Source organism: Nomascus leucogenys, chromosome 9, assembly GCF_006542625.1.
Source record: "Nomascus leucogenys isolate Asia chromosome 9, Asia_NLE_v1, whole genome shotgun sequence".
Taxonomy (NCBI): Eukaryota; Metazoa; Chordata; class Mammalia; order Primates; family Hylobatidae; genus Nomascus; species Nomascus leucogenys.
This window is the reverse complement of record NC_044389.1, coordinates 47,107,452-47,251,630: the sequence shown is the minus strand read 5'-3', so window position 1 is coordinate 47,251,630 and position 144,179 is coordinate 47,107,452. Positions and strand designations below refer to the sequence as shown.

General features: G+C 37.6%; 2 protein-coding genes, 2 non-coding genes and 1 pseudogene across 16 annotated transcripts; all 5 read left to right on the top strand.

Annotated features, from left to right (window-relative positions):
• Positions 1-39,375: 39,375 nt before the first annotated feature.
• On the top strand, positions 39,376-39,474 carry LOC115836789 (annotated as a pseudogene).
• Positions 39,475-61,633: 22,159 nt separating this feature from the next.
• On the top strand, positions 61,634-79,807 carry EXOC1L (exocyst complex component 1 like). 2 transcript variants are annotated; one of them, XM_030818433.1, is made up of 3 exons: positions 61,634-61,758; positions 73,273-73,403; positions 79,321-79,807. In XM_030818433.1, the coding sequence occupies exons 2-3, from the start codon at positions 73,302-73,304 to the stop codon at positions 79,585-79,587; spliced, it is 369 nt and encodes a 122-aa protein (XP_030674293.1). In that variant the 5' UTR covers positions 61,634-61,758; positions 73,273-73,301; the 3' UTR covers positions 79,588-79,807. The 2 variants fall into 2 exon arrangements, with proteins under 2 accessions (XP_030674293.1, XP_003268484.1); XM_003268436.2 differs by having other exon boundaries at positions 61,640-61,778.
• Positions 79,808-89,319: 9,512 nt separating this feature from the next.
• TRNAW-CCA lies at positions 89,320-89,391 on the top strand. The gene has a single exon. It is a non-coding gene; the product is annotated as a tRNA-Trp (tRNA).
• Positions 89,392-90,933: 1,542 nt separating this feature from the next.
• On the top strand, positions 90,934-143,328 carry EXOC1 (exocyst complex component 1). 12 transcript variants are annotated; one of them, XM_030818909.1, is made up of 21 exons: positions 90,934-91,271; positions 95,331-95,464; positions 97,435-97,565; positions 101,236-101,395; positions 103,884-103,904; positions 105,444-105,631; positions 107,795-108,022; positions 108,220-108,352; positions 108,986-109,095; positions 109,895-109,948; positions 115,089-115,238; positions 121,269-121,374; positions 126,353-126,397; positions 127,689-127,852; positions 128,788-128,895; positions 130,109-130,185; positions 131,036-131,264; positions 134,190-134,373; positions 138,018-138,217; positions 140,676-140,870; positions 142,639-143,328. In XM_030818909.1, the coding sequence occupies exons 2-21, from the start codon at positions 95,341-95,343 to the stop codon at positions 142,789-142,791; spliced, it is 2,760 nt and encodes a 919-aa protein (XP_030674769.1). In that variant the 5' UTR covers positions 90,934-91,271; positions 95,331-95,340; the 3' UTR covers positions 142,792-143,328. The 12 variants fall into 12 exon arrangements, with proteins under 12 accessions (XP_030674769.1, XP_030674771.1, XP_012355046.1 ...); XM_030818910.1 differs by having other exon boundaries at positions 90,965-91,115; XM_030818911.1 differs by lacking the exon at positions 103,884-103,904.
• LOC115836762 lies at positions 123,047-123,153 on the top strand. Its single transcript, XR_004031784.1, has one exon. It is a non-coding gene; the product is annotated as a U6 spliceosomal RNA (small nuclear RNA).
• Positions 143,329-144,179: the final 851 nt, after the last annotated feature.

Below are 144,179 nucleotides of genomic sequence, written 5' to 3'. Positions count from 1 at the left end.
CAATTTTTTTGTTAGTATTCATTCTCAATGTAAATATTTCGGGCTTTGGCATTTATCAAGGTTTCCCAAAAAGGTTTTCTTAAAATATTAGATGTGTTTAGGAATATTATCAGATATTTACCTCTTTACTTACTACCAGAAGTTTTACATCTGTTTCACATAAAATTGAAGTAGGTAGATTGGCATTAATTGAAAGGCAGATTTCCTGAAAAATAAAAACAAATGCCTCTCTTCTAGAATTATTTCAGCTCTGACATTATTCTTATAATAAACTCTGGGAAACTGGAATTATAAGTATGCGTTATTTTAAGCAAATAATTTTTAAAAAATAAATCTTGAGCTTACAGAATTAAGAAATATGAACTGTTTGGACTTTACTTTCAAATAATTTATCAGCCTTGGCAGAACTACTTTGGGCAAACTATTGCACTAAAACAGAACATCAGGTTGAATGATTCTTTACTATGGAATGCCTCATGTGTTAAAACAGAGCATGATCTGTAAGAATACATAATGCTGTGTCCTACCTACATTCAGCACTCTGTTACTGAGGAAAGGGGGTGCTTTGTTCTGAAGATGACAAGCCTGAAGGGAGAAGCTGACAGAGATCCATGATGCTCAGTGAGGGGGGATAGTGTTAGTGTGACCGTACACAAAATTATAACACTTTTTGTGATTACAAAATAGTTGGGAGGCTGAGGCAGGAGGATTACTTTAGGTCAGGAGTTCGAGACCAGCACAGGTGGCACACTGAAACCGCGTCTCTGTAAAACAATTTTTTTAAATAGCGGGCGCGGTGGCTGATGCATGTAATCCCAGCACTTTGGGAGGTCGAGGCGGGCTGATCACCTGAGGTCAGGAGTTCAAGACCAGCTTGGCCAACATGGTAAAACCCTGTCTCTACTAAAAATACAAAAATTAGCGATATGGTGGCACGTGCCTGTAATCCCAGCTACTCAGGAGGCTGAGGCTGGAGAATTGCTTGAATCCAGGAGGCAGCGGTTGCAGTGAGCCGAGATTGTACCACTGCACTCCAGCCTGAGTGACAGAGCAAGACTCTGTGTCAAAAATCGAACAAACAAACAAAATCCAAGCATGGTGGCATGTGCCTGTAGTCAGCTACTTGGGAGGCTGAGGTGGGAAGATTGCTTGATTCCAGGAGTGGAAGGCTGCAGTAAGCTGTGATTGCACCACTGCACTCCAGCCTGGGAAACACAGCAAGACCCTGTCTCTAAAATAATAATAATAATAAGTAAATAAATAAATAAAATTTAAAAAGATGTGGCAATAAAGACTCAAGGTAGGGGTATCTTAGGGAAAGGAGCATGCTGTGACTTCAAAGTTAAAATTGAGAAACACCTGTCTAGATGATCTCCAAGTTCCTTTCCTTTAGTTGAAAAACCAATGGCTTGATTTGGTCTCACACAATTGAGGCAGCGCAGTGGAGTGAATGAGCAGTAACATCAGTATTCTGCTCTTATTTCTGCCATTCATCAGCTGTGTAAACAGGAGCGATTTGATTAACTGCTCTGGTTCTCCATTTACGAAGGAGTAAAGTCAAAAGGTTTGTTTAGCTAACCCCTGTGGCTCCATCTCATACTAACAATTGCTTATCCTGGGCAGAACCTTGGAGTCCACGGAGGATCAGAAAGTCCTAAGGGGGCCTCCTGAGCACCTCCAGCCCTGTAATGTCTGCCCTGTCAAGGCTGGCCAGCTCTCTCAAGTAGCTGGGATTACAGACACACGCCACCACACCCAGCTAATTTTTGTATTTTTAGTGGAGATGGGGTTTCATCATGTTGGCCAGGCTGGTCTCGAACTCCTGACCTCAGGTGATTCGCCCGCCTTGGCCTCCCAAAGTGCTGGGATTACAGGCATGAGCCACTGCACCCGGCTGGGTTTGATTTTTTTTTTTAATTGCTGGAAATACATGATTTGTTTTCTCCTTTGCCCTTCACATTGAATTTGTTACCAGTAAAATATCTGGAATCCATCTCCTATTTGGTATCTTGATGGCTAGTGCCTTGGTTCAGGGTCCACTGACGAGTTTCCCAACTGCTCTCCAATTCCATTTTGTCTTGCCTTTGCTAATAGCACCCCCACATCACCACAGTCATCTATTTAGAAGTTAATCTGATCCATTTCCTCTCTACTTAAAAACCCTCAATGAGCTCTACTGCCCGTAGAGTTAAGTCCAGACTCTTTGGCATTGTTTCTAATACCGTATCTCACCTTAATTGCACTTTCAAAATCAACCCCAGCAAATGCTCCCATCTCTCAAGACCTTGTTACTTAGAGGTGTTTGGATTTGAGGATCACCAAATCCTATCTGACTATGACTCAATATAGAAATGAAATGTTTTATTATTTATGCACAAGCTGCTTTCTTAGCCTAATCTTATCCTTTTTATATAAAATCTTTTACAAGAATAGAATTTTTGTAAAGAATCAAAAAGTGCTCCTTGAATCAATAACTATTTGGGTATAATTATTTTATTTGTGAATACCACCCTACCTCCAAGTTTACGTGGTTTACAACTCATTCATTTAGCTGGTCAATCTTTCATATAACAATAATTCGTGACTCTTATTATGTGTCCTATATGTTGACAAACTACATATTAGGTTATATGTTGACTCTACCCTAGTAAGTAAAAATGTGCTTTTATTCTAAGTATTTCAATTACCGAGACATTTGATACGTAAAGGACAATACTATAGCACATTATGTTAATTATTTTAATGCAATATCATACAGATTACACAATTTAATGATGATGAGAGACTGAGAAATTGAGAGAATATTTACCCCTATGAAGTCACCTTCTTCGAACTCACTTAAAATGTCAGAGTTGGCATTTTTGTTTGTGCTTGCATTGCTTGAGATCACCTTTAAATGTCCAGCAAGAATCCAGTAGCACTCAAATGGTAGGTGTCCTTGTCTTAGAACCACACTTTCAGCTTCACACCTGGAGAGAAAGAATATCAAAAACATTTAGCATGCAAAATGGTTAGGATGAAGTCATTGGTGACAGACAAAACAAAACACAAAACCCTTTCATCTCCATCTGTAAAGAAATTTACGTTTTGTTAAGAAGCAAATATTGTCCTCTTCTGGTACAGACCTTGAAGGCAGGGATTTCAGCCACCTTATCCACTACTGTAGCACCGTACCTAGAATGGTGTTTGGCCCAGAAAGCAGGGACTCCACGTACATAAATTGAGTGCATTTATGAATAGGCAAAGGAAGTGTTGTAAAACCACATAATAGAAGGTCTCCACACACATTTCTTAGATGAGTCCTGCAATTTCACAAAATATAGGCATGTTTTTTAATTGTTACTGCTGAATTCATGATGTAAGGCAACATTTTTGGTTTTCTAGAGGATAAATTTGGTGTTGGTTTGCACACATTTTATCAGGAGTTTTTTTAAGTACTATATTCAGCAACAGGTTTGTATATCTGCCAGTTCTCCTATTTGTAGGTATTTAGCCAGAGGATGGTCATTTTCCCACCCTTGGTTTATAAAAATAACCTATCCCTGGCAGTAATGCAGACCAAACTAAAACGGGCATTAAAAGGTCACCTTGTTGAACCAGCCTTGCATCCCAGGGATGAAGCCCACTTGATCATGGTGGATAAGCTTTTTGATGTGCTGCTGGATTCAGTTTGCCAGTATTTTATTGAGGATTTTTGCAAGGCTGGTTCAACAAACGCAAATCAATAAATGTAATCCAGCATATAAACAGAACCAAAGACAAAAACCACATGATTATCTCAATAGATGCAGAAAAGGCCTTTGACAAAATTCAACAATGCTTCATGCTACAAACTCTCAATAAATTAGGTATTGATGGGACGTATCTCAAAATAATAAGATCTATCTATGACAAACCCACAGCCAATATCATACTGAATGGACAAAAAAACTGGAAGCATTCCCTTTGAAAACTGGCACAAGACAGGGATACCCTCTCTCACCACTCCTATTCAACACAGTGTTGGAAGTTCTGGCCAGGGCAATCAGGCAGGAGAAGGAAATAAAGGGTATTCAATTAGGAAAAGAGGAAGTCAAATTGTCCCTGTTTGCAGATGACATGATTGTATATCTAGAAAACCCCATCGTCTCAGCCCAAAATCTCCTTAAGCTGATAAGCCACTTCAGCAAAGTCTCAGGATACAAAATCAACGTACAAAAATCACAAGCATTCTTATACACCAATAACAGAGAAACAGAGAGCCAAATCATGAGTGAACTCCCATTCACAATTGCTTCAAAGAGAATAAAATACCTAGGAATCTAACTTACAAGGGACGTGAAGGACCTCTTCAAGGAGAACTACAAACCACTGCTCAATGAAATAAAAGAGGATACAAACAAATGGAAGAACATTCCATGCTCCTGGGTTGGAAGAATCAATATCATGAAAATGGCCATACTGCCCAAGGTAATTTATAGATTCAATGCCATCCTCATCAAGCTACCAGTGACTTTCTTCACAGAATTGGAAAAAACTACTTTAAAGTTCATATGGAACCAAAAAAGAGCCCGCATCGCCAAGTCAATCCTAAGCCAAAAGAACAAAGCTGGAGGCATCACGCTACCTGACTTTAAACTATACTACAAGGCTACAGTAACCAAAACAGCATGGTACTGGTACCAAAACAGAGATATAGATCAATGGAACAGAACAGAGCCCTCAGAAATAATGCTGCATATCTACAACCATCTGATCTTTGACAAACCTGACAAAAGCAAGAAATGGGGAAAGGATTCCCTATTTAATAAATGGTGCTGGGAAAACTGGTTAGCCATATGTAGAAAGCTGAAACTGGATCCCTTCCTTACACCTTATACAAAAATTAATTCAAGATATATTAAAGACTTAAATGTTAGACCTAAAACCATAAAAACCCTAGAAGAAAACCTAGGCAATACCATTCAGGACATAGGCATGGGCAAGGACTTCATGTCTAAAACACCAAAAGCAATGGCAACAAAAGCCAAAATTGACAAATGGGATCTAATTAAACTAAAGAGCTTCTGCACAGCAAAAGAAACCACCATCAGAGTGAACAGGCAACCTACAAAATAGGAGAAAATTTTCGCAACCTACTCATCTGACAAAGGGCTAATATCCAGAATCTACAATGAACTCAAACAAATTTACAAGAAAATAACAAACTACCCCATCAAAAAGTGGGCGAAGGATATGAACAGACACTTCTCAAAAGAAGACATTTATGCAGCCAAAAAACACATGAAAAAATGCTCATCACCACTGGCCATCAGAGAAATGCAAATCAAAACCACAGTGAGATACCATCTCACACCAGTTAGAATGGCCATCATTAAAAAGTCAGGAAACAACAGGTGCTGGAGAGGATGTGGATAAATAGGAACACTTTTACGCCATTGGTGGGACTGTAAACTAGTTCAATCATTGTGGAAGTCAGTGTGGCGATTCCTCAGGGATCTAGAACTAGAAATACCATTTGACCCAGCCATCCCATTACTGGGTATATACCCAAAGGATTATAAACCATGCTGCTGTAAAGACACATGCACACGTGTGTTTATTGCAGCACTATTCACAATAACAAAGACATGGAACCAACCCAAATGTCCATCAACGATAGACTGGATTAAGAAAATGTGGCACATATACACCATGGAATACTATGCAGCCATAAAAAATGATGAGTTCATGTCCTTTGTAGGGACATGGATGAAAATGGAAACCATCATTCTCAGCAAACTATCGCAAGCACAAAAAACCAAACACCGCATGTTCTCACTCATAGGTGGGAATTGAACAATGAGAACACATGGACACAAGAAGGGGAACATCACACTCCAGGGACTGTTGTGGGGTAGGGGGAGGGGGAAGGATAGCATTAGGAGATATACCTAATGCTAAATGACGAGTTAATGGGTGCAGCAAACCAACATAGCACATGTATACATATGTAACGAACCTGCACATTATGCACATGTACCCTAAAACTTAAAGTATAATAATAATAAAATAAAACAAAATAAAAATGTAAAGAATTTCTAGCTTGCTAAAGTCTGTATTAAAAGAATGGAATATAATCTGCCAGATTAAAAAAAGAAAAAGGTCACCTTGGACATTTGATAAAAAACACAGGATTCCTTGGCACCTTGGAAATTCTGATTAGGTAGCTCTGGGGTGGAGCCCAGGAATCTGTATTCCTAAAGGGCTCTCCAGATTATTTTGATGAGGACCATACTGTGAGAAATGCTATGTTTGAGGCTAAGAATGAACATTATTGATATCATTTTATTTTTCTCATATGAGTATTATTTTTGTGTGAAGACTGGAACAAATCATGTTGAAATGTTGAAATATTGGGAAGTCTGCATAATTTCAGATTTTCAGTTAGTAATTACACTACCCAGAATCCTTTCTTCCTGGAATAGCAATTATAATTTCTCTATTCCAAATTAAGCAAAGAGAAATGTTAGTGAGAAAAAAGATGGCACTATTATATAGTAAAGATACTACCATTCCTGTGTTATCAGTGAGAAGGCCTAGAATCTAGCGCTTGACCTGCTACAAATTAACTAAATGATTCTGAGAAGGTCGGGCATGGTGGCTCACACCTGTAATCCCAGCACTTTGGGAGGCCGAGGCAGAAGGATCGCTTTAGCCCAGGAGTTCAAGACCAGTCGGGGCAACATAGTGAGACCCTGTCTCTATAAAAAATACAAAAATCAGCTGGGTGGGGTGGCACATAGCTGTAGTCCCAGCCACTCGGGAAGCTGAGGTAGGAAGACCACTTGAACCTGGGAGGTCGAGGCTGCAGTGAGCCAAGATCACGCCACTGCCCTCCTGCCTGGGTGAGAGAATGAGACTCTGTCTGAAAAAGAAAGAAAATGATCTTGAGAAAAATAACTTATCCTCCACTTCCAATTCTTCACTTATAAAATGGAAAAAACCTGTATCTACATACTTCTCAAAAATGTTTTAGGAGAAAAAATACAGAACATATAACAATGACTTGAATTATTTACAAATAAAGTATCGGGATTTTGCCCTACTTCGCTATGTTTGACGGTATGAAGGAAACTTAGAAGCAGGAAAACTCCCACCAAAATAACTATGCAAGCTAACAAGTTAGCCTGCCACAGTTCCATTAATGCTGACTGAAGGCACTAGACCCCTGAGCTAGAGACAAAGGACCTTCTTAGCTGCAGCAGAATAGTAATGAGATTTACCAGCATGGTTGCAGCAGTTTCTCAAGTCCCAAATCCCATAGGGCAATATGGAGGGCCCAGTAGAGCTTGAAACTACAGTGGGATGAGTCACAGGAGAGGAACCCAAGCTTAGGGAATGTGTTGTTTTTAAGCAAGCCTATTCTTTGGAAAAAGCCCAGGTGCAGTGTAAAAGCTGCAATGCACCATCATCTCAGAATTACCAGGTACATGAGCAATCCCAAGAAGTGACCCAGGTACAACAGTCAAAGCCCTGGGATGTTGGCAAACACAGCAAGTTTTGTAGGAGCCCAAGAGGCCCATGGTGGACTGTATCTCAGCATACAGTGCATAACAATGAAAATGAACACAATTGTTTTAAAAGGCTATGCAGTTACTTAAAGAACTATGATTCTAGTTCCAAAGGAAAAAGATGGAGGAAATTTTACCATGCTATTTTCACTGCCTTTGGAAAGAGAATCAAAAGATTAAAATGCGGAGACTACTAACTTTCCATTGTTTATGTTAGCAGATCCAATTTTTTAAAAACCACTACTTGAAGCCTGTAGACTTGAAAAAAATTATTAAAAATTGCTGAAGTAACTGCCACATCATGCAAATATCCTCAAAATAATGGTTGGTTTCTATGAACTAAGAAGAAAAGAATAGTCCTTTGGACCACTGTGGAATCATGAGAAGGAGGCCAATAAGATGTTATAGAAAAGGAAGGAGAAGAGGGCATGTAGAAAGGAAAGGTTACAGAGGGAAGAACTGATATGTGGATGATATCGTTTCCAATAGAAAAAATCCTGGTTTTGACTAAGTTGGGTTTAAAGCATCACAGAAAAAGCAGGAGGATTCCACATCCTGTTTCCTCTCTCTTGTATTCTAAAAGCATGGATGAGGGCCAGTCATTCTCAGCCAGGCTGTGAAGTGCGCCATTTGGCTGCCAGATACCCATTACACTAATTGGATCACCAGCCTCGTCTAGATCTCATTGGCACAAGGATTCCAGGGCTACCCATTTCTTCTGCAGCATTAAATTGACATACAATAAACCATAAAATATTCACATGGACCTGTACTCTCCTTTTGTATTATGTGGTAACCCCAGAATGATTTTCCAACAGTCTACTTGAATGATGTGAAGAAATGCCAATACTAAATATGTTTGTCCGGCTTAAAACACTTAATTTTACACTTCAGAGGATTTGAAACATTTGCGAATGGAATAACTGTCTGCCTTGAGAATTTTTTCTCATTAAGCCTACAGACACAACTGCTCCAACCTAAGAAATACAGAAATCAGAATATGTTTAAGAATAGAAAAAGAAGGATTTAATATATTCACATTCAGAAAGAAAAATGTCTACATCAGCATACAAATGGCTATATATTGTCATGTGCTACATAATGACATGTTAGTCAACGATGGAGATGGTAGCTCCATACCTATTGTAGCTCCTGAAGACCCTTCAGTGGGGCAAGATGCAGAGGTGGAAGACAGTGATATTGATGATTCTGACCCCATGTAGGCCTAGGCTAATGTGCATGTTTTTGTCTTCATTTTTAACAAAAGAGTTCAAAAAGTTTTCAAAAAATTTAATAGAAAAAAAGCTTATACAAAGGAATAGAAAGAAAGAAAATAAGTTTGTACAGTTGTACAAGTATTTGTATTTTAAGCTAAGTGTTATTACAAAATTGTTTAAAAGTTTAAAAATTAAAAAGTGTATAAAGTAAAAACGTTACAGCAAGCTAAGGGTAATTTATTATTGAAGAAAGAGTCTGGCATAGTGGCTCATGCCTATCATCCCAGCTACTCAGGAGGCGGAGGTAGGAGGATTGCCAGAAGTTCTAGACAAGCCTGGGCAACACAGCAAGACCTTCTCTCAAAAAAGGAAAGAAAGAAAACAACAACAACAACAACAGAAACCTAGCTGAGTGTGGTGGTACGTGCCCGAAGTCCTAGCTACTCAAGAGCCTGAGATGGGAAGATGCCTTGGGTCCAGGAGTTTGAGGCTGAAGCAAGCTACTGCCGTTGCACTTCAGCCTGGGCAACACCACAAGATCCCATCTCTAAAAAATATAAAGAAGGAAAAAAAGTAAATAAATGTAATGTAGCCTAAGTTTAAAGTGTTCATAAAGTTTAAAGCAGTGTAAAGTCATGTCCTAGGCCTTCACATTCACTCACTACTCATTTAGAGACTCACCCAGAGCAACTTCCAGTTCTGTAAGCTCATTCATAGTAAGTGCCCTGTACAGGTGTGCCATTTTTAATCTTTTAGACTCTATTTTTACTGTATCTTTTCTATGTTTTGATATGCTTAGATACACAAATAATAACATTGTGTTATAATTGCCTACAGTATTCAGTACAGTAACATGCTATACAGTCTTATAGCCTAGGAGCAATAGGCTATACCACATAGCTTAGGGATGTGGTAGGCTATACCATCCAGGTTTGTGTAAGTCCACTCCATGATGTTTGCACAATGACAAAATCACCTAATGACACATTTCTGAAAACATATACCCATCGTTAAGCAACACATGTAATTATATGTAAATTTTATACTAAAATCTAAGAAAAGCCTATGAACAGTAACTACTTATAGACATACTGATTTATTTTTTGTTTTTATTCTCCATTTAAAACAGTAGATTTGAATGAATATCAATGTTAATTTTTGTTGAAAGAACTAATGCTTAATGATCTCCACTAAAACTTTTGGATATCCACAATTTTTTAAATGAGACTTCATGTTAATGCTACACTATTAAACTTTTTCCAAAAGAGTCACATACTCAACAGATTTTATGTTAGAGATTTCCGAATTTCAGACAACAGAATTCACTCCAGCTGGTTTAAGAACAAAAGGATTTACTGCAGGTTGAGCAGGTCGCTTACAGAATCTTTGGAAAGGTTTGTAAAATGGTTTCTAGTCCAAACTTCCAGCAACAACTCTGGTGAAGATGCTGGGCAGACCTCAGAACCACAACGTCTCCACCATAGTTAGGAAGGGGGCCGGGGGCGGGGGGCACCACATCTGACCAAAGAATCGCGTGATTTTTGCCAATACCTGCACCAGAAAAATTGATGCCCCTTGTCCTTCCTTTTTCCCCACATATATTGACTTCAAATGAAAATATCATGAAGAGCTATCTAATTGTCAGAATCTAAATCATTATATATTAAAAAGAAAAGGTAGGCTCAGAAAGGTAGCTTTTAGTTTGTTTTTTGTTTTGTTTGTATTCTACATTGAGATGATGGTGTTTACACTGTGAAAAACTATAAAATTATTAGAATCTGTTAAAAATATTTGAGACAACCTGAAATTACAAATGTTAACTGTATTTTATTTATCATAAAATGTAAGGTCTTCACCTAACACATTTTGCATGTTTTTTCACATTCTAGATAAATAAGTGGATTGTTATAGCAGTCTAATAACTTTTTTATTGCTTTGGTACTTTGCTTATATTGTTTGATCATTATCCTATTTTCCTTCCTTCTTCCTTCCTTCTTTCCTTCCTTCCTTCCCTCCTTCCTTCCTTCCCTCCTTCCTTCCTTCCTTTCTCTCTTTCTTTCCTTCTTCTTTCTTTCCCTCTTTTAATTTTTTTATAGGGCCTCACTCCATCACTCAGGCTAGAATGCAGTAATGCTATCTCGGCTCACTGTAGCCTCAGACTCCCAGGCTCAAGTGACCCACCCCAGCCTCCGTAGTAGCTAGAACTACATGGATGCACCACCACACCTGAATAATTTTTGTATTTTTTGTAGAGATGGAGTTTCACCATCTTGCCTAGGCTGGTGTTGAACCCCTGCACGCAAACAATCCTCCTGCCTCAGCATCCCAAATTGCTGGGATTAGAGGCATGAGCCAGTATGCCCGGCCCATCATTCTAGTTTCAATCCTACTTTCCTTCGGGCTGGTTTGAAAACTCACCATTATATTACAGAGTTCAAAGAACAAACCCCAAATTATTACATACTTTTTGGTCAATATTTATTTGTAATGTGGCTTTTGTCTTGGAAGTTTTGTTAAACTCTATTCACTACCTGCCACTGCCTTTCTTAGGGGACTGCCAAGACCTAAATGGAACATTTTTGTGTTACTTACTCTTGATAGATTGCAGTCTGGCAAAGTTGGAGTTGCACTGTACTTGGCTAACTGAAAAATGACCTATTCTTCCTCAGCCATAGTTGAATCTTCAAAAGAAAATTTAAAAAATAGCTTATAGAAAGGCTAAAGGAAAATTATTATAATGCTTTGCTATTATCTCAAATTCCTTCAGTGTTTCTGAAACCAAAACAAGAATAGTTTGTATGTGTTCTCCAAGGTCTAGTCATTTTTTATGTGATAGATGCCAGGAAGTAAAATCTTCTATATACAGATTCGTGAGAATTTGATATGATCCTAATAAGGCAAAACTTCTCCTATGGAAGGGAAGGAGACATCAGATCCAGCAAGGAGCACTCTGAACTTCCGTGATGCTAAGCCACCTACCTCCATGAAGACACTGGTAAGGAATCTTTCAGAACCTAGCTTGCCCAGCAAAACAGGATAAGCCCAGGACCAGGAAAATAAAATCTGATGGTGTTCAGGAGTCCTTCATTGGAAGACTTAGAACTGAGATTTAAACATGCCTTTTTTTCCTCTTGCAAAGTATTAGGTTTTGAAATGTATTAACATTGCATCTGCCTGCTATTTTTAAGAAGGAACAGTCTTAAAGGAGTTATTTAAGCAGAAACAAAGGATGACAATTACTTTCATGAATACATATGAAAGTATAACACTCACTGGTAGACGTTAATACATAGTCAAATCCAGAATACTGTAATGGTGGTATGTAAATCTACACATCTCTAGTATGAAGGTCAAAAGTAAGTATGATTAAATAATAACTAAAGCAGCCAGGCATGGTGGCTCACACCTATAATCCTAGCACTTTGGTAGGCTAAGGCAGGCAGATTGCCTGAGCTCAGAAGTTTGAGACCAGCCTGGCCAACATAGTGAAACCCTGTCTCTACTAAAAACTCCAAAAATTAGCTGGGCATGATGGCAGATGCCTGTAGTCCTGGCTACTTGGGAGACTGAGGCACAAGAATCACTTCAACATGAGAGGCAGAAGTTGCAGTGTGCTGAGATCATGCCACTGCACTCTAGCCCGGGTGACAGAGCGAGACTCTTGTCTCCAAAAAAATAAAAATAAAAATAAAAATAAAAACTAAAGCTATAATAAGTTGTTAAGAAATACACAGTTTAAAAAGATATAAATTGTGACATCAAAAACACAAAATTGCAGGGGGGAGGGTAAAAAAGTCTAGATTTTTTTTTTTTTTTTTTTGACGGAGTCTCGCTCTGTTGCCCAGGCTGGAGTGCAGTGGCGCAATCTTGGCTCACTGCAAGCTCCGCCTCCCGGGTTCGTGCCATTCTCTTGCCTCAGCCTTCCGAGTAGCTGGGACTACAGGCGCCTGCCACCGCGCCCAGCTAATTTTTTGTATTTTTAGTAGAGACGGGGTTTCACCGTGTTAGCCAGGATGGTCTCAATCTCCTGACCTTGTGATCCGCCGGCCTCGGCCTCCCAAAGTGCTGGGATTACAGGCGTGAGCCACCGCGCCCGGCCAAAAAGTCTAGATTTTTTTGTATGTGACAGAAGTTAAGTTGTTATCAGCTTAAAATAGTAGCCTATAACTTTAAAAGGTTTTATGGAAGCCTCATGGAAACCACAAAACAAAAATCTACAGTACATATTCAAATGATAGCATTAAAGAAAAATCATCAAATCACAAATATGGACAACAAGAAAGGAAGAAAGAAACAAAGGAGCTACAAAACAACCAGAACATAAATAACAAAATAGCAGTAGTAAGTCCTTACCAGTAAATAATACTCTTGAATGTAAATGGATTAAATTCTCTAATCAAAAGATAGAGTGTCTGATGAGATTTAAAAAAAAAAAAAAAAAGCAAGAACCAACTGTATGCTCCCTACAAAAGACCCACTTAAGCTTTAAGGACATGCATAGGTGAAAGTGAAATGATAGAGGATGATATTCCATGCAAATAGCAACCCAAAGAGAGCAGTGGTAGCTATACTTATATCTGATAAAATAGACTTCAAGTCAAACACTGTTGCAAGAGACAATGAAGGTCATTATTTAATGATAAAGGGGTCAATTCATCAAGAGGACACAACCATTGTAAATATATATGTATTCAACATTGGAGCACCTAAATACATAAATCAAATATTAATGGACCGGAAGAGAGAAATAGATAGCAATACAACAATAGTCAGAGACTTCAATACTCTACTTTCAACAATTGATAGATCAACCAGACAGCAAATTAAAATGGAAATACTGGACTCGAATGAACAATTTTGACCAAGTGGACCTAATAGACATACACAGAATATTCCATCCAACAGCAGCAAAATACACATTTTTCTATAGTGCACATGGAATATTACACAGGATAGACTATGAGTTAGGCTACAAAACAAAGTCTTAACAAATTATTGAAATCGTATCTAGTATCATTTCAGACCACAAGGGTATCAAACTAAAACTCAATAACAGGAGGAATCTTAGAAAAGTTAAACACATGGAAATTAAGCAACATACTCCTGAAAAACAAATGGGTCAAAGAAGGAATCGAAAGGAAAATGTAAAAATAGGTTGAGACAAATGACAATGGAAACACAATATACCAAGACCCATGGGATGCATCAAAGTCAGTTCTAAAAGGAAAATTTATACTAGTAAATGCCTACATTAAAAAAGAAGAAATCTCTCCAATAAATAATTTAATATTATGCCTCAAAGAATAAGAAAAGGAGAAATAAACTAAACATAAAGTTAGCATGAGGAAAGAAATAATACCAATCAGAACAGAAATAAATCAAATAGAGAACAGAAAAACTGTAGAAAGAACTGATAAAACTAAGAGTTGGTTTCTTGAAAAAATAAAATTGGCAAAACCTTGGCTAGTCTAAGGAAAAAAAGAGAATATTCAAATAAATTAAATCAAAAATTAAAGTGAAGAAATTACAACAGACACCTCCATGGTAAAAATGATTATAAGGGAATATTATGAACATTTTTATGCCAACAAATTAGACAATCTAGAGGAAATGGAAAAAATCTTAGAAAAATATAACCTACCAAGATTGAAATAGAAAGCCTGGACAGACCAATAACAAATAATTAGATTGATGGAGTAATTTTAAAACCTCCCCCAAAAGAAAAGCCCAGGACCAGATGGCTTCACAGATGAATTCTTCCAAAAATTCAAAGAGTTAATACCAATACTTCTTTTTTTTTTTTTTTTTTTTGAGTCGGAGTCTCGCTCTGTCGCCCAGGCTGGAGTGCAGTGGCATAATCTCGGCTCACTGCAAGCTCCGCCTCCCAGGTTCACGCCATTCTCTTGCCTCAGCCTCTCCGAGTAGCTGGGACTACAGGCGCCCGCCACCATGCCCAGCTAATTTTTTTTTGTATTTTTTAGTAGAGACAGGGTTTCACCCTGGTCTCGATCTCCTGACCTCGTGATCCGCCCGCCTCGGCCTCCCAAAGTGCTGGGATTACAAGCGTGAGCCACCACGCCCGGCCAATACCAATACTTCTTAAGCTCTTTTGAAGAACAATGCTAGAGGAAATACTTTTAAATACATTTTATGAGACCAGCATCACCCTGATACCTAAGCCAGACAAATACATCATCATAAGAAAAGAAAACTACAGGGCAATTCCTCTGATTAACAATGATGTAAAAATCCTCAATAAAAATTAGTAAACCAAAACTAACAAACATCAAAAAGATTATACATCATAATCAAGTAGGATTTATCCTCGACATGCAAGACTGGTTTAACATATGCAAACCAATAAATGTGATACATCACATTAACAGAATAAAAGATAACCACATGATCATCTCAAATGACTCAGAAAAACTCCAACATCCTTTCTTGATAAAAACTCTCAAAAGTTTAGATATAAAAGGAAAGTTTCTCAATGTAATGATGGCCATTTTTTAAAAACCCACAGCTAACATTAAAATCAATGAGGGAGAACAAAAAGCTTTTTCACTAAGATCCAGTACAAGGCAAGGATGGCCACTCTTGCCACTTCTATTCAACATAGTGCTGGAAGTACTAGCAAGAGCAATCAGACAAAAAAAAAAAAAGAAAGAAAAATGAAATGAAAGGCATCCAAATCAGAAAGGAAGAAGTCAAATTATCTCCATCCACAGAGGACATGATTCTGTATGTTTAAGAAGCCCACCAAAAAATTGTTACAACTAATAAATGAATTCAGTAAAGTTGCAGGACACAAAATCAACATGCGAAAATCAGTAACATTTTTATACACAAATAACAACATAAATGAAAAAGAAATCAAGAAAGTTACCCAATTTATGATAGCATTAAAAAATTAAAACACTTAGGAATAAATTTAACCAAGAGGTGAAAGATCTGTACACTGAAAACTATAAAACATTGATGAAAGAAACTGACGAAAACACAAATAAATGGAAAGATATCTTGTGCTCATGGACTGGAAGAATTACTATTGTTTAAATGTCCATATTACCCAAAGCAATATACAGATTTAAAGGAGTCCCTATCAAAATCCCAATGACATTCTTCACAGAAATTTTAAAAAAAAATTCTAAAATTTTTACTGAAACATAAAAGACCCCAAATAGCTGAAACAATTTTGAGAAAGAAAAACAAAGTTGGAGGCATGACACTTCTGCTTTATAATTATATTACAAAGTTATAGTAATCAAAATAGTATGGTACTGGCATAAAAACAGACACATAGACCAGTGGAATACAATAGAGAGCCCAGAAAAAAATCCAAACATATATACGGTCAACTAAATTTTGACGAGCACACTAGGAGGACACAATAATAAAAGATTAGTCTTGTCAACGAATAGTGCTTGGAAATTTGTATTTCCACACACAAAATAATGAAACTGGACTCTAATACTATACACAAAAATCAACTCAAAATGGATAAAAGACCTGTATATAAGATCAGAAACCATAAGACTTCTAGAAGAGAACGTAGAGGAAAGGCCCCTGGACATTGGCCTTTGCAATTATTTTTTGGATATCACACCAAAATCTCAGGCCACAAAAGCAAAAATAAATTAATGGGATTATATAAAACTAAAAGGCTTCTGCACAGCAAAGGAAACAATCCACAAAATGAAACAGGAGCTTATAGATTAGGAAAAAGTATTTGTAAACCATACATCTGGTAGGGGTTACTATCCAAAATTTAAAGAACTCATACAACTCAATAGTGAAAAAACAAATAACCTGATTTTTTAAATGGGCAAAAGTTCTCATTTCTCCAAAGACACAAATGTGGCCAACAAGTATATGAAAATGTGCTCAACATTATTAATCATCAGGGAAATACAAATCAAAACCACTATGAGATACCAACTCACACACGGCTATTATCAACAAATGAAAAGATAGCAAATGTTGGTGAGGGTGTGGAGAAAAGGGAACTCTTGTACATTGTTGGTGGGGATGTAGACTGGTATAGCCATTGTGGAAAACAGTATGGAAGCACCTAAAGAAATTTAAAATAGAACTACTGTATGACCCAGCAATCCCTCTTCTGGGTCCATACCTAAAGAAAGTGAAATCACCACCCTCTAAAGATATCTGCAGTCCCATGTTCATTGTAGCATTATTCACAGTAGCCAAGATATGGAAACAATCTAAGTACCCACTGATGAATGAATAGATAAAGGAACTGTGATATGATATGATATGATATGATATGATATGTTCATTGTAGCATTATCCACAATAGCCAAGATACAGAAACAACTTAAATGTCCCTTGACAGACGAATGGATAAAGAAACTGTGGTGTGCGTGTTTGTGTGTGTGTGTGTGTGTGTGTGTGTGTGTAATGGAATATTATTCAGCTCTAAAAAATAATGAAATCTTGCCATTTGCCACAACGTGGATGAGCCTGGAGGACATTACTCTAAGTAAAATAAGCCAGACACAGAAAGAAAAATATTGCGTGATCTCACTTACATGTAGAATCCTAAAAATATCAAAAATACAGAGACATAGAATAAAACAGTGGTTACCAGGGGTATGGAGGTCCAGGGGAGGAAATGGGGAGATGTAAGTCAGAGGACACAAAGTAGGAAGTGTGTAGGATGAACAAATCTAGAGCTCTAATGTACAGCATGAAGACTGTAGTTAATAAAATTGTACTATGTACAGGTTTCATGCTAAACGAGTAGGTTTTAGCTGCTCTTGCTACTAAAACAAAAAAAATTGGCAACTCTGAGAGATGATGAATATGTTAATTTGCTTCACTATAGTAACTTTTTTTTTTGAGACAGGGTTTCACTCTGTCATCTAGGCTGGAGTGCAGTGGCGTGGCCATAGCACACTGCAGCCTTGAACTTCTGAGTTCAAGTGATCCTCCCACCTCAGCCTCCTGAGTAGCTGGGACTACAGGTGTGTGCCATCACACCCAGCTAATTTTGGCTTTTTTTTTGCAGATGGGGTCTCACTATGTTACCTAGGCTAGTCTCTAATTCCTGGCCTCAAGCGATCTTCCTGCCTCGGCCTCCCAAAGTGCTGGTATTACAGGTGTGAGCTCCCAAGCCCGGCCTAGCGTAACCTTTTTACTATATATGGACCTTATAACATCGTGTGGTATAACTTAAATATACACAATAAATTTTATTTTAAAAAATAGACAAAAGATTAACTCAGAGTCGATGATCTAAAAGAAGAGTTAAAACCATTAAAGCAGAAAACAAGTCTTTATGACCTTGGATTTCATAACAGATTCTTAGCTATGACACCAAGAGCACAAACATTAAAAGAAAAAATAAAATGGACTTCATCAAACTACTTTTTGCATCAAAGGACTTCCTCAAGAAGGTGAAAAGACAACAAAATGGGAGAAAATATTTGCAAATCATATATCTGATCATATCCAGAATATGTAAGGAACACTTACAATTCAATAACAATAAGGCAAACAACCCAGTTTAAAGATGGGCAAAGAACTTGAATAGATATTTCTCCAAAGATATACGAATGGTCAATAGGTACTAGAACAATTGTTCAACATCATAAGTCATTTAGGAAATGCAAATAAAAATCACAACGAGATACCACTTCATACCTACTACAATGGCCATAATAAAAAGAAAAGAAAAATAACAAGTGTTAGCAAGAATGTGGAGAAATTGGAATCTGTGGGCGTTGCTGGTGGGAATGTAATATGGTGTAGCTGCTGTGGAAAACAGTCTGGCAGTAACTCAAAAAAGTAATTGATTATATGACTCATCAATTGCACTCGTAAGTATATACCCAAAAGAACTGAAAACACGTACTCAAACAGACACTTTTACACCAATGTTTGCTGCAGCATTATTCACCATAGCCAAAAGGTGGAAACAATCCAAATGTCCATCAACAGATAAATGGATAAACAAAATGTACTATGCACATACTGTGGAATATTATGCAGCCATTAAAAAGAATGAAGTTATAATGCATGCTACAACATGGATGAACCCTGAGAACATCATGCTAAGTTAAATAAGCCAGCCACGAAAGAAAAACTATTGTAAGATTCCCCTTATATATCTAGAATAGGCAAATTCATAGAGACAGAAAGTCGATTAGAATCTATCAGGGACTGGGGGAAGTGGGTAATGGAGAGTTATTACTTAATGGTCACAGAATTTCTGCATGGGGTGACAGAAAAGATTTGGAAACCGATAGTGGTGATCGCTGCGCAATGGTGTTGTATGTGTAATTAATCCCACTGAATTGTAAACTTAAAATGGTTGGAATGGCATATTTACGTTATACATATTTTACCACAATAAAAAAATCTTAAGATATGCTCATAACAGGTAGAAGCTATTATTTAAGGTTTTAAGTACCCTAAAATTTCAAGTGTTTTTAAATCTAGTAGCCATTGCAGAAAATTGTTGCCTAACAGGTCAGAAAATGAAGGCAGCACTACAAAGGAATTTGGGGGACAATGAAACAGTTCTGTACATAACCATTACAGTGTGTATTTGTCAAGACCCGTAGAACTAGAGTTGAACAAACAAAGAAATTATAGATAATGACAGCTAGGTTTGTATCTGTGGGAGAAATAAATTACAAACAGGCTAAAAGAAAATTCTAGAACAATCCCTGTGCTAAGGGACTAGAGTTAGAGATATCATTATGAACAAATGTTTAATATGTATACAGATGGATATACAGAAATAAATATAGACACATGGATTGGTATACACACAATCATTTGCTAGCTCTAAAAGCTGAGAGGGGTTATAAGCAATGACCATCTAGAGGCAATGGGGAATCCTAGGCGCCAGATTTTGGGTTCTAAATGCCATTCTCCGATAAAAGGAACCATGTTTCTTAAAGAAACGGGTGATTCTTGCAAATAGAAGAGGTTCATCTTGCAACGACAGAGGTAAGTTAGTGCTGAAAAGAAACATGCAAAAAGATGAGAGAACTCCTAATAATTTGAGCAATAAACAAGAACAGTAATGAATTATAACCCAAAAAGTAAAATAACTATCCATAAATCAATAAATATCCGTGAGTCTATATACAACAGAAAGAAGGAAAGAGGAGGAGGGAGGGTGAGAGGAAGGGAAGGAGAGAGGAAGAAAAGAAGATAGGGAAGGAAGAGGGAGGAAGGAAGGAAGGAAGGAAGGAAGGAAGAAAGAAAGAAGAAAAAAAAAGAAAGAAAGAAAGAAAGAAAGAAAGAAAGAAAGAAAGAAAGAAAGAAAGGAGGGAGGAAGGGATTTTCCCTAACAGAATAATTCCAATTAATACATGGAGAAGAAATGTGGAAAATAGAATGTCACCGTTAGGGTGCCACAGTTATAACTGCAGCAGGCAAGACCCACTGACAAACACTAAAATTAGTGAGCAAAACTTTAAAGAGGATCAGGGCATTCACGTTGCTTCAAAATATCTGCCATCAAATATTTGTTAATAACTGTGGTAGTTTTAACACGTGTACAAATCCTTAAACACTCCCTCCAGGAATTGAAGCTTAATACCCCTGGATTGGACTTAATAATTCCAGGGTCTGGACTTCGTAACTCACTTCCAAAGCACAAAGTATGGAAAGGGGAAATGGTAACTTTACAGTGCACAGACCTGGCAGACAGTACCTTAACCAAGTGATCAAGCCCCACATCACTAGTAATAACACATAATGACATTCAGCACCCAAAGTCCATAACCTCAATCTAATCATGAGAAAACATCAGACAAAACTGAAAGACGCTCTACAAAACATCTAACCACTGCTCTTCTAAAGTGTCATGGTCATGAATGACAAAGAAAAACTGAGGAACTGTCATGGATTGAAGGAGATTAAGGAGGCATGACAACTAAAGGCAGTGCAGTATCCTAACCTGAATCCTAGAACAGGAGAAAGACATGAGTGGAAATACTGGGGAAATCTAAACAGTTTGTAATTTAGTCAATTTGTTGAGCTCATCTTAATTTCTTAATTTTGATTATTGTACCATGGCTATGTGAGATATTAACATTATGGGAAGCCAGGTAAAAGGTATATAGGGACTGTCTGTACTATCTTTGCAAGTCTTCTGTAAGCCTAAAATTATCAAAATAAAGAGTTTTAAATTTGTTTAGCCTCAGCTGAATACAAGGGCTATACTCAGCAACTTGAAGTGGAAGGGTTTCAAACCCTGGTGACTGAAGTTGAAAATTAAAACAACTCAGCAGTAACCACTTACTCCTTATTACTACTCACCAGGGTCAGTTGTGTCCAAGTTTCCCAAACTAAAATCTACCAGGAAATTGGCTAGGGGAGCATTCTCGGTTGTTGCTCTGCAAGCTGGCCCTATTTCAATCCACCCAGCTGCAGGCCCTGCAGTGGACTAGGGAGATTCAGCTTCCAGTTCAACCCCTTTCTCCTGTTATCCCTGCATCATGGCTGTAGTTTAGCCCTGGTGGGTAATTTGGATGTTGGGGATGGCTAAGCTGAAACAAAACAGATGGACAGATGAAAATTGGTGATGATTGGTACTTTGTAGAAAGGTGAGAAAAGCATGAAGAATGTACAGTTGATCCCTAAACAACACGAGTTTGAATGGTGTGGGTACACTTATACATGGATTTTCTTCTGCCTCGGCCGCTCCTGAGACAACAAGACCAACCCCTTCTCTTCCCCTCCTCCTCAGCCTACTCAACATGATGACAACAAGGATGAAGCCTTTTATGATGATCCACTTCCACTCAGTGAATGGTAAACATATTTGCTCTTCCTTATGATTTTCTCAATAACATTTTCTTTTCTCTAGCTTACTCTGTGGTAAGAATACACTGTAACATACGTATAAGAATACACATTACATACAACATACATGTACGTATAAGAATACATATAACATATAAAATATGTGCTAATCAACTATGTTACTGGCAAGGCTTATGGTCGACAGTAGGCTATTAGTAGTTTTGGGGGAGTCAAAAGTTGTATGTGGATTTTCAACTGCACAGGGAGTTGACACCCCTAACCCCTACATTGTTAAAGGGTCAACTGCAGTAATGTTCAGCTCTGTCCTTTCTTCTTTTTTTTTATTTTTTACTTTTTGAGATGGAGTCTCGCTCTGTCGCCCAGGCTGGAGTGCAGTGGCGCGATCTCGGCTCACTGCAAGCTCCGCCTCCTGGGTTCATGCCATTCTCCTGCCTCAGCCTCCCGAGTAGCTGGGACCACAGGCGCCCACAACCACGCCCGGCTAATTTTTTGTGTTTTTAGTAGAGACGATGTTTCACCATATTAGCCAGGATGGTCTCGATCTCCTGACCTCTTCTTACTGAAAATGCATGCAGCGTTGAGGTAAGCATCTACCTTAAGGACAATGCAGAGGAAACCCTCTGGCTGACAGAAATTTTATTCCCTGAACTGACAGCTACTCTTACCTGATTAAATACAAACTTTCCATCCCTGCCAGTATCTTTTTGACAACATCCAGAACAGGGATTTCCAACCTATCACCTCTGGAGCTCCTTGAAGAAGTAAAAGGGGATTGGGGATAAGTGGGATTTTGAATTTTGAATATTTCTAAATGTCTAATGAGATCATTTATTTACCTGTGATAAAGCCACCCAGAATAATATGTAAATTGCATTTGCTTCAGCTGGAATCACATCCACTCAGTATGGAAATATGGGTTATTTTTATTATATTTTTATTTATAAAAAATAACTGATCAAAAGTGCTGATAGGAAGATACGTCTTAAATTTTCAAAAGAGGGAGATAAATGGACTATTAATGAATGACTTTTGTTCAGGAGGCAAAAACCTTTGAAAACACAGGGTTTGTGGGGCAGCAATGATTAGGAACTAGTGCACTACCTGTAAGATTGATCCCTGCCCTTGGCCTTGGACTCTGAAAGTCCCCACTCCTACCCCATCATCAGCATCCTCACCCCCAGCACTTCTTCCTACCCTGGAAAGCCTTTTCTGGTGATCTTTTCCTGTAAATTAGAAGTGCTTGGTAATTTAATGTCATCTTAATTGATTTATGCATATACAAGAAAGCTATAAACCTCAAAACATGAACATGATTCATAAAGACTTGAGTAAATACAGTGTCTATTTTTACATCTTCAGGATTACAATTTGTTATTTAAAATAGATTCTCTAAGAAAGATGAACTGAATTTAAATCATGTTTATTTATACTCCTTTTTCCAAGTTGCAAATTCACTGTTAAGTTGAAGTCTGCCTATGCCCACACACGAATTTCAGCTCATAGTAACAAGAATTTATATGGCTGTGATATTTACTAGTGTTAGATCCCTCCGGGCTAAAAGGATGTCAGTGAATTCAAGGTAATGTCATAAGCATAGAAAACACTGACTTTTAGAAATGTCTGGTGCCAAAAGATGATGAAAATACTTGTAATACAGCACTTTATTCTTAGGATATTCTGAAATGCTTTATATCTTAAAATGTTTAAAAATCAATACTACTTTTTACTTTATAGCTGGTTTATAGAACATAGTACACATCCTTTAGAAGCTAAAAAACAACAACTGTAAATCCAATTTACCCAAGCATATAAAAATTTTCACAGAAGCAGAAAAGGTTCACCTAATATTTTAGGGACAGAAATCTATATCTATATAATGGATCACTGAAGTCTGCTAGTGAAGTGTACTAGTTCCTAATCATTGCTGCCCCATGAACCCTATGTTTTCAAAGGCATTTGCCTCCTGAACAAAAGTCATTCATTAATAGTTCATTTATCTCTCTCTTTTTAAAATTAAAGACATGTCTTCCTATCAGTACTTTTGATCAGTTGTTAAATACATTAATTTATATTCAAAATTAATTATCTATCTCAAACACATTCCACAAAAAAATACACATATTAGGAACTCAAGGATCAGTATTTCTTTAATCAGTGTACAAAACACATGAAAGGAAAGAACTGCTTCAGTAGACGAAAGAAAATAGAAATATCCCAACCACCTTTATTTAATTCCATTTTGTTTTCTAAAACACTAAAACTAAAGGAAGGATTAAGAGAGTAAAATGTAAGAAAAATAATTTGACATGACTTTTTTTTTTTATACTTTAAGTTTTAGGGTACATGTGCACCACGTGCAGGTTTGTTACATATGTGTACATGTGCCATGTTGGTGTGCTGCACCCATTAACTCATCATTTAACATTAGGTATATCTCCTAATGCTATCCCTCCCCCCTCCCCCCTCCCCCCACCCCACAACAGGCCCCAGTGTGTGATGTTCCCCTTCCTGTGTCCATGTGTTCTCAATGTTCAATTCCCACCTCTGAGTGAGAACATGGGGTGTTTGGTTTTTTGTCATTGTGATAGTTTGCTGAGAATGATGGTTTCCAGCTTCATCCATGTCCCTACAAAGGACATGAACTCATCCTTTTTTATGGCTGCATAGTATTCCATGGTGTATATATGCCACATTTTCTTAATCCAGTCTATCATTGCTGGACATTTGGGTTGGTTCCAAGTATTTGCTACTGTGAACAGTGCCACAATAAGCATACTTGTGCATGTGTCTTTATAGTGGCATGTTTTATAATCCTTTGGGTATATACCCAGTAATGGGATGGCTGGGTCAAATGGTACTTCTAGTTCTAGATCCCTGAGGAATCGCCACACTGACTTCCACAATGGTCGAACTAGTTTACAGTCTCACCAACAGTGTAAAAGTGTTCCTATTTCTCCACATCCTCTCCAGCACCTGTTGTTTCCTGACTTTTTAATGATGGCCATTCTAACCGGTGTGAGATGGTATCTCACTGTGGTTTTGATTTGCATTTCTCTGATGGCCAGTGATGATGAGCATTTTTTCATGTGTCTTTTGGCTGCATAAATGTCTTCTTTTGAGAAGTGTCTGTTCATATCCTTCACCCACTTTTTGATGGGATTGTTTGTTTTTTTCTTGTAAATTTGTTTGAGTTCATTGTAGATTCTGGATATTAGCCGTTTGTCAGATGAGTAGATTGCAAAGATTTTCTCCCATTCTGTAGGTTTCCTGTTCACTCTGATAGTAGTTTCTTTTGCTGTGCAGAAGCTGTTTAGTTTAATTAGATCCCATTTGTCAATTTTGGCTTTTGTTGCCATTGCTTTTGGTGTTTTAGACATGAAGTCCTTGCCCATGCCTATGTCCTGAATGGTAATGCCTAGGTTTTCTTCTAGGGTTTTTATGGTTTTAGGTCTAACATGTAAGTCTTTAATCCATCTTGAATTAATTTTTGTGTAAGGTGTAAGGAAGGGATCCAGTTTCAGCTTTCTACATATGGCTAGCCAGTTTTCCCAGCACCATTTATTAAATAGGTAATCCTTTCCCCATTTCTTGTTTTTGTCAGGTTTGTCAAAGATCAGATAGTTGTAGATATGAGGCATGATTTCTGAGGGCTCTGTTCTGTTCCATTGGTCTATCTCTCTATTTTGGTACCAGTACCATGCTGTTTTGGTTACTATAGCCTTGTAGGAAGAGGATACAAACAAATTGAAGAGCATTCTATGCTCATGGGTAGGAAGAATCAATATCGTGAAAATGGCCATACTGCCCAAGGTAATTTATAGATTCAATGCCATCCCCATCAAGCTACCAATGACTTTCTTCACAGAATTGGAAAAAACTACTTTAAAGTTCATATGGAACCAAAAAAGAGCCTGCACTGCCAAGTCAATCCTAAGACAAAAGAACAAAGCTGGAGGCATCACGCTACCTGACTTCAAACTATGCTACAAGACATGATGTTTTTTTATAGTGTGGTAGGGTTTGTCTCTGTTTCCTGACCCAAATCTCATCTCGAATTGTAATCCCCCCATGTCAAGGGAGAGAGATAATTGGATCATGGGGGCAGTTCCCCCATGCTGTTCTCATGAGAGGAGTGAGTTCTCATGAGATCTGATGGTTGTATCTCTAAGTGTTTGGCATTTCCCCTGCTTGAACGTCTCTCACCTGCCACATTGTGAAGAAGGTGCCTGCTTCCCCTACACCTTCTGCCATGATTATAAGTTTCTGAGGCCTCCCTAGCCATGCAGAACTGTGAGTCAATTAAATCTCTTTCCTTTATAAATTACCTGGTCTCAGGTATTTCTTTTTAGCAGTGTGAAAATGCACTAATACATAGTGCTAGCCTGTATTTGCTTAAAATAATAAAAGAAAAGCATAATCGGATAGTATTGGAATAATCATATATCAGAAAAACACCTTTTTTTTTAACCTCTCTGAGATTTTCTTGGCTCCTTAGATTAGGTTGAATGAACAACAATGTCTTCAGCTTTTCAAAATCTTTGCTCTATAAAACAAAGTGTATTTATATTGAATGCATCCCACTTGTCACCATGGACAAAACTTCTTCTAAAAACTAGGAAAGGATTTATCGCCTATGGAACATGAGGCGTTATATTTAATTTTGCACACACATTTTGTTGAAATGACTTTAAGAAACAGATTTACTTAAAACAATTGAAGCACCAAGCATGGAATTCATTGGTCGTGTTATAAATAGACAAGTTTAATTATAACTAAGACAATAGGCCCATTATAATAAATTGAGAGTTGTTTGCATAACAAAATGCTATTTCTTGAATTATGATTATGATTTACCCTATGAATATAGCTTAATTTCAGATCAGCTAAGTCAAATAGGGTTCACATTCACCAAACAGATTTCATGTACCTATAAAAAAGGGTCAATAGTAGTCATTTTCTTCTTATCTAGGGAATTCAGTTTGAAAATAGTATTACCAACTAAGGGCTATGCCATAAGGTGAAACATAACTCAGTTCAGTTGTGTTTATTTATCCCAATTATGCATTATCTTTAACTATTTATTCCGGGTCTTCGGTATCAACATAAACAATTATTTCCATGCTTTATCTTGCTATCACCCTACTCTTCACATCACATATGTGATGATAAAAATCTGAATACAGGCCAGGCATGGTGGCTCATGCCTGTAATCCCAGCACTTTGGGAGGCCAAGGTGGATGGATTACCTGAGGTCAGGAGTTCAAGACCAGCCTGGCCAACATGGTGAAACCCTGTCTCTAAAAAATTACAAAAATTAGTCGGGCATGATGGTTGGTACCTGTAATCCCAGCTACTCAGGAGGCTGTAGAGGGAGAATCGTTTGAACCTCGGAAATGGTGGTTGCAGTGAGCTGAGATTACACCATTGCACCCCAGCCTGGACAACAGATAGAGACTCCATCTCAAAAAAAAAAATAAATTTTAAAAATCTGAATACAGATCTAAGATACTCCTTGACCTATTCTGATAAGTGTTTGTTCTTAATAGTAAAAATAATACTAATAACTTATTGAGCATTTAGTATGTCAGACACTCTTCCAAGCCCTTTATATGTATTAATTAACTCATGAAGGCAGTTTCCATTTTTTGGTTTCCTGTATAAGAAAAAACTCTCCTGGTTATTTAATATGCCTATGAATGACATACAGGCAATATTCTGACTTAATCCTTCTGGTTTTTTGTAGCTATTTGTAAAAAGGGAATGAAGGACAGCAGTACCATATAGCCTATCAAAAAAATATAGTGAAGATGACACAACACGTAATCCTATACAGCTTGACTACACAGGGAATTATTAATACATCATAAAGTGTGAAGCAAATTAACACTCCCATCATAGCTGGAATTGTTCTAATAGGATCTAATACCATTTGCATGAGCTCATGAAAAATGGAATTTTACCCAGTCTAACCCTAATGAGTCCAATCTACTCAAATGAATGCCAGCAAGCAGCAGAAAATTATTATTGATGTAATAAATAACAATGTAACAGTACCAAATAAAAATAACAGAGGAAAGTAAATTGTTTTGCTTGATGTCAGTATATTCCCCAAATACATATATCAAGGAATTTAACTATATTAAGCATAATCAACTGTAATTTTCAGAATTAAGTTTTAATCTGTGATGGAATGTGCATCTATAAGCTTGAATTATTTTAACGTTAAATATTTTAAATTTCAAGCTAGTCTACAAAAACACATAACTATGAAAATAGCTAATACATTCATGTGCATAGAAAAAATGGAGGAAAATATACCAAAATGTTAAAATTAATCATCTGCCATTTAGGAAATAGAATTTTTTAGCCATTTTTATTTTCCTCTTGATAACCTTTCTATAATATCCAAGTTTCCTACACTAAACCTGTATTACTTTTATTTTAAATTTTTAAAAATAGCTACAATTTTTTCTGATTACAAAAATAATACATTTACATTTCAAAAGTGAAAATTTGTTGAAATTCTACCAACCATAATCACTGTTATATTTTGATGCATTCTAGATCTCCCTGATTCTCTGTGTCTTTATCTGTGTGTGTGTCTATAGAGTGGGAGAGATGGAGCGAGGGAGATGTTTATATATGTATATGTATGTTAGTATGAATATATATTCACACACACACATATATATATAAACACATCTGTACAAATATAGAAACATAATTTTATAGAAATAAAGTTATACTATTCTGTTTTGTAGCTGATTTTTTTTCCTCAATGGTATATTGATTTTTTTCCCATGTGTATATCATTATTTCTAATAGCTGCATCTTATTCCATTACATGATACATCAAAATATATTTAACCCAGTCACTGCTCAGCATCCAGTTTAAATATCAGTGCATCTAAGAAGGCTTCACTTGCCTCTCCAAGTTAAGGTTCAATACCCATCTTATGTGCTCCAACCACAGTCTATACCACCAGTATATACTCGATCAATGTTTAGTTGACTTTCTTCCTTCCTAAACTGTAAGGTATGTGAGGACAGGGATCATCTATTTCTAGTTAACTTTTATAGCCCAGTGCCTACTACAGTGCCCAGTAGGGGTAGGTACCCTATAAATCATTGTTGAAATATAAATTGTTTCTTTCTTAAAAACCATAAACAGTAAGATGAACATCCTTGAACATACAAATCTGTGAACCTATCCAATTGTCCTCATGAAGTAAATTTCTAAAATTGGAATTGCAGAAAAAAATGCTATGGGCTTTTTGAACTTTAATACATATTTTTAAATTGCCCTCCAAATCCCTGTAGGAATTTACATTCTCACCATCAGCAAATGAGTCTATCCATTTTACCATGTCCTTAAAATACTGAGCCTTGTTATCCCTTTTAAAAACGTTTCCAAATGTGATATCTTATTACTATTCAGCATTTTATCGTTACAAAAACATTTTAGTATGTTAGAGATTTTGCTATCCTTAAAACTAGATTGGGATGTAAATGAAAAATACTAACCAAGTTATATTGGGAAAAATTGTTCATGCTAAATAATGGCCCATTCACTGAATGAGTCTTCATATTCAAGTAAAAAAGTGCCCACTCTTCTGTGTGACTCTTTTCAATGTAGCTAAAGATGATATAAATTGAAAATATAAACACATTAGAAAAATATATATATCAGTACCTACTTGATGGGGAAAATCTGCACAAAAACAAGCTAACATTGAGATAAATCATGGATTCAAAAAACAAGGTGAAATTGTCAATTTACTGCTGAGGAGGTGATGTGTTGCTCTGACACAGGAAGTTGGAAGATGCTCTGTTGTGCATTCCAATGGTCTGTTGTCTCCATCCACAGGGATGCTAAACAATACCCCAAACTCACTGTGTCAAAAGCAAAACTCATGTTCTTCCTCTTTTCCCCAAGAATACTTAGTAAATTTTAGATCCAAGGCTATCGTATTATGTCTAAGGGTAGTGCTGCCCAATATGAAAAAGCAGTTAATATAAACTGAGATGTGCTGTAAATGTAAAAAATACCCACTGCATTTTGAAGACTTAATATGAAAAAAGAATGTAAAATATCTTATCAATAATTTTTACATAGATAATCTGTTGAAATGACCATTGTTACTGGTGGAAGTTATCTGAGTTACCAGTGTCAAATCCGTATATGTCTGCAGCTACCTCAATTCTTGCCTCCTCAGAAGAAGGTATTCGACTGAGGGGCATAAGGCAGAAAAGAGACCGAGGCAAGTTTCAGAGCAGGAGTGGAAGTTTATTTAAAAGGCTTTAGAACAGGAAAGAAAGGAAAGGAAAGTACGCTTGGAAGAAACCCAAGTGGGCGCCAAGGTCAAGGGCCCCATTTAACCGTGATTATAGGACTTTATAGGCTCACCTCTTTCCCATGACCCATTCTTCCCTTAGGGTGGGCTGCCTACACGCTCAGTGCCCTCCTTACCCTTGGGAAGGGGGCATGTGCAATGTGTTTAGGAAGTTGTATACATGCCCATCTGAGCCTTTCTTCCCTTTTCCAGTGGAGTGTCCCCAAAAGGTCATACTTCGCCATTGTGTCTCTTAAGGAACATGCCCAGGAAGTTCCTTCTCCCTGGCATCTGCATTCGATTAACACTTTAATATTAACAGCTGTGGATCATCAGGAGATTGTCTCTCCTTGGCACCCTGGTGCCCGGTTGCCTAATTATCATTTTTAGAGAGGCAGTGTGATAATTGTTGAACCATCACCTGACATCCCTAGTAGGTTGGGGAGAAGAGCCCTCTCCTGCCCCACTCATGCCTGTCTAACTACCTGTAACAACCATGTTTTTGAGATATTAGGTTGAAAACATACCATTCAAAATAACTTTACCTGTTTCTGTTTTCCCTTTTTTTAATGTGGCTACTAAAAACATTAAAATTGCATATGTGGCTCATGTTTATGACGTGCATTATATTTGTATTGGACAACAATGGTCTAGACCAGTGAGATCAAGGGCTAGATCATGAAGCTAATTATCAGGTTGGATGTTATGCCCTAATAATCCTGCAGAAAGGAACAAGAAAGTGAGAATAAAAAGGAGAAAGGGAAATCCCATGAATTGTGCTTGGTGTGGACTTTGGCAGTCAGCGAAGGGATCTTCCAGGCATGAGAGACAGAGTAGAAGCTGAGGAGAACTATAAACCTGAAGATAAGAAACCTATGTTATACATGCCAGATTGTCTAAATCTGTGGCTCTCACTGTGTTAGCTCTCTGATGTTGTTGGCAGAGCTTTTAGCAGTGCCTCAGGACATTCTAGTCATATCTGAGTTGGACTGCCAGGTAGCAAACTTGAGCTAGAGTTAAGGTTAAAATGAGAAGGTGTGGAAGCTAAACAACTCCATGTTGGATGCTAATCCACCATGTTGACTTATTAACCCCAATTCTGGGAATGCCTCTAAGATTTCTATTTTATTTACCATTCCTTGTGTACTTACATCCCCTTAGATCAAAACAATGTTGACCATAAATCCTGCCCTTAGGTAGACTCACGTAGCATTCCTGCCTTTGCCTGAGGGGTCAACTGTAATTGTTCTACACATTCCTTCCCTGAGGTCTGGGGGGTAATGGGATTAAGAGTGGGTAATCCACCATCTTGTCTTACGTCACCTGAGGCACAGACATGCTTCTATTCATAAGTCCCTATTAAATGTTTCTTTCTGAGAAACTGGATTTGTCAATCTCTTTCTTTGGCCTCTCTGCTTCCTTGGACTCTGGGGGTCATTTTGCTTGGACCTGCCCACCATGGAATGATGGTATGTCTCCCATAGCCAGGAGTGACCCTAAGACAGCCAAGAGGATTTGAAGGACAGAAATCAGCTGCCCCACCTACCAGGAAAGTCCTTTTCCACTGCCAGCCTTGAAGTTCTGGCTTTGGGTTGGGGGTTCTGTTTGTATGTTTTTATTTTGGTTGTGCAGTTCAAGGATGGCATCATTCCCTAAGGACCTCCTTTAAAGGACCTGCAAAACCCCAGTCTAACCCAATCTTAAAGTTTACCTGAACCCAATCTGAAGTTGCCACATGCTTTGGAATCTGTGTCCTGAAATCTGTGTCCTGTTATCACCAAGTTCCTCTTTGTATCCATCCCCTTTCCCAGTGAGCAGATATCAGCCTAGCCCCAGTTACTTCAACTTCCCTCCTGGTCTTATTCCATGGAAATCTCCGCATGCTGAGCTACTTGGTAACAAAGGCTAATGATCTCTAAGGTCTTTTTCAATCTATTGTTACCATAACAAAAAGCATATCAGTGGTTGCCTGGGCCAGTATGGGAGTTATTACAATAACTTTTGGGAGTAATGGGTACTTTCATGATTTTGATTGTGTGATGGTTTATGGGTATATATATATATATATATATATAAATGTATCAAAATGTACACTTTACATATGTCAACTACACTTTCATAAAGCTGTTAAAAAAACAGCATTAACATTAACATGTTTCCTTCTCATAATCAATTTCATCAAACAAGAAATCAATGATGAAATACTTATGTATAACCCACTCTAGCTATCTGAGTCCCTGGTAGGAATAGGGACTCTCTTGGCCAAACAGCATCTCAAAGGGAACTTATTCTAGCATCTGCTTTACACACATAAAACAATATTTTAGCATCATACCTTCCATAATATATCTCAAGGTGCTCATCAGAAGAGAAAGTCATCTGATATACATTTGAAACCACTGGATTGTTTGGTTGTCTTTCCATATGAAGAAATATCTCTAGTGAATAAAGAATAAAACTCTGAAAACCTTCACCACCCAGTAGAGTAGAGTCATTGTCTTAGGTCAGGTTTCATAGAAGCAGAGCCTGAGAGGAGAATTCTTATGCGAGTGATTTGAAGCTCTTGAGTGAAAACTCTCAGGAAGTGCCACAAGCAGGACAGGAAATGAAAGCAGCCAGGCAAAGATGCAGGGCCAGCTGCAGTCCAGCCCCAGCCTGATCCCACAGGCAGCAGTGGAAAAATGACTGACACCACAAAGGTGTTCCCTATAAGGCAGCAATGTTGGCTCTATGTACCCCCTGGTCAGTCATCCTTTAGCTACTGACCACACCTGAAAGTCTTGAGGTGTAACCTCCTGTGCATCTCCCAGCAGGTAGCTTCCATCAGAAAGGACAATTCTTGAGACAGGGTTGCAGCTGTGGGCTGTTGGCAACCTATGCTCGTAGCACCTAGAAAATGGGGATATGATTTGTCCTCACTAAATTCATGTTGAAATTTGATCCCCAGTGTGACAGTGTTGGGAGGTGAGGCCTAGTAGGAGGTGTTTGGATCATGAAGGTGGATCCCTAAGAACGGCTTGCTGTCCTTCTCGTGGTAGTGAGGAAGTGCTCACTCTGCCAAGGCTGTATTAGTTCTCACAAGAGTGGATTAGTTCTTGACAGAGTAGGTTGTTATAAAATCAGGCCATCTCTCGTGTTTTGTCTCTGTTTGCATTTGTCCACTGCCCCTTTGACCTTCTCTGCCATGTTATGACGCAGCATGAAAGCCCTCACCAGAAGCCAGGGCCATGCCTTTGAACTTCCCAGCCTGCAGAACTGTGAACAAAATAAACCTCTTTCTTCATAAATTACCCAGTCTCAGGTATACTGTTATAGCAACATAAAATGGACTAAAACATCATATAATCTTAGAAAAGTTACTTAACTCTGTATTTCAGTTTCCTCATCTGTAAAATGGGGCTTATGAGAGCAGCTGCTTCATACGCTTGCCAAAACTAAATAAAATAACAAAGAACTCAGAATAGTACTTTATTTTAAACTGTATATGCAATTTACTTAAAGTCATGCATAGGACATAATGCTCAATAACTGTTATAAATTTTATTGTTGTTGCTGTTATCCTGTCCTCAGGGATGCCTACACCAGGTGTCTCGTTGCTCAAGTGCTATCCAGGTGCTTTATACATCTGGACACCCAGGATTGAAACTTTTTGTCTCAGTAATGAACTTAAGGGTTACCTAAAGATTCCACATCTAGGTGACTGCCTAAATAGATACATGCACATATCCATTTAATCTGACATTTCTCCAAGCTCAAAATCAAACAAGTGTAGAGCCAGACCAGGCAGCTCATGCCTGTAATTCCAGCAACATGAGAGGATTGCTTGAGCCCAGCAGTTAGAGGCTGCAGCAAGCTATGATTGTACCACTGCACTTCGCCCTATCTCTTAAAAAAATAAAAATAAAAAAAATTTAAACAGGGGTAGCCTTTTGTGTGTTTCTCTTTAAAGAGTGGGATGGGTGCTATTTCTTCACTGGCTGCTTTTTACTTATGTGGAGACCCTCAATAGGCAGATTCTTCTTCTAGTCTGTGGTAGGAAAGACAAAACAAAAAAAACCCATCTCTTTCCTAAGCCTCCAGACCTCAATCATGAAACCAGAGTTTCCCTCAGGCAACAATGTCCCCACCAAGTTACACCCAAGTATAATTTTGCACAAAGTTATACATACCCAAGTGTAATTTTGCACAAAGTTATACCTGAAGCAACACTTCAAATCAAAGTCCCAGCGGCCAATTCTCTGATTCTTGCACCCTCCAGAGGCAAATATGAAAAACTTCAGACGCTTCCTCCAGTTCTGTCTTTTAGTTTGGGGAAACAAACTGGCATCTCTGACCCACACCTGACTAGAGAAGGTGGGATGGGTCAGTGGCGAGTGGGCACGGCTCTCTGGAGAGGGAAGGCAGCGATTCCAGGAGTCGGGGTCGCCTCGCTGCGATGGCAGGTTCAGCTTCGGTTCACTAATCGCAACCAGCCCCACCCCGCCGGAGACGGGGAGAGCCCTGACGGCTGCAGGCCGGCACCTGGGCGGATGTTACCTTTTGCTGCATAGGGTCAGTCCACAGACGTGCACCAGCACCCCGGCGACCCGTCGCAGCCTTCCCCTCGCCCCGGGCTGGCGCGGCCTCCGGGAGCCCGAAGGGCTTGGGGCCAGGACCATGGGAATCCACGCGCTTCGGCCTCGCAGTCCCCGGGGATGCTGTGGGCCCTCTGCATCCTGCGAGGCGGGGTCCGGGGAGGACACACCCTTGGCCCCGCCTCTCGAAGCGACCCTTTGGATTTTTCTCTTCCACACCGGCTCATCCGAGTGGAGCCCCCCACCCCACACCCCGCAGTGATCTGGGGATGGGAAAGAGGGACGGGCACTAGCGGTGGCACTGCAGCTGGAACCGACCATGCGTATGTGGAGGTGGGGGATGTGAACTTTTATTTTATATGAAATTAATAAGGATAAACTGAGGAGGTAGAATATAACATCTTCGTTCATTCTTAAAAGAATGCATGGCTTTTAAATAAACGTAGCGGGGCAAGAGAGACCCTAGGGGTGGCGTTGCCTTGGGTGCAAGTTTGAGAAGCGGCTATTAGGTACACAGGTGCTTGTTTCTAAATTCGAGTTCTTGACGCTACACTCCGCGGCGCGCTCTGGGTCTGGGTCTAGGACACGCCCTCCGGCTGCGATCCATGTTGACCCCCCACAAGCCGAGGTGCGAAGGAGGATCGCAGACCTTCGCCCGGGTCAAACTCCTTCACCGAGAGAGCGTGTAACCTGCATCTGGGCCCTCCTGGAGAAAACAGAGAGGCCTGGGGCATAAAAAGCCATTTGCAGAACGTTAGACAACTGGGCTGTAAAAGCAGAGGTCTCTCCTTGGGCTGTAGGATAAACCACACTGATGGCTCGAGGGGCCCTAGAACAGTTCCTTCTGTTAGGGTGATTCATAAGTCATTGCTGTGTTGGTGGGTCAACAGAATAGGCCCGGTTGCTTTAAATTTCCTGGGAAGTGAAGCTAAATATACTTTAGTCATCTATAAGTAGTTACAATGCCATCAGCAACAGCCATGTAATGAACTGTTCATTAAGAAATGTAATGTTTTCTGTAATTTTCACGTTTTTGTTCCATTAGAAAGGCCTCGGAATGGAATTATGCCAGAAATACATGAAAATATACATGGTTTTATTAGACTTACCTAAAATATGTGGTTTATAAGGAAACTAATCTAAAACAGCAAATCCGTGAAAGCCACTGTTGCCTTTATAGTTCAGTTTAATTTAAAAAAAAAAAAAGTCATGAACACAATCAAGATTTTTTTTTTAACTGGGGAAGGATAGAAGGATGGGTATAAGGATGCCCAAATCTCAAGATTTAAGCTGATTTTGAATCTGATATAAATAATGATCATGAATTTAAGAACTATCTAGTCTTAAACATACACTGATTTTCTTTTTTTTTTTTTGGAGATAGAGTCTTGCTCTGTCGCCCAGGACGGAGTGCAGTGGCACGATCTCAGCTCACTACAACCTCCACCTCCTGGGTTCGAGTGATTCTCCTGCCTCAGCCTCCTGAGTAGCTGGGATTACAGGTGTGCACCACCACGCCCGGCTAGTTTTTGTATTTTTAATGGAGATGGGGTTTCACCATGTTGGTTAGGCTCATCTTGAATTCCTGATCTGGTGCTCTGTCCGCCTCGGCCTCCCAAAGTGCTGGGATTACAGGCGTGAGCCACCATGCTCAGCCAAATTTACACTGATTTTTCTTATGCAAAATCAGCTCAGTAAAAATAAATAAAATTCTAAAACTGTTGGAACCCCCCAAAACACTTTAAGCCTTGACAAATATGTGGCTGATCTGAGTCACATATGGTTGCAACTTCTGTTCTCAGATTATAGATTAACTCATTTTCTTGTTCTGTACAATGACTAGTGAGAATTAAACAGCATCAGGGACAAAAATCTCCTGCCTTCTTAATTCATGACCCTTGTTATAGATTAACTTCTCTCTTGTTGTCCTGCTTTACTTAGACCAGATGAGAAAAAACTCGGGACTGTTAGACCCTCTGTTTTAAAAAAGCATTAGATGTACCTTTCCCAAAAAAGAACATTGCCCATAACTAATCAAATTGCTGTAACTATTTGCCAACCTTGTATGAGTAATGTTGCAATCCTGCTAAAAACACCTCTGTCTCTGCCAAAATAAATGAAATCTTAACTTCCCTACCTGTGAATGCTTACTCCATTCCTTTGGAGTTGGTGTTTCCAGGTGGTCCTGGAAACTCTCACACTTTGCACTTGAAAAAACTCTCTTTAAATTAGATTCTGACCTTTTTGATTATTTTAGACTGACAGCTCTGATCAATTAGATCACTCCCCTAGATACTCTAAGACTCCCCCCCCCACAACCAGAGGCTGTTCCCTATCTCAGTGAATGGCACCAACTTGTCCACTTATCCAAGACAGAGACCCAGGAATCATTTCTTATTTCTCCCCCATTCTAGTGGCTCTCAAATTCATTCTCTCTGTGGCTACCACAACGATCTTTATAAAATACAAATTTATACACATCACTCCTTTGCTAAAACCCCTTAAATGATTCCCCATTGACCAGAGGATAGTCCTAACCCCCTCATTAGATTTTAAGGCTCCTTCTAGTTCACTTCATCACCTCCATCCCTTCCACCTGCTTCTTGCCTCTTTTTACTCTCTCCACCTCCTTTCTTCCCTCCTTCCCAATGGCACTTGTGGTTAAATTGCTCTAATTTCTGCAAGGTACAGGAATGTCCCTTTGATCACTGAGCCTGAAACAGCCTTCAGTCTTTTCTTCCCTGACAAGCTCCTGCTGCTCCATCAGATCTCTGATTAGATTATTTCCTGTAGGTAGCTTCTCAGATTCCCCACCTACAGGTTCTTATAACCCCACCAGCCCTTATCACACAGTATTGTAATTACTTTTTCCTCCATTTCACCACTAAACTAAGCTGCTGACCTGTGCCCAAAAGGAAGCTGCATTTGGAAAGAGCCCGAGTTTTCAACTCAGAGAGACCTGGGATCTAAATCCAGGTCTTGCATTTACAAGTTATGTGCACTTCACCAAGTTTCTTAACCTGGCTGGCTGCATCTCAGTTTCCTATCTGTAAAGAAAGAGGATCATAATGAAAATTAATGAGACAATGTGTGTAAAGCATTTTGCAGGTAGCCAGGCACTTAGTAAATGCTCAGGAAATAGTAGTTACCAGTGGTAACCCTTCTGCCCTAAAGCTCCTCCCAGACTGGGCTCCTCCCAAGACAGTGGACAGCTCTTGTCACACCAACTAGAGACAGATGAAGAAGACTATAATTTTTCCTAACCCCAAAAAGATTCATATTAGCTGTATATATTCACAGAGGTTATTTGACTGGTCTGTTTCGTGCCTATTTATCTATCTGAACATGCTTCATGCCACCAGTATAATCAAAGAATAGCATGAAAGTATTTTGAACAAACAAGCATTTTGAAATGATATGTTCCTTTCTTATTATTTGTTGAAAAAAATGTGATTTTAAAACATTAAAATATTTGAGACTATCTTAGGGCTAAGGGACCATAAATAAAACAGCAAACCCTCACTTGTAGACAAGATCATTGACATTTTCCTTTAGCATCCTTTTTACCAGAAAAGATAAGTTGTAAAACAAATTGTTAGGAATTTTACCACACTTTCTGCCACTATCTACTATGATAGTGATATAACTAAGCAAGTGAACAGCTATTATAATAAGACAGGCCCCAGGAATCAGGAAAATCTGTATCTTGTATAACATAGCCTTAGATAATTAAGATTAGGGTTTTGTTTGTTTGGTCGGTTGTTTTTTGTTTGTTTGTTTGTTTATAATTTATCATACACATCTTAGACTAACAGATTATTAGAACTAGAAAATATATAGCATTCTGGAGAAAAGGAGAAGATTGAACACATACATACTGACTTTCACTACCTCCAAATTCCACAAAAATGATAGTAAAAAAAGGTGGTTGTAAAACACATAAGATAACTATGGGAGAGGAAACATCACAACAAAACTCTAAGCTGGAAAACAGTGGATGAGAGGCAACTTACTCAGACAGCTGATTTAGACCTCAATACTAAACCTGCAGGAGAAAGCTAAAAAGCAACCCAGTTTCAACACAGAATCCAGGACGTCTCCGGAATAGGCAGCACCAGGTACCTCTGAAAGTAGGGACAAAACTAGGGCCATTGAAGGATTGGATTGGTTACTTTAAGAAGTGATTAGAACTTCTGATCACTCATTGTCACTCAGTGTAGCAAATCAAATGCCTCTCTAACACCCCATCCAAACACTGGAGGTTTACTCCCTTTAGATAGAAAAAAGAGTTTCTGGACTAGGAGTTATTGGGCACAGTTGAGGGAGTATTATGCTGAACCCAGTCATATTAACAGAACATTGGCATGCCGAATGTTGAGAAGACACCCCTTCCCTCCAGTCTCTCTTCTTCAGCTCCAGAATGAAGAGAGCCAGCACTGTGTATTTTAAGCAGGAAATGTAAAAATACTTCTCTAGGAAACATGAGTAGTCCTAATTAATATATATTAAGGATACCCACAAAATGGCCCTGGCAAATCACCCTCCAGGAATCCCATAGTCAACAAGCTTAGAGCTCTTAAATATGAGCAAGTGGCCAAAGATCACCAGATATCTGAGGGAAAGCTATGGCATGAAAGAAACTAAAACAAAGGAATAAAGGGGAAAAGCAAATTAAAGAAATAGAGACCACTGTAGGAAGAATAAGTCCTTAAAAGACTATAATTATTCAGACAAATAGAAAAAGTTATTTTATTCATAAGACAATAATAAGATGTTCTCTTTAAAAAAGAAATATTCTGGAAATTGAAAGTTCTTGGAAATCGCATATATAATAGTATAAATAAAAACTCAATAGAAGAGTTGGAAGATAAAGTTAAGAAAATCTTCCAAAAGTAGAAACCAAAAATACATAGAGTTCTGCTTTGGCAGCATATATATTAAATCTGAATGATGCAGAGAAGATTAGCATAGCCTGTTGCAAGGATGACACACAAATTCATAAAGCATTCCTTTTAAAAAAAAAAAACAGAAAGTAACAAGTGTTGGAAAGATTGTGGGGAAGCTGGAACCCTTATGCACTGTGGGTGGGAATGTAAAATGGTGCAACCACTATGGAAAATAGTATGGCAGTTCTCAATAAATTAAACATTATTACTATATGATCTGGCAATTCCACTTTTGGGTATATTCTCAAAAGAATTGAAAGCAGAGACTCAAATAGATACTTGTACACTCGTGTTCATAGTAGCTTTATTCACAATAGTCAAAAGGTAGAAGTAACCCAAATTTCCACTCACAGATGGATAAACAAAATGTGACATATACATATAATGGAATTTATTCAGCCTTAAAAAGGAAATCCTCACACAGGCTACCACATGGATAAACTTCAAAGACATTATACCAAGTGAAATAAGCCAGTCACAAAGAGACTAATATATGATTCCACTTATATGAGGTACCTGGAGTAGTTAAATACACAGAGACAGAAAGTATAACAGTGGCTACCAGGGGCTGGGAGCAGGGGTTAGTGAGAAGTTATTGTTTAGTGGGTACAGGGTTTCAGTTTGGGATGATGAAAACATTGAGATGGATAGTGGTGATGGTTGCATGACGATGTGAATGTGCTTAATTCCATGGAGTTATACACTTAAAATGGTAAATCTTATGCATATTTTACCACAATAAAAAAACTGGCACTTTAAGCATTAACTTAAGTGATATAGAGGCAAATATTCAAAGAAATAACTCAGAGTTGGAAGTGGTTTCTTCCAAGGATGGGGAAAATGTCAGAGGAAGGGCTAATGTTTTTCAAAGAAGCTTTGTAAAACTATTTATCTCTTTAAATTATGTGCATGTAAAACTGTGGTAACAATTTTACAAATAACACTAATAATGAACTTGAAGACTGAGCATGATGAACAAATAACACTAATAATGAACTTGAAGGCTGAGCGCGATGGCTCATGCCTGTAATCCCAGCACTTTGGGAGGCCGAGGTGGGTGGATCGCTTGAGCCCAGGAGTTTGAGACCAGCCTGGGCAACATAGCAAAACTCTGTCTCTACAAAAAATATAAAATTAGCCGGGTGTGGTGGCATGCACAATAGGGAGGCTGAAGTGAGAGGATCACCTGAGCCTGAAGAGGTTGAGGCTGCAGTGAGCAGTGATGGTGCCACTGCACTCCAGTCTGAGCAACACAGAGAGACCCTGTCTCAAAAATAAATAAATAAAATAAACGAGATATTTTTAATTCCCTCAATTTCATGGGGAGAGTAGGACCTTTGGCCAAAGTAATCTAAAACAGCAAGTGGCAGAATAAAGACTTGAATTAGTATGTTCTAAATCAAAGTTCAGCATCTTACCACCACAACTCATTGCAGTATATGATAGCATCTTCCTTAGTACCCTAAAATAAACTTTTCTGGGCGTCCTGCCTTAAACCTTCTTAAATTACGTTTCTTAATGTTTTATTAAATGCCTAATAATGCTGCAGATTTTTCCATTTTTACCTAGCATTATTCATTAATACCGAATGACATTTTTTCTAATCCAAATACGCTTTTGAAATAATATACTTTTCCTGACTTTTTTCTCTATCTTCATACTTAAAATTGAATAGGTTTTGGGGTCCTATATTTAGTGTTGCTCCTTAAATAGTTGGAGAGGCTTTGCTATTGCTGAGTAAGATACTGTTCTTTATTTCTTTTCTTTCATTTTTTCTTTTTCTTTTTTTTTTTTTTTGAGACAGATTCTTGCTCTGTTGCCCAGGCTGGAGTGCAATGGTGTGGTCTCGGCTCACTGCAACCTCTGCCTCTTGGGTTCAAGCGATTCTCCTGCCTCAGCCTTCTGAGTAGCTGGGATTACAGGTGTGCACCATCATGCCTGGCTAATTTTTGTATTTTTAGCAGAGATGGGGTTTCACCATGTTGGTAAGGCTGGTCTCAAACTCCTGACCTCAAATGATCTGCCTACCTTGGCCTCCCAAAGTGCAGGGATTGCAGGCTTGAACCACCATACCTGACCAGTCCTTTATTTCTTGGGTGGGATATTTTGTACTGAGTCCAAAGAGCTACACATGGTCACCTTTATGGCAACAAAAAGCACTGCCAGTTCAATTCAACTCAAGTCACTAGTCTAATATTAATTTTAATGTTAATTTTTTCCATTAGAAATATGATATCATTATAAAGAGCATTTAGACTAAGGAATGATATATAATTTACCATGCTTCAGACTTTACAATGAAGCCCTTATTTGCACAGTGCTTCCAACAATACTCCATTAGTTATCAGTTGAACATATACTAATGGACATCTATGAAATATTTTTTAAAGAACTGTGAGGACCTGTCATAAGCATATCCTCCAACATTGACAAAGTGCCTTTTCCCAGAATAATGTGCTTGATAAGTTATCAATGTGAAAACTCTAAATAAGATCTATTATACTTTTAAGATATCATCCCTTATCAAAATAGCGTAGATTACTGTGTATGGTTTCTCGTCTTACGTGACTGTTTCAACCAGGTTGTGCACTTTTTGAGGGCAAGGTAGTACAGGACTACACACATAATAAGTGATCTTTAAGCATCTGTAATAAGTAATGAATCAGAGTATGGAATCATGGAAAGTTACAGCTGAAATGGGGCTTAGGGATCTATGGGCCTACCTACCTCTTTTCACAGTAAAGGAAATGCTAATGGATATTTGAATGTATATTTTTGTGGGATATTTCATATGCATTTACTCACAGCAGCCCCTCTAAATAGGTACTGTTATTACCCCATATTAAGATATTAAAAAGAAGATCAGAGAGGTCAAGTAATGTACTCAAGGTCACATAGCTGGTCAGTGCTTACCCTTGGGCTGTAGCCAAGGTGATTGGAGTCGAGAGTCCGTGCTTTGCTAAAGTCTAGAGATAGATGTTAGCTCATTTACATGTGATCATATGGCTGGCTGCTAACAGAGGCAGGCCTAGAATTCAGATTGGTTGGCTGCCCAGAGCAAAAGCTTATCTTGGGACCCACTGATGCATATTTTAAGTTAAAAATAAGTTTCTGTGTAGGGATGCTCTTGGCTATAATTTCTCATTTTTATATAGCAAAATTTGAAAAGACTACATGTAAATTACTCTTGCAAAATTGTCTCTCTGAAACATATATCTCAGAGCTGAAAAAAGTTAGCATTGATTCGCTTCCATTTCTTAAATAAGGAAACCGGCTCAGAGAGATGAAGAGACAAATCCAAGACATCCCACAGCTAAGGGAAGGTGGACAACTGGGACCAGATCCCCTGCTTCCTGGGGCAGAGCTGCCTCCACCACATTCTGGTTCCATATGTCGAGAGAGTATTCTATTGCCCATGCTCTATAAATCCATATTCCAGATATATCCTTCTGGAACTTTCCATTTCCCTAATTACTTTCATCACATTTCCAATCTCTGATCTACTCCTTATCTATTACTGTCTATACTATGAGACTCAATTTATGCACATCCTCAGATTAGCTCTTGCCATCTGCCCCCTGCCACTTGCTCAGTAGAAGGCCCTAGCCACTGCCACCGTTGCCTCTCTGCCCAACACTGCAGGATATCTGTTCATTCTATGGGGGGAGGCCAGAGGCTGCTGCATGGCCTCCCTTGGGCCCCACATGGGAGCAGCTGTAACTGCTCCTGCATCAAATCCAGCTTACAGACTCTCTGAGGCCCTGTGCTGTGCAGCATGGGATGTGGATTTCCCAGCAGCTGTCCCAAGTAGTCAAATAACATGACAAAAATGGGGCAAACTTTGACCAATGAGAGACATAAGACAGGAAGGAACCAACAGATAAGTTTCTTTCATTTCATTTCTTTCCCATGACTTTTCCATGGACAGCTTCAAGGCATAATGATTTCATATAGCCTATCAGGAGACATCCTTGTAACCGAAATATCGGCTGCATTTTCTTTTGAAGCTTTTTCCAATGCAGTAACGTTCTACAACTCTCTCTCTATGGCCCCTCACTCTTGCTACCCTGGGGTTGCACTCCCCAATAAAACAATGGCAAGAACCCTTTACCCTACTCCTATCACAAAAGCTTCATAGCAATGAGTGAGTTTTGGAGGAATAAAACTCAAATTTAAAATATCTTTGGCTGGCCACAGTGGCTCATGACTATAATCCCAGCACTTTGGGAGGCCAAGGCAGGTGGATCACTTGAGGTCAGGAGTTCAAGACCAGCCTGGCCAACATGGTGAAACCCTGTCTCAACTAAAAGTACAAAAATTAGCTGGGTGTGGTAGTGGGCGCCTGTAATCCCAGCTACTTGGGTGGCTTAGGCAAGAGAATCGCTTGAACCCAGCAGGCGGAGGTTATAGTGAGCCAAGATCACACCACTGCACTCCAGCCTGGGCGACAGAGTGAGACTCTCTCTCAAAAAAAAAAAATCCTTTCACAAACTCAGTTGGCAATTGTGGTGGGTGAGCATTCTTTTCTGAGATCTCCTGAGTCCTGGCAAGGAGGAGAAGGGACACACAGAGGTTGGCAAGGAAGAGGTCAAGGGAACTGTAATACTCATCATGGATCTTCATTTCTTTCCTCCACTTTCAAACACTTCAGCTCTCAGCAGATATTTTTGGACCTAGGAGAGGAGGTCCTCAAGTGAGGAGAGGTCATGGATGTGTATATTCTTCTAGGATATCTAGAATATCTAGGCAATTAACTTAGAGTGTGGAATCTTTGGGTTGCTCTTAAATTCAATGCTGAGAGCCAGGTGCTCCCTCCCCTTTGAAAGCGAGGCGTTGCTACCCACTCTGATTCTGGAGGAGGGAAGAGGTTTCACTGACGGGAAGGAAGAAAGGCTTTGGAAAGGAGCTGGCAGCCCTGGAAGTTGAGCTAGTAGCACATGGCTCTGGGTGTCCAGCTATGAAGGGGACCTGGGCAGGACTCAGGCAATCAGGCATCTGGTATGGGCACCTCTGGTCAGGTTATAACTGCTACTATCTACTGAGCATTTTCTACGGTAAGCACTACTTTAAATGCTTTACAAGAGTTAACTTTTGTAGTCCTTGCCACAAACTGTAAGATACGTAATATTATTATCTACATTTTATAACTAAGGAAGCTAAGACAAGGTAGCATAGGAAGGTTCAGTGACTTGCCCAAGCTCACTCAGCTTGAAAGGGGCAGAGCCAGGATTCAAATTCAGTCAAACTGACTCCAGAATCTACTCTCTTAGCTATTGTAACACTGTAATGCTGTCAGGGAAGCTGTGGAAACCCCAGCCCATGGAGAGGACAGAGCAAAACCTTCTTCTGTGGTCATTGCTAAGCTATTGTCTCTCGGCTTCAAACATATCCTATACCTGGCTTGATGATGCTGTTGCTAGGGCTCTGCCAACCACATTTCAGCTTTGTCAACTGGCTTGTCTTTAGCCTTGCCAATTGTGGCTCCATGGAAGACTTTCAACGCCGGAAGAGGAAGAAGGGGCTGTCAGCTTCCTGTGGGCTTCTTGTTCCTCTCTATCTTCCTGCTCCAGTAAGCAATATCCCAGCAATTCTTCTCCACCCTGCAGGGGCTGTGCCTTTCTGTAGCAGCAGCTAATCCGGTTTACAGTTTTTCAGCATTTATAGAACCCACCTTCATCACATTCTCATCAGAAATGTCCAGCACTAACTGGCTGAAGGTCCCTGCTTACAGGTTAGGGTTCCGGTCCCCAGACCCCCTCCTCTGAACTCAGAAACGCCAGTTCAGCTGAACAGACCTCCTCCTCAGAGATCTGAGTTTCAACTCCATGGGTCCCTACTCTAAATTTGTAAGTTTTCACCATTTCAACCTCTTTTCTTTGTTTCCTCAGTCCTGGGGTGGTAGAGTCACTTCCTGCTGTTGCCACTTCCGTGATACAGAGTTCTTCTTTTGTCTTTTACCTAGTCAACAATTCTTCGTATGAAATTTTCTAAGTCAAAATAACTGTTGTGTTTTCTCCTTCTTGACTAGACCCTAACAAAACAAATATACCATCTTATGGTTAATCCTGGCACTTGAATTTGCATCAGAGTTTAATAATTTATCAATAGCTCGTGAGATATTGCCAAAGTTGGGGGAAGGTATGTGTGGAATAAACCCAGCCAGTAAAAATTCTGGGAAAATAAACAGATTCAGATCAATTTACAATGTGACATCCTCAAGAAAATAATGCCAAATTCCTCACACCTGCCAATGTTTCATCTTACGCAACAATGATATTCTGTCTTCACCTTTTATTAAATCAATACTGGAGACAGATTCAAGTATCTGTTGTCAATAAAGGTCACGATAGTCTTATGGAAATGGAGAGGATTTCAAAAACGTATATATAATGGAGAGCAAGATCTTGCCCTGTGACAGACTTCTCAATGACATCTTTATCTTCCTACCACATAGGAATCACTCAGCTAGGCTAGCTATTTTTGTAATGATGGGGAGTGGGAAATACTTTGGAGTGGGTAGCAAAGTACTTGGGTTCTAATCCCAGCTATGCCATTTCATATTAACTTGGTGACCTTGAGAAAAGCACTAACTTCTCTGAACCTCAGTTTCTTTATTTCAAATGAAGTTATTAATACTACTCACTCTGCCTCCTTTATAGGCTTACTTAATTCACTATTTATTCATCATCCATAGGCAAGATGTGTGGTAGGTATCCGACGATTTAGATAGAAAAGTAAACTACAGGTTGGGCATGGTGGTTCATGCCTGTAATAATCCCAGCACTTTGGGAGGCTGAGGTGGGCAGATCACTTGAGGCCAGGAGTTCAAGACTAGCCTAGACAACATGGCAAAACCCCATCTCTACTAAAAATACAAAAAATTAGCTAAGCATGGTGGCACGTGCCTGTAATCCCAGCTACCCAGGAGGCTGAGGCACAAGAATCACTTGAACCCCAGAGGCAGAGGTTTCAGTGAGCCAAGATGGTGCCACTGCACTGCAGCCTGGGCAACAGAGCGAGACTGTCTGCAAAAAAAAAAGAAAAAAAAAGAAAGAAAAGTAAAATACAGTCCCTGCCCTAAAGAAGTTTAAAATTCATCATTTCTTTATGCGTTCAACAGTTATGAAACACTATCTGTCAGGCACTGTGCTAGGAGCTAAGAATACAGTGATGTCTAAAGTATGATTCCTTTATTCAAAGAGATTCAAAGAGATTACAGTCTATACAGCAATAAGACAAGGGTGCAGATAACTAGAACAGGAGGCAGAGTGTACAATAAGGAGATGAAACTAATCAGTTAAAGAAACAGAGGACGTACACTGAGTTGAGAGGGTCAGGAGAGGCTTTGTAGATCTGGTGTCATTTGAACAGACTATGGACACAAACTTAATGAAGGAAAGACAAAGGGAGTAACTAAAAGAACGAGCTTCATGAAAGCCTAGAGGCCAGGCATGGTGGCTCATATGTGTAATCCCAGTGCTTTGGGAGGCTGAGGTGGGAGGATCACTTGAGGCCAGCAGTTCAAGATGAGCCTGGGCAACATAGCGAGACCCTTTCTCTATAATTTTTTTTTAATTAGCCGGGCATGGCGGCATGCACCTCTGTAGTCCTAGCTATTCAGAAGGCTGAGGCAGGAGGATCACTTGAGCCCAGGAGTTTGAGGTTATGGTGAGCCAAGATTGTACCACTGTATTCCAGCTTGGGCAACAGAGCAAGACTTCATCTTAAAAAAAAAAAAAAAAATCCTGAAGTGGAGTGGAGTTAGTGGAAATTAGAAAGAAAAAATGAATATAAGTGATACTAGATGAACAGTGCTCAAAAATCCATATGGGGCAATTAACAAATGAGTTACTGTTGAGGATATAGTAATGGATAAGGCAGACGTGTGGTCTGTTTTCAAAAAGCTTTTGATTAGTTGAGACTATGAAAAAGTTTTAAAGTTTCCTTAGTATGGTCTGTCTTAAAATATAGTGTATTGATAGAAAATTTGAGGTTCCATAAGGCCAACAGATTGGAAGACTATTGCCAGTGAAAAGATGGCTTCGTTTTACTCACAGATCCCAGGAAGAAGGGAGGAAGGGGCATATCATGTCTTACAATGGAGTCGGGGGAGACACAGGGAAGCACCAGGGTTGGTCAGGAGGCAGAGATAGGGGGAAATTGTGGGCAAGGGCTTTTATTATAGTTTCCACAGGCAGGAAGAGATGACACAGGGTAACCAGGTTTAGGATTGGCTAGTTTGAATAATTTCAGCAGGCTCTGGAGCATAGAGACTGGCCTAATTGCCTAGCACTTGGCTCTGGAGTAACTGGGGCAGATGGCCAGGAACATGAGATAAAGAAGGTAGAGGGGTATGGGATCTGGATTGGTTGGTTTGCAGCTGAAAAGTTATACTTTCAGGTGAGGTATTTACTAGCTCTAGAAATTAACGAACTCTGGGAGGGGACATCCCTTCAGGGTCAGCAAGGCCCCAGATGTCAAAGCATCAGATTACAGAAAACACAAGACATAGTTAACACAGCCTCCTTAAAACAGGGGAACGTATTCAGCTTTGTATCCCTAGCATCCACCATAATACTTTGCACACGAGAAGGAGAGAAAGTACACAGTGTTGGTTGGATGATCAGATTAATAAATCCCCTCTTTGACTCTTTAACTCTGTTAGAGTTTGACAACTCTAACACATCCTTCAGTTCTCAGCCGGGGGGTCACTTTCTTAGGGAGGTCCTCTCTGATTCCTTAGACAAAGCAAGTTACCACTGTCGTGGACACGTCGATGCACCGCCCCAACACCCCTTCAGTGAAGGAGGGCTGACAGACAGCCTTCAGTAGGTTACGCATAAAAGCTAAAAAAGCAATCCTTTTAAAAATTAAAGGTACTTTTAAAACAGAAAATGAAAGGTGGATGAGTGGTTATTTTCTTTGTGGCAAGGCTATTTTATATCATAATTAGTATTCTTTCAACTTCGAGAGACAGAAATCCAACCCAAACTTACTTAAGAAAAAGAATTTATTGGTTTATATGAGTGGAGAGCTATCTTCAGGCATGGCTGGATCCAAGGGGTCAAATGATGACATCAGAATTCTCTCCATCCTCAATTATCTCACATCTATTTCTCTCTCTGTGCATGACCTCATCTTTTTCTTTTTTTAACTGAAAATAGCCTCCCTCTCTGTCACTGGGGACAATGGCATCAAGCAGCTTCTGTTTATCTTATACTTACAGCTCTCAATCCAGTAAGAAGATAAAGATCATCATTTTTTTCGCAGAACCTGTATAAAATTTCAGAGGACATTTATATCAGTCAGGATCCATTCTGGACACAGAAACCACACTGGTTATCTGAACAGGAAAAATTTAACAAAACAATTTTTAACCAGAGCAGTAGAAGGTGGTTCAGTAAAAGTTAACATTCCCTGCAACTTTTTCAAATAAGTGACCAAAACATCACACACACACAAGGACGCTATTGAGTCCAGAAATAGCAGGTACAAAAGAGCAGCTACTAATTGTAGGCTCAGGATGAATTAACAATAAAGGAACCAAAGACTAAAGAAGCCCTCTCCTGTTGAAGGATGAGGCTGAGACCCCTTTGAAAATGATGTGGCTTCATGTCCTTTGTAAGGACATGGATGAAACTAGAAAACATCATTCTCAGTAAACTATCGCAAGGACAAAAAACCAAACACCGCATGTTCTCACTCATAGGTGGGAATTGAACAATGAGAACACATGGACACAGGAAGGGGAACATCACACACTGTGGACTGTTGTGGGGTGGGGGGAGGGGGGAGGGATAGCATTAGGAGATATACCTAATGTAAATGACGAGTTAATGGGTGTAGGAAATCAACATGGCACATGGATACATATGTAACAAACCTGCACATTGTGCACATGTACCCTAAAACCTAAAGTATAATAATAAAAAAATTAAAAAAAAGAGAAAGGCTAACAGTAGCCTTACGATCCAACTCTATGGCTTATTGATTGGCCTGATATTAGTGAATTAAACATTCTGGAGAGCTGGCTGAGTCAAAAAAAAAAAAAAAAAAAGAAAACGATGTGGCTAATGCAGGAGCCAGAAGCCTGCTGGTGGTAAGTCAATTTGCCATAGGTCACAGACCACAGCCAGTCTATAGAAGCAGCTTGCAATTGAAGGAGGGTGTGGACAGGCTGTAACTTGTCTGTTGAAGCAGCCCACTGCTGCCTAAGGGTGTGGCTGAGCACAGCTGCTGAAAAGTGGTTGCAGATGGGGAGCACGTGCCCTGAGGATACAACTAGAGCTCCCTGGTGCAGCCCCTGGGCTCCCACCCTAATTAATAAGAACAATAATGTTATATATTTAATATGCAACATATTATATACATATATATAATAATAATGTAGGACCAGGACCTGGAAGGGAAGGTTCTTCTGCTGCTATTGCCTTGCAGGGACACCCCATTGTTCTCGATTGGTGCAGTTTAACATTCCACTAGCAAGCATAGGAGAAATGTTTACAGGGCTCAGTTCCAACATCCCAAAGCAAGGAAAAGATGGATGGGTTTGAAGCTGGGAGACGGTAAGTTAGGCACAGTCCTGCCTGGGTCATATACACAGCCCTGAACCAATCACTGTGATTAGGGGAAGGTGGACTCTGATTAGCTAAGTCCAGGCCAGATTCATGTGTAAGTAAGGGGCAGGAGGAACAGCTCTACCTCTACACGTGGAATGGCTTCTTCATAGAAAAGACGAATTCTTCTACCAGAAAAAAGGAAGAATGCTAGGCAGAGGAAAACAATAGATATCCTTTGTATATTATATGTTGACCTTAAAATATCTGGTTCTATTTGAGGTCGTTAGTATAAGAAAGGGAAAATTAAAGCCTCTAAGACCAATGAAACTGTATTCATTCTTTCATTTAAAAGATGGTTATTAAGCATCTATTATGAGAAGAGTGCATCCTTATCAGTTCTGAACTCCTGGCATCTTTGTGCATGTAGGCAAAATTGAAAGGTCTGGCTGGGCACGGAAACTTATGCCTATAATCCCAGCACTTTAGGAGGCTGAGGCAGGAGGATCACTTGAGCCTAAGAGTTCAAGACCAGCCTGGGCAACGTGGCAAAACCCCATCTCTACACAAAAACACAAAAATTAGCCAGGTATGGTAGCATGTGTCTATATTCCCAGCTACTCTGGAGGCTGAGGTGGGAGGATCGCCTGATTCCGGGAAGGTCAAGGCTGCAGTGAGCCACAATCAGGCAACAGACTGAAACTTTGTGAAAGAATGAAAGAAAGGAAGGAAGGAAGGAAGGAAGGAAGGAAGGAAGGAAGGAAGGAAGGAAAGAGAAAGAAAGAAAGAAAGAAAGAAAGAAAGAAAAAAAGAAAGAGAAAGAAAGAAAAGAAAGAGAGAGAGAGAGGGAGGGAGGGAGGGAGGAAGGAAGGAAGGGAGAAAGAGAGAAGGAATGATCTAAAAATTAAAGAAAAGACAGTCAAACAAAAGGTTAAGATAAGAAAATGGTACCTTGGCCAGGCGTGGTGGCTCATGCCTGTAATCCTAGCACTTTGGGAGGCAGAGGAGGGAAGATCATGAGGTCAGGAGTCCAAGACCAGCCTGGCCAATATGGTGAAACCCTGTCTCTACTAAAAATACAAAAATTAGCTGGGCATGGTGGCACACGCCTGTAGTCCCAATTACTCAGGAGGCTGAGGCAGAAGTATCACTTGAACCCAGGAGGCAGAGGTTGCAGTGAGCCGAGATCACGCCATTGCACTCCAGCCTGGGTGACAAAGCGAGACTCCCTCCGTCTCAAAAAGAAAAAAAAAAAAAGAAAAGAAAATCATACCTTTATTTAATGATTAAGATGTCCAGAGAAATATGTGTACAATTTTTTTTAGCAACTTTTTTTCTTTTCTTCAATGTGTAAGTTCAGGGGTACATATGCAGGTTGTGCACGTTTGTTACATAAGTAAACATGTGTCATGGTGGTTTGCTGCACAGATCATCCCGTCACCTAGGTAAAAAGCCAAGCACCCATTAGCTATTCTTCCTGATGCTCTGCCCAACCCCCCACCTCTGAAAGGCCCCAGTGTGTGTGGTTTCCCTGCATGTGTCCATGTGTTCTCATCATTCAGCTCCCACTTATAAGTGAGAACATGTGGTGTTTGGTTTACTGTTCCTGTGTTAGTTTGCTGAAGATAATGGCTTCCAGCTACATCCATGTCCCTGCAAAGAACATGATCTCATTCCTTTTTATGGATGCATAGTATTCCATGGTATATATGTACCATATTTTCTTTATCCAGTCTATCATTAATGGGCATTTAGGTTGATTCCATGTCTTTACTATTGTGAATAGTGCTGCAGTGAACATACACGTGCATGTATCTTTATAATAGAATGATTTATATCCCTCTGAGTATATACCCAGTAATGGAATTGCGGGGTAAAATGACATTTCTCCTTCTAGGTCTTTGAGGAATCACTACACTGTCTTCCACAACGGCTGAACTATTACACTCCAACCAACAGTGTAAAAGCATTCCTTTTCCTCCCCAACCTCGCCAGCATCTGTTGTTTTTTGACTTTTTTACTAATAGCCATTCTGACTGGTGTGAGGTGGTATCTCATTGTGGTTTTGATTTGCATTTCTCTAATGATCAGTGATATTGAGCTTTTTTTCATATGTCTGTTGGTAGCATGTATGTCTTCTTTTGAGAAATGTCTGTTCATGTCCTTTGCCCACTTTTTAATGGGGTTGTTTGTTTTTTTCTTGTAAATTTGTTTAAATTCCTTGTAGATTCTGGATATTTGACCTTTGTCAGATGAATAGATTACAAAAATTTTCTCCCATACTGTAGGTTGTCTCTGATGATAGCTCCTTTTGCTTTGCAGGAGCTCTTTAGTTTAATTAGATCCAGTTTGTCAGTTTTTGCTTTTGTTGCAACTGCTTTTGATGTTTTCATCATGAAATCTTTGCCTAATGTGTACAGTTTTTTTAAGATGGAGTCTTGCTCTGTTGCCCAGGCTGGAGTGCAGTGGCGCGATCTCAGCTCACTGCAAGCTCCACCTCCCGGGTTCACACCATTCTCCTGCCTCAGCCTCTTGAGTAGCTGGGACTACAGGTGTCCACCACCACGCCCGGCTAATTTTTTTTTTTTTTGTATTTTTAGTAGAGATGGGGTTTCACCGTGTTAGCGAGGATGGTCTCGATCTCCTGACCTCGTGATCCGCCCACCTCAGCTTCCCAAAGTGCTGGGATTACAGGCATGAGCCACTGAGCCCTGCCAATGTGTACAATTTTTTTTTAGCAAGTTTTTAACTACTACTTATGGTCAAATTGGAACAAACCAGTAGATATAGTAGTTAAGAGCACAAACTGTAGCATAACACTGACTGCATTCAAATCAGCTCTACTAAAATGTGACATTGGACAAGATATAACTGGTAACTTGTGTCTAAGTTTCCTCATATGTAAAATTTGAACAACAATACCTATTTCATGGGACTGTTTAAAAGATTAAATAAAATAACATCTGTAAAGCTCTTAGAACAGTGTCTGGCAAGTAGTTAGCACTATATGATTGTAAGGATCATTATGAATTGGTTGTTATAGCTACTATTATTATGAATTGGTTATTATTAGTTGGATATCAAGTAATATAATTTTCACTCCATTTGCTAATTTGAAATCCCCTTATCTCCAAAATTAGGAAAAAACTTTTTTTAAAAACATCTAACTGCTGTATATATGTTGGCACCCACAAAACAGGACATCCTATAGGAATAGTTTTATTCTTTTTTCATTACTTTATGATATTGAAGTAGCTTCTTCATAAACATAAATCATATTTCATAGAACCAAAAAGCAAAAAACTTTTTATTGGTATTATCCTATAGAATATGGAGGAAAATACAAATCTTTCCTTTATCAGCTTTATTTAAATATTCATAGACTTGTATGAAAACACAGTCTTCCTGAAAATCTATTTGTGTATCTATTTTTTCAGAAGAATGTGGTTTTTTTCATGAAGTACTTTTAGGATTTCTTTTATTTTTCTCATTTAAAAGGAAACTGCCTCTGTAAAACCAGTGTTTTAAAATCACACCAGAACATTCTGAGCAAGAGATGTACTCCAGCTCTGGCTGAGTCAGAGAAACCCATAATGAGGACTCTGGCACTGACTATGAGCCTGTGAGGCCTTCCTACTGTGACACATTCTGCAATATTGGTGATAAACTGATATCTGAGGTATCAGGCATCTCAAATCCTCATCAGTGAATACTACAATGTCAGGCAAGAGTGGTCACAAAAAGAAGCAACCATATTTCTTTTCCTTTCACAGATAGGGCTGGTTCTTTATTAACTCTTACAATCGAGTTGTGGGATTACAAATATCCATAACCAAATGGAAACAAGAGAAAACACCTCACAAAGTACACCCACTTGAAACCCACCCTAAATCATCATAGTGTGCACAAACAGGCACTCACATGCATATACACACACTCACAAAACGTTCCTAAACTATAGTCACCAAAGAAGTATGAGATTAAGTAAAACTCATATGATACAATAATAGAATGTTTGTATGTAATAGAAGATTAAATATTTGGATAACAACACTGTCCTGATTCCTACAAGTAAATTTAAGCAACACAATACAGAACTGGCATTTTCCAATCTGGTATGTAATCACACATAAACAGATATCAAGTTCAGGACTCTATTAATAAAGAAGTTTTAGTTACAGCAATGTTTTGTTACTAAACATTGATTTAACAATAGTCAGCTTTAATTCCTGAGCTTGTGATTTCAATGTTATTTAAGACATTATTACCAAGGGTGGAAGCAACAAATGTGGATCAGAGATGTATTATTTTCCTTGTCAGGCTTTAAGGAGGGCTACCATGTTGCCACAGAAAGCTCTGTTTCCTCAAGACAACCCACAGAGTAGGAGAAAATCTTCACAATCTATACATCCAACAAAGGACTAATATCCAGAGTCTACAAGAAACTCAAACAAATCAGCAAGAAAAAAACAAACAATCCCATCAAAAAGTGGGCGAAGGACATGAACAGATGATTCTGAAAAGAAGATATACAAATGACCAACAAACATATGAAAAAATGTTCAACATCACTAATGATCAGAGAAATGCAAATCAAAACCACAATGAAATACCACCTTACTCCTGCAAGAATGACCATAATCAAAAAATCAAAAAATAATAGATGTTGGTGTGGATGTGGTGAAAGGGGAACACTTTTACACTGCTGGTGTGAATGTAAACTAGTACAACCACTATGGAAAACAGTGTGGAGAGTCCTTAAACAATTAAAAGTAGAACCACCATTTCATCCAGCAATCCCACTCCTGGGTTTCCACCCAGAGGGAAAGAAGTCATTATATGAAAAAGACTCTTGGGCATGCATGTTTATAGCAGCACAATTCGCAATTGCAAAAATATGGAATCAGCCTAAATGTTCATCAATGAATGAGTGGATAAAGAAATAATGGTATATATATATACCATGGAATACTACTCAGTCATATAAAGGAATGAAATAACGTCGTTCATGGCAACCTGGATGGAACTGGAGACCATCATTCTAAGTGAAGTAACTAAGGCATGGAAAACCAAACATCATATGTTCTCCCTCATAAGTGGGAGCTAAGCTATGATGATGCAAAGGCATAAAAATGAGACAATGCACTTCAGGGACTCAGAGAAATGGTAGGAGGGGAGTGAGGGATGAAAGACTACACATTGGGTACAGTGCAGCGTACACTGCTCAAGTGATGGGTGCATCAAAATCTCAAACATCATCACCAAAGAACTTATTCATGTAACCAAACACCACCTGTTCCTCAAAAACCTACTGAAATAAAATAATAGTAATAATAATTTTTAAAAGAAAACTCTGTTTACTCATAGATAAAATGAGGACAATGATATTTACCTCTTAGCTTTGTTGGAAGATTAAATGGAACAATGTGTATTTTAGAGGCCAACACACAGAGCCTCTCATTGATAGTGCTGGTAAATAGTATTTCTCCTCCTGTCCTAGAGGTCACTCAAGGACTTAGTGATGTGAAGCCATACATAACCGCCTAAGCCAAAAAGGCTTTGGAATGTGGGCCTAAAAGAAGACACGGAAGTTGGGGCCCAGCCCTTATTTGCATGGTGTTTTCTACTACATCCTTATGAAGAGCAGCCCTGAGAAGAACTTTGGTTTAGCAAACTCCCAACAAGGCTAACTCTGTAATTCCAGAAGAGCAATTAACTACCTTAGCGATGAACTCTGTACAGACCTATTATTCGAGTAATTTGTGAATGTGCAAAGGGGATTCCTATTATCATTTGCTCACATGATGATCCTATTACTTATGTACAGGTAGCGGACTTCCAGATTTCTTAAGAAATACATAATTCTATGTTTGCAAAAAATGTGAAAATTTTAAAGACTAGGTTGGGAAGTGATGAATGCAAGATTCCAAAACTGAAAATTAAAAGAAAAAATATTCTTTCTCTCTGAAAACAAAATTAATAAGGATAAAATAGGTCTGGACTATTTTTAGACTTAGAAATGATAGTTGACCCCTTTAATTGTGGATATTTTAGAACCCAGGTTTCAGTTTCTCGATGAACTCCAAGTTTAATCTATAGATCTTATATGCAAGGAGGTCTTTTCTTCTAAGTATCTAGCCTTCCTCTACACCATCAGGGCTACATCCCTATAAACTGAGGCTTCCCCAGCCATGCTTCATCACTTAATCAGATGGTGAACTAGCTGAGCCTCACTAGTGCAACAATAGGTATTAAAAAGTCCTTTCTTGTAGGAAATACACTTGGGGGACATTGGGGTTCTTAAAATGAGTCTTTCCAGAAACATACCATTTTACCAGTTTCCTCTTTATCCCCACTGACAATTCTATGGCATTTCAGAAAATAAATTTACAGACTAGAATAATCTTTAGCTGTGAGGAAAAAATATTTTAATAGCTCTATTAAATATCTTACTGAACTTTTTTGGATATATTTGTTACTTTTCAATAACCTCTTGTTCTGATGTTAGTTTTCAAAGATCTGATATTGTATTCCTCTTAATTAACAAAGAAATCAAGGTGTCTAAAAATTTTCCTTATTTTCACTTTTGGTGAATTATCTCTTGTACTCCTTTTAAAGTTGAATCCTTTGAATTATTTAACTTAGGTAATGTTTTGATAGATTGTAGAATTATTGAGAACCTTAAGAAAGACATTTATAGCATTTTAACATGACTTTTTTACTTTTCCCTTTGACTGTTATGGTTTGGGTCTGTGCCTTCACCAAATCTCATGTAAAGTTGTAATCCCCATGTGCTGAAGGGGGGGCCTAGTGGGAGGTGATTGGATCATGGGGGTGGTTTCTAATGATTTAGCACTATCTCCCTAGTGCTGTGTCATGATAGAGTTCTCACAAGACCTGATTGTTTAAAAGTGTGTAGCACCTGCCCCTTGTTGTGCTCTCTCTCTCTCTGTCTTTCTCTCACCATGTAAGATGTGCCTTGCTTCCCCTTTGCCTTTCACTGTGATTGTAAGTTTTGTGAGGCCTCCCCAGCCAGGCAGAACTGTGAATCAATTAAACCTCTTTTCTTTGTAAATTACCCTGTCTCAGATAGTTCTTTATAGCAGTGTGAAAATGGACTAATACAACTGTCAAACAAATCGATATAAGAATATTCAAACCAATGGCATATAGTTTCTGAACACACTTACCTGATGGCACACATTTCATTTTGGAACTACAAAGTCACTAGGTCAGTTCCTGAACTTCTGATTTCAATGTTACTTAAGACAATACTGGAATACATACACATTCTTTTCTTAAGAACCTAAACAGAAAGTTGCAGTAGTTTCTCCAGATGTGCATCTGAGACTCTCACAAATTAAGACCAATTACCCTCCATCTGTAAGGATATAGCACTACCAAATCAGCTATGCAAAGTATTTCCAAAAAGTCATTACAAGACTTTTTGATTTACTTATTTGTTCTTTAGTAAAACATTAACAAACAAATGAATAAATGAATGCAAGAATGCCCATTATGTGTAAGTCACTACAGCCCACATATCTTGGATATGTAGTAAGAGAAAAAGCATGGTTTCTGCCCTCATGAAACTTGTAGTCTAGCGGGTAGCAAAACATGACACAAAGAATCATGAAAATAATTATCTAACTACAATTTCTTTTTTTTTTTTTTTTTTTTTTTTTTTTGAGACAGGGTCTCGCTGTCGCCCAGGCCGGAGTGCAGTGGGGTGATCTCGGCTCACTGCAGGCTCCGCCCCCCAGGGTTCAGGCCATTCTCCTGCCTCAGCCTCCCGAGTAGCTGGGACTACAGGCACCCGCCACCTCGCCCGGCTAATTTTTTGTATTTTTAGTAGAGATGGGGTTTCACTGTGTTAGCCAGGATGGTCTCCATCTCCTGACCTCGTGATCCGCCCGCCTCGGCCTCCCAAAGTGCTGAGATTACAGGCGTGAGCCACCGCGCCCGGCCTTAATTACAATTTCAATAACAATATTGTTGATAAGTTGCTGAGTCATATTATTTTTTTTCTCCATGTGAAAATGAAAACATACAGGAAATACTTTTTTGTTTTTTTGCTCTGTCGCCCACACTAGAGTGCAGTGGTGTGATCTCGGCTCACGGCAACCTCCACCTCCCAGGTTCAAACGATTCTCCTGCCTCAGCCTCCCAAGTAGCTAGGACTACAGGCACGTACCACCACACCCGGCTAATTTTTTGTATTTTTAGTAGAGATGGGGTTTCAACTTGTTAGCCAGGATGGCCTCGATCTCCTGACCTCACGATCTGCCCGCCTCAGCCTCCCAAAGTGCTGGGATTACAGGCATTAACCACTGTGCCCGGCTGGAAATACTTTTTTAAGTGTAAAATCTGAAAAATAATTTCTCCTCAAAAACGTATCTCCTATCATGGGAGGCCATTTACTCATTCCCTAGGTGGATGTAGAAAGCAGTTGTGACATATTGACTCCACTTTCCATCTTTCACATTCAATTGTGTGACACTGCTTACTGATTTTATTATCAGATGTATCTTATATTCATCCTCCTTTCTCCATTTCCATATCCAAACATAGTGCTAGTTGACATGGTTTAGATTTGTGTTCCAACCCAAATCTCATGTTGAATTGTAATCCCTAGTGAAGGAGGAGGGACCTGGTGGGAAGTGATTGGATCATGGGGGTGGATTTCACCCTTGCTGTTCTCACGATAGTGAGTTCTCATGAGATCTGGTTGTTTAAAAGTGTGTTGTACTTCCTCCTTCTCTCTCTTCCTCCTGCTCCAGCCATGTAAGACTGTGGATCCTTCCTTTTCACTTTCTGCTATGATTGTGTAAGTTTCCTGAGGCCTCCCCAATCATGCTTCCTGTACAGCCTGTGTAACTGTGAGTTGATTAAACCTCTTTTCTTTATAAATTACCCAGTCTCAGGTATTTCTTTATAGCAAGGTGAGAATGGAGTAATACACTAGTCCTTTGGTTGCCTTGCTCAAATTGTTTTCATAGATTCCCAGAATCACAAACAAAATAGGAGGATATTAAAGGTCGGAAAAGATCCTAGAGAATATTCTTCAGATGAGGAAACTGAGGCTCAGAAAGGCAAATGTCTTACCCAGGACTCCACAATTCAGCCTAGCTACAGGCATGTCTTAGTTTTTCTTTAGAGCAGCCATGGTAGATACTGTTGATTATCTGCTCATAGCTATTCCCACCCCTTTCTTCTTTGTTAGAAAATTCCACCTCCCATGATAGCAGTCAAAAAAGACAAATACCATTATGCATCACTTAATGATGGGGATATCTTCTGAGAAATGCACCATTAGGCAGTTTTATCACTGTGCCCACATAATAGAAAGTACTTACACAAACCTAGATGGTATAGTCTACTACACACCTAGGTGGGCTATATGGTACAGCCTACGGCTTCTAGGCTACAAACCTGTGCAGCATGTACCATACTGAATAGTGTGGGCAGTTGTAAACATGGTAAGTATTTGTGTAGCTAAACATATCTAAACATATAAAAGGTATTGGGTTGATATCGTGGGGGCTATGATGTCACTGGGTCATAGGAATTTTTCAGCTTCATTATGAGATGATGGGATCACCATCCTGTATGCAGTCTATCGTTGACTGAAATCTTGTCATGCAGCATGTGACTGTATTTGCTTTCCTAGGGATGCCATATGATCCATTTATGGCCACTGAGATGTAAAGGAAAGTCTGCTTGATGGTTTTTGAAAAAGATTTTGCTTCCTCATGAAAAGAAACATAAAAGAGCCACCTCTCCTACTTTCTGTCTTTGGATCTGAACGACACAGCCTCAGGACAAAAAAGCCAACATCTGAGGAAGGTAGATCAGAAGAATGGAAAGCATTTGGGATCCTTATCTATGCGTCCTGAGCTAACTCTTGGGACTGCCTACCTGCAGACCTTCTATTACATGAGATTATTTATATCTTTATGTCATATATTCTGTTACTTGCAGCTGAGTGCACCCTGGATGTACTACTGCTTTATTTCTTCATTTTCTATCTACCCCATTGAGCTCCATAGAGCAAGGAATTGGCCTATTTTTTCATTGCCGTATCACCAGTTCTTAGAAAAGAGCCTGGTACATAGTCAATTCTTAATAAATGTCCGTTGAATGAATAAATGAATGAAAGAATGAATGTCAATAACCTTAATTGGCCCTCTACTTCTGTAGAATAAAGTCCAAAGGCTTAGCTGGTATTTAAGGCCCTTCATGATCTGGCCCCAATCTATCTTTCCAGGCTAATCTTTTACCTTCACATACCCTACAAGTCAGGAAAGCTGGGCTATTTCCTGTCCTTCCAAATATCCTGTCTTAGTCCATCTGTGCCACTATTACAAAATACCAGAAACTGGGTCATTTATAAGGAACAGAAATGTATTTCTTACAGTTCTCCAGGTTGGCAAGTCCAAGATCAAGGCACTGGGCAGGTTCAGCTGTCTGGTGAGGGCTGCCTCCTCCAGATGGGAAGAATGTTGTGTCTTCACATAGCAGAAGGCAGAAGCGCAAGCCAGCCAAACCTGTGTGAAGCCTCTTTTATAAGGGCCTTAGTCCTATTCAGGATGGAGTAGCCCTCATGGCCTACTCACTTTTTAAGGGCCCCACCTGTTAATACTATCACACTGACAACACCTGAGTTTTGGAGGGGGCCCATTCAAACCATAGCACAGCCCTCATGCTTTTTTGTCTCCCTGGACTGGCATATGCTTCTCCTCTTCCACCTCTCTACTTTTCTCTCACTCTTCAAGCTCCAGATCTTCTCTCATAGCACTTTCTCCAATACCTTTCAGGTATAAATGCCTTTTCTATTCTGTGTTTCCTTCTCCTTTGTGCCTTTATCACTCTTACACATTTATGATAACTGTTTGGTGTACTCATCTATAATAGATTAGAAGTTCCTTGAGGCTAAGAAATTCACCCTCCTAATTTCTATGCTTTACCCTAGTAGGTAGCTATTACATTTTTGTGAGTGGAGGCAAAAATAGTATTACAGTGAGCCCATTAAAAATTTCCATTTTAAAAATAATTTAGACCCAGGAATTGGTGCAGACTGTCATGGAAGCAAAGATCGGGAGGGGAAGGAAGGGAGAGAAAGAGACTTGTTGGAAGTGTTAGGAGCAAGCACAGATGTCTTTTCTCTTGCCGATGATAGCAAAGTTCTTAATGGAAGATGATCCCAATCAATAGAGCCAGACAGCTGATTTATATAATGGCATCAAGCTGAAATCGTGGTCTTTGCATAGTGTTGTGAAAGGGGAAAAGGCTACCAAGACTGGAATAGCCAGGGGACTCCACAAGTAGATCTGTGAGTATCAGTCGGTGGTCGTAAATATGTTTCCCTACCAGCAAGCCACAGAGAAGCTCCAGAGAGCAGCCTGCTTGAGCCTGCTTGAGGCTGAGACTGACGGTGGGGCTAGTGAGGCTGCTGTATTTTGGCTGCCGCCGACGCTGCTGCCACTGGGCAGATACCGCAGTGAGGGGTCTGACCGTGCTGAGTGCTCTCGGGGATCTGGGCTCTGGCTAGGAATGAGAAGTTAAGAGAGGGAGGGCTGAGAGGTGAGCAGGACTCACCAAGGAGCTGCAAACCCAAACGAGAAATCTAGGGAGCAAAAGGAGAGGAAAAGAGTGAGCTTGAGCCAAGACATCAGGCCAAGTGGAACTGGAGGAAATGTCATCATTGGTAAAGGAGGACTTGGAGAAGAAACTGTTTAAGCCACTCTCGCAGAATCTGTACGAGTTTATTGAAATAGAGTTCTCCGTCCAGGACAGGTATTACCTCTGTGTGTCAGGTAATCTGTTCCTTCTGTTATCATTTCAAAAAGCAAGTCACCCAAAGATGCTTGGATGATAGAGGGAATTTTTTTTTTTTGTATTTATTTTCCTATACAGCACGTGTACCCTCTTCTGATAAGAACTTAACTATGCCAGGTTTAAGAATTTGGGTTCTACAGAATTTTTTTAGAGTGTTAAAAATGAAAGAAAAAAACATTGTATTAGAATACTTTGGTTAATTGTGGAGAAATGAAACTGATGTGTACTTCTCCTGATTTGATTATTTTGTCTCCAATCGTTTGTTTAATTCATTTGTATGGCATGCAATTTTATTGTGTAAGAGCTCATTTTTAAAAATGTAACAGAGAGCTCTGTGTATACTTTTAAATACATTGGAGAATTGAGTTATACAGCACCATTTGCAACTAGTCTGGAAAACTGGCATTCTCCCTTTTGATCCTAGGAAAAAAACAAAGCAGATTTTCTTCTGAGGGCCTTAGACTTCCTGGTGGTTTATGTGAAGACAGAAATTATATTTTAAAACTTCTTTCTCTTACAGGAAGTGTGCTCACAAAAACAATACCTTAATGGTGAAACTAGTTCATGAAAATGGAACTTTAAGGATAAGAAAATGTCCTCCAAACTATTTAACTAAAATAAAGATTTTTACCCTCATGTTTCTAAAATTCATAAAAATTGTCCAAAGCTAGGAACAGGCTTTTGCACTTAATTATGATTTGCCTAACCTGTGATTTCTGTGCTGAATTTAGACAGGAATGCTCATGCCATTACTGAACAGAATATACACTATTCCCTTTTCTTGGTCCATGCCTTTTAATACTTTTCAGGGGCTTAGGAGAAAAGAGCTTAGAAACTTTGTGTTCATTGTGGACTTGCCTATCCAAGGCACACACCTATTTTCAGAAAACAACTTCTTATAATTCCCTTTCTGGTAACTGACTTAGAAGGCCTTTCAAAGTTGTCAGGAGGGAGTGCTGTAAGGGAAACAGAATGTCTTTAAAGAAAGTGCCAAGAAATTTTAGAATTCTGTCATTTCTAATAAATATAGTAATATTTACCCAATAATAACATTAGAAATATTTATCTGACACTTTAGTATATTTTGCTATATAACTACAAAGTATAGAGGGTATTCTAGAGACATAAAAAAATTAATTGGCCTAGGAAAAAGAAATTAAGTATTTTAAAAGTCAATTAAAAACAATTTAAGTAAGAAACTCTATTGTATCCTAGCCATCAAATCACTGTATCTTAAAATATTTTTACTGAATATATTAGAGAAGATGCTTATTCCAACATTAAAATGTAATAATTTTGTATTTGTTGTAATTTCCACTTTATAAAGCTGATTTCTCATTGATAACATTAGTATACACATATTTTTAAAGAAAAACCTGAAAAATTAAATAATCACAATAATTTATATATCTAACTTACCAAATATATCTTAGTTTCTCCCTCCAAACTGTGTAATTAACTAGACTTTTTCTGACATGAAAAAAAAGTCTCCTAGATTTAAATGTTTGGAAATAATTCAAAAATTCTGTCATGCAAGAAACAAGGAAAAAACAAGATCTTCTCAGAGATGAGGAAGAGAAGACAATATTGTGCTATTCTAGATACAGGTTAACTTTATAAGCCATGTCAGTTCACTAACTTTTCACGACTCTCTTCTATATCACATCATCGATTTGAGAGCACTTTCTCCAAATGTAACACCTTTTTATGGCAATTAAAAATACATTTTGCTGGAACAGTAATTTAAAATAAGTCAGCGTGTTGCTTGAATAGTCTTGGCTTTGACCATGCTTGACTCAGACGATTTCCGTCGGTAATGAATCAAACAGATCACATCGTAATTGTTGAGACGCGAAACTCCATACTTTGAACGATGGCCACCTTCAGGGAGTAGAGTCACATTGTGATTGCCTCTTTATTCCCTACAATCTAGTGCTTCTAAATTTGTGAGACTTGCGAGTCCAGTGTAGTCAAATTCCATCATGTATTTTTTCAATTAATGAAAATATGTTTAAATATGGTTAAGCGTTCTATTTATATGACCAGAGTCTCTCTTTTGCAGGGGTCTTGCAGCCAGAGGATTGTGACTTACTGTTAAATCTTGATATTTACCTGGTTGATGTCAAAATTAGATGTCAAAAACTCAATTTCCCTTTCTGGTTTGCTAGGATGTACATGGGGGATTTCCTGGGACCTCAGCCCACTCCCACCTTAGGGTTTGCATGGTCATTTCTCCCTGGGACTAGCGTCTCCCACCTAGAACATTATCACTGGAAGTTAAAAGTAGCATCTTCTTATGAAGGAGGGAGGAGCTCTATTATGTGCTGGCACTAGAAGGGAATAAGTCACATGTGCAATGATGAGCGTGCACATGAATTAAAGAAATGCTGAAGAACTTGACATAGCATATTAAAGCATTAGCCAAAACTGGATGGAAAGTAACAGGACATAGTGGAACAGACCTTCACACACTTGGGATCAGGCAAACTTGGTGTGAAACCTGGTGCTGCTTTGCCACCCACCAGCTGTGAAATTTGGGGCAAGATAATTAGGCTCTCTGGCCTCAGTGGTGACATCTCTGAACAGAAATAAAAATACTTATATCTGCCCACAGTGCTCCCCTGTTAAATTCTTACTAGGATAAAATCAAATGTGATACATTATATTCTAAATAAATAAAATTAAATTAAGGTTATAATATTCAGATATATAGAAAAAATAATTTATCATTAAAAATATGCTGAAATATATATATGTATATACTATAAATACATATTTATAGTAAAAAAATAGTAAACATGTGCATATATTTAATATAAAATTAAAAATTGATATATTGTATATTATGTTAATTTAAAATTGTATGTATATTCAGATGTTGATTATTTTTCAGTATTCTCATACTTCTAGAATAACATCTTCCATTCACAGATATTAATCTGAAAATAAATGGCATTTGCTAGAATTAGAAAAATAATATGCATAAATTCTCTCTCTATATATTTTTTTAAGCCATACCAGAACTTCTCTGCAAACCAAAGAATCTAATAATCATTTTCAATAAGAATGTTAACAATCAGATTGTTAAATAAGAATGAGTTAATGAGAAAAGGAGGTTGCTAAAAACAATTTTAAAGACTTCATTTGGGACCACTGCTGCTACATTTGTGAATTCCCAATGTCTTAACAACAGAGAGCACAATCTAAAGAGTTTCTTTCCTTCAGTTGTCATTTCAGGAGATAATAGTATTGTCTGGAAGAGGTTAGTTTAATTTTTCAGCTGTGAATTGAGAACAAACTATCCTAATACATAGTGTTTTGAAGAATTAAACATGGACTAATGTTTTAAAAAGTTTTCATATAATTAAAGATGTTATTAGCAGTGGTAGAATAACAATTATGCAGGCCAAAATATATCCAAACAGCTATGCATATGTTCTGATTATACAGCCAATCATAGTTTATGTGTATATTCTTTTTTATTTTTTTCAAGTTGCAGGTTTACTCAAGGCTGTTTTTTTTTTTTTCGTTTTGTTTTTTTTTTTTTTTGAGATGGAGCCTTCCTCTGTTGCCCACGCTGGAGTGCAGTGGCACGATCTTGGCTCACTGCAATCTCCGCCTCCTGGGTTCAAGGATTCTCCTGTCAAGGTTGTTTTGCTACATAATAATTTCATATCTTCCCTTTTATGACCTATAATACTTCCTTTAGTAAATATGAATAGATTTGGTTCTGCGACAACACAGAAATCTTGTGCTCAAAAAGGGAACACACTTGAAGAAATTCTAATTTGACGGTGTTTATTATTCTCTACATTAAAAAATAATGAAAAGAAGAAATATAGGATTGATTTCCAAAAGATACATTTTATTAAAAAATAAAATACATATATCATAAAATTCACAAAACTTACTAATTGTTACTGATTGTAACAATTAATTACAATCAGAATTGTCAAATGGGGAATAGACCTTGAATATTAAAGTAGATTTTATACTTTAAAATTCTTGCTCTTTGTCTTCTAAAGGTAGAAAAAAACACTTTATTATTTTTGCTCAAGACCCTATATTGAGTTTTTCAAGCCTCTCTCTCTCTCTCTCTCTCTCTCTCACACACACACACACACACACACACACACACACAAACACAAAATGCATTTGTGGAATATCACTAAATGTCTCTATGGAGGAATTTATTTTAATTTAATTTAATTTTATTTTTTGAGACAAGGTCTCACTTTGACACCCAGGCTGGAGTGCAGTGGCCTGATCTTGGCTCACTGCAGCCTCAACCTCCGGGGCTCAGGTGATTCTCCCACCTCAGCCTCCTGAGTAGCTGGGACTATAGTCATGAGCCACTGTGCCTGGCTAATTTATTAGTGTTTTTTGTAGAGATGAGGGCTCACTATATTGCCCAGGCTGGTCTTGAACTCCTGGCATCAAGCCATCCTGCCTCAGCCTCCCAAAGTGCTGGGATTACAAGCATGAGCCACCACACCCAGCCCTACGCAGGAATTTAAATAAAATATTCTGACTCTCCAAATCAGGGTAATTGTAGGTGAAGGTTACAATATGGAAATGATGAAGCTCCCATTTGAGTCCTCTTGTTGTTACCTTGCATTTAGCATTTAGTTCTAAAAGGGCCAGTAGCTTGGATTTTAGAGTGGGGATATTATCATTATCTCTAAAACGAACAACCCACATCACCATCATCAGTTAGTAACTTATGAGACAGATTTTCCCAGTGGCTAACCTATTACCTTGGAGATCTAAATGTGGAAATCAAGATGATCTACCAATTCTAAACTCCAAGCCATTTGCATCATTTGTAGAGTGAATAGGAGCTTGATTTCAGAGCTTTGAAGGGAGGAAGTATTTAAAATTTTTCATTATTAGCATGGCATTATTGATGATGCAATAAAAGGGATAGCTGTAAGGCATGCCTGCTGAAATGCCAGGCACAAGTCCATTTAGTACCATTTATATGCTTTATTCCTTTTAATGTTCACAACCGGCTTATGTGATAGATAAAATTCCTGTTTTACAGATGAGGAAACCACAGGTCACAAGAAGTTAAGTACCTAGTCCAAGGCCCACAGGTCATAAATCTAATTCTAAAACCCAAGTTTTTTTCCACTTTACCATATTGCTTCTAACCAGTAAGAGTAGATGCTTTTCTTAACACATTTGCCCGGCACTATGGTAAGTCCTTCACGTATTTTGTCTTATTTGCCACATCTATGCATGATAAAATTGAAGCATACGGTAGCTAAATAACTTGCCCAAGATAATCGGCTGATAAGTGACTAATGGAGGCTTTAAATCCAGGTCTACTTGTGCCAAATTACTATGCAATATTACTTTTAGTAGGGGCACTGAGAAATGCTAGATTGGAGCTCATAAAGCCAAATCTTGCATATGCCTCCTTGGATGTCCTTTCTTTCTTGGTGCTTCTATTCCCTCAAAATCACTTTCCTTCTCTTTCATTCTATCTCCCATTCTGTAAAAACATCAGCAACTCATGTCCTTACTTGCTTATAACCAATCTTTTTCATTTTAAAGACACTCAGTGTAGCCCAAAATTTTATTTTAAAAAATATTTCTAAAGAAAAATATTATTTGAAAATTACTCTTTTGGCCAGGCATGGTGGCTCACACTTCTAATCCCAGCACTTTGGGAGGCCGAGGCGAGCATCTGGATCACCCGAGGTCAGGAGTTTGAAGCAAGCCTGGCCAACATGGTGAAACTCTGTTTCTACTAAAAATACAAAAATTAGCTGGGTGTGGTGGTGGGCGCCTGTAATCCCAGCTACTCAGGAGGCTGAGGCAGGAGAATCGCTTGAACCCAGGAGGCGGAGGTTGCAGTGAGTCGAGATTGTGCTGTTGCACTCCAGCCTGGGCGACAAGAGTGAAACTCCATCTCAAAAAAAAAAAAAAGAAAAAAAGAAAATTACTCTTTTGAGGAAAGTAATGATAGTCTTCTCAGGGACCCAAGACAGCACCATATACGTTGTAACATTTCACTGATGCTGCTTTTCTTCAATATCTCATAGTAATTTCTCTCCATTATTTAACTTAAATGATGAAAACAATTGTATAACAATAGGATGTAAAAGAAGAGTTGTTTCTTTAAAGCATTCTGTGCAACTTGTAAGCTACTGTTTTCTTCTATTCTGCCAAATTATATTGAATCAATCGGGCAATGTTCCTTCCATTTAGCCTCATGAATAATAGTGACTATTTTACCATGGTAATAGAGGCGTTTATTTTAAAATTTAAAGTGAAAATAAATGATTGGCATGAAGTTAAAATTATAATTCTGAAAATGCTGACTAAAATTAAAACTAGAACAGATTAACTCTGAAATTCCCTGAGTCTATAGCTATTACTCACTAAATCATAGTTCGATAATGGAAACTCTGATGTAGCTGAAAACAACTCTCTAACATTTTGATTATATAAACACATTTCTGTTTTAAGACAATGTGGTAGGTTTCCACTTTGCCACTGCATTAATGTGGATACGGCCATTTAATTTTAGCTGGCAGCAAAGCTCAAGTGTGGAAATTAGGGATTGGGTTGACTCCAGGCTAAGTAGACTTCTTTGGCTTGTGGCTAAAGACAATTCTTGGAGACGCCTTAGCTACAAAGGAAGCTGTTTTGTCAAAAGGTTAACTTTTAAAGAATGCTCTTTTACTTTCTTAGTTTGGTGTTAATGGGACAGTGACCATTAATGTAAGAAAATGTGATGACTCGTAGGACTCACCTTCTTCACGTCTCTTCTCTCCATTCCCCACCTCCAACCTAACCTTTATGGAAGATCACAAAATAAGTTTCTGAAGCTTAAAAGCTCAGTCTGTCCATTCACTTTAAATCCTTCGGTGACAACTTCTCTCTCTTATACAGAGAAATGCATGGCTTTCAGAATAACCTTTGATCTTCTCAGCCTGGTATTCTAGACCCCTCAGGAACTAGTCTTGCCTAACTTGTTCCCTGCCACCTGTCCACCCTCACACCTCATGCCAGCAATACCAGATGCTTTTAATGACTTAAAAGTGTCAAGTATTTCATGCCTTTGTGTGAATGCTTTTCTAGAACTGCCTTTACCCATCTTCATTCTGCTAACTTCTACTGCCCTTTACAACTCAGGTTACCTCTCTCAGGAAGTTCTCCCAGACCCCCACTTGGATGAAGACATCCTTCCTCCACGTTCCTCAATTACTTTGTCTATTTCTTTTTTTTTGTTTTGTTTTTTTTTTTTTTTGAGATGGAGTCTCGCTCTGTCGCCCAGGCTGGAGGGCAGTGGCGCGATCTCGGCTCACTGCAAGCTCTGCCTCCCGGGTTCACGCCATTCTCCTGCCTCAGCCTCCCGAGTAGCTGGGACTACAGGCGCCTGCCACTGCGCCAGGCTAATTTTTTGTATTTTTAGTAGAGACGGAGTTTCACCGTGTTAGCCAGGATGGTCTCGATCTCCTGACCTCGTGATCCGCCCGTCTCTGCCTCCCAAAGTGCTGGGATTACAGGCATGAGCCACCGCGCCCAGCCCTACTTTGTCTATTTCTTATTTGCAGAACTGTGAGCACAGATTTTCTTTCTGAAGACCCCACTCCCTACAATCTCAGCGACAGCAGGAATGATGCCTTGTGAGATTTAATGTTCTCAATTCCTAACACAGTGCTTGGTACAAAAAGGGCACTCAAATATTTATCACTGAGATGAATGAATGGCCTACAAATGACCATCACATGCTTTTCATAACATGTAGATGAGGTAGTGGAATTTGCTCCGTGAAAATTACATTTTTCATACCTCCCCAACCCCATTCTCTCCCACCCCCTAAGCAGCATGTGAGACAGCTAGCTGGAGCAAGAACATAGTCCTTTGGTTCTGGGGTACAGCTTCTTCCTGGGCATACAACTGCCTCCTGGTGGAGGAAAATGTCTCCAAGATCTTGTCCTTAGTAAGCATGACAGATTCAAGTGTGCCTCCATTTCACCACCTCTGCCTAACAGCTTCACTTTTAATCCTTTCGTCTTCCCAAGGCTAACATCTACACCAGTGGAGATGGAACCTTTTCAGTGCTAGAGATGGATAGATGGGCAGAAGCCCACCAACTTTGGCACACTGTCAGAGGGATCACAGATTCTACACTAGCTCATTGACCCCAAGTTAAGATCTTCTGCTTGAGGTCCTCTCCAGAAGATGTGCCTTAGTCACTCCCTCTGCCTCCAAAATGTATAATCCCTCCTCTTCCAAACTCCTGGAATATGTGATCTCCATCATAGCCTTTAGTCTTCCTTCCTATTACCTTTGTAAATCCTACCTAACCTTGAGGCTGGCACACAATGTGCACTCAAATAGTGTTAGTGCATGAAGGAGCCCTCTGCAAGTTGTCTTCTGCCCTCAGCATTCTAGAGAAACTGCCCTCATGGAGGAAATTCATGATCTTCCAAGTCAGATTCAGTGCTAGGGCTGAACTCTGCCTTACCTAATAAAGGGACTTCATGCGATTGTCTCCAAACCTTTAAACTTCACCATCCTCTTGATTCCCACAGCATTACACAGCTGGGCCTGTCTCTCAGACCCCTTCTCAGACGTCTTTCCTGGCATCTATTTTTCTTCTCACTTTCTTTCACCTCTTTCCTCTGCTCTTTTCTCTACAAATTTGGTTTGGTGGCCAGACATGGTGACTCTCACCTATAATCCCAACATTTTGAGAGGCTGAGGCAGCAGCATGGCTTGAGGCCAAGAGTTTGAGACCACTATCACTATCACTGGGTAATACAGTTAGACTCGTCTCTACAAAAAAGATAAAAAAAATTAGCCAGGCGTAGTGGTGCATTCCTGTAGTCTCAGCTACTCAGGAGGCTGAGGTGGAAGTATGCTTGAGCCCAGGAGGTTGAGGCTGCTGTGAGCCATGATCATGCCACTGTACTCCAGCTTGGGTAACAGAGTGAGACCCTCTTTCAAAATGAAAAACAAACAAACAAACAACAAAAAACTGGCCTTGGAAACCTTTCCACACAAAAAAACCCAAGTATCTCCATTCCTAAACTACAAAACTTCCATCTCATTCTCTTTTGAGATAATTTGTGGCTACTTCAACTGTGTGTCAAAAACAAAACTCATTTTTCCACCCAACCAACTGACCCTCTCTACTTTCCTGTTTGGGTTTGTATTCAGTGTTTGGTTTTCATTCAGTGTTATTTCCATCCAGTGTTATTCTAAAATCGTACTTGTATTTTCCACTTCTTTATCCATGACCCATATCCCATGCCCAGATTACTACAACAGCCTCTTAAAACAAACAAAACAAAACAAAACATTTTTAACAGTTACTGTAAACCAGGCACTATCCTAAGTTCTTTATATATTTTGTCTACTTTAGTCCTTACACCCTATGAATTTGTATCATTCTGATGTCTATTTTACAACATAAGAAAAGTGAGGTTTAATCTCTCTAGAGAATAAATCATTTACTTAGACCACACTGTTAAGAGGTGGTGTCATGATTTAATTCCAGAATGTCTAGTGCCAGAACTCACTAAGCTGCATTGCATTTTCCAGGGTCCTCCAGTTCCTCTTTCATTTCTTCTTCCATGTATCCTGTACATCACTGCTGACAGAAAAATTCTTCTTTAATAGAGTACCATTTTATTAGTCTTTTGCTACCGAAGGAGGGAGATTTAATGAACAGATATTGCTATAAAAGCTTTCGCTGAACACCCGACACAGTGCCTTCTTCTGAGACTTGTCAGACTGCTCCTACTCCCTTCTCCCGAGGACTGAGCTCCGTCATCAACTCTCAGCTCAACTGGCTGCCTTGATTTCAGTATCACTGGCACCTTTAGGCAATGGATGCTCCCTTTGCTAGACCCAATTCTAGAGCCCTTACTATAATAGGTCAGCCTCACATCACTCCATCCAGAAAAGAGAATTCAGACACAGGTCCAAAGTGGTTTCTGTTGCATTTCAAATCCAGGGTCTTTCAAAACATTTTCACAACCTTCTGTACCTAGTGAATCCTACTGCCCACATATCTTAATATCAACCAACCCATGCAGTCCACTTTCTTTGATTCTACCTGGTGACATTAACTTCTATTGCTGATGCATTTCCACATGCTGTCCTTCACCTAGAAATGTCTGCAGTATGACCCCTGTCTTTTCAAAATTTAAGCCCCATCTCAAATTCTATTTCATTTGTAAGTCCTGCCTTAACTACTCCAATCCTTTCCCTTCTCAGAACTCCTATTGAACATGTAGTCTGCTCCACATTACTTATCTTTCACTATGATTATACTGTGATATATTGTTTCATGTCTACAGTGCTAGGAGAGCATGTCAAAGTGATGCTTTCCAGAACCAAGAGAGAGTCTTCCCCCGCCCCGAGAAAAAATTCCAGAGTCACTCTTAGAAGACAGAACCAGCTTGCAACTCTCTAAGTAACATTACTCATCTTGAAGGGAAATCTTAGGCATTCGATCCCCATCTGCCACCTCTTTATAATATGCTATTGTACGTGACATGTGTGTTAGCCTTGTCTCCCCAGCGAAACCATAAATTTTTAGAGGGCAGGGACCATGTCTTTTACTTGTATCCCCTGTGGCATCTGTTACAGTTCTATCATGCAAGTAGCAAATACTCAGTAAATAGTCCTTTATTATATTAACTCATTGATAATTTTCAACTTAAGAGCTCTATGCTCAAATATTGATTCTTCCGATGTGTGTGTATATAAGACCAAATGATTTTAAGACCAAAAAAGCATTTCCCTCATTTTGTTCCCACAAAATAAGCAAAAATTTTCCCATATCTTTCAAAGTATAGTACTAAAACCTTTTGTGCAAATGGCACATTTTGAATACTAGAATTTGAGAGACACACTTGAGAGGATTACAATCTCGAGCAATACCAAGCGGGTTGACAATAGCTGTGATGCAAGCATTTCTACATCGTAAGTCTCAGAGTGAATTTAAAGGCAAGTGTCCACAGTTACTGCAGTATTTGCTTGGCTACTCACTCTTCAACACTGTGTTGCTGTAAAGCAGTACTATTTACTTCCATGACCTCACTTTCTTATATTGTCATAAATTAAAATTCCAACCTGTTCTGATAAACACTTGGCACTGACTGCATGCTAAGGCTAAGCCTCTTATTTCCTGCCCCAAGATGAATCCTATTCTCTACCACAATGCTCAGAGCTCAAAGCACGTAGCTCAGTGTTCTATTTAACAGACATTACTGTGGCAGTATGTAACCACAACTGTAGCAAAAATAAAGTTAATACATTGAGCAAATTTGGGGGCATACTGTGAAGACTCAGATACATCAGGGCTCACAATTGAGGTGCAGCTATAATGTGGGTTCAAGGTCATTTTATTAAAAGGGGATACATAAATACCAAAAAGTATGACTTGAATAATTTATTAGCTTCTAAGATTTTATGTAAACTAAGTATTTTTCTGTCCTACAGTGACCAAAAAGGAAGAAGTAAAAATAATCATGGTGAAACACTACAGAATAGGTTTAGATGAAAAATATGAAGTAACAAAAAAGTGGTCTTTGAACGATCTGCAGATGATTGATGGAAAAGAAGCAGATACTGTAAGTGTTACATTTTATAAGGAGATGTGGAATCAATATGCTGGAGATCTTTATGTTCAATATCCTGCTTCATATATTCTTGGCATGTACTAAGTGTTAAGATGACATTATATTGTTCGTAAGTGGCATAGTTTAATCTACTGGGATGATGTACTGGTTTTTTGGTTCTGTTTTTATGAGTTTCAAGTGGAATTTTGTCTATTAAATTTAAAAGCACCTTTCCCAAGGGCCTCTTAAAAGGTTAAACACAATCTACTAGTCAATCCTGAAACTTTAAATGCCACTTTTCCAAATATATGATGCTTCTACCATCACTTTCTCCCCACCACAATTTCCTCTATAAATTTAGGGGATTTCTTCCCTCATCTTCAAATTTTACTGTCAGCAAGCCCACTTCATCCTCTAGAAGGATGGAAATCCTATAATCTTAGAGTTGAAAGTGGAGAAAGAGTAGATACTACAATCTCCCCACCTGACCCCTGACAAGTGATTTTCAGTCTGTTTTCGAACTCTGCTGTTGATGGAGAACCCTTCCCCCTTGAACTTTCTACCTCCACAATGCTTAAGTACTGGCTCCCGAGGCTTCAAATGCCCAATTACCTTTAACTGTTACCCAGATTTCCCATTGAGTAAAGTCCTATTGACTCTCTGCCCTCATAGACTCATTATGGCATGGGTGGAAATGTATTATAACCATAATCCTACAAACTGCAATTGTTGCGTTACTCTGAATTCCCTCTAGACGGAAAGCTCCTTAAAAATTAGGACCATGGTTTTCATCCTTTATCATAGCCTGATAAGATGATAGGCACTCAATAAGTCTTTGTAGTGTTATTGTTGAATGAATTAGAACTTTAAGCCCATTTATTCTTAATCTTTTTTTTTTTTTTTTTTGAGACGGAGTCTCACACTGTCGCCCAGGCTGGAGGGCAATGGTGCAATCTCGGCTCACTGCAAGCTCTGCCTCCCAGGTTCACGCCATTCTCCTGCCTCAGCCTCCCGAGTAGCTGGGACTACAGGCGCCTGCCACCATGCCCAGCTAATTTTTTGTGTTTTTTTTAGTAGAGACGGGGTTTCACCATGTTAGCTAGGATGGTCTCGATCTCCTGACCTCGTGACCCACCCGCCTCGGCCTCCCAAAGTGCTGGGATTACAGGCGTGAGCCACCGCGCCCGGCCTATTCTTAATAAATGCCATAGTCTTCATTTGGCCTATTGTTCCAACCTTTAAAATCTTCTAATATCGTTATTTTTTTAATATCACTATAGTATGATTTAGATTTAATGAGCACAACATTTAGGACTTCATCCAAGTCATTAATAAAATTGATGAGGCAGGCAGGGCCAAGTATGTACCTCTAGATCTTTGATGGTTACCATTACTACTGCTAGTAGTACTGTTACTTGCTACCATCAATATTCAGTAAACTCTTATGAGGTGCCAGAAACCAAGCTAAGCTCCTTTCATGTATATTTTTACATAATCACCATAAAACCTCTTGAATTGGATTCTATTATTCCATTTTACAGATGAAGAAAATGAGACTTAAAGAGATTGACTTGCCCAAGGTGAAATAGCTATTAAGTGGTAGAGCTAGACTTTACCCAGAAATCTATTAATTTGCCTTCTTTGGATTGGTTGTAGAAAGCCTCTACAAATTCATATATTCATTTATTCCTTCATTAATTTATTGAGAATTTATTGTATACCAGGCCCCGCTAGGCTCTGAGGATACAGTAGAGAATTAGCCAAAAGCACTTATCTCTGCCTCAATTATTCATCTAATCTGAATATCTAAAATTTGTCATTTACTAAAATCAACATATACTATCTGCTATTATCTGGACTTTTCAACTTAAAAACCTTTTTAAAAAAGTTAGTGTGTTTGACATGACTTCTTAGCAAAAGAATGCTGGATTTCATTGCTGTTTCCTAAATATTCATGTAACACTTTTCTGACAATATGTTCTACCTAAATGTTTGATGCTTAGGAAATGGTTAAATATATTATTACATATTTATATGATAGAATATTATACAGCCATTATAAAATATGCTTTCAAAAGAATATCTCAGAACACAATTGTTCAGCCACTTAACCAGTTTTCTAAAAATCAGCTAAATATAAAACTTTTCTAAAGTATTACGTCAATTTTGCATATTTAGTTTGTCATGTTATTGAAATATGAATCTTAATGTTTTTACAAAAAATACATGTCAGTATATGTATATATGTATATACATGTATATGTAAAACAAACCAGTACTTTAATAAGTTACCTCTGTGATAAGATTACAAATTTTTTAATTATTATTTTCTGTTTTATATTTTTCTGTACTTGTCAAATTTCTATAATACTGCATTTAATTTGATCATAAGTGCAGGTCAAGTTCACTATCTGTAGTTTCAAGAACTAGCCCCACAAATTAACTATCCCCACCAATCTTTGGCCCATTTTTCTTGTCTTTTTTCTCCAGCTCTCAAATATTATTGATGTTATCATTGATTTTTACAAGTTTGCTCAATGGCCAGGATTATATTCACCAGGACTGTCAATTTAGATTCATTTCAAATCAACTAGCTGTGCTCTATTTTTTCCTCACTTTTCATGGCCTTTAATTCCATCCCAACATTGTTGATTCTTCCCTTTTCCCTTTCCAATTTGAAGATTATCTTTCATAGTGAACAAGATACAAAATATAGGTTGAGTATTTCTGGTTTTCTCATCACTTTAAGACCTAAAATATTAAATTGCCAGAAGAAAAACCATAATATCCAAAGAGTAGTTCTTGCAAGATTTATTTTCTACGGATGAAGTAAAAATATCCTGACTGTTCTGGGAATTTCTACTTCTCTTTTTTGAAATCAGATCCTTGGGGGTCAGCATTTATTACATTTTTTACATTTACATGATTGCATTTAATTTACAATAAATGTAATAATTTACATTATTACATGTATTACATTTACATATCAATAGCAATGATACAGTTTTATAGAGAGCAATTTTGAGCCAAAAAATTGTCAACTTTAAAATGGAATGGAATTGAAATTGAAGTCAATTTATAAAGCAGAAATCAAAATGACTGGGGATTTGGAGACTGGTGCACCAGGAGACAGGATGATGTAGCAAAAATTGAGCTTGTGCTGATTGAGATCTTGGGTTTTGTCCTGGCTCTGCCAATAACTAAATGTGTGACCTGGACTTCATATCTCTGGAAACTACTGTGTTACCCCAGCTAAAAACATATCAATAAATGATTCCTGAGATCCCTTTTAGTTCTAGCATTCTATCAAAAGAGAGAGAGACAGAGATAGGCAGATTTGTATCCTTGTGCATGCATACTCAGGCTCCAATTATTACGCTAAAGGAAAATATCACTCTTTTGCAATTATCTCAAAGGCATGAGGGGTATTTTCTACCTGATGAGGAGCAAATGTTTGCAAGAGAACACTCCCTAAGGAGCATGATTGGTATCTGGTGATGCAATGGATATGATTTCCCTTTATGGAGATTCTTGGCAGAACTGTCTTTCAAGCTGTAGTTATGAGCATCAGAAAAAAAAAATTGTGAATGTGACTATAAAAGTGCTGCACTTAAAAACCACACCTTTATCCATTTTTTTAAGTATGACTATGGCTTTTTAATTTTTATTTTATTTATTTCTTTTTATTTCAGTAGGTTTTTGAGAAGCAGGTGGTGTCTGGTTACATGAATACGTTCTTTAGTGGTGATTTCTGAGATTTTGATGCACCCATCACCCAAGCAGTGTAACTGTACCCAATGTGTAGTCTTTTATCCCTCACTGCTCCTCCTACCCTTTCCCTGAGTCCCCAAAGTCCGTTGCGTCATTCTTACGCTTTTGCATACTCATAACTTAACTCCCACTTATGAGTGAGAATATATGATGTTTGGTTTTCCATTCCTGAGTTACTTCTCTTAGAATAATGGTCTCCAATTCCATCCAGGTTGCTGTAAATGACATTATTTCATTCCTTTTTATGGCTGAGTAGTATTCCATGATATATATATCATATAAATCATAATATATGTTATATATATTATTATTTCTTTATCCACTCATTGGTTGATGGGCATTTGGGCTGGTTCCATATTTTTGCAATTGCAAACTGTGCTACTATAAACATGCACGTGTAAGTATCTTTTTCATATAATGACTTCTTTCCATCTGGGTAGAAACCCAGGAGTTGGATTGCTGGATCAAATGGTAGTTCTACTTTTAGTTCTTTAAGGAATCTCCCTCTTCTTTTCCATAGTGGTTGTGCTAGTTTACATTCCCACCAGCAGTGTAAAAGTGTTCCCTTTTCACCACATCCATGCCAACATCTACTATTTTTTGATTTTTTGATTATGATCATTCTTGCAGGAGTAAGGTGGTATCACATAGTGGTTTTTATTTGCATTTCTCTGATCATTAGTGATATTGAGCATTTTTTCATGTTTGTTGGCCATTTGTATATCTTCTTTTAAGAATTGCCTATTCATGTCCTTAGCCCACTTTTTGATCAAATTGTTTGTTTTTTTCTTGATGATTTGTTTGAGTTCCTTGTAGACTCTGGATATTAGTCCTTTCTTGGATGTATACATTGCAAAGATTTTCTTCCACTCTGTGGGTTGTCTGTTTACTCTGCTGATTATTTCTTTTCTATGCAGAAGTAAAAGCATGATAAGGTTTTGTTTTTAACTTTTTTAAATGGTAATATCACAATCTTTAGGAACTATCATTTATTAAGCTCCACACTCATTTATATGATATTCTCATGTAAATTTCACAGCAGTACTATCTAAAATAAGGAGAAAAATGAGTCAGATCAGATAAGCATTTTGCCCGTGGAACAATCAAAATGGTTGTCTAACTTTAAAATTCATCCTCTATTTCCTGCCTCCTGCAAGAATTTTCTTATTTAAAAAACAAATTGCAAATATGTAAGTTGCTTGTATACGATGTTACATACTACATGCTGGTGAATTATTAGTACTCCTGTTTGGCTGAGTCCTCTGCCTATTTGTTATTTAGGGCAATGTTTTCCTCCACTTCTCCTTTCTTAGGACCACTTCAGGTCAGTTCAACACACATTTGTTAAGAAATTAGTAGTCATCATGCATAAGTACTAAGAACATGATGATAAATAATGCAAAATATCTGTCTTAAAGAAGAGTTAGGAGTTAGGCAGATAATGAATGTGAAAGCATTTTGTAAACTTTTTAAATGCAAGGCATCATTGTTACTGCTATTAACCGTAGCAATTATTATTTTAACATGTAGGACCTAGATCAGGTTTGATTTCCACTTTTTCTTGAAACATTTCTGCTACAGATATAGTAAGAGCCTAGAGGCAGTCTTTAGTAAATTTGTCAGTTTCAGTCGAATGATTCGATGGTCCTTGCTATTACCTTCAAAAGTAATTCCTTGCTGTAAACTTCAAAGACAGCAAATTGGTGATCTGTAGCATGCCAGTGGCTAGCTATCATGGATTTCTTCCTTCTACCTTTGAAATTGCACAAGGAACCAACCTCCTACTAAAAAGGGAGAGAAACCATTTCTGTTTTCCAGAAGTCTGTGAGTTTATTCTCTGCTTTATTTATTTATTCCCTACTCATCCTCTCCAATTCATTATATTGAGAAGACTTAATAACCGCACAGTCTGAGGCACATTTTATTTTTATAATTGAAAAAACATAGATGCTTCAAAAATAGCCTTTCTTATTGTTGATTTTTAGAAGCAATTACTTTGAAATAGGTAGCTTTGGAAAGCCCATTTGTAGATTTTAGAAATATGTTTGATACTGATACTTTATAATCAATAAACATATCCAAGAGAATATGAGAGAATCCAGGAAACCTAACTACTTTCTTGGCTACCAACTAAATCATGTCTCTCATTCTCTTCCAGGACAATCCATTTTTTGATCTGCACTTCAAGAAAGTGTACAGTTTGGAAGCATATAGCTGTGCTTCTAAATATGCCTTTGCTCGAACTGTAAATAAGCTGAATCATGCATATCTTAAGAAAGACTTACAGATCGTGAACTTTGATTCTACATACATTAATGATGATTCCATTTGGTCCTCCAACAATAAGGATTGTTTGGTCCTTATGAGAATATGCTTTTATGCTTTCAATCTTGTGTGCTTGTCCCTATGTCCCTTGCCACTCTGAAGCTGTGTACCACGTTCCTTCATCAGTGACCTATGAAAATCGTTTCCCAAGTAAATACTGATTGTCATAATTTTGTTTTTCCTTCATCAGTGATTATTATAATTTAAATAAAAATAAAGTAATGCTTTGTGAATTGCAGTGAAATGCATTTTAATGTAATAGTTCAACATTCAAGACTTCTTGCCAATGTGATCCTTGGTAACTTTGGCAGGAACTGGGTGGTTTTGACTAAATTAGTATTCTCCTAAAGAGTGTGAAGAAAAACCATTAAAGACCTAAGTATGTGGAAAAACACCTTGTGTTCATGGATAAGAAGACTTAATATCATCAAGATGTCAATACTACCAAAAGTGATCAGCAGATTCAATGCAATTACTATGAAATTTCCAACAGCCTTTGTTGCAGAAATGGAAAAGTTGATCCTGAAAATTCATATGGAATTTCAAGGGGTCCCAAATAGATAAAGAAAAAGAAGTACAAGAAAAAGAAGTACAAAGTTGGAGAACTCACACTTCTTGATTTCAAAACTTATTATTAAAGCTATAGTAATCAAAACAGTGTGGTACCTATATAAGGAAAAACCTATACACCAGTGGAATAGAATTGAGAGTTCAGAAATAAACTCATACATTTATGGTCAACTATTTTTGACAAGGGTGCCAAGTCCATTCAAAAAGGAAAGAATAATCTCTTCAACAAATTGTCCTGGGATGACTGTATATCTACATATAAAAGAATTAAGCCGGACCCCTACCTCACACCATATACAAAAATTAACTAAAAACATAAAACAAGAACAAAACATAGAGGTAAATGAGCAATGGGTTTTTGTGACATTAAAAGCATGAGCAAAAAAAAAAAAGATAAATTGGACTTTATTAAAATTAAAATCTTTTTGCATCAAAGGACATTATCAAAAAGTGAAAAATAAACCTACAAAATGGGAGAAAATATTCACAAATCATATATTTTATAAAGGTTTAATATCTAAACTATATAAATATATTCTACAGCTCAATAACAAAAAGACAAGCAATGCAATTTAAAAATGGGCAAGAGCTTGAATAGACATTTCTGCAAAGAAGATAGACAAATGGCCAATAAGCACAGGAAAAGATGTTTAATATCATTAGTCAAGAGAAAAATGCAAATCAAAACCGCAAAGAGATACCACAGCACTGACAATACCACTTAGATACCACAAAGGATGGCTATCATTTTAAAAATGGCAGGGGTGGGAGGGAATAAGTGTTGGCAAGAGTGTGGAGAATTGGAACCATCATACATTGCTGGTGGGAATGTAAAATGGTGCAGCCACTATGGAAAAGAGTTTGGCAGTGTCTCAAAAAGCTAAACAGAGAATTAATATATGACCCAGCATTTCCACTCCTAGGTATACATACACACACAGAAAAAATGGAAACGGGGACTTGAATAGATATCTGTACGCCAGTGTACACTGTGGCATTATTTACAATAGCCAAAAGGTGGAAACAACTCAAGTATCCATCAAAAGATGAATGAATAGACAAAAAAAGTGGTACAGCCAAACAATGGAATATTATTCTGCCTTAAAAAGAAATGCAGTTCTGATATGTGCTACAGTATGAATGAACCTTGAAAATGTTATTCTAGGTAAAATAAGCCAGACACAACAGGATATATATTGTATGACTCTCCTTATATGAAATATCTAGAATAGGCAAATTCAGAGACAGAAGTAGATTAGAGATTTACAGTAACTGGGAGGACAGAAGAATGGAGAGTTATTGCTTATCTGTTACAGAGTTATTACTTATCAGTTTCTGTTTGGGGTGATGAAACAGTTTTGAAAATGGTGATGGTTATACAATCTTGTGAATGTAATTAATCCCACTCACTGAATTGTATGTTTAAAATTGTAAACTAGCAAATTTAATGTTATATATAACCACAAGTTTAAAAAAAAATAATGTAATAAGCCAAAAACCATTGAACTGTACACCTTACATGGGTAAATTTGTATGATATGTGAATTATATCAGTATCTACATAATTATATAACCTAGATCTATAATCTATAATTATATCTAAGGCTATTAAAAAGAGAAAAAGTGATCTTTAAAAAGAAGAAAATCTTGTCATTTGTGACAACATGAATAACCCTGGAAGACATTATATGAAGTGAAATAAGCCAGGTCCAGAAAGACAAATACCATATGATCTCATTTACATGTGGAGTCCAAAAAAGTAGATTTCATAGGTGAGTACAGTAGTGGTTACCAGCGGCTAGGGGGTTGGGAGGGTTAGAGGGATAAGAGAGATTCTGTTCAAAGGATACGAAATGTCAGTTAGACAGGTGAAACAAGTTCAAGAGCTCTATTGTATTACACATTATGGTAGCTACTGTTAATAATTACATATTGTTTACTTGAAAATTGCTTAAGAGAATAGATTTAGCTTGATTTACCCATTGTACAATGTATACGTATTTCAAAATATCATGTTGTACCCCATAAATATCTACAATTTTGGCCAGTGCTTTGGGAAGCCGCAGTGGGAAGATTGCTTGAGACCCAGGAAATTCAAGACCAGCCCGGGCAATGTGGCAAGACCTTGACTCTACAAAAAAAATAACAATTAGCCAGGTACAGTGACATGCTCCTGTAATCCCCATTACTCAGGAGGCTGAGGCAGGAGCCCAGGAAGTGGAGGGTGCAGTGAGCTATGATCACACCACTGCACTCCAGCCTGGGCAACAGACTGAGACTCTGTTAAATAAATAAATAAATAAACATGGGAGTAATTAATTGCTGCAGACATGACCAACAAATTAATGCTTAAAGTAGACCTCCTGCCTTATTGCAAGGAGAGGGCTTTCTGTGTCCTGACGTTTCTTGCCTTGGTGTACCGGAAGAATCGGATCCCACGTGAGGGCTTGGAGAATGAGTGCAAGGTTTTATTGAGTGGAAGTAGCTCTCAGCAGATGGAGAAGCCAGAAGGGAGATGGAGTGGGAAGGTGGTTTTTCCCTGGAGTCCGGCTGCTCAGGAGCCCAGATCTCCCCTGACCACCTGGGGCCAAAATCTGCATCATTCCGCCAGTGGATGGCCTGCTGGTTGACGGCCTGCCTGCATCTGTTGTGTGCTCTTCCCCTGGCATGCTTCTATGCACGTCCAGCCGCTTGTGTGTTCTTCTGCCAATGTGTTCCTCTCAATGTCCAGCTGCTTGTGTCTCTGCCTGTTAGGGTCTCAGGGTATTTATAGGCACAAGGCAGGGGTGTGGCAGGCCAGGGTGGTCTTGGAAAATGCAACATTTGGGCAGAAAGGCAGGAGTGCGTGTCCTCACCTAGGTCCGTGGGCACAGGCTCAGGGGTGGAGCCCTAGGCAGGGCCCATGCCCTTCCCTTCCCAGCACTTCCCTGCCCCACTCCCATGTCAATTCCAGTAGTGATATACTTTTCATTATTTCATGTGGCTTCTTAAGTCTACTTTATGCAGTGGGCTGTGGTGACATAAAGATATTCATTGAGAGACTACCATGGTATACCATGTGTCCTAGGACTAGAAAATTTGTTCCTCAGTTTTCTGGTTTTAAAATAAGGATAATAAAGATTCCTTCCTCACAGGGTAGTTGTGATGATTAAGTTAATTAATACATGTAAAATGCTTAGAATAGTACATAGCACATAATAAGTGCTATATAATTGTTAGATATTATTCTGAGTTCCAGGAATCAGAGATACATCAGTGAAAAAAACAGATAAAAATCTTTGCTTTCATAAAACTTCATTCTAGAGAAACAGCAAATGAACAAACAACATATATAATATGTCAAAATGTAGCAATAACAATGAAGAACAAAAGCAAAAAAGGAAGATAAAAAATACAGGGAGGAGGGTGGTTGGGGAACTATTTTACATAGGGTTCTCTTGGAAGGCCTCAGTGAGGTAACATTTGAGCAAAGACTTGGAAGCAACATGGTAGTAAGCCATGCAGATATTTAATGGAAAATCATTCCAGGCAGAGGGAATAGCAAGTGCAAAATTCCTGAGGTAGTTTGCCTGGACTTTTGAAGAACCAACAATGCGTACGGGGGGAGGGAGGGTCAAAGGAGTAGAACAATCAAAAGGGGATAGTAGAAGATCAAGTCCCAGTGGCTGGGGAAAGAGGACTTGTAGTTCTCACAGGTAACTATAAGGATTTTTGCTTTTACTCTGAAGCTATTGGAGGTTTCTGAGCAAAGAGTAATCATGATTTGACTCATGCTTTTAAAAAGATCACGCTGACAGTTGTGTTCGGAATAATCTGTAAACAGATAAGCATGGGGTGACTCATGCCTATAATCCCAGCATTTTGGGAGGCCGAGTTAGGAAGATTGCTTAAGCCTGGGAGTTCAAGACCAGCTTGGGCAACATAGGGAGACCTTGTCTACAACACACACACACACACACACACACACACATACACACACACACTAATTTTTTAATTAGCTAGGTGTGGTAGTGTGCACCTTTAGTCCCAACTATTCTGGAGGAGAATTGCTTGAGCCAGCCCCAGCCTGGGCAATGGAGCAAGACCGTGTCTCTAAAAAGAGAGAGAGAGAGAGCACGAGAGTGAGTGCAAACAGTATAGGAGGCTTTGCAATAATTCAGGAGAGACATGATATTGACAATAATCCAGGAAAGAGAAGCAGTGAAGATAGTGAGAAGTAGTCTTGATATATTTTGAAGTCAGAATCAACAAGATTTTTTGAATGATTGGATATAAAGTATGAGAGAAAAATGGGAGTCAAAGCCAGGCATGGTGGTGCACACCTATAGTCTCAGGTGCTTGGGAGGCTGAGGTGAGAGAATCCCTTGAGCCCAAGAATTTGAGGCCAGCCTGGGCAATGCAGCAAGACCACCGTCTCTTAAAAAAGTAGAGGTGTCAAAGACTGGTCTGAGTATCTGGAAAGATGGAGATAACATTAACTGAAACAGAGAAAACTGAGGCCTAAGCAGTATTTGAACATCTCCCATTTACCATTTTAAATCCTCCCAGCCTCACTCCTTATTCTAGGCGTTGCTGCAGTGACCAATTCTGTGCAGGCATTAACTGCCCTCTGTCAAAGGCCATGTAACAGCACCTTGCCTCTCTCACTCCCTATCCATGGCATAGGATATTGCATCTCATGCCATAGTATGGAATACCTGCAGAAGTCCACCCTACATGTATATATGCAACTAGAAGAAGTATGTGGTGAAAACTTTGACCAATGACAGACAGGAGCCAATGGATAAGTGTTTTCCTCTTTCTTCACTCCAGTGCAGAGTTCTGAGACACATTTCATAAGGTACACATTTCAGAAAACACTACAGGATTTATCAACTAATTGCCAATAGTGGGAGTCAGTTCAATAATTTACCCTTGACTTTTCCTTCTTCTCTGTTTTATTTCCTCTGAATTCCAATCCTAGTCTATGAATTCATATTCTCAAGCAAATTCCCTGCACAGTAGCCTGTGTCTTAGGTTCTGCTTTCAGGTGAATCCAGGCACCAAAAGTAACCTTAATAAGCAAATCTTCAGTGTGTAATTTTGGAACCTGACCCTACAACACTGATCACAAGACAGTAAGGAACCCTGCTGGTGGTAAGTGGTGAGTGGTAAACTACAAGTGATGGCAACCTCTGGCATGCAGTAGAGTCGCAATTACTCAGACACTCAACAGTAGTAGAATGGAATGAGATAAAAGCAGAAGATGAGGCATTGGATTAGATGGTGGATATGGTACTTGACCCATTACGGAAGCAACTATAACTATAAAGCAGGCTGACTTCTGTTAACCACTTTGGAGATCTTAACAAAAGAAAATGACAGGCTCAGTCCACCCAGCTATCTAATCAGGAAACACTATGAAAGCCTTGCAGGCAATGTAGCCACTGAGCAGATTGTACTGAAAATCATCCCCAGGATCTAATCAAAAGGGTTATGCTTATACTCCATTCCAACCATAGCTGCAAATGCACAGGCTGTAAACATCATTCATGCTAAATCAGGTCCCTAATGGAAAAATAATAGACCTTTGAGATCTAGAATGGGGGCATTTGTGTGAGCCTTATAATCTTAAATTCCCAGATTTTGTTTTTTCCTCTATACCAAGTCTTCTTCTTGGAAAAAAACAAAACAAAACAACAACAACAAAAAAAAAACAGCCTCCCTTGTCTGGAAATGCTGCAATATGGCCTCATTTTCCACAATATATACCTCTATTAACACCCCCTTGCCACATACACACACTGTCTCAAGCCTATAACCAGTGCCAGATTTCAACACAACCTATGTGGGGAATTGCAATCTCTGATCCAGGAAGAGCCAGAAAAGGGCTTCTAAACCTTGGTACTAGGGACTTCTGGGCTGAATAATTCTTTGTTGTGGAGGGCTGTCTTATGTATTACAGATTGTTTTGAAGCATCTCTGGCATCTACCCACTAGATGATAGTAGAACTCTCTCAGTAATGACAACCAAAAATGTCTCCTTACATTGCCAAACACCCCCGGGGGTAAAAAATCATCCCCATTTGAAATTCGCTGAATTAGATGAACTCAAAAGGAATTTCAAAATGGGCTAGCATGTATCAGTAGGAACAAGGGGGACATGAGTGAGAATGAATATTTAGAGTATTAGAGCACAAGAATCAGACTGTAAGGCTGGACAGGGGACATTTTATGATGTGGTGCCATGCACCTATGATTGTGGATTTAATATTTTGACCAACACCTGGAGTAAGTACTAATACACAACTTTGGGGTCTCCTTAAATATTGGGCATAATGATGATCTGTGCTAAAATGAGGTTGAGATGCTAGAACAATCTTGAATAACTATCGAGAAGGAAGTCAGAAGACTCAGGGAATCAGGAATGTTAGAATGAATTTATTATGTGTGAGTGAAGAATCACCACTAGACTGTTTCCCAGGAGTAAAAATATTGGAATAAACTTAACTGTGAAACTAAAATACCCACCACTTGGATATGTTGCCCAGAAGGGTTGAGATGCAAAATTGTCCTGATGTTCACACCATTTGTTGCAGCATATCTGATGGTGCTAGAAGGACCTGTGATGAATAAGAGTACTGTATGAAATCTCTGCAAAGCTCCAGTGAGATCACTGCAGCACAGTTCCCTAGTGGTCTATAGGACCATGCCTTCCGAGGCAGAGAACTATTCTCCATTGGGAAAACTAGGGCTGGATATTATCAATCAAACCAAATCGTAAGTACAGAAACAGTCTTCTGAAGTATGGAAATCATATAGATTCTAGTCTAAGTAGGTCCAGAAGACACAGGTAAATTACATGAATGTGTGACCCAGAATCCCCTGGCATGTGCTTTTATAGCATTGACATCTCTTCCTCAATTCACTCCTATGGCCTCTTGGGAGTTCTTTATGAAAACCTCACACAGAATTAAACATTTGAGCCTGATTCACAGATGGGTTGGCACATTATATTGGTGGGTAGGTAAAAGTGAACTGCTACACTTTAGACCTACTCAGGAATGGCTCTAAGAATGATAGCCTGTGGCCAGGCACGGTGGCTCACGCCTGTAATCCCAGCACTTTGGGAGGCCAAGGCAGGCGGATTACGAGGTCAGGAGATCGAGACCATCCTGGCTAACATGGTGAAACCCCGTCTCTACTAAAAATACAAAAAATTAGCTGGGCGTGATGGTGGGCACCTGTAGTCCCAGCTACTCAGGAGGCTGAGGCAGGAGAATGGCATGAACCTGGGAGGCGGAGCTTGCAGTGAGCTGAGATAGCACCACTGCACTCCAGCCTGGGCGACAGAGCAAGACTCTGTCTCAAAAAAAAAAAAGGAATGGTAGCCTGTAGGAATACTTTTCCCGTTGGCAGAGCTTAGAGCAGCACACTTTATTGTTCACTTTATATAGAAGGATAAGTGGCCTGAAGTAAAAATATTTACAGACTTCTAGATTTTCCTTTCTTGCCTACATCTATAATCACCAGAACTGTATCATTCTTCATCAACATTTCCTCAACCAAGGAATCCACTTTATAGCCCCCCCAAAAGTAACAATGTACACATTGAATATACCATAGAATCCACGGATATTCACGTATATTGCCATATCCCTCATCACTCAGACACAGCTAGCTTTATGAAATGGTGGAATGGTGGAATGTTATAGGCTCAGCTAATATGTCTTCTTGGGATTGGGCTGTTGTCCTACAGGAGGTGGTAATGCACTGAATCGACTGATAAAGTGTGCCCATAACAGCTAAAGACATAGCTCCAGAAACCCAGGAATGGGAGAAGGATTGGTCCTTATTATTGTCATTCCCAGTGACCCACTTGCAGAATTTGTGTTTCTTGCCTCTCAAATTTAGGATTTGGGCTGGGCAAGGTGGCTCACATCTGTAATCCCAGCACTTTGGTAGGCCAAGGATGTGGCCGAATCACCTGAGGTTGGGAGTTCGAGACCAGCCTGGCCAACGTGATGAAACCCCATCTCTACTAAAAAAAATACAAAAGTTAGCTGGGTGTGGTGGCACACGCCTGTAATCCTAGCTACTTGGGAGACTGAGGGACGAGAATTGCTTGAACCCAGGAGGTAGGAGGTTGCAGTGAGCTGAGATCATGTAATTGTACTCCAGCCTGGGTGACAGAGCGAGACTCTGTCTCAAAAAAAACAAAAATTAGGATTTGCTAGATTGCAATAATTGGTTCTTCAGGGGTTGAGTGGGGAATGCTGCCACCAGGATAAACACTACGGAATTCACTGCACTTAAAATTTTACTTAGTTACTTTGTGCTTCTTACGGAAGTGGACAAGCTGACAAAGAAAGGAGTTACTATGCTTGTGGGAGTAATCAACTGTGATTAGCAAAAGGATCTGGGATTGTTGCTCCACAATAGCACTAGGGAGGAATTTGGAATCCAAATAATTCTCTGGGGCTTACTAGGTATTTCTGTACCCAGGGATAATTTGAACTGATAATAACAGCAATCATGGCTTAACCAGAGAAAGGAAAATAAAGGCTGAAGGTGGGGGTCATTTCACCAAAGAAACAACCTAGACCAGCTGATGTGCTGGCCAACGGTGAGGGAAAATTAAAATCGGTAGTGGAAGAGGGAGTTAATACAAGTATGGTCCTGACATTGGTGCAGCAGTAAAAACTGAAGCTTATTCTATTAACTCTCTTATATTAAGGCTTTGCTGAGATTGTGGCTGGCCATCACCTTGAAGAGACCTCTGTGAAGGACTGAATATAACAGAGGGCACAGGCAGATCAGAGTGTTGCAAGGTATGGACACCTTCTATGTCCTTCTGTGTAACTTAGGCCATGACTTCAAATTCCTTCAGCCTATTATTCTAACCACTGCTGCAGCAACCTGCTCGGAGCAGGTTTGATGACCTTTGAACAAGGGCGAAATGCCAGCATCTCTCCTCTCACTGCCTGCCCCAGCATGTCTCTGATGTGGAAGTCAGCTTGGCATTCATAACTGTGCGATTTGCAAGTGTGGAGTAGTTAATGCCCAAGGGCATTAACCTTCGATCAAAGAGGACACGAGCTGACATAAAAATGCTTCCTCCGTTCTTTCCTTTAATGGACAGTTCCAAGACTCATTTCATAAAGCTTCTTAGAAGGTCCTAAGGGACTGAGAAAACATTCAAATATGGTGATGACCAATTCAGTAACACATTCTTGTACTGCATCTCCCTCTTTTTTGTTTTGTCTTCTTCCTCTTCCCCCAAGACCTCGTGGTGCAATGGTAGCGCGTCTGACTCCAGATCAGAAGGTTGCGTGTTCGAATCACGTCGGGGTCAAACGTAATCATTCCTCTTCCCTCATTTTGCTCCCTGGGATCAAATTTCCAAATAAACTATTGCATATAAGTGTCACTTTGCAGGGAATCCAAGAGGAGAGAGGATAATTTAATTTTTGGACACACAAGTTTGAGGTGTCTGTAAGACATCCAAGTGGAAATGTCAGGCAATGGGCAGTATATACACAAATCTTGAGGTTCAAGAAAGAGATCTAGGCTTCTGAAATGCAATTCATTTCCCAACTTTGAGGAGGGCTATAAACATACAGGTAAATAAAAGAAAGATAATAGGACCAAAAAACACATGCAATTGTCAGAGTGTCCACAGTAAGCATTCCAGTGCCAAGCAGGAAAGGGTCTTTGAAAGATATAACCAGATTCTGCTCTTAAAAGGGAAGTCATTTTATGAAAGTGAAAAGTATTCTAACTACTGTTTGCTCATTTAAATTTCTAGCACACTTACCTGATCTGTACCTCTCTTTGGTCACTTATGTTGTGTCCTATTTTATATATATTTGTATCTACACCTTGTCTAGTCCTACCACACTGTGAACTCCTTTAGGATAAGATTCATGCCTGAATCACCTCTGTACCTGGAATCAAAGTGCCTAGCATTAAAAAAAGGTGCCAGGAATACGGAATAAATAAAACACCTACCTTGCAACCAGCAACATTGGCATCATTTATGCCTCCCAAACTTAAATATGCAAAGCATCATCTTGCTAAGATGCAGATTCTGATTCAGTAGATCTGAAGTGAGCCAGAGAGGCTGCATTTCCTAAAAAGCCCCCAGATGTTGCCCAAGCAGCTGATCCACAGACCACACTTCGAGTATCAAGGTCATGAGGACAATGGTTCTTGACCTTAGCTACATATGAGAATCATCTGGGAAGATATTGAAAGTACTGATGTCTGGGTCCCACCCGCAGAGATTCTGATTTAACTCATTTAAGCTCTCTAAAGTTTAAGTAGCAAAGATCTAGAGTTAATAGAGCTTTACATATGAAAAAAGAAAACATGTAATCGAATTTCTTCTTAAATGAATTGCTGCAAATATCTGAATAAATAACTTTTTTTTTTTTTTTGAGACGGAGTCTCGCTCTGTCGCCCAGGCTGGAGTGCAGTGGCGCAATCTCGGCCCACTGCAAGCTCCGCCTCCCGGGTTCACGCCATTCTCCTGCCTCAGCCTCCCGAGTAGCTGGGACTACAGGCGCCCGCCACCACGCCCGGCTAATTTTTTTGTATTTTTAGTAGAGACGGGGTTTCACCGTGGTCTCGATCTCCTGATCTCGTGATCTCGTGATCCGCCCGCCTCGGCCTCCCAAAGTGCTAGGATTACAAGCGTGAGCCACCGCGCCCGGCCCTGAATAAATAACTCTTAATCCCCAACTCTCAAGTCAGTTGCTGCGCCACAAAGGCCCCGCCCCTGCCCTTCCCTGACACGCCCCTCCAATGAGGCCTTGCTCCCCCTGGCCACGCCGGTCGGTTGGCGCCCCGCCCCTCCGCGTCTATTGGCCGTTCCCTTTTTCCCCTATCGCTTCTTCTTCCTTCTCTACGGGGTCAACTTCCGGCGCGGAGTTTGTCACGTGCCCGGATATAGGAAGTGTTGGGGGAACGGCCGCTTCCCGTTCAACGCTTTATTGAGGGGCACATCCTAGTGGCCCTCATCCGGTCTCCGTTTTGGAAGACCCGCCTCGGCACAGCCGGGCTCAGTCCGGCCTTGCGGTAAGCCTTCGGCCGCGGCTGCCCGGTAGTCCCGGCGGCGGCGGACAGACGAGCTGACAGGCACCAGGGTCTAAGGCGGCTCCTCAGTCCGGCTGCTGTCTCCACGCCTGGGGTCGGGCACCGCTCCCTCTGACCTCCCTTTCCCCGTTTGTCCCGGTAAGACGAAGTTTGGTCAGAGCATTCTCCATCCCCTTGTCCTCGGGTCTAGGAGAATGCAGAGCTGGGAGGGCAGTCCTCACGCGCCCCATTACAGTTCCGCCCATCGGAACCAGATTTTGTTTGTGCAAAATGACCCTGATCGTAAGCTCTTTGGCGTGGACCAGGAGAGGAGAGCGTGACTGTGCCTTCCTCTTTGTCCGTATTCACATCCCGGCCCCCCAACCCCCCAACCCCCCCACCCCCCCGCCAAATCTCTTAAGTGTATTTCTCTATTTTCTTGCACAGTTTTATCTTCTAGATGACCATGCTTCATGCGCTAATATATCTCAGCAGCATACAGGGCCCAACGCACACGGGCACTCACACTGACCGGCTGTTTGTCACACAGTGTAGTGGTCCAACTGAGCTTAAGGAAACAACCAGTACAGAGTAAGCAGTGGCTGGCTGCCTTTGGAACGTGGTCAGACATGGGTTCTCAGACCTGGAGAATAATTTTAGAGGACCTCTAGGGATTTATTTACTGACTTTCAGAAAAGTACTGTAAAGACTGAAGAGTTAATCACTCGACCCGCAGGATGTAAATGCCATAGAAGCACCCGGCTTCAGGTCTTCATAAACATCTGTCATGTTGACTACTGTAACCCAGAATAGTGTCTGGCACCTAATAAGCATGAGTATTTGCTGAATGAATGAAGAGTCACATACTGCTTTTCATTATGGCTAACTCCTTTATGAGGTATGCCCAATCCTGTCTTGTTTTACCACTTACTGTACACTCAGTTGTTGCTTTTAGCCAGAGGGAGTATGTGGTAAACGTTGGTCCCTGTTATTCATTTGACCAGTTTTTACTATTCAGTTCTAATTACCTTAACAGATATTTAAGTATCCACTAAACACAAAACTATGATGAACATCCTTCCCTTCTCTCTCTTAAGAGAATTCTTGAGATACAGAAGCTTATGATTTAATGAGCCTATTAGACGGCAGATGCTTGATTTGTTTAGCAAATGCGGTAAGTGCTGTAGAAATTTAGAGGAGAGATCACTTTGGATTAAGATCTTCATTGAATTCAACTTCATGTAAACCATGAAGTGTAATTAGGGTTTGGATAGGGCGGAGATGATATTCCTTACATGGAAAGTACCAAAGTGAAGATTTGACGTCCAAAATGAACAGAGTGCGTGGAATGGAATGTTTTTGAGAACATTAGGAAAACGTTGAGTAAGAGCGTGATGTGATACAAACTGTCTTTTAAAATTATCTTGTTGTTCAGGGTTGTGGGACCTTGCGAAGAGATAACCAGATTTTGTAGGGTTAAGTAAAGTTGATATGAACCTGGGTCAGTATATTTGCAGTGGGAAAAGAAAGGAATAAATTACATGTAGATGAGGGGAATCGCAGAATGTGGTAGCGGATTTCATGTTGACAAGGGAATAGGGAAGCAAATATGGTAGATTTTGAACCTGGACATTTGCTTATAGATGTGAAAGTTAGAAAAGGGGAATCTTGGAGGAGCTATAGCTGTCATGTTAGTTAATTTAAGCATTTGTTAAATGCCTAGTTTGCCAAGCTCTAGGAATACAAAGATGATTAAGACATGGTCCTACTTTTAATAGGGGATAAAATACAGCTAGCTGGAAAATACAATTCATAAATGCCGTATTTATGAAGTAGAGGGGAAATGTTAGAGAGGTAGAAATTACTCTTTGTGTGGGGCAGCGGCAGGGAGGGGGCTACTTTACAGAAGAGCTGACATTTTAGCACAATCTTGAGGGATGAATTGTAATTTCCTAGGGAGAAGAGAATTCTAGGAAAAGAAGATTGTATGAACAAAAGCCCAGAGATAGAAAAGTAAACTGGCCAGTGCCAGTGTGGCTTGGGCTTATGAAGAAATATAACATAGTGTCTGGGCCCTACAACATATTAAGGGATTAGCAGCATGGACGCTCTATAATAGGCCAAAAGGAGGATAGGTTGGGTAAAGGTATGGAGAGATGGAGAAGCAAGCAATTGGGGAAAATTGTATTTCATGGCTTTTATATCCTCCGCAAGGTAGATTGTTAAGTCATTTGCAGAGAGGGAGGAGGTTAACCGCTAGACCTGGAAACTGAAGGAGAGTAATAAGGATTTGCAACAATAGTCATGGGGAATGGGAAAAGGAGTCATCAAATGGGGGATTAATTGCCGAGCGGCATTGAAAGTCTAACTTTCACTGGTTGTAGATATTTGTAATGCACGCAATAAGCGTGGATATGTGGCTTTTGAAAGTGGCATCTGGTAGTCCAAGAGAAGTGAAGAAAATAATTCAGCTTATGGAGATCGATAAAAACAAGATCAGCTGGTCAACAAACAGGGTAAAATAATTGTAGGGGATAGTTTAGGTATAGGGAAATGAGCACTGTCTCCAGGCTAGGTTGGAAGAGAAGTAAACTTGGAGAGGCCAGATTAAGAGAACAGAAAGGAGGGCAATGTCAGAAGACTAGAGGCTGAGATGAAGTGGAAGTGGGAAGATGTGAATTTTATGAGAAAAGCAATTTTTGGAATTGGAGCAGAGATAGAGTAACATATTGGAAAGACCTGGTTTACAAAATAGTCATTCTGCTATAAAAATGCGTTGTAAATCATTTATTTAAAAATCGTGATTTCTTCATTTTCCCATAGAAAGAAAGAGTGTTTTAGAAGTTAGTGTCCTAGGCAAGCTCACATGTATGAAATACTACACATTTGCATTGAAAAATTGTAATACATATCCACACAAATATGTATATGAAAAATAACATAGAGATTTAAAATTATTTTAAGTTGATGTTTGAAAAGATGCTGAGTTAGATAAGAAAAAGGAGATAAGTGAAACCTATTTTTATAACAGTTTTACTGAGATTACTTATCGTAAAATTTACCCTTTTCAATTGTATAATTGAGTGATTTTTGGCATATTCACAAGGTTTACAACCATCATTACTATCTAGTTGAAAGACATTGTCATCACCCCAAAAAAGAAACTCCATACCCATTAACAGTCAATCCTCCTTTCCACCTTCCCTTCTAGCTCCCGAAAACCGCTTATATTTCTGTATCTATGGATTTTCCTATTCTAGATATTTCATATAAATGGAATCAAACAATACGTGGTCTTTTGTGTCTGGCTCCTTTCACTTAGCATAATCTTTTCAAGATTCATCAATATTTTACCATGTTTCATTACTTCATTTCCTTTTTTTTTTGCAGCCGAATAATAATCCATTGTATGGATATACCACATTTTGTTTATATATCATTTGATGGACATTTCTGTTATTTCCATTTTTTGGCTATGGCAAATAGTGCTACCATGAACATTCATGTACAAATTTTTGTGTGGACATATGTTTTCAGTTCTCCTGGGAGTGGAATTGTTGGATTATAAGGTAGCCCATGTTTCACTTTATGAAGAGTCACCAAGCTGTTTTCCAAAGGGGCTGCACCATTTTACAATCCCACCAGCAATGTACAAGAGTTCTGTTTCCTCTCATCTTCACCAACACTTGTTGTTTTCTATCGTTTTTATTTTAACCACCCTCATGGGTGTAAAGTGGTTGATACCTCATTGTGGTTTTGATTTGCATTTCCTTAGGGGCCAGTGATGTTAAGCATGTTTTCATATGCTTATTGGCCATTTGTATATCTTTGGAAAAATGTCTATTCAGGTCTTTTATTCAATTTTTAATTGGGTTATTTGTCTTTTTATTGTTGAGTTGTAAGGGTTCTTTATGTAGAAAACTATAAAGATTGAGCAGTGGGTTGAAGATTTTTTTCTTAAATCTTGTGTGTGTGTGTGTGTGTGTGTGTGTGTATGCTTGGTGAGCATTTCCAAACATTTTAGAGTTTGATAACACTGGTTCTCTAATTTTATTTCCAAACTTACAGCTTTATATTTCTGTGATATAGGTGTATTCGTATATTAAATCATTTTTCCTAGGCTTGTTAACCAAAAATCATTTTCAAATCACAAATTCAGAAGTATAAGATGGAATGATGTTGAGAGTGAGCTTAATATCTATACTCCAAATTTTTCAGCTGAGAAAAGATGACAGCAATCAAGCATGCATTACAAAGAGACATTTTTACGCCAAATGATGAACGCCTGCTGAGCATTGTGAATGTCTGCAAAGCAGGAAAAAAGAAAAAGAACTGTTTTTTATGTGCCACAGGTGGGTATTTAGTAAGAAAGAGTACTTGTTTTGTATCCTTTTATTAATTTAGGAGATATTTCCTCTTTGTTTTGAATATCCTCATTGTCTCTATAATTGGAAAAATTGTTGGGTCAACACATTCCTAGTTAACACTTGGCTTTGACAGGCTGTTAATTGTTGCCACCAATCTGGTGGCAGTGAAATAGTATCTCATTGTGGTTTTAAATTATATTTCCCTATAATGATGAGATTGAGCATCTTCTCATGAATTTCTTAGTCATTTCATTCTGTTGTCTATGAAATTTACCTGTTTAAGCCTTTTACTCATTTTTCTGTTGTGTTGCTTGTCCTTTTACTGATTTGTTCAAGTTCTTTCTATAATCTGGGTATCAACCTTTTGTTGGTTGTACGCATCCCAGTTAGTGGCTTGTCTTTTCACTTTTTATGATGCCTTTTAATGAAACTTATAATTTAAACTAAATGAAATTAATTAATCCTTTATGGCTTTCCCTTTTGGTGTCTTAAAAGATCCTTCCCTGTATCTTTTGTGCAGTCATAAAAATATTTTCCTAAATTCTAAAAGTTTTATAATTTTGCCTTTTACAGTTTAGTCTTAGTTCACCTGTGTCGACATCTGTCATGGTGTGTGTGAGCATTTCTGGTTGTCATCTTATATGTTATTTTTATTTTGTTTTTGTTTTATTCCACCTAAATTTTAGAAACAACTTGTCGAGTTTCAGACTTTGTTGGAATTTTGATTGGAATAGTTTTGAACCTATAGTTCAATTTGGAGAGAACTTGCGTTTTTACTGTATTGAATCTTTGTGTCCATGAACATGGTACAGTTCTGTATTTATCTAGGTGTTTTTTTAACTTTTATAAGTTTCATCATTTTCTCTAAAGGTTTGGCATGTATATTCTTGGATTTACTCCTGGGTATTGATTTATTCTTAGATTTTATTTGATAGTCATGAAAGCTCTTATTAACATTAATACATTTTAAAATCATATATTGTTAGAATTCTACAATGAATTGTTGGTGTTTTATATGGATGTCTATCAATCTTGCCAAACTTTCTTATTAATTCTAATTATTTGTAGACTCTTTGAAAGTAGTGATATTTTTCTTCCTTCCTTTATAGTTTTTGTATCTTTTATTTTTGTTGGTTTAGTTTGCTAGTTAGGACTATCAATACAGTCTCCATCTCAAGGAGAATGACTTCATTTTTAAGCATGGTATTTGGTATAGGGTTTTTATAGCTATCCTTTACAGTGTTAAGTAAGTTCCCTTCTATTCCTGATTTCTTACACTTTTTTAAAAAATCATGAATGGGTGTTGAATTTTATCAACTGCTTTTTCATATCATTGATATTATCATAAAATTTTCTCTCTTGTTAGTGTACTGTATAATTGTCCTTGGTTTTTCAAATGATAAATTGACTTTTTAGAATGACCTCACTCAATCGTAATGTATTCGTGTTAGGCCATTCTTGCATTGCTATAAAGAAATTCTTAGGCCAGGAGCAGTGGCTCATGCCTGTAATTCCAGCACTTAGGGAAGCTGAGGTGGGCAGATCTCTGGAGCCCAGGAGTTTAATTAAGACCAGCCTGGGCAACATAGTAAGAACTTTATATATAAATATATTGTTGCTCTTTGAAATGGTATTTTGCTCTTTCAAGCCTCGCAGACTTATATCAATCATTCTTTAGATTTTTACCTCGTACTTTTCTTTAAAACTGGTCTGAATTAATTTATTATTAATATATCATTCCTTTATTTTTCAAGGAATCTCCTCTGATCTTCTAGTCTGACTTAGATGCTTCTATTAGGATTCTGTGCTTTCCTCAGTCATAGCACTTGTTGCAAAGTATTACACCTCTTTTAGTATCAGCTACTAGGCACCTGAAAGCTATACTTGCAATGAATGAATGAAGAATGAGTGAAAGGAGTAATATTTCTAATAAAAGTGTGCGTTTTACTCAACAGTGACAACTGAACGCCCTGTGCAGGTTAAGGTGGTCAAAGTCAAAAAATCCGATAAGGGAGATTTCTACAAAAGGCAGATTGCATGGGCCCTTCGAGATCTTGCTGTGGTAGATGCCAAAGATGCTATCAAAGTAGGTTTTTCTCAGTTCTTTAACCTGTGTTCAGAAAGCATCTTCCATTTTATAACATGGTATTATGTATTTGAAGATGATCCAAAAACAAATTAATATATGTTTGTTTTCTATTTTTTTGCTTTTTTTAAGCTATAATTATGTTTGTGCACAAGCTACATAAACTAGAGCAAAATTACCTTGACTGTATACATTTCTGTGTTTAGATTAAGTGTAATTTGTATAAAATCTATACATAGTATGGATTTTAAAGTGGTGTGTCATGAGTTTTTTGGCTTGTTTGTTTGTTTGTTTAATCAAAATCATGTAACCAAAGTGATCCTTCCTTAGTCTTCATGAGTAAACATAGAATCACCAGCTGGGGCAGCCAGACTGACCTTTTGAGGCCACCATGGCTTTGATGTTTGTGGATCAAAAGAAAAAAGAAATGATAGTGTGTTACATTTTTTAAGGAATGTAAATAATAAGATCTATAAAGATATGAACTTACACTTTATAGATAAACCACACTCAAACTCCAAGAAAGTTGATTAATGTGATAATCACATTAAAGGACCACCCATATTCCTGACAGTTCAGAGCTTTTCACAGCAATACCCTTTTTTCAAAGCAATCAAGTAGGCCTCCTTTGATTAAATTAGGTGCTTCCTCCCCCTGGCCCTCTCTCACTCTGCCCTTCATCTTTCTTTGCAGCCCTAACACACCTCTAGAGCAGTAGGGAATACTTTGTACCACAATTACTTGTATGTCGATGGGACTAACATAATAGCAAGGCTTACACTAGTGAAACTACAGGTGCTCTTTGACTCTACAAATCTCATACATTTACTAAAAAGGCACAAAGTAAAAACAACAAAAAACAAAAAAACTGCCTGTGTAAAGCAATCTGATAAAATAAAATTCTGATTTTACCCTTACTTTGGTACAAACCTCCAAGGATCAAAAATCTGGATAAAATGACAGGTAGTTGAGTTGGGTGCAAAGAAATGAAGTAAGAACAATTTGAGGAGAGCCCTCTATATCTGTATAATTCAGATTTCTTCCAAATATAAATCATGCCTTTTCTTTAAGTATTCTAGGCTTACTGGCCCTTTGCTTTATCCCTAAGGAGCAACCAATGCTTAGAAAAATGTGAAATGTAGAAACAGGATTTGACAGAAATGTAGAAAGATGGAGATTGGAAAGAAAATTATAATGGGATGTTTAAAAATAATTTAGGCCAGGCGTGGTGGCTCACGCCTGTAATCCTAACACTTTGAGAGGCCGAGGCTGGTGGATTGCCTGAGCTCAGGAGTTCAAGACCAACCTGGGTAACACGGTGAAACCCTGTCTCTACTAAAATACAAAAAATTAGCCAGGCGTGGCGGCATGCACCCGTAGTCCCAGCTACTTGGGAGGCTGAAGCAGGAGAATTGTTTGAACGTGGGAGGCAGAGGTTGCAGTGAGCCGAGATCGTGCCGCTGCACTCCAGCCTGGGCCACAGAGCGAGACTCTGTCTCCACAAAAAAAAAAAAAAAAAAAAAAAAAAACTTTTATAAGTAATTTTTATTACCATGGGGAGGGATCAAGAGTGGAAACTTTTCTGGTTGTTTTCTGTTTAAGACAAAACACTTTAAGGGCTTTTAAAACTGCACCTTTATTAAAAAACATTTTTCCCTTCAGTAGTTTTGCACTTCGTAACCCTGTTGACTTGCATAATTCAGTAACATTGCTGAATGCTTATTCGAATGCATTCTCACAGCTGATGCCTCTTGCCGACTTGCTTAATGGATTTTTTTTTTTTTGCATTTTATGTAGGCACCTTGGTGTGTGTACGCTATATATGGATATAAAACATAAAATTTTTATACATAACTTAACATTAGCCATTTAGTATCACACATTGATTTGTGTGAGTGTTGCCACTGGAGCACTCAGTTTCTTTTATGGTATTATGGGAAATATTCCCAGGGAAGAGATTATTTCCCATCAAATTTCATATTAGTTGCCAATACTCTTGTATTTTTTTGTAAGTAATAATGCAATTACCTTTTCATTGTAAATGCAGGTTTTAAACTTTTGACGCTTCAATTCTGTTTATTAAGCTATAAATTGAACTAATTAGTAGTTCCATGCTGCTGTAATATGATTGTTGTACCAAAGGTCAAGTCCTGATTCCTAGGATACTCCAGTTCTTCACAGTGAAAGTCTGATATAACTTGCCTTACTTTAATGTCTTTACATTTCCCCCAAATAACACTTTAAATGAATCAAATATATTATTATTCTTTTACCCTGTAGAACATTAAGAATATTTGAGCCTATTTTTTAATTCTTTGCATGTGAAGTGTACATCCATAAGTTTGTTTGTTTGTTTGCTTGTTTGTTTTGAGACAGGGTCTCACTGTGTCACCCAGGCTGGAGTGCGGTGGCACAGTCTTGGCTCACTGCAGCCTCCACCTTCCAGGCTCAAGCTATCCTCCCACCTTAGCCTCCCAAGTAGCTGGGACTACACGTACATGCCACTACACTCAGCTAATGTTTGTGTTTTTTGTAGAGAACGGTTTTGCCATGTTGCCCAGGCTGGTCTCAAATTCCTGGGTTCAAGCAGTCTACCCAACTCAGCCTCCCAAAGTGCTGGGATTACAGGTGTGAGCCACCAAGCCCAGCCTGTTTTTTTATATAATAGTCAAGTAGTTCTATTCATTCAGGGGAGAAATATTAGCCTGATGTGGATTATTGCTGTAACGTGGCTTAAGAGACTTGTAGAAAGGATAGTGTAATTCTCTCAGATTGGTTGAGCTTCTTTATCACATGAAAGAACTTTAGGCCAGGAACAGGGCTCATGCCTGTGATGCCAGCACTTTGGGAGGCCAAAGCAGGAGGATCAACTGGATAACATGGGGAGATCTTGTCTCTACAAAAAAATTTTAAAAATTAGGCATGCTGGTATGTGTCCGTGGGCCCAGCTACTCAGGAGGCTGAGGTGGGAGGATTGCCTGAGCCCAGGAGGTGGAGGCTGCAGTGAACCATGATTGCACCACTGCATTGTAGCCTTGGCAACAAAGTGAGACCCTGTCTCAAAAAAATAAAGAACTTTGAGACCTAGCAGCACTTTTAGCTTTTGAGATATCTTTAATCATTCCTTATTTTCAAAATAGAAAATAATTAGGAGCAGTCTCTGCTTTTCACCTCAGTTGTTCTTAGAAAGTACACCAGGATATACATTGCATTTTTCTAAAGTTTTATACTTAGAAGATATAGTCCTTATTAGGGAGTTAGTGTCCAATTACAGTTTCAAATAGTAGTACATTATTAAAGAAAATGTATAACTAAAACTCTGTAGGCAATTTAAAAAGAAAAATTAGGTCCATGTCAAAGCTAGAGACCATTGTCATCTTACTGATGTGGAAGCTAAGCCAAAAAGCCATTAATGCATCCTATACTTCTACTCATAGACCTAAAGGGCATAGGAAGAAAATGACCATAACAGTATGTTGTTTTTTCATCCAGCTTCTTTGGGGTGGTAAACTTTTTGCTATGAATTGAATTCCCCAAACTCTTCCCTTCCAGTTGCTTAGCTGATTTTTAATACCCTTCATTTTCCAAAAACAGCGTAAATTCCTTTTTTACGTTAACAGTGTAAAAGGATGTGATCAAAAATAATATCTTTTGTATATTTTTATTTTAGGAAAATCCTGAATTTGATTTACATTTTGAAAAAATATATAAATGGGTTGCCAGCAGCACTGCTGAAAAGAATGCATTTATTTCATGCATTTGGAAATTGAATCAGCGATATCTCCGGAAGAAAATTGATTTTGTCAATGTTAGCTCACAGCTTTTGGAAGGTAAAGTTAAATAAAAATGCATATGTAAAATCAGTTATATCTTTAAGTGAATATACAATTTGACATCATTCAAATTAATTAGAATACTGAATTATCTTATTGTAAAAGAACTTTAAAATAATGTTTCTTATTGCAGAAATTATGCTTGTTTATTGTAGAATATTAATACATTATGATAAATAAATAAAAACCACTTATTCTTCAGCGATAACTACTGTTAGCACTTTGTTAGCTATTCGTCTAGTCTTTTTCCTATGCATAAGCACCTTTTTAAGATAAAGAAATTTACATTACGTTTTCTAACATACTTTTTCATATAATGTAGCATGAACATTTTTCATGTTATTGAATACTTACCACAACATCATTTTCAGTAGCACCATAGTATTCCATTATATGGATATACCATGTTATTTAACTAATCATTTATTTTTTAATTTTCCAATCTTTGCTTCTTTTAAACAGCTCTGGGATAAATATCCTTGTAGCAGTATTTTTGTACAGAGGGTAGATGTAGTGGTTAAGAACATAGCTCTGGAGTCAGACTTCTTGGGTTCAAATCCTGGCTTTGCCACTGACTTGCTATATGACTTTGCGTTGATACTTACTCTTTATGTTTCAGTTTCCCTTATCTCAGAACTAGAGATAATAATAGTATCTACCTCATAGGGTTGTAATGAGGATTAAATTACTTAATATATGAACATAGTAAGAACAGTGCCAGGTACATAGTAAGTGCTCAGTAAATATTAGCTATTATTATGTTACCAGTATAAAATCCTTAGACATGAAGGTTATTAGAATATTTTTGATCAATATATCTTCAGGAATGTTACTATGCATCATTTTGTGTTACAAGACAAAAACTCTACCATTAATTAGTGAAAATATGAGATTTTCTCTACTTTTAAAATTTCTTTCCTAAAGATATAAACATTGTAAGATAGCACTTAGTAATTAGTGAGCCTGCTGCTGATTTTAGGCTTGATGCTTGGCACTGGCAGAAACAAGTCACATATGTCAGGCACCAGTAGTGCTGGTCTTATGTAGGAATCCCCAGGGTTGCCATCTCACCAACACTAGTCCCCAATATCTTGGTAATTGAGTGTATTGAGGGAATGACCTTCAAGAAATTTGTGGTAACTTTTCATGCCTTGAATCGTGGTTTAATTTGCTTTGAATGGCTTTTATTTTTTTACCATTTCAGGGTTGAACATTCTGATGAGTCAGTGATTCAGTGATTCACAAGCTTGCTGTTCTGTCTTCAAATATTATGCATTCCCCGATGTTATTTATTGTGTAAGATGATTTTAAACCAGTATATTTCAGGACAGTCATATAGAAAAATACATACCCTACCTGAATCTGCCTCATTAAGAAATACTACCAACATCAGTGAGAAGAGTATTACTGTTTTTGAAAATGAAGTGTCTAACTTAAAAAAAAAAAAGGCATTTAATTTTTCAGGCCATAAAACAAGAGTGTAGACATGTTCATGTTTATAAACATTAACCCTAATTGAGATCAATTTTAAGAATACTGAGAAGATCCTTAAGAATCTCATTTTGAAAATCACTTGCTATACGTCAATAACTCTTGCTTTGGTTTAGTGGAGTTCAGGGAATAGCTTCATTAATGTCTACAAACTTGTTTTATGGGCCTTGAAATCACAGCCTTTAATTCCCATTAAAAAAAATAAATGTCTCTAAGTTTTGGGTGATGTTAGAAAACAAATAAAAAATTATTACCACCCCAATTTAAGAGCTCAATAATTAAGTAAGACTATTTTGATTATAAATGTTAGCAGTGGCAACTTGGTAGTTTTTATTGTTGACAGTTGAATATGTAAGTTAAATAATGGGGCTCCTCAGCAGAATAAGGTTTGTAAAAGAGGACTTTTCAGCAGTTGAAGTAAAGTGAAGTTTTTATTTGGCCTTTTTTTTCATTGTTTTACTTGCAACCAGCTTTTTAAAAAAAAAATCTTTGGCTTGAATCCTTAAATGCTGGCTTGAACTGTTATTTTGTGTAATTTTTTTTACTTGCCTCAATCTTGTCCTTTCTAACCGTGTTTTGTGACTAATCCTCTGTGAAGGAGTGTCTGGGTAAAGCTTTTGGGCCTTCAGTAATATAACTAGACTAAATGCATGAGTCACAACTGCCCTAGATATAATCCCCAGGAAATGATTAGTTTCCCAGGTTTCTCCTGTAAGGGTTAGTTAGTACTGTTTCTTAAAAGACTAAGAGAAATTAGAAAGATAAATATATTTGTAGTCACTATCAGAAAGTGAATAAGAAAAATGAACATGGCAAATTTAGCTTCTTGTGGATCTTTCCACTTGGTAGTTGATTTGGCTGTCTTTTGAACTTTAACGTGAAGTTCAAATGAGATATGGGTAGTATTTTAAAAATTTAAGCCTGTTTACTTTTCTACCCAGCTAATATTCTTTGCTTACTTTCCTCTGCTTTTTTCATACTTTTTACTCTCCAGAACTGCCTAAAGTTACAGAAGGTGCGTAACACCTTTTCTTCTTCTATTCCATATGTTTTTATTAGTTGCCATTGTTATATACCGTTGGTTGTATGTTTTATGAAATTATGTACTGGGACAAATTTATTTTAAAAATCTACATAGTAATAAAATTAATGATAGTATTTATTATTGGCTTTCAAAGGACATATCATTAGAAAATACTTCTGAAGCGGTTAATTATAATCATGTAAAATATTTGTTTAAGTCTGCTTGTGTAAGGACCTGTACAGAATGATTTGGGCAGTCCCTGCCCCCTAGTGGCTAATAAGCGGTCACACATGACAGTTGAACTTTTTTGCAATGAACTAAATGGACTCATTCATTGAAAGGACAAGGAGATCAGTAATATCTCTCTAAAGAACTTACATACTGAAATCTGTAATTGCCTGTACCAAAAGTTTTAGTCTTCTTTTTGTTCTGGGATGTTATCTAAATCTGCCTAATTTATTATCATTCTTAAGAGCAAATCTTTTGTTACTTCAAATTAGCTGGTTTTTGTTCTGGGACAAATGAACGTATTTCAGGTCATGCTGAATGTAAATATTCATTTTCCTATAAAATAATGAATACTAAAAGCATCCAGAGTTTGTGATTTAAATCATGCCCCATTAAGTCTGTGAAATTGCTAAATTTTTATTTAGAGTGATAAAATAACATCTTAGGAGTTAAAAATGATTTCTTTCATTTTACCTCTCCCAGCCTCAAGCTTTATATACAGTACTCACATGCTAGTGTATTTCCTCAAAAAAAAAAAAAAAAAATGAACTGAAACATCTAGAAAGCATTTCAGATTTGACCTCTTGGTCTTTCGTTATAAAGCATGAAGCCTGTTTAACTTTTTGTAATTTCAAACAGCCATGTTGTTGTTGCTCTTGCATTAGAGTTATTGAGAAAGCTGCAACTTATCTTTAGAAATGTTATCAATGCATGTGAAATTTTTTTAAGCAAAGAAATGGGAAATTCAGTTAATATTCTAGTGACCAAAATAAATTACGGATTACAGATGCATTTTTCATTTTAATTAAAAAGTATTTGGCAAAAATATACATACTGAAGATGAAAGTAACAAAAGTAACAAAAGAAAAATTTTACCTGGGAAAGAAAGGAAAGCAAATTGTTTTTGTGTGTACTGAATTCATAGTCATTGTTTTGTTAAAGCAACAGCCACATCAGGTACGAAAAAATGTTTAGGTTTGTTTCTACCTGTTTTTGTGTTTTGTTTCTACATTTTAGCTTAATTGTATTTTCGGAAATTGTGGTGAAAGCCTGTTTTAACAGTTGTAAGTTAGTGCATTAGACTGCATGCTTTTTATTTATTTTTTAGGACTTTATTTCATTAACATATGAAATTATTTATAAAAATAAATATGATTTTTTTCATATCATTTGAATCATTCTTTCCTCTTTTTCAGCTGCTAAATGTGACCTGTGCTTATAACTATACCTAGCTATATGTATTATGTTACAGTCTTTTCTACTTTTTTGACTATTTTACTTTGAATTTTTACCCTCTTTAAGAATCTGTTCCAAGTGGAGAAAATCAGAGTGTGACAGGAGGTGATGAAGAAGTAGTAGATGAATACCAAGAGTTAAATGCAAGAGAAGAACAGGATATTGAAATAATGATGGAAGGCTGTGAATATGCAATCTCGAATGCGGAAGCCTTTGCAGAAAAATTGTCCAGAGAGCTGCAGGTGCTAGATGGGGTAAGACTTTCTTGAAATCTATGAATAAGTGATGTATAGTGGATTGAGAAGGCTAATGATGTTCATATTACACTACCTCAGCACTTAAGCCTTTATAATGTGTTATTGCCGTCTTTATCTATAAGCACATTACCAGCTGCCATCAGTCTTTTACTGTTCTTGTTCAAAAGATGAACTATTCCTGTTGAGCCAATGAAGACAGTTGGCTGAGATTCTGGATTTGGGGAGGTTCTTGATATGAAGTGATGGGAGTAAAAACTAGGCCAGAGAACATCTTGGGAGTTGATTCGCTCAGCTTCTGAAACATGTCTGAATAGTTCAGTGCCAAAGAATAGCATTTGTGTGTATGTGTGTGGTTTGAAAAAAATAAAAATAGGGGTGAAGTATAAAGAGAGAAATGTGGCTGAAATATGTGAGTCATTTACCAAAGAAGAGTGGAGTGAGTGTGGTGAAAACAGGAGAGCCAGAGAAAAAGATCTGTGACTTCTTGGCTAAAATGTTTTAGAATAGAGCTTTTTGTTTTGTGTGCAGTTTTTGAGTGTAATTCAAATGCACAGCACCTGCTGGGTGCAGTGGCTCACACCCGTAATCTCAACACTTTGGGAGGCTGAGGCGAGCAGATCACCTGAGGTCAGGAATTCAAGACGAGCCTGGCCAACATGGTAAAACCACATCTCTACTAAAAAAAAAAAAAAAAAAAAAAAATTAGCCAGACATGGTGGCATGCTCCTGCGGTCCCAGCTGCTTGGGAGGCTGAGGCACAAGAATCACTTGAACCTGGAAGACAGAGGTTGCTGTGAACTGAGATTGTGCCACTGCACTCCAGCTTCGGTGACAGAGTGACACTGTCTCAAAACAAACAGAACAAAACAAAAAAATCAAACACAGCATCTCTTATGCTAGAGTAATCTAAAATCATTTGGGTTTTTTCTGGTTTTAAGAAAAGGTAAGCATTTAAGAAATCCCTCAGAGGATAAGGAACATTTTAAAGACTTAAATTTTAGTGTTGTATACATGAAAGGTACAGAAGTTATGGGGTCTGACTCAGGCCCAGAGAGATTATATGAATAGTCCAAGCTTACAAGTTTGCAGAGCTCACTGAAAGCAAAGCCTAGAAATGATTTTAAGATGTTAAGGAAGAAATTATCCTGGGCAGATTCAAACTCCAGCTCTGTTACTTAAGAGATGTCAGTGGCTTCTGATTCCTGCTGACTCTTAAAGTCGTATTGCACTTACGTTTTATTTACTGTGAATAGTATATAAATAACGTGTGAAACCACAGTGTCAGCTATACAATGATATTCTTTAAATTTCTGGTCCAACTTTTTCATCATACCATGTTACTTGCCTTCTTAATATGGCTTAGTGATTTATATTTTTTGTTCTAATTAATATTATATATATGTTCCAAGTCAGCATGTTGCTTTGCAGTTTAATTTTGGATTTGGCAGTTTCCTTATTTCAGGGAATTCAGAATCAATAGTCAGAATCATTTAGAAAATAGTGATAAGGGGATGGTGGTTTGTTACTGCTTTGCCTGGGGAAGGAAAAAAAAACAGTTGCAAATGAAAGAGAAAAGAAAAAAGATGACAGAAGGAGCTATCTGTCGGCCATATGCTCTTCTACATCCTGTTACTAGTTCCCATCATACTACAGTTATAAATTAGTTTCATATATCCTTCAGAGTCTGGTATACCACCGCTGCTTTCTCAACTAAGATATCACATAGGTGATTATGCTTTTATTTAGAGTTTCACATAGATGTTAAGAAAATTTCTAGCTGGTAGAATTGGAGGAAATGTTAGAGATACCATGGCCGAATGCCTCCTAAATGTATAGAAATGAGAATGTGCCATTACTAATGATACTTTCTGGCACCTTACTTGTGCGTTCTGGAACCTTACTTGTGCAGTTTGTGGAAATATAAAATCCTAAGGCATGGTCCCTAACATTGATATGGAGGCAAGTGTACCTGCGTGAAATACTGTGTAAAACATGCAAGAACCTAAAGTGATAAACTAAAGTAGATGTGTAGGTATATATCAATTTTTGTTATGCGACTTTCAAGGAAATTTAGCAACATTTCACCTTTATTCTTTTACACATTTAAATAACATGAAGTGTTGTGTTTTTGTTTGTTTGTTTTGGTCTTTAACTTTGTAGGCTAACATCCAGTCAATCATGGCATCTGAAAAACAAGTCAACATCCTGATGAAATTGCTAGATGAGGCTTTAAAGGAGGTAGATCAGATTGAATTGAAACTGAGCAGTTATGAGGAAATGCTCCAAAGTGTAAAAGAACAAATGGATCAGATCTCTGAAAGCAACCACCTAATTCATCTTAGTAACACTAACAATGTAAAACTCCTGTCTGAGATAGAGTTCCTTGTGGTAAGTATGATCATAAATTACCAACAACAAAAAAAACTAGTGATGCTATATAAAACCCATTTGTAAACATTTTCTAATTTCCTTGTGAGAACAGGATTTAAAATAATTCCAAAGACCTAATGATAGGACTGAGTAGCATCTGGCCTGTAAATTTCCCAAAATTCCACATGCAAATGGTGTGTTTGCATATATTCTAGAACCACATGGACTTGGCCAAAGGTCATATAAAGGCCCTTCAGGAAGGAGATCTTGCTTCTTCCAGAGGCATTGAGGCCTGCACCAATGCTGCTGATGCCCTTCTGCAGTGCATGAATGTAGCTCTTCGACCAGGTATGTTCATTAGAAATGACAAAAATGTGACCAAGAATCTGAGACTAAGCCTGTAACTTGTTATAAAGGTTTTGACAAGAAATACATGAGATAAGTGGTTTAGGGTTACATTATTAGCTATTCAAGTTTCACTGATTTCCCAACTTACTTCTATTGATACTAGGAACTTTTTTACTTCAGTTCCTCCTTCTAATTGTCCTCAATGACTATAGTCAACACCATGATCTTTATTTAGTACTATCCACAGAACCCAGCAGAAAGTAGGTGCTTTGGTTAGACCAGAGAGCATAAGGTTTTTCTAGGCAATTATTTCAAAACTTGAGTGTCCGTCAGAATTCCTAGAGGTCTTGTTAAAAATATAGATTGCCTGGCTTCAGCCTCAGATTCAGCAGATCTGGGCTGAGATTTTAGAATCCACATTTCTAACAATTCCTAGGCGATGGTGAGGCAAGACCACACTTTGAGAACCACTGTGAAATCCCATTTTTCTCCTGCTTAACTTTTATCAAGTAAATGAATACACCCATAAAACTTTTGGGTTCTTCAAAATTTTAGATATTTTTAATGTTCCATTAAACATCAAGGAAATCTTTTTACCTATTAAAGTGATCACAGAATGTCATTCTGTATCAGGCCATGACATGCTTCTGGCAGTCAAACAGCAACAGCAGCGATTCAGTGATTTGCGAGAGCTTTTTGCCCGGAGACTGGCCAGTCACCTCAACAATGTTTTTGTTCAACAGGTAATTTTATTTTATTATTAAAACAGCATGTTCCTATAGCTTATTTATGTATTATCTTAACCTTACATTTCCACAAAAATGTTAATGTGTTTAATTGGGGTTGCAGTCAATTCCTTCACATATTTGATTTTAAGATTTTGAAATAGGTGCCTCTTTGCTCATAGATGTACCCTGGGCCTCAGCTGCCTCTTTTGGTATACAGTCTAGTTCCCTTCAGCTGATGCTGTCTGATTCTAGAAATCAAATAACTATGCATATGAATTGCATATACTACTTAGATATTTTTATTTATAAAAATAAGTCCAGACTTGTTAGATGTTTACCATTGGACCTGTTTTATTTTGCAGTATTTTGAGGTGAGACTCAGGACTTGATTCAGTGTTTTAAATGTTTTGTAAGTTCTGTGTACTTAGTACATAGTATAATTGTTAAGAAAATGACTATAGCTCAACTGCAAATTTCAGTTGATCTGATCTTCATATAAATGCTTTGCCTATATTTTTATATGGAAAAGGATGTTATAATTAAGAGTGTGGTAATAATATTGTTATTAATAATATTAAGAGTACCTTTGAGGGATTTGAATAACAGCCATTTTAATATCTAATGTAATAAATTAGGTTTCTTATTTTTTCATCTCTTTTAAAAGTCCCTTTTATTTTGAGTTGTTAAATGAAAAAAAATTGGGGGGATATCTTGTTCATCAAGAAATAATGCCTGAAAACAATGGATTTTTACTTTATTTTCACTTCACAATATTCTAAAACAATTGTATTTACTATATTTTATTTCCAATTAGTTTACTCAGGCCCTTCTTCAGCTCTATAACAGGTCCTACTTTCTTTCGGTTCCTGTGAGTACATCAAATTTGGCTCAAGCTTCTCTGATTCTTTTTTTTTTTTCTATAAAGTTTGCTAAACTTAACAACAGCAGAATCTTTACAGATTATAACTTACTGATTTAAGCTGTTAACCACATTCGTAGCAGTTTTTAAATGTCCCAGAGTAGAGACTATTTTGGCCAAAAAGGCATTTAATCTCATTCTGCTTGCTTTTCTTTCTGTCATTTTTTCACTCACTTCATTTCATAATAAATAGTAGTATTACTCCTTCATTTAGTAATAATAGTAATATTACTCCTTCATTTATTTAGTATTGCCAGGTGATTGAGGTACATACCAGACATTGACTTGGGATAAATGAGAGACCAATCCTGTCCTCAAGTAGTTCACAGTCTAGGGAAGGGAGACAAACAAATAATATACTCAAGAGGGATAAATACTGTGATAGTGAGACTGTGGGAGCATAAAGGAAGACCACCTAACAAAAAGCACGGTAGCGGAGAATCAGAGAGATTCCCTTAACATTCCATTTCACTGAAAAGTGTCGAAGAAAAAGTAAACCTAGATGTCACATAGGAAATACTAATTCATGTTTTTCTTAGGTAATTACTTCAATAGCATCTATTTCTATACAATTCCTTAGTTTTTAAAAATGACACTGTCGACAATTATGTTATCCACATTTGTTAGATAGTATTGAAAATAACAGCCAATAAATAATAGTCTTTTCTGTACCCTTAACTGTTTGTTGTAACATGCAGTTATTTATGATTTTGCTTCTTGCCTTGTAAACTAATGGCTTCATTTAAAATGAATGCTTCCCATTTCTGAAAAGCTAATATGTGTTATTACATGTGAGTGATGCATGTTAAAAACCAGAATGCTGCGACAACCTGGGATGTGCCAGAAAAGATGGAAGAAGATACCCCACACATAAGAAAGAGATTTTCTTAGTGTTGCATTCAGTGCATCAGGTCACCCAGCAAAATTGTTGAGAAACATGGGTATTTCTATTCCTGGTAGGGGACAAGCTGGGAAAATTGATTAAAATAATATGGTACACCTCTTTGGCAATCACAGAATTTTCATCGTATGCTTATTATGTACTCACAGTCTACCATATGTAAGAATAAGAAATAGTTCCTACCCTCAAGATGCTTGTAAGAAGGAATTAAGACTAATGTACTTACTCTTTGTAAGGAGTTAAGACTAATGTACATTAGCAATGTATGTAATAAATTGCTAATTGTAGAACTGTGGACTATAAGTGCTAAAAAGGTTTAATCAAAAGTGAGTTTATTGAGAATTTAAGGAGTCAGATATGGAAGGAACTGCAGATAAGGTAGGACTTGAACGAGTCCATGCATTACAGTTTATAGCAAATGTATAGTTACAACATTTACAAATATTGTACTGAAGAATCCAGTGAAAATATTATTATTATTCACAATATAACAGTAATTTCAAAGCATTGATTCTCAGTCTTTTTAAAATTCACAAATTAGTAAAATTAAAAGAAATAAAATTGGAGATTGACCAAATCACCAATTTTTTTATTTTACCAAATAAAGACCTTTAAAAAGAAATGCTATTATCCACTTTCATTATCTTTTCATTTTAAAAATGACATTTTGGCACTAAAAGAATAAGAATTTCCTTTCAAATTTTAAAAATTAATACATTTACCTTTATGAAGGACTCACTTCTTTCATTGTACTTTTTCTTATTGCTATAGGCCAGGAAAAACATCTTGCATTTGGGAGTCACTGATCCAGAGCATGCTATCTGTGATGCAACTTTCCTATTAATACTTCTGTGTTATCTATACTTTAGTGAAACTTGAAGTGTATTTTAATATAATACTCACTGTAACATAATATGAGAGTAATGTTACATAAAGAGTAGTTAGCTTCTTTTAGATCTTTCAGATCTTACACACTCAACTTCCCCTGAAATTATAGGCTCTTGCCCATAATTTTTACATTTACTAGGGATTTGTGTATCTAGAAAGATCAGGTATGAGAATCTGGTCAGTTTACACTAATTAGGGTTATGATATCGAAAACAGTCAAATTAAGGCTAATGAAATTCAGGAAATATTTGCATAAAGAATATGTCCTTTAAAAAATTGTTTTGGTTGTTTTTTGAAAGATTTATTTTGATAACTGCTCTCTGCCTTTTGTTTCCCCCTTTGGTTCTACAGAGACCTCATGATTCTATCTACTTTTGCCTTTAGCAACATGATGAGACTGATTATGTACATAACTTAGAGAAAATGAAAATAAACTGAAATGCACTGAACTAAAAGTACAACCAGGAAAAAACTGAAGTTGTGGAACTTTTTACCATACGTTTAAGTTTCGAAATTTTTCTTTCAACATACGTATACAGAAACAAGCTATAATAAAATAAAACCCGTATTGTAGACCACCAACATTCAATTTCCTTTACAAAAATTGTTTCCTTAAGCATATGTCACATTTTTGTGAACACGGATTGATGATCTCCGGTTAAAAGCTTAGAAAGACTTGTGATTAACATCTATTTTTGTGAGGTTTGTTGGAACTTCGCTCAGATTTTTTTTTAAGAAAAGAATAAGTAAGTATGCCATAACAGAAAGAAAGAGTTCCAAATCTTGAAAATTTATTCAAATTTTGACCCCAATGTATCATTTCTTTAAAAAAGTCACTATAGCAAAGTGCTTAAGAGTGCAGACACTAGAGCCAAACTTCCTGGGTTTGAAATCCTGACTCTCGTACCTCCTAGCTGGGTTACCTTGAACAAGTTAATTGACATTTGTGCCTGAGTAAACCGTAGTAGAAGAACATAGACAATAATTTTGAGGCTTGAATCACTGAGAAAAATTAATGAGGAAGATTGTTTTGGATAACGATACATTGTTACTAATAAAAACTATTTGGTAAACATTTGTATGATATAAGTCTGTCAAATATTCTTCCCCTTTAATCAGCGTGACCAATTAAGGCACATCGTTTAGGCCAGGCGCAGTGGCTCACATCTGTAATTCCAGCACTTTGGGAGGCTGAGGTGGGCCGATAACTGGAGCCCAGGAGTTTGGGGGCAACCTGGGCAACATAGTGAGACTCCATCTCTATTAATAAAAATAAAAATAAATTTTTAAAAAATAAAATGCAATTTGGAGACATTTGTAGACCTAAAACTATATTATCTATATCTGGCTAGTATCTAATACATGTGATGCTGTAGAATCCTGATTATCCTTCTGGCATCTTGGTTAAAAAACATTTCTGTTAATAGAATGTTTATATTGCCCTTTGGCAACATAGAAACAGATAATAGTCCAATGGTAATGCCTGTGTATTTTACTTAATATTATTGATTTTGTTCATCTTTATTGTTAGCCCTTACAGAAAAGATGTGGTAGCCCAGGCATTCTAAATATATAGAATTGTTCTATTCTTCAACACTTTAGCTCTTAGTCCTCACTGATTCTTTTGGAAGATGTGATTGTTTTATATTCAGGTAGCCACCCAGAAAAGAACATCCACATAGGTCCACTCTCCGTTATCCAGAATTCTGGGGGTCAGGAGTGTTTTTAGAATGTTTCAGATTTTAGAAAAGCAATACAGTATATATACTGTATATTATATAATCCCTCCAAGCACATGTTTTTGCAACAAAAAATAGGAATAGTCACTCTAAACACTATAAATAGGCCCATGTCAGTTCAGGTCACGTTTTACCATCAAAATTGTTTTGGTGCCAAGCTTAGTTTGAGTTTTCAGAGCTTTTTGGATGTCAGAATTACAGAAAGGGATTATGGACCTATTAATATATCTTGTGTATAACATCTGTGGTAGCTGCGAACTTCTGTTGCCCCTGTGTTCTAGTTCTTGTTATTTTGAACTGGTCAGTTTCGTTTTGTGATATTTTTCTGCCATCTCTAGTTCAGTTTCCCAAGTTGACCTAAGTAGATATCAGTAAGATGAATCTGAGAAGTATATTGGTTGTTTTCTACCATTTTATATGTAATTTCTGTATAATGGGTCCTTCCTTTTTTCTTTTTAATTTCCATTTTAAATTGGGATGTATTCTCACATGAAGAAAATTTTCCAACAGACTGATTTGAAAACATTTTTGAAGAAGGGACATGGATAATGATGCGGGTTTTTGTACTTGGCATGTCTTATACTCCCATCTTTCTTTCTCAGTTACCAGGGAACTCCTCATTCCTCTAGGCCAGAAATGTTTCTTTCTGAATAGTCTGTATTTAAAAGAAAATTTTTTTAAATTCATAACCACTAGGTTATTTTGTGTATATAGTAAAGTATATAAATTAGGTAAAAGAAATCCCTTTTAACTTAAAAGAATTTAAATTCTTTAAATTCAGGATGCTTATTAAGCTAATGTATACCAACTAGTATGATACACATTCATAATTAGCTTTAGGTAACCTTACCAGGAAATGAGTTAACTAGCTCCAAAACTCTAGCAGTCTGTGTAATTTTAATGCAGTTTTCACAAAATGCTGACAAATAACTTCTGGCTATCCAGGCAAATTAGATTGAGTGAAAATTACATCAAATAAATCTGTCTTGTTTTGCCTTTTGCTTGTTGTTGGGAAATTGTATTTTCAATTTGAATCTGCTCCAAGACAGAAGTAAGACTCAGATGACCAAGGTTCCAATTCCAAGCTCTAAGACTTTATATTCTACGTTTTTTAATCTGTTGTTTTAAATATTATAAACTCTAATGGGAATACCATAAACGTAGACTGTTTTGAATGATTTCTCTATTTGTGTTTCTTAATTCAAGCTATATCAAGAAGGTCATTTGCTTGGTAAATTGTGAAATGTGGTATGAGAGAGACATGCTTCATTAAAACGTTCCATCTTCATTCCTTTAGAAGACGGAATCAGTAGTTGATTTATCAGAGTGCCATTCTTGCGTGTTTATGATTATCTTATGGTGGTAATGTTCATTTGATATACACAGGATATAAAAGTTGTGTAAGTATTTGGCTTTTATTTTTCTGTGTTCTATTCTTAATTATTTTTCTATGTCTTCTTGGTTTGGCTTGGCCACGTTTTGGTCATTGTTTAGACTTTTTATTGTAACGATATTTCTTTGTACTGTTGATTACATTTATTTACTTATTTACTCACTTTAGGGTCATGATCAGAGTTCGACTCTTGCTCAGCACTCTGTTGAACTGACTTTACCCAATCATCATCCATTTCATAGAGATTTGCTCCGATATGCCAAGCTGATGGAGTGGCTAAAGAGTACAGATTATGGAAAATATGAAGGACTAACAAAGGTATGGATTTGACGTCATTTACTCACTGAGAATAGAGCATTATCTTTTAGAATCAAGAGGTCATGTGTTCAGTTCCCCAAGTTTAAAATACTATAGTACATTCTTAGCAAAGCAGAAAATGAGTCAGTGCTCTTTACCAGTGACAACATTCATTTTATTTACTTGGATAAAGGAGAGCTAAATTTTAAACTTCAGTATGGAAAAATATTAAGCCATACTGTAGCCTGAAGCATCAATTTAGTTAAATGCTATGCTTATTTGCTGAGTTTCTTTATGTACAGTGTAGAAACAAGGAAGTATGAGCATTGCAAGTGAGGTATTTGCCCTCTGTGGATTTATAATCTGTTCTGTTAAGGAAATACAGAGTGCCTCTTTATTAAGCAAGCATTCCACTATTCCAGACACCTGGGGCCTAACTAATAAGCATCTACTGTAATGAGCTTTAAATCTGACTGGGAAGAATCATACATAAAATAATCAGCAAAAAATTAAACACTAAACCGGAAATGAATTTTAAGTGTGTGGCAGCATAGACAAGGAAAATCTCTGTCTCGAGACCATGGGGGAAACTTCATGGACAATATCGGACTTCAGTTGATTTTAAATAATGAGTGCAATTAAATAAACCAGAAATAAGAGGAAGGGCATTCCAGGGATGGGGAGAGAGATGTGCAGACAAAGGTGGGAAAAATACACGGTTGTCCTAGAACAATGAGTTTAAGTGTGACTGAAGCAGAAATTTCTTATTCTAGGGCAGTGAGAAATTATGTTGAAAAAGATGAGCTATGGGACCTACCAGCATTCCTCAAGCATGGGAAAAGATTAAATGAGGGAAACTGAATTAAGAACCCGAAGTAATAATTCAGATGAAATGAAGTGTTGAGCCAGGAAGATGGTGTTGGGAATAGATAGAGAATCTAAACCAAAAGAGAGACTCTAACAGCAGAAGGAACAGGTTGATGCCAAACTTGCTGGGCTTGGAGTTTAGAACAGTAGTATATACTACTGACTAAAATGCTGCACTTGGGGAAGAGCAAAGTCATTTATTCATATATTCAATCAGTAAATGAATTGAGCACCTATTACATGCTAACACTTGTAAGCACTTAGAGATACAGCATTGAAGGAAACAGGCAAATACTTGCCTTCTCAGAGTACTTATTCTAGGGGAGACAGACAAACAAAAAAGTTAATTATATAGTATGTTAAAAGGTGCTGCTGAGTGCGCTAGAGAAAATAAAGCAGGGAATGCCAGGACTGGGAGAAGGGTGTGGGATAAGGATTTCCAGAGGAGAGCTTTCAGGCACAGTGCAAGTGCCCTAAGGCAGAGTGTTCCTGTTGTGCTTGCAGAGCGGGGAAGCCAGTGTGGTAGGAGCACTGTGAGCCAGGGGCAGACCCTGGTTGGGGCGGGGTGGATCTGGATGGGATTGTGGACCATGTAAGGTTTTGTCTTTTACTGTGCATGACATTGCAGGGTAGGGAGGGGAGGTGATGGACTTTGAGCCATGGAATGACACGGCCTGACTTAGATTTAATAGCCATTGTAGCAGGAAGCCATAGGGACAGTACTTTTCTGGCATTTATGCTGTTGACCTTTAGTTTAGGAATTGGACGTCGTGCCCCTTTTTAAAAAAATAGAGCTAAAGAATTCCCACCTATCTAGTCAAATACATAAATAGCTAATAGTATTCTAGATAGTCCTGGCTGAAGATCTATTTTATTAAAATTCTGAAATACTCTTGAGAAACATCTAAAATCTTTTAAGTTTTTGTGAATTTGAAGTTTAAAAATAAGAAATCTAATGCATAAGCTGTGTTAATAATTAATAATAATTATATGGACAATATGGCCTTAAAAGATGTTCTAGAATTGGAAATAATGATATGTTTTATCTCTGTGGAATGAGAATATTGGAATTGCTAATGTAAAAGCAACTTCTATCTGGTATCTTAGATTCATGCTTCAGAAGAAAGCAGAAGGGTTAGGTAGAGATTTATGAAAAGTGTGATAGTAAGAAGGAGGCAAATTATATATTCCTATCCATGCATTTGTGTTGACATATTTGACAGTAGGACATTTTTATATATCAGTTTTCATGTATCTTCTCTTTGAAGTGCCTTTGCCCATTTAAAGTAAAATCTGGCTCTTGCACTTCTAAACTGAGATCATAAGAAAAGGGATATCAACCTTAGTAAAATAAATAATATTTTTAAATTATAATTTTAAAAATGCTTTTCAAAAAAAAAAAAAAAGTCTCCTGAGGTGTTTATATACTTCTTATCTGGCTAGCTGTTTTAGGTGAGATTATTTTAGTTCCTCAGAATTAGTATGTTAAGCATTATACACCTCCACTGTTGTGTTATATTTTGTTTTGTCTTGTTTTCATTCAACAGAATTCTGATTTGGAGATCTCTTAAGGAAAAAATTTACATTAGTGGAATTCTTTGCCTTTTGAAGTTTTAGGAGGATTAATATTCTGAATAATTAAACATAAATTATATTTCTTTAAGAGTTTTGTGCCAACAAGTGCTTTGTCCCCTAGTGAATATTCAAATAAGTAATCAATAAGCTTTCTGCCTAATTGTGTTCCCAGTATTATTGCCCTATCTTTATATATAATGCAGTGTTCATGAATGTAATTTAAAGTGAAGAAACAAGATTATAGCCAACCTAGTAATGATTTATGGAATCATTCTCTGTTCAGAGTATATTTTTGATTGACAATATTAATGAGCTTTTTAAATGAAATTGACTTTTTCCCAGGAATGTTGCGTCATCCTGTGATTTGAGCTTTTGACAGATTATGTATTTTTTACCTCATCTAATTTGGTTGCTGAAGAGTTGTCAAAAACAGAAATTTTACTTAAGCAAGAAGGAAGAAAGGAATGAAAGAAAAAAGAAGGAAACAGACAAATCAGTGTTTCTTTAGTAAGAAATCATAATTAAATTCAGAAAGCTATTTGCACTTGGTTAGGTTTACACAGCTCATACTTTTTGGCAGGAACAGGAAAAACTTGTTCAAAATTCTTTGGGAATAAGAATCACTAGCCACTGCCTCTAGCTGTACTGAGGCTGAATCTAAGCAAAGCCCCATTTTTTGGTATACAGAAAATAGATGTAGCTTGGACTGCCCAAATTCCCTCCTCCCGGGACTGCTACCCCTGTCTGCGACTCTGGGTCATACATGTAGGGCAGTTAGTAGAGATGGTCTATCCATGCTTGGGTAGGAAAGGAGTTTTCCTCTCCTAATAGCCTCCTGAGTTTGGCAGTCTGACTTGAAGATGACTCACGTGTCTTCTCTCCACCTCAGTTTTACATTTGTAGAATTTGTCTTATTGTTGCGAACCCCAAATGTCTGAGACAAGATCTCAGTCAATTTAGGAAGTTTATTTTGCCAAAGTTAAGATCACGCACCCATGACACAGCCTCAGGAGGTCCTGACGACATGTGCCCAAGGTGGTCCGAGTACAGCTTGGTTTTATACATTTTAGGGAGACATGAGACGTCAATCAATATATGTAAGGTGAACATTGGTTTGGTCTGGAAAGGCCAAACAACTCGAAGCAAAGGGACAACAAAGTGGGGAGGGGACTTCCAAATCATAGGTAGATAAGCAACAAATGGTTGCATTCCTTTGAGTTTCTGATTAGCCTTTCCAAAGGAGCCAATCAGATACGTATTTATCTTGGTGAGCAGAAGAATGACTTTGAATAGAAAGGGAGGCAGGTTTGCCCAAGCAGTTCCCAGCTTGACTTTTCCCTTTAGCTTAGTGATTTTGGGGCCCCAAGATTTATTTTCCTTTCACATCGTATAAAGAAAAAGTAAACCATGGAGACCCTACAGTGGGCCCAGGTTCCACTGCTTTCTACTCGAAGCCAAACACTAGAGGCAAGGGTTGCTGTGAGGAAAGGCAGATTTAATCAGAGCCAGAGAAGCTGAGGTGAATGGAAGGAAAAAAAAAATCAGAGAGCCAGCAGAGAAGATGGCGAACTCGCTTTCTAAAGTACCATCTTAAAATTTAAAACTTACTATAGGGTTTTGTTTTGTTTTTTTGTTGTTGTGTTGTGGTTTGTTTTTGTTTTCGTTTTTGTTTTTTTAGACAGGGTCTCACTCTGACACCCAGGCTGGAATGCAGTGATGTGATCACAGCTCACTGCAGCCTCAACTTCCTGGGCTCAAGCAGTCCTCCTGCCTCAGCCTCCTGAGTAGCTGGGACTACAGGCATGTGCCACCACTCCCGGCTAATTTTGTATTTTCTGTAGATACAGGGTTTCGCCATGTTGCCCAGGCTAGCATCATAGAGTTTTGGAGAGACACTGATATAGTAAAACCTTCCTGTGGTCTTTCCTATCAGTGAGTTCTGTTGAGTACCAGGAAAAAAGGTATCTTAAGTCATTTGAGTCCCACTGAAAAAGTAATACATCCCAATGAAATAGGAATTTTAATTTATATTTGCTTTTAAAGTTATACAAAGATCATGGGAAAGAATTGCCCATTTGACTAAGTGTTCTTACAGAGATTATGTGAAAAATGTATATGGCCTACAAATTGAAAAAGGACAGGATCTATATTATGTTTGGTCCAAATGCTGTTTTATAAGAATACATCTATAAAATATTTTAAGACAATCAATGGTAAACTGTGAGTCAATATACAAATATTTATACAACATGTACCTTTTGGAACGTATACCTGATCTTTAAAGCAGGTAAACATGTTCTTAAAATGGACATATTAATTTGAAATAATATAGGAAGTTGAAGCTTAGATTTTATTATAAACTTAAAAGAATAGCTAGGTACAACTTTTCTGCTATGAGTTTATTTAAATTTAGTCAGATTCTGTGTATGGCATTTAACTTCATACTTGGAAAAATATACAGTCTCCCACTGTTGAGGAACTCTTCTTGAGAGTATATTTTTATGTGATAATAAGTAGAAATGATGAAGAAATGATTTTTGTATGCCAAAGGATAGATGTTTTTATTTAAGCGAGAATTAATCAAATCTGTTTTAAGAAAATTAATTACTTAATTTTGAAAACTGTAAGATATGCTAATTAAATTCTTATGAAAAATAACCTATTTTGGAGTAATACCCCAAGCCGGCAGAGACTCAGTGAAACTGAATATTCTTAAGTGCCGTTGACACTATTTATTATTGGTCTGTTTTTAAAGCAACATGACAATACGGAGGAAGAGCAATTAAGATTCCCATACACTTTGACCCTGTAATTCCATCCTTAAGAAATTATTTCAAAGAAATAGTTCATTAGAGATGAAAAGCTTATTGTAACATTGTCTATCATAGCAAAACATGGAAACCTCTTCGTTGTCCTGTGTTAGGGGATTGGTTTATTTAGTGGTGCTACACCAACAAAACTGAATACTGTGCTGTCATTAAAATGTGAGACTGGAGAAACGTGATTATTCTGATTTAGATATTCTGTATAGTATGATTACAGTGATATTTAAAATATGCAAAAGGTAATATAGAAAAATGAAAATATAAATATGGTTATGCTTGACTTCATATTTTTGTAAATTGTTAACATTATGATGCCTATTCAATTGTTTTTTAAGACAGAAAATAACCTATTTTTTTTTTTTTTGAGACGGAGTCTCGCTCTGTCGCCCAGGCTGGAGTGCAGTGGCGCAATCTCGGCTCACTGCAAGCTCCGCCTCCCGGGTTCACACCATTCTCCTGCCTCAGCCTCTCCGAGTAGCTGGGACTACAGGCGCCCGCCACCACGCCCGGCTAATTTTTTGTATTTTTTTTAGTAGAGACGGAGTTTCACCATGGTCTCAATCTCCTGACCTCGTGATCCGCCCGCCTCGGCCTCCCAAAGTGCTGGGATTACAAGCGTGAGCCACCGCGCCCGGCCAAAATAACCTATTTTTATATCCTGTGAAATACATCAAAGTTTTGGACCATGAAATTTAAAACAAGCATGAAGGACTTGGGGAATTGAAAAATTGAAATTGTTATATGTGTTTTATTAATAAGAAGTACATGTTACTTTTATTTTAAGAATTACATGGATTATTTATCCCGACTATATGAAAGAGAAATCAAAGATTTCTTTGAAGTTGCAAAGATCAAGATGACTGGCACAACTAAAGAAAGCAAGAAGTTTGGTAAGCTGAGGCATGTCAGTTCATTATCTTCCTATTAAAAATGGTTTTATTTATAACAAATAATTCTAAGACTTCTTAAGCAAGGTGGAGGTAGATCCAGCAGAATTTATGAAAAAAAGGTCTAAAACATTGGCTTGATTTATAGCTGTTTCATAGAACAAATATGTATATCTGTAAATTTTCTTTACTAATTAAAATTCTGCAGTATGTGACTGTGACAGCAATTGTGTATTCATGCTATAATCAAATATATATACTCATAAGAACAGCAGTTGGTGAGAAAATGAAGTGCAGTCAAGTAGAGAAAGTACTAGACTGAGAGACAGATGTTGGGAGTTCAGTTTAACTGATTCCCTAAAAGACTTTTTATAACAGCTGGGGGCAAGTCACTAATCTCTTAAGTCATTGCTCTCCACATAGAAATGAAACTGGTTCCTGGCTTCTTACTTCTCACTGGCTATTTTGAATCAAAAAGAAAGTTTAAATATTTTCTCCCCTGCCAAAGGGCTGTAAAACTGTCACCAAACATTCTCATGTTATTTTACCTTACTTTTCTAAAGAGATGCTTTGAAGCATGTTAATTTTTGTTGTTTGTAAGTATTTTAAATAGACAAAAACATTATTTGAAAGAATAGCCAGTGACAGTATCAAGTTATGAGGAAGGTGATTTGCCAAGGCCACATTCTGCTCTTGCATGTGTCCATCTCTGGAGTTCCTTTTGGATGGAGTTTTGTGCCTATTCAAGTCAAAACCTGGCCTTAAATGGCCACATTGTGTACTCCTCAGTGTGTCTGCATAGCTGCCCTTTAGAATAATGAGTTTAGCATTTGCTTGTTGAAAGGAGCCTATGCCCTAAGCAACTTCAGTAATCAAGAAACAGGATTGAAAACTGATAGTACATGTTTCCATTCTTTCCTGTAGGACAGAGAAGACTGTCATTAATGGGTAATTATTCTGTAACTCACTATTTTTAAAAAATGCAACACTAATATATTGATTATACTAGTCCAGACATTTGAAATGGTTTGAATTTGTCTGTAAATATGCTACACTTTACAGATACTGATAAGAATCTTGGGACAGTAGGCTTTTGGAAACAGAAATGCTAACTCATCCTAAAGGTTAATTGTTCTTAAACAGCAGTGTGTTTATATCCCTGTTAATGTTTCACTGTGGATATGTTATGCTTTTTTTTTGTAGTAAACAGCATATTATTAATGCAGTTACATGTTTAATGTTTTCATTAAGTATATTTGTCACCACTTGTTAGTGAACAATTTTATTTTGAGAGAACTCCTTCAGTATATGAAAACTGGAGGTAAGAGAGAAATATTTCTAAAATTATCTACTGAGTAGGTCATTAATCCCAGTATCATAATAGTTTATCAAGTCTAAGATTCACATTAAGATAAATGAAATAATAAGAATATAACTTAAGTCAAGTACAATAGTATCTTAATGTTATCATTGCATTAACCTGAAACCTAAATTTTTTCCTCCTTGAGAAATTCTTAAATTATCTTGTTAAAAACATTTTTAACTAACATAATACAGGTTAAAAGGTACTTTTGTAGTTTTATAAGTGTTAAGATCACATATCTTCTATTAAATGTGTCTATTAAATAGCAAGGAATAGGAGAGTTATTTGTGACAATTGAGTGCATAGAAAATTGCGCTCACTTTAGCAGCACATATACTAAAATTGGAACAATACAGAGAAGATGAACATTGTCCCTGTGCAAAGATGACACACTAATTTGTGAAATGATCTATAAAACAAATGAAAATTACAGTGTCAGTTATTTTGATATCAGCTACAGGAGAAGAAAAACTAAATAAACAATTTGGAGAATAAAAATTGTTTGGTTCATGTTTGAAAATCCAACTTTTAGGCAGTATTTTAAAAATTAATTTCAAGTTAAATGCAAATGACTTGAGAATTTGTAAAGATATAGTGTACATTTTTTTCAAAGATATCTTTTCAGTGATTCAAATTGTGTTTAAATGAATTTTTAATACTATAGACTGTCCTGGCTTATAATTGTTCGACTTAGGATTTTTTTATTTTACAGTGGTTTGAAAGCAGTCTGCAGTCAGTACAAACCATACTTCAAGTACCCATAGCCATTCTGTTTTTTACTTTCAGTATGGTATTCAGTAAATTACATGAAATATTCAATACTTTATTATAAAACAGGCTTTGTGTTAGATGATTTTGCCCAACTCTAGGCTAATGTGTTTTCACCATGTTTAAGGTAGGCTAGGCCTCTGGTGTTCAGTAAGTTGGGTGTGTTAAATGCATTTTCTAATATTTTCAACGTGTAATGGGTTTATCAAAATGTAACTCCAGCCTGGCGCAGTGGCTCACACCTATAAACCCAGCACTTTGGGAGGGTGAGCCGAGAGGATGACTTGAGCCCTGGAGTTCGAGACCAGCCTTGGTAACATGGCAAAACCCCATATATACAAAAAAATCAAAAATTAGCCAGGCATGGTGGCATGCACCTGTGATCCCATCTACTTAGGAGGCTGAGGGGCATGGATCGCTTGAGCCTGAGAGGTCAAGGCTGCAGTGAGCCATGACTGTGCCACTACACTCCAGCCGGGACAACAGAGCAAGACCCTGTCTCAAAAAAAAAAAAAAAGCAAGAAATGTAACCCCATCGTAAGTCAAGGAGCATCTGTAATTATAATTAAAATAGAAATCTCAAATTTTGGAAAGATGACTTTTCAGTGAATGAAAATTAAGTAATTATAAATGAAATTTAAATTAATTTTGCTTTTTGCTTGCTTGCTTGCTCTGAAAATTCTGGGTCACAAATGCTAGTAAGAATAAATGCTAGTAAGAATAATCAGAATGAATGCATCTTACAAAAAGAAACTATATAGTCAATATAGTGATAGAGAATCAGAGGAATAGAGAATCCTTTCTTTTTCATCCACTCTTGAGTCAAGTCTTTAACATCTACTTAGCTGAAATAATTCAAAATTATGTTAAAGTACCAGGGAAGTAGCTTTTCTTTGTGATAAGGCCTTTGTGTAGGTTACTGCCTTTTTAAATGGATTTATTTTGATATTTTCAAAGGCATGAAATTTTTTCCCACAGGATTGATATTTCAGTGTATTTTTTTCCTTTGTATTCTACAAATTTAATGAAATGACAGGGAAAGGAAATTTAGTAATTATTTTTTTAGTCACCATTTTTACTTTCTACAGTTGAGATATGTATATCACTTCTCGTTTGTATGAGATTTTAGTCCCTTAATACATACATTTACATAATCATTGCCCTCCTTCCAATTTAATATTCCAAATCTTTAAAATAGCCAAAATTATTTTATTATTGTTTCTCCGCTAAACTAAGAAACCTTGTTGATTCCAAAGAGTCGTGAATGCAATGCTGAATTCAAGGATGGCTGGAAGATTAACTCAATAAATATTTATAAATTACCTATTACCTAATAACTCACTGTTACAAGTACTGGGAATGCAGCAGTAAACAAAGACCCTACCTTTATGAAGTTTACATTCTAGTGGGGATTATTTAAAGATATTTAACATTTTACCTGAGTATTATCACTTGCTGATAAGTGATATAGGCTGTTTTATGAACCCCAAATTATAGTTAATAGGCACTACTACTAAGTCTGTATTCCTTATTGACTACTAAAGAGAGAAAATCACCTAGTCAGGCATGGTGATACACGTCTATAATCTCAGCTATATGGGAGGCTGAGGTAGGAGGATCACTTGAGCCCAGGAGTTCAGGTCCAGCCTTGGCAACCTAATGAGATCCTGTCTCAAAAAAAAAAAAAAAAAAAGAGATAAACCATATAAAGAATTAGATTTTGCTCTGGCACTGCTGAACATAGCATAGTGACACCTTAAGGCACCAGAAAGTACTGTTTAGATTGGCTAGCTAGTAGTTCCAGCATGATCCCTGTTTGCCACTTTAATGTCCAGCCTTGTTTTTTCATATTCCCTTGAGCTTCAGGTCAGCCAAGGCTAGAAAGATATACCTGTCACTGATGAAGATATACCAGTCACTGATGTGACAAGATTTTTGCCTTGAAGCTTGGCAGGGATAATGTCAGTTGACACATCTTTTTGCTGTTTTAAAGATATTTTTAGGTTTTAGTTTTATTCTTTAACATTCTGTTTCATCCTATGATCTTTCTTCACCTTTCACATCAACTTCTAATTTGAATGTAGACTGTTTTGCAAAATTAGCTCTCATATCGATCTAATAGATATTATAGAGAGAGAAGTTTTAGATAAAAGAAATGCCTAATGACCTAAAAAGAGTTCAAATTCTTATATTACATCTGTTCCCTAAACTTTACCCTTTTATTCATACATCTGATTGTTACTATTATGGTATATACCTTTCATTCTGAGCACTCACAAAGCCAGTGATTAAGTAATTCAGCTTGATAATTAGTTTTAACTTTTCAGTGGTTTTAAAGCCCCACTCATATAATTTTTTGTTAGATACAGTATAAAATCATTTAGTCAGTGGAGAATCCTTTCAGGAGCTTTCAGGGAATACAAGATTGTTGACATCTAAATCTACAGCTGCATTCTAATAAATTGCCACTTTATTTACTTGAATTATATTTTCTCAGGAAACCAAAACTTGCAAATTTAGTCTTTTAAATTTAAGTGTACCAGCTTCATAAACTTAAAAAAAAAAAAAAACACACATTTTAAAGTGTAGGGGGATTACACGTAGATATTTCTACCTGAATATTTGAGTAAAAACAATACATTAAAAGTACAGTTTTTTTCTCTCATATAATTTCTCAAACAGTAGGTGACCAACTAAACATGTGTTTGCACTTCTTGTTACTTGATGCTCATGGTTCTTTGCATGTGTCTTTTAAACTAGAGCTTTAACTTCCTCTTGTGCATGGTTTGTGCAAATTGCAGTTTATTAACTTGTCTTTGTCTTTGATGCTTGCAACCTAATCCATCACAGCTACACTGCCTCGAAAAGAAAGTGCTGTCAAACAGGAAACAGAGAGTGAGTATGCTTAGTGTATTAGTAGGTATTCTCAATGCATGTTTGTTTAATGTCTAGAAATTAGTTGTCTTGAAAAAAGGTAACACCAAAAATTTTGATTGCTCTGAATTGCCAGGTATTGGTGAAAGAATGCCAACATGATGGTAGTGATATGGCTGTATCCAAGAAATACATGATATAGTTAAAATTACTTGACGAGTAGTAGAACATTGTGTCAGAAATTTGTGAAAAGACTTAACCATTATACTTCTGTTTTCAGGCTGTTTAGAAGCTATAAAAAAATCTTATATAGATATGGTCAGATTTTACATAATGAAGCCAAAGTTTATCTTTAATTGTACCTATTCTATCTTCATTTGTCTTTTCTGACCATTAGCAAATAGTACAAGTTAACTGAGAGATATTCAGGAAGGATGTTTTTAAAATATATTAGTTATTGTTTATGTTTAATTCTGAATAAAAATATCACATTTTCTTCTGAAAATCAAATCCTTTAATTCCTTGATGTATGTGAGCTATTGCCAGCTATATGTTCTCATTTTTCCTCGTGGCTATGATGGATACCAAAATTTTACCTAAACAGAGATGTCCCATATTAATATGATTAGTGATGTATGTATTACATTTCAGTTGTATTTTAAATATAACGAGTTTTCAGGGTGTTTTTTCTGTTCATTTTATTTAGTTTTTAAAGGACTATAATCAGTTAACTTACTGGAAAAGCAGTTTCAGAGTTCAGAACACATTAAATTGAATCATATGTAATTGACTTTTTTTGGTAGGGCAAAGTGATCAAGTATGGGCAGTTTCTTGTGGTTCAACCTAATATATTGATTTATTGTGGAGGTAACATTGAGATGCAGCAATTTTCTTCTGAAGTATAACAAAGTCATGCTGGCTAATATGCTAACGTGGTCCTCAGTGACCTTCATCCATATTCCTGTCCTTTTGAATGGAAAAGAAACCCTCATCTACTTCAGTCTAGCGATATCACCAGGTGACTTTATGAAATGGGCAGGTTATAGACAATATGCTCTTTAAGGTCCCTTTCAGTCCTGTTCTATGGATCTGTGTAGTTTCGCTTCTTTTTTCAATATGCTCAGGATTAGGACACAAATGTTAACGGAAGATAAGGAAACTATACCACCTATCCCTTATAGAAGATTTGTGCACTAACTAATATGAGCCCTGGAAGATCAAGCCAGTAGAAGAGAGAAGATCTATCCCTGCTTTATACTTTGGATCATTTATTTGTGAAGGTCATAACTTTCAAAGTTTTATTATTTCTTAGGTCTTCATGGAAGTTCAGGGAAATTAACTGGATCTACTTCTAGTCTAAATAAGCTCAGTGTTCAGAGTTCAGGGAATCGCAGATCTCAGTCATCTTCCCTGCTGGATATGGGAAACATGTCTGCCTCTGATCTCGATGTTGCCGACAGGACCAAATTTGATAAGGTAAACTAAAATAACAAGTGTTTCTTAGACATTAACATTAGTTTTCTTTTCTAACAGCAGTTTGTGGTTGCTCTAAGTGTGTTCAAAGATTTGGGTTCTTCTGGTTCTCTTAAGCATTAACCATGTCTTACTTTCCAACTGAATCGAATCTGGAAAAAAAAAAAACTAGTCAAAGGACAAGTAAAATGTGAATTATCAATGAAATGGCATAAAAGTTTTATTAAAATTTGTTATAAATCATAAAATGCTTGTATCTCAAGTCTAAGGTGTTTGGGCACCTAGAAAGTAAGAGGAAATAAAAGCTTTTGTGATGCTGGCCTTTCTCTGTACTAAATTAAATAAGTTTTTTTGTTTGTTTGTTTGTTTTTGAAATGGAGTCTTGCTCTGTCGCCCAGGCTGGAATGCGGTGGCACAGTCTCAGCTCACTGCAACCTCCGCCTTCTGGGTTCAAGCAGTTCTCCTGCCTCCCTCCCAAGTAGTTGGGATTACAGGTGCCTGCCACCACACCCAGCTAATTTTTGTATTTTTAGTGGAGATGGGGTTTCACCATGTTGGCCAGGCTGGTTTCAAACTCCTGAGCTCAAGTGATCTGCCCGCTTTGGCCTCCCAAAGTGCAGGGATTATAGGCATGAGCCATCATGCCTGGCCATAAATAAGTTTTAAAAGTTGATCTTTGTGCTTCTCTTTCCAGATGTGAAGTGAATAACTGTGAGTTTTATTTTAGGTATATTTTGTGGCCTTGTTATACCTTGCTAATACCATTGTCCTGTCGATCTTGGAAGAGTTTGTTTTTGGGATTCCATTGAGATTATAAATTCATAGATTAGTGAGATTATGGATCCATGGTCTGTGCAGAAAAGAAAATTTAATGTGAAGTGTTATTTTAAGCATTTGGTACAGTTCTTTCGTTACAGGATCACTTTGGTTTTCTTCAGATCTTTGAACAGGTACTAAGTGAACTGGAGCCCCTATGTCTGGCAGAACAGGATTTCATAAGTAAATTTTTCAAACTACAGCAACATCAAAGTATGCCTGGAACTATGGTATGGCTTACAGTGTATTTTGGCTAGTATTTATGATCTGTAACATAATTAGCTTAATTAATATGTGGTCACAATTTTATTATCAGAAGAGAAAAGGAAAGAATTTATCATGTAAGGATTTTTTTATGATGTAAGGATTTAGGATGTAAGGAATTTTTGTAATAACACAAGATAATAAAAACAGTGACAGATGAAGTTTGGGCATCTAATTTAATATTTTAGAATATTACAAGCCTAAATATTCTCTAAATTAGTGGGGGAGGAATGTCTGAGTTTACTTTGCAAAGAACATTATTTAAAAGGCTATTTTAACATTTTAGTAGTCATCAAGACAAATATAATGTTTTAAAATGATGTTTGAGTGTATACACTATAGTATACCAAATAACAATAATGAGAAATAAAAGAGAATGAGGCCTCAGATCTGCCTTCCTTGTGGCTTTGTTACTGACTAGCCATGAGATCTTAAGCCAGTTATTGGATCCCCAGCTTTCCTCTTCTGTAAAGTAGATATCATAGTGCCTATTCAGCATGCCTTTCTGGTAGCGTACATATAAGAGAATAAGATGAGAGAGTTTCTTGAGTATTTTGAAGAACTTAAAAACAGTGCAAATAAAGTTTTTTAAATTACCATCTCAAAATTGTATGCCACAGACAACCAACTTATAAAAGCAGTGATGAAATAAATGAGAAATGGATTATGATAAATGGTTTAGAGTGTTCATTGTTACGGTAGTAATGGTGGCAAATTTGTTTATTTGTTGGCTTCTGTAAAAATTTTTTATAGCATTTTTTTAATGCTGAAGTTTTATTAGAATAAATGATGAGATTTCCTTAATTTTTTAAATTCTCTTTTGAAAGTTGTGTTTGGACGTTTTCTATTTTTGTGGTGGTTGTTGTCAAACTGCCCCCATTCCCACACCTTGCGTTCAGCTTCCTGTACCTCCCTACTTCCCCTCAGGTGCACACACAAATACAACTTCTCACCCCACAAAAGTTCTTGGATAAAACCTAAGAAGAGTATCTCATGAACATTCTTAAACAGCATACTAAATTATATAGCTAGCTTTACCATAATGCTACCTTTAAAAATCATTATTTTTCATAATGTATTCTTTCCTAGGAATTTTAAGACTGAGCAGGCTTTTGGTATATAAATACTAGTCAAATTGTTGGTCTTTTATTATGTAAAGTGCCTGAATAATTTTTGCAGGCTGAAGCAGAGGACCTGGATGGAGGAGCATTATCACGACAACATAATTGTGGCACACCACTGCCTGTTTCATCTGAGTATGTCTTTGTTACTATCTGTTGTTTATTTTGGAAAAAATAAACTTTAAAACATGGAGTGCTGCTCATTGAGGGGTCTAGATGTTTCTCAGTAGCCTGACAGCGCTCACAGCACCAGCATGTGTGTCCATTGTCTTACCAAACGTTTTACTGATTTAAAATCAGTCTTATTCTTATTTTATGGCTCTTCAACTCTTCCTTGCTCCAGGACTTACAGAAGATGAAGTCAGTCTGTTATTTGCTGGTAGGGGGAAGCCTTTAATTGTAGTGTATTTCTTAGAAATCACAAAGCACATTTCATGACCCAGCTTTACAACTTAAAGCTAATTCAAATGATAAAACCCAACGTCAGTAAAATATTTTTATATCAAAAACTACTATAATCATATTTAGACATTTTTATTTGTTTGTTGTTGTTGTTGTTGTTTTCTGAGACAGAGTCTCCCTCTGTTGCCCAGGCTGGAATGCAGTGGCACCATCTCAGCTCACTGCAACTGCACTCCACCTCCCAGGTTCAAGCGATTCTCCTGACTCAGCCTCCCAAGTAGCTGGGATTACAGACATGCACCACCACGTCTGGCTAATTTTTGTACTTTTGGTAGAGACAGGGTTTCACCATGTTGGCCAGGCTGGTCTCGAACTCCTGACCTCAGGTGACCTGCGCACCTTGGCCTCTCAAAGTGCTGGGATTACAGGCGTTGAGCCACCACGCCTGGCTATTTAGACATTTTTAGTTGAAATTTAATTATGGTATTTTTGTCCTTTTGTATATACCCAGTGGATTAAAGTTAAAGGTGAATTCACCTGAAGCTTATTATAACTTTATACTTCTTGTCTGTTTTCTGAACAGGAAAGATATGATCCGCCAAATGATGATTAAAATATTTCGCTGCATTGAGCCAGAGCTGAACAACCTAATTGCATTAGGAGACAAAATTGATAGCTTTAACTCTCTTTATATGCTAGTCAAAATGAGTCATCATGTGTGGACTGCACAAAATGTGGACCCTGCTTCTTTCCTAAGTACTACATTGGGAAATGTTTTGGTGACTGTCAAAAGGAACTTTGACAAATGCATTGTAAGTTTTCTTTTTTAAAAAAATACCTTAGCATCCTAGTCATTGCAAAATATAGGTAAATGTATTTAAATCGAGGGATTTCCAGGTTTCTGTTGGGGAATCTGTTGTTTATGTCCCTCAAAGCAGGGCATGGCAACAATCTACATGAACAGAGTTAGTTGGGTGGCACTATGCCAGCTAGTTTCCATTCCACACTGTGAATCTTGGCAAGTTCTGGAGGAGGTGGCACAGTGGCACCAGTTGCTTAAGAGATCCACTGGAGGCCAGACTCAGTGGCTCACACCTGTAATGCCAGCACTTTGGAAGGCCGAGGTGGGCAGATCACCTGAGGTCAGGAGTTCGAGACCAGCGTGGTGAACATGGCAAAACCCCATCTCTACTAAAAATACAAAAATTAGCCAGGCGTGGTAGCACATGCCTATAATCCCAGCTACTCGGGAGACTGAGGCAGGAGAATTGCTTGAACCTGTGAGGTGGAGGTTGCAGTGAGCCGAGATTTCACCAGTGCTCTCTAGCCTGGGTGACAAGAGTGAAGACTGTGTCAAAAAAAAAAAAAAAAATCCACTGAATCACTGACATCTCAGTTTATTAGTCAATCACCATTGATTTAATGAAACAGTTGAAACTATCACTTGGGTTTATTGTTACTGTTCTTCTTTTAATACATTCTAATAAGAAAACTAATTTGATTATTTTAATTTTTTATTTTAATAGTTTAGTAGCTTTAATAATTGTATTTTATTTTAAGAATAAATTGTTAAAACTGAGCAATTATCATTTTCCTCCTAATAGAAAAAAATCTAACAACTTTCTTACTATCTGTTACTTTTTTTTTTTTTTGAGATGGAGTCTCGTTCTTGTTGCCCAGGCTGGAGAGCAACAGTGCAATCTCGGCTCACCGAAACCTCCGCCTCCCGGGTTTAAGCGATTCTCCTGCCTCATCCTCCCGAGTAGCTGGGATTGCAGGCATGCGCCACCACGCCCGGCTAGTTTTGTATTTTTAGTAGAGATGGGGTTTCTCCATGTTGGTCAGGCTGGTCTCAAACTCCCAACCTCAGGTGATCCGCCCGCCTCAGCCTCCCAAAGTGCTGGGATTACAGGCAAGAGACACCGGCCATCTATCCGTTACATTTTTTACACTTGTATGTATGAATTGGGCTGGGCCTGGTTAAAAAATGCTTCATGAACACTTCTCAAGGCATGGCACTAGAGAAGGTAATCTAGACAAAGATGTAAATTCACATTTTCTCATAAGTTGCATATATATATATAAAGGACATAGGTTTGCCACTAAAGAAGAGGGTGGTTTCTTCTGCCTGTCATCCTTCTGTATATCTTATTTTAATTCTTATTTTAATAATATCTTATTTTTGATAAGATCTTATCTCTCATTTATGAACACTGGTCATAAGATCAATAGACAGCATTTATAAATGAGTGCTTACTGTGTACCAGCACAAGTCTGGGCACTTTGCACCCACTATGTCATCTAATCTTAAACCTAGCCCCTCAATAAGGTAGATTGTTTGAGAGGTGAAGTTACTTTCCCCAGGTCCACAGTTTAAAAATATGGGTCTTGTATTCAAACCCAGACAGTCTGGTTCTAGTACCTGCAGTCTTACTACTACCTTTCCTACTGCATCCGTTTTTCACCTCAGTTACCAATACTGATGAAGTAGAACATTAATACAGATGATATGAAATAGCTGACTATACTCATAGGGTTTTCTTATACTAATGTCAGAAGCCTAGAGATAATTATTTTTCTAATCCATATGTCATATGGTTTTCGAGTTATGCTCCCCAAATCTCAACGCAATGAAATGTTAGGTAGAAGCTGAAATAATACAAAAGTATTTGGCAGTGTAATCCTTCCTACTGAGTAGATTTAGATCCCTTCAGAATCATAGAACCATAATTGAATCCATGGATTGTTTTGAACCTAGGATTCTGTCTGCATGAAACATTTCTTCCACATTTTGTCATATCATGCACAAGCAGTTTGTGGAACTAAGGCTAAGTGACTAATAAATATACGGAAAACTAAATAATGCAAGTCCATATGGAAATGCCTATCCTCCCGCTTTGTTTCTGTACTCTGAAAATAGAGAGTTTGTCTATCCAGACAGAAGTTTTAGACTGTTGAAAATTGGAAATGACTGTGGTTCTGAAACTTGACCACGTGGCCACCAACCAGAAGTTATCCGGAGGGATCCTATAGGTGCTCTGGAATCTTCTGTCCTGTAACCTAAAATCAGTAATTGCCTTGTACTCATCTTTCATAAATGGTAGAAATGTGTGTTGACTGTTTTTACTTTGTACAAAGACTTGAAGTTCACAGCCTTGATTGTATTTTGTTTTGTTTCATTTTATTTTTTGAGACAGTCTTGCTCTGTCGCCCAGGCTGGAGTGCAGTGGCGCAGTCTTGGCTCACTGCAACCTCTGCCTCCCAGGTTCAAGCAATTCTCATTCCTCAGCCTCCCAAGTAGCTGGGATTACAGGCATGCACCACCCCACCCAACTAATTTCTTTTTGTATTTTTTGTAGAGACGAAGATGGCCAGGCTGGTCTTGAACTCTTGGCCTCAAGCAATCCACCCACCTTGGTCTCCCAAAGTGCTGGGATTACAGGCATGAGCCACCGTCCCCAGCTTATAGTTGGTTTTAAATAATCTGTATTATTTTGATTTTCTTAAACTTACTGTAAAATGGTTTTATTATCTATAGAATTAGTTTTTCTTAGTTATCCTTGTTGTGATTCATCTTCAATTAGTAAGCATCCAAAGTGTTCTAGGTACCACGTAATATCCTGCCTCTATGATATCTATGTATATATCTATATCTCCATCTATATATTTTGTTAGGATTATATGTAGTTTTAAAGTTGCTTGGTTATTTATCTCCCTTGCTCTCTGCCTAACTTTAGAGTAACCAAATAAGGCAAATGGAAGAAGTAAAGATCTCAAAGAAGAGTAAAGTCGGAATTCTTCCATTTGTTGCTGAATTTGAAGAATTTGCTGGACTTGCAGAATCAATCTTCAAAAATGCTGAGCGTCGTGGAGACCTAGATAAAGCATACACCAAACTTATCAGAGGAGTGTTTGTTAATGGTAAGCTTTTGTTATGTTCTAAAGAATTGTTATAGCTATTGTTTTTATTTCTGGTAACTAAGAAGTCGGAAACAGATGGGTTCATTATTTTGTATGTCTTATAGTTTTTTTTAGGTTTTCTAACATTAAAGATTTCTTGAATTTGAAAAATAAAACCGCCGGGCGCAGTGACTCACGCTTGTAATCCCAGCACTTTGGGAGGCCAAGGCGGGCGGATCACGAGGTCAGGAGATCGAGACCACGGTGAAACCCCGTCGCTACTAAAAATACAAAAAATTAGCCAGGCGTGGTGGCGGGCGCCTGTAGTCCCAGCTACTCAGGAGGCTGAGACAGGAGAATGGCATGAACCCGGGAGGCGGAGCTTGCAGTGAGCCGAGTTTGCACCACTGCACTCCAGCCTGGGCAACAGAGCGAGACTCTGTCTCAAAAAAAAAAAGAAAAAGAAAAAGAAAACCTATTCGTATTCATTATGAACCACTTACATTTTAGGGTTTATGTGGGCTTATGACTATGCAAAATCGAAAATCTTTTTTTTTTTTTTTTTTTAAGATAGGCCTCACTCTGTCGCCCAGGCTGGAGTGCGGTGGCATGATCTTGGCTCACTGCAACCTCCGCCTCCCAGGCTCAAACGATCCTCCTACCTCACCCTCCCAAGTAGCTGGGACTACAGGTGCACCCCACCACGCCCTGCTAATTTTTTGTAGAAAATCATTTTTTAAACACAAAAACATGACCTTCCAGATTACATTTGCATTTTAACAAGTGGTCTTCTAGAGATGATGGGCTGTGATATGTGTGTAACCTTAAGGAAATCAATTCACTTATTTAGGCCTCAGTTTTTCATATCTATTATACAAGGAAATTAATACTAAAATACAAGAGAAATTAGTGCTGAAATGCTGTAATTTGCTTTCTTCCTGTGTCAGATCCCACAATTAAGTTACAGAAAAGTCTGGACATGTCATTTCATCTGAAATAAATTATCTGATTGCATATATTCAGGAATTGTAAAAGCTAAAAAAATTGATAGAAAATGGAATCATCTCACCAATTGTTGCCCAGGTTGGAGTGCAGTGGCATAATCTCGGCTCACTGCAACCTTCACCTCCCAAGTTCAAGCAATTCTCCTGCCTCAGTCTCCTAAGTAGCTGGGATTATAGGCAGGCGTCATCACCTGGCTAATTTTTGTATTTTTAATAGAGACGGGGTTTCACCATGTTGGCCAGACTTGTCTCAAACTCTTGACCTCAAGTGATCTGCCCACCTTGGCCTCCCAAAGTGCTGGGATTGCAGGCATGAGCCACCGTGTCCAGCCTTGATTTTTTCTTTTAAAATTCAAAGTAGTTTTGCTTTATCTGATTCTAAAGTAATGTGGCTAGGCACAGTGGCCCACACCTGTAATTGCAGCACTTTGGAAGGACCAGTTGGGGGATCACTTGAGCCTAGGAGTTCAAGACCAGCCTGGGCATCATAGTGAGGCCTTGTCTCTACAAAAAAATTTTTAAAAATTAGCCAGACATGGTGGTGTGTCCCTGAGTTTCAGCTACACAGGAGGCTGAGGCAGGAGAATCATTTGAGCTCAGGAGGTCAAGGCTGCAGTGAGCCTTGTTCATGCTACTGCACTCTAGCCTGGATGACAAAGCCAGACCCTGTCTTAAAAATAAATAGTAAATGAATGAATGAATTCATTATTCATTCTTTATAAATGAATGAATTCATTTATAAAGAAACTAAAAGTTATAAAACTTAAGAACAGAGAGATATTCCTTTAATTGGATAAAAAATCTGTCTCAGGCCTAAAGCTTACATGATACTTAACTGCAACAGTAGAGACATTCCCTCTGAAATCAATTTAAAGCAGAAATATTGTTAGATCCTTTATTATTTAGCATTGTTATTGAAGTGCTAGCCAGTACAAGACCTGAAACATAAATAACTATCCCCAAAAATCAGCAAATAGAATTTTCAAATCAAGAAGAAAGTAAAGATCATTTTTAATCTTATTGTACAGAGATAATGTTAAATTTTTATTCTTCCAAACTTTTAAATTCCCTGTCCCTCTCTTCTATATATGGGCATATTGTGTGTGTGTGTGTTTTCTTTAATATAAAAGTGTTATCATACCTGACACACTATTTTCGAAGCTGCTGGACTCTATATAATCTTAGTATCTTTCTTTATCAGTTAATATAGATAAACATAATCATTTTTAATGATTGTATAGTCATCCATATGTCATTATCCATTTACCAAATCTTCTATTAATAAACATTTAGGATTTTTTTAGTTTATATATCTTTGTATACTTGTCAAATAATTTCTTTAGGGTAAATTACTAGAAATGGAATTACTGGGTCAAAGGGTTTATGTATCTCAAGTCTCTTCCCAAATTGTGATACAGAAAGCTTATGTCAGTCTAGTGCTATGAGCAGTTGCATTACAGCTGTACCAATGCTGGGTATTACTAGGTATTACCAATCTTTTTATTCTTTGTCAACCTGATAGGCTATACATTATCTCACTATTTTATTTTGCATTTCATTGATTTTGTGTATGGTGTCTTTACATGAATTTTCAAATTTTATGTCCAATTTATTCATCTTTCCCCTTAACAGTCTTCTAAATTTTGGGCCATTCTTAGCAAGGTCACACTATCACAAAATTATTATTTTTCAATTAGTTATATTTTCTTTAGTACTTATGATTGTATTAATTTGTTTGCTTTTTACATTTTAAATGATTTAGCAATTTAGAATTTGGCTGCAAGATGTAAAGTAGGAACCTAAATTTCATATATTAAAATGGTCCAGCCGGTTGTCCTAACACATTTTGAATAATTCATCATTTCTCCATTGATTTGAAAAGCTACTTTTATTATATACTGAATTTCCATATACACGTGGGACTGTCTTAGGATGACTTTTTATTATGATTAGGTAGACCTGAAGACTCCCATTACAATATATTTTATTAAGTCCAGAAATGTGCTTAATTCTTTTTTTGTTTGTTTGTTTTGTTTTGTTTTTTATTAATTTTTTTTGCACACAAAAACAATAAGCATTTTCTAAAAATACATACAAACAAAAAGATGCATATCAAACATATTAGGAAGGTGGCACATGGGAAGACGGGGAATAGAAATGGGGAGTGGGAATCAAAATAAATGAGAGAGGGACTTTATATGGATCAGTGATAATAACTCAATCCTCTATTTGACGAAGAAGGAGAAGGAAGAGGAAGAAAAAGAAAGTGGGATAAAGGATCAGAAAGGGAGGAAAATAGAAAAAATTAGAGTATGACTCCAGGATAGACCTGTTTTGTTGTCACTGAGTTGGTTGGTTGGTTTGTCTGTTGTATTTTTCATATGTTTCGCCATGTTGGCCAGACTGGTCTCAAACTCCTAGCCCGAAGTGATCAACCCACCTCAACCCCCCAGAGTGCCGGGACCACAGGCGTGAGCCACCACGTCCAGCCCCCAGATTGCTTCTGGCCTCCGTGGTATACCTCCCAGATGGGGCGGTCGGGCAGAGGCGATGTGCTTAATTCTTAAACTTACAAATGAAAAAAAAAAATCATATAAGTGTTTATAGCTAAATATGTTCATACTCAGAGATGTTATTTTATTTTTTCTGTTTCGGTTTTAGTGGAGAAAGTAGCAAATGAAAGCCAGAAGACCCCCAGGGATGTGGTTATGATGGAAAACTTTCACCATATTTTTGCAACTCTTTCTCGATTGAAAATCTCATGTCTAGAAGCAGAAAAAAAAGAAGCCAAACAAAAATACACAGATCACCTTCAGTCTTATGTCATTTACTCTTTAGGACAACCTCTTGAAAAACTAAACGTAAATATATTTTCATTCAGTATTTTTCCTACTTTTGAACCTATACACGTAAGTTTGCATATGAATAACCTGCAGACATTTATCTTAAATTTTCTCATGTGTTGGTGCAAAGGGGACTCAGTTATTGAAGCTGCCAGTGTGCCAGACACTGCTAGATGCTATATATTTTATTTCTTCTTTCTGTACATTATTTTTATACATTATTTATCTACTATATTTTAATGATAATTTTACATTATTCTATTACTTATGCATTATTTCTTTTAATTCTTATAAACAATGATGTGTAAGCTAAGATAATATTATCCCCATTTCACAAATGAAGAAACTGAAAGTAAAAAAACTTGCCTGACATCATAATAGCTTATAAATTACAAAGCTGGGGGATGAACCTAGATTAGGCTTTGCCGTTACTCTTTCCCATTTCTTACCTTATAAATGACCAAGTTTACAATGTCTAGGTGGAAATTTCAAAAATATTATCAAGATAAAAGAAAAACCAAAAATTGCTTTCTACATTGCCTTTTACTTTTCTTTCCCTTCTTTTTCTTTCCTTACTTGAGTCATTTCCCAGAGTAAGTCTGTTAATTAAAGTTAAGGAATGATGATTTTAGGGAACTTTACAACATAGTGAAAGCTTAAATGAACCTTTTAAACTAACTTTGTGTACAATATAGTTACCTTTTATAAGTTCTTGAAGTTAGAGTAAAATAGTGCGGTGACTCACACCTGTAATCCCAGCACATTGGGAGGCCAAGGCAGGCGGATCACGAGGTCAGAAGATCGAGACCATCCTGGCTAACAAGGTGAAACCCCGTCTCTACTAAAAATATTTAAAAAATTAACTGGGCGTGGTGGCACACGCCTGTAGTCCTAGCTACTCGGGAGGCTGAGGCAGGAGAATCACTTGAACCCAGGAGGCGGTGGTTGCAATGAGTGGAGATCACACCACTGTGCTCCAGCCTGGGCGACAGAGCGAGACTCAGTCTTAAAACCAAACAAAAAAAAAGAATATGTATCTGCTGTCAACAATTCAAAGAAATACTTGAAAGACATTTAATCAAATGCAGAACTACTTGCTTATAAAACTTAAGAACAGACAAATATTCCTTTAATTGGATAAAAGATCTATCTCAGGCCTAAAGCTTACATGATACTTAACTGCAACATTAGAGACATTCCCTCTGAAATCAATTTAAAGCAGAAATATTGTTAGATCCTTTATTATTTAGCATTGTTGTTGAAGCACTAGCCAGTTCAACAAGACCTGAAACATAAATGAGAGATATGGAAAAGAGAGACAAGATTATCACTGCCTGTATATGATATGTTGAAATTACTGGTGTTGATCAAGTGACAGAATTTAAAGCAAATACACTGAAAAACAATGTATTTCCTGTCTACCAATTAAGAGCTTATGTAAAAACAAAATTTTTAAAGCACTAAGAATAACTTATCAAAGAATGATAATTTAATGAATAAATAATCACTAAGAAAATTTTAGAAAAAAGTAATGAAAGGGAATGGGGTTTGTCAGCATTAATTCTTTGTATCGTGCTCAAATACAGTTATGCCAGTCAATAAAGTATATATATAAAAGAAGACCTGGGAATAATATTTATAATAATATAACAGAGTCAGTATATTTAATATAAAAGATCTTACTAAAATCAGTAAGAAAGCACTAAGACCCCAACTTATAAAGGGGGCAAGGGGCTGAATCACTACTAAATATATGAAAGCAGGTTAACCTTTTTATAGCCAAAGAATTATAAAATAAAACGACAAACTTTTTCCACTCTGGCAACTATTGTTTTAAATTGTCATTAATGCTTACTTTGGTATAGTGAAGTAGCAACCTCATACACTGTTGACAGAAATATAAATTGGTTGAGCTTTCCTAAGAAGCAGTTTGTATATATACTGAAGAATCTTTCAAATACTTAAAGTTATGCTCTTCAATAGAGTAATTATAGTCCTGGAAATTTAATCAGTAAGGTGGGTAAATACTTATATACAAAAAAAGTTTATGACAAATATATTTATAGTAGATTTTCTAAAGTCTCACTAGATTTGCCAAGTCCAAAAAAAGAAGAGGGAGAGGGATGTTAAATATCTAGTAGTAGAGGAATGAATAATAATTGTGGTTCTGTCATTGTATGAAATGTTATGCAGCGATTAAAATTTATATTTAGGAAAAAAATATTAAATGTAAAGTGTGACATGAAATTTTAATCTCATGTATGTATTCACACATCAAAAGATTAGAAGGAACTCTACAGTATTAACAATGCTCATCTCAGAAGTATGTTAATAGGTGATTGTTATTTTATTGTTTATACTTTCACATACTGATTTTTGCATGGTGATTATACACTACTTTGTAATCAGATTTTTTTTTAATGTAAATAATAATGAAAGCAGGTCTTAGCCATTGTTTCTTTTCATTTCCTTGAAGCATTTCTTTGAAGGTGTTGAAGCTCGTGTGGCACAGGGCATAAGGGAGGAGGAAGTAAGTTACCAACTTGCATTTAACAAACAAGAACTTCGTAAAGTCATTAAGGAGTACCCTGGAAAGGAAGTAAAAAAAGGTCTAGATAACCTCTACAAGAAAGTTGATAAACATTTATGTGAAGAAGAGAACTTACTTCAGGTATGCTTAGTTCTTTTGACCATCTGACTTGAAGATCCGTACATATACTGCTTTTCTTTAAATATTTTTCTAGAAATGCTACAGATCTAGAGCAGGAGGAGAGTTCCATTAGAGTACAGACCAGATTAATGAATTGTGAGGAAGAAAGGAATACAGTTTATATAAGCATATATGGCTATTTATGCTTATTTCGTATTTCTACTTTATTATGGTGAGGCATTAAGTTTGTTTTTCTTTGGTTGGTTGGTTGGTTGGTTGAGTGGTTGGAATTAGAAATGGGTTCATAATCTGGCTCCTGATTAAGCTGTGTGACTTTGGGAAGTTACTTAACCTCTCTGAGCCTTAGTTTCCTTATTTGAAAAGTGGAAACAATACCTCTCTTGTATAGTAGCCACTGTATTGGGCAACATAGCAAGACCTTGTCTCTACTAAAAATTAAAAAAATTAGCTGGGCATGGTGGCACATGCCTGTAGTCCCAGCTACTCGGGAAGCTGAGGCAGGAGGATCACTTGAGCCCAGGAGATTGAGGCTCCAGTGAACTATGATCCTACCACTGCACTCCAGCCTAGGCAACAGAGTGAGTGAGGCCATGTCTCAATTAAAAAAAAAAAAAAGAAGAAAGAAAGAAAATCAGCTTAGAGAGGTGGAGTAATAGGACCAAGTTCCCATAACTAATGGGTAGTGGAGCCAGATTTAAAGCCCAAATGAGGCCATTATTCTTTATAAACCATATTGAAGGCCCAGATATGAGTGAGAGTAATTCTGATTTCAACATCATGGAAGACTTCCTGAGAGATATTGCATTGTTTGTTTTAACCTCTGAAAGTCAGATGTACTTGAACAGGCAAAGTGGGGATGGAGGGAGTAGCATTCTAGAAAGAAATAATATGAGCTAAACGATGAAAAGTAAAAAAGCATAACACTGCTTAGGGAATAGCAATTGATCTTAAGTTGGCAGGAATTTAGGATTTATGAGATTTAGGATTTACAAGAAAAAATCTTGGAAGAATACATTCCCTCAGCTGTCAAATAGGGAAGATGATCATAATACCCACCCTCACCAGGTCATCACGAGACTTAATACTATAATATATTCATAAAGTGCTTTGTACTGTGCTGATAAAGAGTAAGCTTCAATTAATGTAATGTATTTAAGCCATTATGTCAATGTGTGTATCACATTGTGTCTTGGTAGTTGTCTACATATTAGCCTCCTCTGTTAGATTGTAAATCACATGATTGCAGATAATGGGTCTGACTCATTTTGCTGTCCTCCAAGGCATCAAGCAATGTTTTGCATCAACAATTTTAGATAAAGAAAATTTTAAATGTTACAGGAAATGAAATTAAAGCATTACATTTTATGTAATCACTAGTCTTAGTTCTATACATAATTGTGCATATCCACATCTGTGTTGCATATTGGAGTATATAAGATAATAGCTAAAATGTCATGAGTGCTTACTTGTGTCAAACACAGTTCTAAGCACTTTATGTACATTTCTTATTTAATTCTCACAGCATTATGAGGAAGGTCTTATTATTATCTTGGTTTATAGATGAGGAACTTGAGGCATAGAGCAGTGATGTCGTATACTGAAGGTCACAAATCTTGTAGGTAAAAGTGACTAGGATTCTGGTTCCAGAATGCATGTTCTTAGCTACTATACTACCCAAATTCTTAGAATATGCCTTGGCATTATTTCTGCATACTAGATTACATATTATTTCCATTCATAGCCTAATGACTTTTTTTTTTAATAATAGGTGGTGTGGCACTCCATGCAAGATGAATTTATACGCCAGTATAAGCACTTTGAAGGTTTGATAGCTCGCTGTTATCCTGGATCTGGTGTTACAATGGAATTCACTATTCAGGACATTCTGGATTATTGTTCCAGCATTGCACAGTCCCACTAAACCTTGTGAAAGAAGAAAAGATAACTGAATGAAGCATTTGAGTATACCAGACACTATACCAGAATACCAAGCAACTGTTTTGAGAACCCAGACTTAAAATTTTATGTATTATTAAATGTTAGATAAATGGGTAGTACCATACTACAAATATTTAAATGCAAAATTACCAACCTATATAGCAGTTTTATTTGCCCTATAGGTTGCATACTAACTTAAGCATTCATGTCATCATAAAATGCCTTTAGCATTTCTCAATGACTGGATGGGAAATTTTCCTTTATTGCCTAGCTGCTTGTGTTTGAGTGGTTGTCCTATGAGCAATGCATTTGGAGTTCTTCAGCTTTCCCTACTTCTCTGTTGCTTGCTAATCATGTAACTACTAAAATAGTGTACAAAATTGTTTTTTCACACTAACAAATGTGTATGTGGAGAAGAGGGCTCATGTGATGATCATTTGTGAACTTAGATTTTTGAGGATTATGTGACTGTAGTAATAAATGTGAAATAAATTTTCAAAAAAGTTGACATTTGATAATATTTTTAGGTCTATTATATGCTGTCTTCTGTATTAAAGCAAGTTCTTACAAAATCCATGTACAAAAATTAATTGCAAGTTTATATACCACAAAACACTTAAAGTTTAATAATAAGTAAAGTAAGCTGGGTGCAATGGCTCATGCCTGTAATTCCAGCACTCTAGGAGGCCAAGGAGGGAGGACTGATTGAGGCCAGGAATTTGAGACTAGCCTGGGCAACACAGTGAGACCCTGTCTCCATAGAAAAACAATTTTTTGTGGTGGCACATGCCTATAATCTAAGCCACTTGAGAAGCTGAGGCAGGAGGATTGTTCCAGCCCAAGAGTTTGAGTGAGTTGTGATTCTGCCACTGTACTCCATCCTAGGCAACATAGCAAGACACTCTCACTTAAAAAAATAATAATAAAAGAAAAATAATAATATTGAAGATGTTTAGTATTTAGGACTAACTCTAACAAAAGATGTGCTATATCCTGAATTGTGGCCCTACTAACATTTTATGTTGATGCCCTAACCCCCCATGTGGCTATATTGGAGATAGGGTCTTTAAGGAGATGATTAAGTTTAAATGAGGTCAGAAGAGTGGGAACCCTGATCCGATAGACTCAATGCCCTTGTAAGGAGAGAAAGAGACAGCAGAGCTCACTCTCCCTCTGCCATGGGAGGGCACAATGAGAAGGCAGCTGTCTGCAAACCAGGAAGAGAGCCCTCACCAGAACCTGACCATGCTGGCACCGTGATCTCAGACTTCCAGCCTCCAAAACTGAGAAAATAAATTGTTTGGCAGCCCAAGCTAATACGAGATGTTTAAGACATTTAGGGAGAAATTATAACTACTGAAAGATATTAAA

Excerpts from the sequence above, each read along its gene's own strand:
- EXOC1L (XM_003268436.2), top strand. The coding sequence starts at position 61,658 with ATGTCATCATTGGTAAAGGAGGACTTGGAGAAGAAACTGTTTAAGCCA. Across the intron at positions 61,779-73,272 it reads GTATTACCTCTGTGTGTCAG|TGACCAAAAAGGAAGAAGTA; the intron begins GTAATCTGTTCC and ends TCTGTCCTACAG. Across the intron at positions 73,404-79,320 it reads ATGGAAAAGAAGCAGATACT|GACAATCCATTTTTTGATCT; the intron begins GTAAGTGTTACA and ends ATTCTCTTCCAG.
- EXOC1 (XM_030818909.1), top strand. The coding sequence starts at position 95,341 with ATGACAGCAATCAAGCATGCATTACAAAGAGACATTTTTACGCCAAAT. Across the intron at positions 103,905-105,443 it reads ACTGCCTAAAGTTACAGAAG|AATCTGTTCCAAGTGGAGAA; the intron begins GTGCGTAACACC and ends ACCCTCTTTAAG. Across the intron at positions 109,096-109,894 it reads ACAATGTTTTTGTTCAACAG|TTTACTCAGGCCCTTCTTCA; the intron begins GTAATTTTATTT and ends ATTTCCAATTAG.